Source organism: Mustela lutreola, chromosome 2 (genome assembly GCF_030435805.1).
Source record: "Mustela lutreola isolate mMusLut2 chromosome 2, mMusLut2.pri, whole genome shotgun sequence".
Lineage (NCBI taxonomy): Eukaryota > Metazoa > Chordata > Mammalia > Carnivora > Mustelidae > Mustela > Mustela lutreola.
The window spans coordinates 111,539,807-111,683,985 of NC_081291.1; the positions used below are offsets into that span (position 1 = coordinate 111,539,807).

General features: G+C 35.0%; 2 protein-coding genes and 1 pseudogene across 2 annotated transcripts; 2 read left to right on the forward strand and 1 right to left on the reverse strand.

Moving 5' to 3' along the window:
- The first annotated feature begins 1,017 nt into the window (after positions 1-1,017).
- LOC131825572 (large ribosomal subunit protein eL8-like) lies at positions 1,018-1,825 on the forward strand (annotated as a pseudogene).
- Positions 1,826-3,630: 1,805 nt separating this feature from the next.
- Positions 3,631-21,590, forward strand: UTS2B (urotensin 2B). The gene is made up of 5 exons (XM_059165215.1): positions 3,631-3,733; positions 8,656-8,754; positions 10,395-10,432; positions 11,702-11,795; positions 21,565-21,590. The coding sequence occupies exons 1-5, from the start codon at positions 3,631-3,633 to the stop codon at positions 21,588-21,590; spliced, it is 360 nt and encodes a 119-aa protein (XP_059021198.1).
- A 1,247-nt stretch (positions 21,591-22,837) lies between these two features.
- Positions 22,838-64,781, reverse strand: OSTN (osteocrin). The gene is made up of 5 exons (XM_059165216.1): positions 64,663-64,781; positions 52,140-52,238; positions 49,680-49,894; positions 28,672-28,783; positions 22,838-24,891 (listed from the first exon to the last, which is right to left on the reverse strand). Exons 2-4 carry the CDS (start codon positions 52,236-52,238, stop codon positions 28,699-28,701), a joined length of 399 nt encoding a protein of 132 aa, XP_059021199.1. The 5' UTR covers positions 64,663-64,781; the 3' UTR covers positions 22,838-24,891; positions 28,672-28,698.
- Positions 64,782-144,179: the final 79,398 nt, after the last annotated feature.

Here is a 144,179-nt window from a genome sequence, read left to right on the forward strand (position 1 = left end):
GAGATACAGACTAAGTGATCAAGAGGATTGCTTTTGAAAATTTGAAGCAAATTATTCGTGGAGCATAACCAATAGCATGGAGGACATGGGGAGTTAGAGAGGAGAAGGGAGTTGGGGGAAATTGCAAGGGGAGGTGAACCACGAGAGATTATGGACTCTGAAAAACAATCTGAGGGTTTTCAAGGGGTGGGGGGGGTGGGAGGTTGGGGTACCAGGTGGTGGGTATTATAGAGGGCACGGATTACATGGAGCACTGGTTGTGGTGAAAAATAATGAATATTGTTATGCTGAAAATAAATTTAAAAAAAGGAAAAAAAAGAAAATTTGAAGCAAAATGTTGTAAATTTCCTTTAAAATTTGGGATCTCTCTGATTGGAATGACCAATCACTTTCCATTTCTAGGTTTTCTCAGTTATGGACAAGAGACAACGTGGATAAGGGTATGACTCTGAGGTAGATCTAGGTTTCCTTTTGGCTCCATTACTTTCTTCCTTTGCTGTAAAAGGTGAAAAATCAAAACAACTTTATAATTTTTGAGGCACTACTGTAAGAATTAAAAAAATAAATATGTGAAATGTTTAGAACAGAGCCTGGCTTAGATGATTGCTCAATTAGTGGCAACAATAACCTTGCTATGTACTATTACTGTGTATACTAATGACTCCAGAAACAAATATTCTAATTTCATTTATCTGTTTAATACAATCAATCTTGAAAATTTGTTTTCATTTAAACAACAAATTAGATTATATACTTAACAGAGTTTAGTAAAGTATTTTGATTATTAAGAGAGAATGATTTAGTTAAGGATCTCTGTAGGCTTTTTTCCCAAAGTGGATAGAATGGTCACAGATAAGGAAGTTATTTTTCATCACTTCCTCAATATCAGATAAAATATGACAGGAGATTCAGGAGGTTACATGAGATTTCCTGATGCAAATGTTTGGGGAGCAAAAGTCATACATAAGATTTTGTTTAGAAATGAATCATCAGAGCTCTCTCTTCCAGCCATCTGAGATGCTGAAAGGACAGAAGACTAAGAGGAAGAAGCTGGCTCAAGCCCCTGCTATTGTAAAGAAGCAGGAGACCAAGAAGATGGTCAATCCCTTGTCTGAGATAAGGCCCAAGAATTTTAGCATCAGACAGAACATCCTGCCCAAAAGAGACCTCATTTGACAAATAGTCCTACTACATCCGGCTGCAACGGCAAAGGGTTATTTTCTATAAATGTCTAAAAGTGCCTCTCATGATTAACCAGTTCACCCAGGCCTTGGATCACCAACAGCTACTCAGCTGCCTAAACTGGCCCACATATACAGACCAGAGACAAAGCAAAAGAAGAAGCAGAGATTGTGGTTCTGGGCTGAGAAGAAAGCTGCTGGCAAAGGGGATATCCCCACTAAAAGGCCTCCTGCCCTTCAAGCTGGAGTTAATCTTGTCACCACCTTGGTGGGAAACAAGAAGTCTCAGCTGGTAGTGATTACACATGATGTGGATCCCATTGAACTGGTTGTCTTCCTGCCTGCACTGTGTCCTAAGCTGTGGGCTTCCCTACGCATTACCAAGGGGAAGGCTAGGCTGGGGCATCTGGTTCATGGGAAGACCTGCACCACTGTTGCCTTCTCACAGGTTAATTCAGAAGACAGGGGAGCTCTGGCTAAGCTGGTAGAAGCCACCAGGACCAAGTACAATGACAGATATGATGAGATCCACCATCACGGTGGTGGGGGGAGAGAGGGGCAATGTCCTGTGTCCAAAGTCTGTGGCTCACATTGCCAAGTTGGAGAAGACAAAGGCTAAAGAACTACCCACCAAACTGGCCTGAGTGGATGCTGTTGAATTTTCTTTACAGAAAAGTAATAAAAAGTTCTCTTTCAGTCACTTAAAAAAAAAAAAAGGAAATGAGTCATCAGTACCCAACCTTATCACAGAAGGCAGTTAAATTAAGTTGCCTCTTTTAAGAAGCAAACCCTATGGGAATTGGGTTCCTTGTGCTGCTATTTAACATCAAATTTTTTAAAAATCCAAACAATCTTTTTTTATATTTAAAAACTTTTTTTTTTAAGTTAGGGAGCCATGATCTGAACATGTTTTTAATATTGACTCATATTTAACTTGCATTTTATTTGTTATTTTTTGCCATGCCTTCATTTTGGATTATTAGATTTATTATCCACATATTTTATATACAATTGATCAGATTTATTATCAGTGAATTTTATACTTTGTTTTTACTTTTTTCTTTACTAATTGTTTGCAATTATACTATTTTTCATCATGGTTGTATATTCTTTGTCTACTAAGTAATACTCATTTGCTATTTTCCATATTGACATACTATAAAAATAGTAGAGTTTAAAAACCTAATACAAATAACTTATTAAATAAGTAATGATGGTTTCGAGGTATGTTTGAATGATGGAAGGTTTTGAAATACTGTGGTAGGATGAACTTTAAGGATCAACTTGCAAAGACACTGTTCTTGAATTTTTAGTCTCAGGAGAAAACACACTTAAGGAGGTGCAATTATTCTTTCCATTCACTTAGCTTGATATCCAAATATAAAGTCTAAAAACATTACTGGGGAATGTGTCAGGGACACTCTGAAGTGAGGAAGTGCAAGGCATGTCCAGGAATTGAAAGCCTATTGTGATTGGTGCAGAAGAACATGCAGTGGCAATGAGCCTGTGGAGGAAAAACAAGCCTGAATACCAAACTAAGTAGTTTAGACTTTATTCAGGGAATTTATTAAAGCAATGGGTTCGTGAAAAGTTGGATAATCGCATTTCTTTCACATTATCACGTGCTGCCCTTTATGCATGGGGAACTGAGTCAGTTTTAGAGCGAATGCATGGAATGTTCTTCTGACAGAGAAGTAAATGCCAAGGCCAGAGGTCATTAGCACATCTTCAGAGCCATAAAATTGGAATTGTGGATCTACTGAAAGACTTTGACTTAAAAAGAAAGCAGTTACAATTAAAGCAAGTATTAAAGAGTGTAATTGACGGGACATTTGCCAACTTTGAATTAATTAGATTTAGCTTTAATCTCTAGAAGTGCTGGTTGCAGCAAAATGAAACCATCCTTCTTCAATGTTGTAAGACATTAATGTTCCCATTATGATTCATTTACAGATTGAGCTCTTCCCAACTCTAATCTATCTGGTTGGTTAAAAATGAAGCGGTGGTTGCAAATAACCTGGGCTATTAGGAAGACCTCCATGGGATTCTAAATTAGTCAAGTGAAAGGCATTGCTCCCATTTCACTGTTACGAAAATGTAACCAACAAGTTCTACATTGCCAGGTTTTGCTCTGTGCTTGTGCATGGGTCTGAGTGCGTGAACATGCATAGGAATGCGTGCTTTTAGTGAAATGGGCAGGTATGAGATGTATTGATTGGGTTCTTCCTGTAATTGACTGAGTAGCAAACCTGTCACTTCTCCAAGTAGTGAATCATGTTGACAGAATTCATTACATTTTATAAGTTTTTGTCTTTGTCCACATCATTTGTAGTTGAAGCACATTTGGCATCTTTTAAAAGTGATCTCTGCAGCATTCCAGAGCCACTGAAGTATTTATCTTGACTTGGATAGTCCAGTTTCTCTGCTAGCACAGAAGAAGATTTTTAACATGAACAAGGTCCTTTCAACCACTCTTTGCTTTGGACTCCTAACTTTGTTAACTGTAATGATTTTTTTGGAATTGGTGCATGGACAGCCATATCTTACCCAAGGTATGTACAGATGAATCTAAAATCCTATAGATGGGTAAATAATCCCTATCTTCCTGTTTGCATTGTCTTAATTTTTCTGACATTATTAAAATAATGCTGTAAGGCATTACTATGATGTAATCATTAAACATCCCTTCAAAAGCTACTGTTTTAAATTAAATGTAATCTGTGGTGTTGTTCTGCTCAAGTAAATTAATTGTAACCACCACCGTACTAAATTTATTTTGATTACATTGTATTATTTTTTTTTCTAATCATGGGGCACCTTTTTCTTACATCTACTCTATGACCAAAGGTAGTGAATGTATAAATATTAACACAATCAATTAACTAACATGTGCATATTTTTAAAATACATTTGGGGAAAGAAAAATAATAGTTTTACCCAATAAGACTATAAATAAGTTACTTGTGAAAGAAGAACGGCTCAGAGAAGAACTCATTAAGGTGGAAATTTGTGTTTGCAGAGATTTGGAAGTAATAATGCACGGGGAAATCTACACAGTATTTTCAGGAGGATGATGCTAACACCTACATTATGCATTGACTGTATTTATCAGATTTCTAACATATTTAGGGTACTTATGTTAAATGAAATAATGTAATCTATGACATCTACAAATATTTACCATGTAAAGTTGGAGAAAATAAGTTCCTGCTTTTGTAGTATTGTAACTTATACTGATCTTTCTTTAAAATTTTCAATGCATTTTGTAGTGGAAATAACTCTTCATCTGAGAATCAGTAAAGCTAAATTTAATGTTGATTCATTAGGCAAACAACCTCATTGAAACTTTTGCATAATTCTTTATGTTTGAAAAATAGTAACTTAAAATAGTGCTCTCTATTTTCCCTTCCAGCTTGGGATTTTGAGGTTACTGTCATCTAACTGACCCTCTTGATGGGCTGGAAAGAGCCTTTTGTCCTACTGGGTGTGCAACCAAATCAGAACATTATACATTTGGTTTATATAATATTGGACTGAGAAGGGGGCTCAAGTTTCTCTCCCTTTCAGAAGGAATTCAATTGTATTTGACCATGTTGCTTCAAATGCAGTTTTAAAAGTCAATGAAAAAGCAGTTCTTTTGGTAAAGAAACTAAAATTGCATAAATCCTTGTTATTTATTTATAGGGATTTTTCCATTGAAAAAAAAAAATCGTCCCAGAGACATAAACAGAAACTTGGGAATCAAAAAGACTAGATTTTATCCATGGCTCACAGTTTGTCTTTGGCAGGTCAAAATCATTACACTTGGTAGGCCTCTATTGCTCTTCCTGTGAAATAATGAAATTTTCAATGTTCTTATCATAGCACAAACATGTGTGGAAAAATGAGACCATTCGTGAGGACTTTGCAAAATTAGGATGTTAGTGGTAAATGTACCTTCTGATTTCATATGCACGTGGGATACAGCAGAATCCAACTCTAAAGCATTTTTCTAGATTAAAATTGCATAACACCTCTGACCCCAGAATACCACACATTGATGTCCTTCTATCACTGGCAGCGCATTGGAAAGGTTTCTCTCTGGGACTCCCTTGGATCTGTTGCCTTGTATGTAAATGGAAAAGATGAAATTACTAGTAAGGTTATTTTCTGAACTAAATTGTATGTGATTAGAGTATGCCTCTCTCCATGCCCACATTTGTCAAAGCAGCCAAACATTTGACTTATTGTGGTTTTTTGACACATTTTTCAAATAAGCATTTGTCCACTGACAGAGAACAAAGTTGGGATTAATCATCTCTTGCTCTGTGTTAGACAATATTCAAGACAAATGTCACGGTCTGCCAGCTTTAATTTGGTGGGGGTTACAGAAAAGCCTGGCTCCATGGGTAAACCTGACAATGAGCAAACTACCTACCACAAAAGATGGAAGAGTGACTACCATGACCCGGAAGACTATGGAAAATTTATGAATTTTTGGTATTATCATTATGGGGGGGGGTTTTCAGGTTTCTTTCTGGTAAAAATTTCTCATCTGTCTCCACTAAAATGCTTCAAATTTGAACAAAAAGCAAGGAGACAACAAAATCTTTTAAGTCTATCTTAAGTAGTAATGAATCAATATTATCTGTGTCTTTGCAAAAGCATTTACTCAGTCACGTCTGGGTAACTTTGCCATCCTTTGTGCTAAGGGTGCATCTACACTCAGGGAGTTTTTATTCAAACATTTCCTTTATCAATATTAACCTTTATAATTCATTTTTTTAAAAATAACTGTAGCTCAAAGACAGAAACATAGTCAAAATATGTGTTTTTTTTTTTCTTTTAAAACTGTAGCTGTTTTAAAACTAAAAATGAAAACTGCTGATTTCCTAACAGTGAACGGGAGAATAATGAGGCACAAAAAAGTCAGCAGTAAGAGAGAGGGGAGCAGAGGACCACAGCTGAAAGGACTGTCACGGGAAGAACTTCTCAGTCCTGTATTTATTAGATACAAGATAGCAACAAAGGAGAAGAAAATAAGGCTATACAATAGCCATACGTCTAGTAGGTAAACAAGAAGGAATGTGAGTCACAAGTTGGTCCCAAGTCTTAGAGGTAAATGAGGTAGACAAGAAGAGGAGTAAGGTGTGTGGGGTCCAGCAGCAGGGAGTTGTAGTTGAGCAAGTGCACTTAAAGGGATTGCCTTAACAGCAGGCTTTTTCTGAGGCAGGGGAGACCAGGAAACAGGGAAGCAGGCAGCCATTCCACCCTGAGTGGGCCTGGCATTCCCAGCTGCCCCGCTTCCATGAAACAGGCGATGTCCCACTCTGGGTGAGCCAGGCATCCCCAGCTGCTCGGCTTCAAGGACATTTATTATCCCCTCCACCAGAGGCCTGCTGCTAGTACATGTTTTTCTCAAGGTCATCTTGGGCATGCTTGTGTGACCAGTACAACTCCTCATTAGTTGTTATATTTTAAGCAGTATCTTATTCTGAGGGATGGTTACAGAAAACAAGAATAAAAAAGGTTCATTTCCTATTATATATCTTAGACAATACTTTCTTAACTTTAAGAATAAAAAATATTAAAAAAAATTTTTTTTAAAGATTTTATTTATTTACTTGACAGAGATCACAAGTAGGCAGAGAGGCCGGCAGAGAGAGAAAGGAGGAAGCAGGCTCCCCACGGAGCAGAGAGCCCAATGTGGGGCTCGATCCCAGGACCCTGGGATCATGACCTGAGCCGAAGGCAGAGGCTTTTAACCCACTGAGTCACCCAGGCGCCCCTATTTTAAAAAATTTTTGAGAAAACTTTTTTCTTCAGAGAGTCCTGTAAACAGTGGTTGCCTTAACAGGTAGTGACAAGACTTTTTGAGGACACTTATGCAAGTGTAGTTACCGCAAGCAAAAGTGGTAAAGAAAGGCAAATAGGTTAATTTTCTTTTGTGAAAAATGTTCCACTTAAATATGCAGAAGTGGATTGTGAATTAAGCATATAAAATCTTCAGCTCTACTTTTCCTCCTTACTTCCTTCTTGTCTTATACTTTCTCTAGTTAAGGCAATGAAACAGTTGCTCTTATCACAGTTCTCTGACACAAGTAACCATTATCATCTGGCTATAAAATGTACCTTATGTCTTTTTCAAACAGAAACATTTTAAAGTTTATTATTTAACGTTTTCATAAACAACTGTAGTAACAATTATTGTATTGCATGGCCACGTCTTAAACTAAATTCTCTCTGAGGGTCTTCATTTAATTAATAGTAAGCAAAATTTCCATTGGTATTTTATTAGTGTTTTAATTAATCAATAGAAAAAACCCACAATGTCACAGATAATTTCTATGTTTATGATGTAAAGAAAATTGAAGAGCTGAGCACCAATGATCTATGTTTGGTCAGTGTGGAAACAATGCTGTCACTTGCCCCAAGTCATCCATTTGCTTCCTCACCAAGGCTTTTTGATTTCCTTCATTAGCCTCTCAGTCCTTTGAGTTCATCAATAAACATTTTCTAGACACAGAAAAGGCAGATGGTTTTATGGAATAATATAGTCAAGTCATGAGCCATTTCTGTAGCTAAAACCACAATACTCTCGCTTCTAAACTTCAAACTTACAAATCTAGCTTCTGCTCACACTGTCAGCTTGTCTGAGGAAATAAAAAGTAGAGAAAAATGATCCAAATAAGTTCTATGATAAAGGTTTGATTTTTTATGCCACCTCACAAAAGTTTATTTTATTTGTAATACACTAGTTATTATTTCAATTGTGTTATTTGTTCATAGCTATCTTATTGGGTCTACATGTTTTATAACTTGAGTAAAGGTTATTGTCCTGATTAAAAATATTTAATAAAATAAAAATATTTACAAAAAATTGGGTGATATTTCTGTTTTTAAGGTGCTGAAAGAGTTGGGCATTTGGTCAGTGAATGGAATGGGAGGGAAACTGACAAAGATAGAAAGATGTCAATAGGGAGAAAATAGACATCATGCAACCTCATTCACAGGGTTCCTTAGATAATTTAAATGCAATCTCCAGAACACAAAATGGCTCATATTTTAATGTGTATAGCTCATAAAAATCTTAAAATTAAAAAAATATATAGATTTTTTCTTTAAAAACATACCTTTTATGTTTTTCATATTAAATACAAGAGTAGAAAATTTCAATAATGCAGGTAAAAAATAAGAAATTTACCTGTAATTCTACTACCTAGGAATGAAGGCAGGTAAATTTTAGGATTTCACCTTTCAGACATACTCTCTGTCTTTCCTTCTCCCTCTCTCACAGTCTGTCTTTGAGTGCTCCAATTCATTCATTGATTTTTTTTAACAGCCTGTTTTTTTTTGATTACACACCTTTCTCCACATGCCTTTTAATGATGACTATATGCATTGATAGTTACCAGTAAAATGTATTTAATTAGAAATACTTCCAGTGATACAGATAGAAAATGGGAGTTTTATTACATTAAGGTGATTATTACAGGAAATGAACTATTTCCAGATAAGGAAGATACAAATCATGAGGAACTACTGCTGGCTCTACTAAATAAACATTTTGATTTCCAAAGACCTTCCAACATTGGTGAGTCAAGAATTTATTCTGTCTACTAGAACTAGAGGGTATCATGCTTAGCAAAATAAGTCAATTGGAGAAAGGCAACTATCATATGATCTCCCTGATATGAGGAAGTGGAGAAGCAGCATGGAGGGTTAAGGGGGTAGGAGAAGAATAAATGAAACAAGATGGGATTGGGAGGGAGACAAACCATAAGTGACTCTTAATCTCACAAAACAAACTGAGGGCTGCTGGGGGGACTGGGGTTGGGAGAAGGGGGTGGAGTTATGGACATTGGGGGGGGGTATGTGCTATGGTGAGTTATGTGAAATGTGTAAACCTCACAATTCACAGACCTGTACCCCTGAGGATAAAAAATATATTATATGTTTATAAAAAATAAAAATAAAAAAATCATACAAAAAGAATTTATTCTGTCTTCTGATCTGTTCTTTCTAAATATTTATTTATATTAAATAAAATAATAACTACTCCCTTTTATGCTGCACTGATGGCTTAAGTGTTTTTATTATTTCATATTCATGTAAAAGCAATGGCATTATTAACAAATATTAAAATCCTATTTTCTTCAATTAGAAGGTCCTAGTGGTATCGGTAACCATGTAGTTACACCATAGTGATCTTTACTTATATTTTCATATCTATGCAACTTCTTATTGGTATAGTTTATACACACACACACACACACACACACACTACACAGATATATATATATATATATACACACACACATACACAGATATATATATATATATATATATATATATATATATATATATATTTTAGCTAAATGCTTCACATCCATTCATAGGTTTCCATTAGAAATTTCACAAATTAACAGAAGTCTCATAGCAGTTAAGTTAGCATATTTTGCAATCAAATTCTCCCAGTGTGAGAAATGGTTAAAGTAGAGACCATTGGGAAGTTTAGTCTACGCCAACTGAGATTTTTTCTTTCTTTAAAGAACAGAAGAATCTAATTTATGTATCAGAATGTTCTCCAAGAAATAACAAATACTGTCAGAAACTTGGTAAGTCTAGCCTGAGAGAAAATGTGACAATATGTCAATGTGGTATACTCTCAGAAAACATCTGGTCTTCTAAAGAAAATGTCTATTCATGGGACAATGTGCTGACTACAACAATATTTTAATAAATATTTTTAAAATACAAGGTTTTAAAATTAGAAGTAAGATATTCTCTTTGAAAAAATGAATGAAATTATACAAAAGAAAAACTTATACTCAAATTTTAACGGGGGGAGTTATTATTCATATTTTAGGTGTTTATCAGTTGAATTACATAGATGCTTGTGTCCTGCTCTTTTTGCTTAAAATTGTTTTCTAAGATTTCCTCATATCAGTAAAATAGTTTATTTCTAAATAATAGCACGTGTTAGAACTATGGTCTTTTTTAGAAAGCTTTATGTTTATTACTAGAAATCAGATATTTTCTCATTACCTAACTGGTTACAAGTCAATGTTATAGACATTGAGAAAGTATTTGGGTTTTATATTAGGAATGATGGGTGGTCTTAAATCATATGAAAAAAGACTTTGCCTTCCAGATAAGATCCTAATGCGTGTCCTGAAGTGAATAAAATATTACTTGCAATGAAATTTTTCATATGAAAAATGTATCTTGCAGATAGACAACTGGCTAGCAAATTGGAAGAACTTAAGCAGGTGAGAATGTGCAATACTTACATTTCAATTTTAATAATAATTATAAGGCATTTTTTTTTGGGTACAGTTTTGAAAAATTATTAGTGCTATACTGTTAAATTTTTTTATTCCTGCTAGAGAAAAAGTGAAGTAATTCACTAGGGAAAAAATAGTCAAATTACACTTAAGCTAAAAAAAAAAAAAAAGAAAAGAAAAGAAAACCAAAATGAAACTATAGCTGAAGAGATCTTGAGATGAAATGCATCCCAGCTCTTCAATTACCTAACTATAAGACATGGATAAATTAAAATTCTCTGGATTTAAATCTTATCTGTAAAATGGGAGGCTATACTGAGATTGGTGATTTTTAATAACATAGTTATTATTTTAAAAAGTGAAAATACTTTTTCCCAAATAAATCGGATGTGGTGCTAGTAAGTGAAGCACATGAAGGTGGAGCTCTTCTGCTTAAATCACCTGGTTGCAGGCCTGAAGTGTCACCTTCCTGACCTGCTCTCAGCCCTTCTGATTGGGAACCCCTTAGCAGCCTTATTTCTCCACTGCTTGACAGGTTGGGAAGAAAATTCGAAAATCACCAGATTAGATGATTTCAAAACTTGTCCGCATACATGCATGCAAATTCATTATTGTAAAAACTGTGTGGCTGTTTGGGAGAGAGAATTGTACCCCATCATTTTGAGCAGGCTGGACATGGACACCTTCAGTAGCCAGGCTGAACTCTATTTTGGTAGAGTTAGGTCTTCAGGGCATGGGCAATCAGAGAGCTTGCTAAAAATTAACATGGGTTGAATACCAGGTAAAAGTCCTAAGGCCTCAAAATACCTCCCCTTTCCTTCTGGAAAGGAGAAATATTTCAGGAAATTCAAACATTTACATAACTCTTTGAAACTCCTTGAAAAGGAATGCTCATTATGGGTGACATAAAATCCAGTCCAGCAACACAGGCTGTGTTTATAAGCTCCCCATTAATTAACACCTGGAGTTGACTTCCTTCACTATAAACCTGTTTTTTCCTATCTCCTGTTGAGTCATGTACCTTTCCAAACCAGTCTCTAACTACAAGTTTCCTTGGATTTTCTATTTAATTCTTTTTGTTTATTTTCTTTATTGTTTTTCTCCTTTTCCATTCCTTTTTTCCCTCCTTTCTTACTGCCTTCTTCCATTTTTTCCATGCCTTTTCCTTTCTTTTTCTAATTATTCCTCTTTTTCAATAGAAAGCAGCATCATTCTCATTAAATATTTATAATTTTTATATTTGATTTTTAACAGTTGGAAAAGCTAAAAGAGCAGTTTACGGAGGCAAAAGATGTTGAGATATCCTATGCTATAGATGGTCCATCTTCTTCCCCTCCAAGCAAGCAAGGTAAATTTTAATTTCAAAGTTCTAAAATTGGCATCTGATAGATTACTTTCACAATTATTACTAAAAGGGAAAAGAGTAACTTGTCATTTCTTAATCCTATGGTGATTATTAAGATCGAGGTTCATATTTTTTAAAAAGATGCCAATGAATATGTTCCTTTGTGAATATATCTGAGCTCTGTCATGTTTACAGAAGTGGGTAGTAAGGTCATATGTAAAATAGGCCCTTATTGCTAAAAATTGTAACCTACCCTTGTTATTCTGGTTAAAGACTGGAGTTGGGAGAATCATAAATAGAAGCAATCAAGTTTTAAGTCAATTCAAATTTTAGAAGATCTTTATTGAAGTAAGGTGAACCTTCATTGCTCTAACACTTGGTTCAAGTTTTGAATCATAACATTTAATTTTAGAAAGATTTGTCTTTTATATCCTTCTTGTTTTTTCATAACATTTCTTGGGAAATTCTTGTTTCTTGCTGAATTAGTTATATTTGAAAAAACTTTGTATATATTTCTCCATTCATATAGTGATGTGAGCCTTCCTAAGACTCCTTTTATTTATCTACATTTCTCCCCTCCTTCCAGATTTGTCTTTAACTTGTGCAAAAACCTATTTCCCAATGCTAGTAAGTGGGAAGAGGATGCACTGGTATTATTTTTTTATTTTTATTTTTTTTTAATTTTTTTTATTTTTTTTAAAGATTTTATTTATTTATTTGTCAGAGAGAGAGCGAGCGAGAGCGAGCACAGGCAGACAGAGTGGAAGGCAGAGGCAGAGGGAGAAGCAGGCTCCCCGCGGAGCAAGGAGCCCGATGTGGGACTCGATCCCAGGACGCTGGGATCATGACCTGAGCCGAAGGCAGCCGCTTAACCCACTGAGCCACCCAGGCGTCCCGGTATTATTTAAACACTTAACATATTCAAGACATTTTGTACTTTAATATGTCAAAATATTGTGGTTAAATACACAGGCTCTAGAGATAAACTGCCTGGGTTCAAATCAGCATTGACATTTCCTACCTGTTTGAACTTGAGCAATTATAAAACATCTTGTGCCTCATTTTCTTTCCCCCCAATTGCAAATTATAATAATAATTATCTTTATGAGATTGTCGGGAAGATTTGATAGGTAAATATAGGAAAGACATTTAGAATAACGCCTGGTATATAGTAAGTACTAAGTAAGCCTAACTTGTTTTTTATGGTTTTGATCAATACTATAATTATTATTTTATTTTCATCATAAACACCATAGGATAACTATTACTATGCTTATTTTATAGATGAGGAAATTATATCTCAGAGAGGTGAAATTACATGCCAAAAATAACCCAACTGCTAAGTGACTCAAAGGAAAGTGTAGTAGAAGATGAATTGAAGATGTAAAGGAGAGAAACTTCAGGATTTTTAAGGACTTTAGCTTTTATTGAGTATCATATGGAATATCATTGGAAACTTGTAGCAAAATAGAAATATGAGATAAGTTTTAACGGAGCCACTCTGATGCTTCGTGGAGAATACACTGCAAAAGATGGGCAAAGGTAGAAGCAGAGAAACCATTAATGAGGAAAATTTAGTCATTCAGATGGTAAGTAGTAGCTTGTATTAGGGTGGCAGTAGTGAATTGGTAAGAAGGGGTCTGATTCTGGATATAAGTTGAACAAAAAAAATCAACAAAATTTGTTGTAGAATTGCATGTTTGTTTGATTTTTTAAAGGAAGACACCAAAAGTGATTTCAAAGTTTTTTTTTAATCAACTAGGAAAAGAGGGTAATTTCTATTTATTGAGTCAGAGATCGCTGGAAGAGGAGAACGTTTGGTGGTATAGAAGCACTGGGATAGACATTTATTAGGCCTTCCCACAATTAGCATAGTTTAGGTTATCTTGTGGTATCAGTTTTAATCCAAATCTCAGAGGCTTATTTTATAATAAAGTCCAATGCATGTTGCACAGCCCACTTCTATTTTCTGGCTATATCATCTAGAAGGTTGTTATAGCTTGACTGCCCCTAATATTTCCAAGACACAGGAAAGGGATAGAGGATACATCCCAGCTCTAAATTCCCTGAGTTCAGAACTCAGTTCAGTGACAGATATCAGTTCTCCTGAAGTCTGTTGGGTAGAATTAGTCATGTGGACTGCCACCAAAATATTGGCAAGACAGGCTGAGACATTTTAGGAAGTACGTATAATACTTGGAAAGCTCTGCCTGTACCACACGCGGTCAATCCTTTGATCTCCCCTTAACCACATAGACTATACTCAATGCCTTCCCTTTAGAGACAATCCCAGATCTCTTTCAGTGACTGAACCCAGAAGTCAGTGAACAGGCTCTCCAGGAGGAGATACGTACCAGCCTTCATCAGCTACAGTGTGGCTTCTTCTTCTTCATTCACAGACCTGTTGGCTGAAAAGACAAATCCAAAAACTGGCAGAACCAGGACAGGATAATGAGAACTGATAATCCCTTTCATAAAGGAAACCAAGAGACACACAGAATGCTATCCTCCAGCAATTCTGAAATCCCACTGGGCAAATATTATAAAGGTCTCCTACCCTGGGGTTGGAAAAAGGTATCTTGACTGGAGCCTGTATTATCTAAGAGGAGTCATTTGCCTATTGTGATGTTTCCACTGGCTGCACTGTTTGAAATTTTTGCTTTTTCGTTTTTATCTTGGACCCATTTTATGTGCCACTCGGGGATTATTCCTTTCTCCAGATGGCACAGTTTTCTCAGGTCTCGTCCTACTTTTGCAAAGTTGGAGGCACAAGGATTATTTTGTCTTTACGTGTTGAAGATATTTTTATTTTAGGATCTATGGTTTCTTTGACATTGATGTTCCTTCAAAAATTAGAAAGCTTCTCATGTACTTGCTCCATGCACACACTTTTTAAAAAATCAATTTTAATTATTCTGCGTTCTCACCCCCAATTTAGTAGCAGTTGCCTTCAAAGTATCTGGAACATACCTTAAAGACTACATTATCAGTCTGATTTTTGTCCTGAGTTCTTTATTCCAACTGCTATTTACAGAGGCTCTATCACTTAGAGTGTTTTTAAATCTCATAGTGTTTGGGACTTAGAAGAAGTTAGTTCTTTCAACATTTTGAGATTTTGTTTTCTGGACTCTCTTTATTCCCACTGTATTTGTTGTCAAATTGTATTTGGGGATAAATTAGGCAAACTCCATTAGCAAACTAACCTTACGATTTCAGTAATGAAGCTACTTTAAGATTTATGTTTTGATTACACGAAGCCTCGCATATGTTGGTCATTTTCCTTTATGCTATATCTACTCTATGTGTTCCCGAGGTAGAACGGGAGAGAGATGGAGGTAAACACACTCTTAACTGCTAAAATTAGGCACATGATCTTAATTTAACTGAACAGGGTCAGGAAAGCACCTGGAAAATGTAAAAAAAAAAAAAAAAAAAAAAGCACAAGGGTTATTTGGAGAATCATATTTCTACCACAGACATCTTGAGCTTGTCATTACCATGCATAACAGTATCTCGACAGTATAGTAGCCTCCTCATGCATGTTTTGTAGTTTCAGTTACCTGTGCTCAGCCATGGTTCAGAAGCAAACAATCCTCCTCTGATATGTCAGCAGCATTTGGGTCAGTAGTAGCCTGATATTATGTCATAGAGCCTGTGTCATTCACCTCACTTCATGTCATCATGTAGGCATTGTATTATCTACATCATCCCCAGAAGAAGGGCGACTAGAGTATAATAAGATATTTTGAGAGAAAGAGGCCACATTCACGTAACTTTTATTGCAGTGTATTGTTATAATTGTTCTAGTTATTAGTTATTAGCTATTGTTATTAATCTCATTGTGCCCAGTTTATAAACTGAACTTTATTGTAGTATATATGCTTAGCAAAAAACATAGTATTTATAGCATTCTGCAGTATAGAAACTGCAATACTATCTGCAGTTTCAGACATCCACTGGGGGTCTTGAAACATGTCTCCCACAGATAAGGGGGGACTTCTTTAGTGATCTGAGTAGACCATTGAATATATAAATTTGAAGTTTAAGGAAGCAGCTCATATTGGAGATATAAATTTGACAGTTATCAGCATATCAATATTGCTTGTTATTGTGATCAAACCATCTAAGAAATGACTCTAGGTATAAAAGAGAAGACAGGGGCGCCTGGGTGGCTCAGTGGGTTGGGCTGCTGCCTTCGGCTCAGGTCATGATCTCAGGGTCCTGGGATCGAGTCCCGCATCGGGCTCTCTGCTCAGCAGGGAGCCTGCTTCCCTCTCTCTCTCTCTCTCTCTCTCTCTGCCTGCCTCTCCATCTACTTGTGATTTCTCTCTGTCAAATGAATAAATAAAATCTTAAAAAAAAAAAAAAGAGAGAGAAGACAGCTCAGGTGATTCCAAGGTTAGAGGTTGGGCAGAAGAGAGAATCAGCAAAGGAGGCTTAATAGAGTGGCTACCAAGGAAGAAAGTGACCAATAAAGAAGACTTCACAGTTTCTAGGAAGTAGTGTAAGTGTATTTAAAGCTATAATAGGCCCATTAGTTGATGACTTCAACTTTCCTTCTGAACAGCAATAAAAGATAATTAATGGCTTTGACAAGAATTGTTTTGTGGACTTTGGCTAAAGAGAATATGATAAAGCAATATTTTTATCATTTCTCTGGTACCACTGACAATAGACACCACTTTTGAGAAATTTTGTTCTAAAGGGTATAAAAAATTAGAATATTAGCTAGAGCACTTTGAAGTCTGATCAAAGAATCTTCTTTGTTTTTAAGCAAGGATATATTAAAATATATTTGTATGTAGTAGGAATAAAATAAATATTTGTGGTGATAAACATGAAGTAGATGCCCAGGTTAAGTCACAGAAACAACCCACCTTATAGTTAAAGTGTTGTTCTATTGTGTAACTAGAAGTTGTTCTACTATGAATTCCCTTGTGTGAAGGTAAAATGGACACAGAGATCCAGCTAATGCTAAAGTAAATTATACTTACCGGGAATATTATAATTTGCTTTAATCATTTAATATATAATTGATAGACACCTGCCAAATTCACTAAGAATGGTGCTGTCTAATGTGATAAAATACAACATCTTTTCATGATAAAAACCCTTAACAATATTGGGTATTGAAGGAACATGCCTGAACTTAGTAAAGGCCATATATAACCAACCCACAGCTAATATCATATTCAATGAAGAAAAATAGAAAGGGATTTCTCTGAGTTTGAGAACAAGACAAGGTTACCCACTCTCACTACTTCTATTAGGTATAGTACTGGAAGTCCCAGCTAGAGTAATTAGAAAAGACAAAGAAATAAAAGGCATCCAAATCAGGAAGGAAGAAGTAAAACTGTCACTAATTGCTGATGGTATGATCGTATGTTTATAAAATCCTACAAAGTCAATCAAAAACTTGTTGAAATCAATTAATGATTTCAATGAAGTGGCAGATTAAAGAATCAGCTTACAGAAATCAGTGGCATCCCCTTATGCTAATGATGAAGCATTGGGAAAAAAAATCCCAATCACAATAGCATCAAAAATAATAAAATACCTAGTTAATAAAATGTTATTGAATTAGAGTTGATATACAATATTATTTTAATTTCATGTATGCAGCATTATAATACAACATTAGGAAGTGGTCACCAAAATAAATCTACCATCTGTTACCATATAAAGTGTTTAAATATTTTTAACTACATTCCTTATTTTGTACACTGTATCCCCATGTCTTACTTATTTTATAACTGGAAGTTTGTACATTTTAACTCCCTTCCTCTATTTCACTCCCTCCCCTCTAACAACTGCCAGATTATTCTCTGCATCTAAGGGTCAGTTTTTGTTTTCTTTTATTTATTCATTTGTTTTATTTTTTAGAGTCTACATATAAGTAAAATCATATGGTCTTTGTCTAACTTATTTTATTTGGCATAATACCGTTTAGGTCCATCCATGTTGTCATGAATGGCAAAATTTAATTTTTAATAGATATTCCATTGTGTGTGTGTATAATCAATCTTCTTTATTTATTCGTCTATTGATGGACACAGGTTGTTTCTATATCTTTGCTATTGTAAATAAGGCTACAGTCAACATAGGAATGCATGTACCTTTTCAAATTACTGCTTCCATTTTCTTCAGTTAAATACTCAGAAGTAGAGTTGTTGTACCATATTGTAGTTCTATTTTTAATTTTTGAGGAACATCCATACTTTTTCAGTACTGGCTACACCATTTTGCATTCCCACCTATAGTGTACAAAGATTCCTTTTTCTCCACATCTTTGCCAACAGTTGTTATTTATTTATTTATTTTGATAACAGCCATTCTGACAGGTATGAGGTGATATCTCATTGTGGTTTTGATTTGCATTTTTTGGATTATTAGTGATGTTGAACATCTCTTCATATATCTGTTGGCCATTTGTATTACTTCTTTGGAGAAATGTTTACTCAGGTCCTCTGCCCATTTACTTAGGAAAAAATTTAATCAAGGGAGTGAAGGATCTGCACAATGACAACTATAAAACTGTGCTGAAAGAAATTGAAGAAGACACAAACAAATGGGAAGAAATCTGTGCTCATGGACTGGAATAATAAATATTGTTAAAATGGCCATATTCCCCTTAGCCCTCTACAGGCTCAATGCAATCCTCACCAAAATATCAAAGGCATTCTTCGCAGAAATAGAAGAAAGAATCTAAAGTTTATGTGGAACCATAAAAGACACCAAATAGCCAAAAAATATTCTGAGCATAAAAGAACAAAACCTGATTTCAAATTACACTGTAAAGCCATAGTAATAAAAACTATGTGGTACTGACACAAAAATATACATATAGACCAATGAAACAGAACAGAAAGCCCAGAATTAAATCTCGGTATGTACAGTCAACTAATATTCAACAAGGGAGCCATGAACACCTCTGGGGGGAAGGATAGTCCTTCAACAAATAATGCTGGGAAAAACGTGAAGAACAATGAAATTGGACCCTTATATCACATCACTCACAAAAATTCACTTGAAATGGATAAAAGACTTCAACATAGACTTGATAACATAAAACTCCTAGAAGAAAATATAGATCAGAGGCTTATAAATATTGGTCTCAGTAATGACTTTTTGCACATGACACCAAAAACACAAGCAACAAAAGGAAAAATTAACAAATGGGACCACATCAAACTCAAAAGTCCCTGCACAACAAAAGAAACAATGCAATGAAATGACAAATTATAGAATGGAAGAAAATTTTATTTTCTTGCAAATATGGAAGAAATGGAAGAAAATTTTGTCAAATTGTATATTGGATAAGAGGTTAACATCCAAAAAATATAAAGAATACAACTTAATAAAAAATATAACTTAATAACAACAGAAAACCCCTAAAAGCATCTAATTGAAAAATGGACAGAACTAGATTTTTTTTCTAAAAAGGATATCAAAATACCCAAAAAAAGCACATAAAAGATGTTCAACATCACTAATCAGCAGGAAATGCAAATCAGAACCACAATGAAATGTCATCTCACACCTGTTAGTATGGCTATCGTCAAGAAGACAAGAGACACTGAGTGAAGTTGAGAACATGGTAAAAGGGAGCTCTTATACACTGATGATAGGAATGTAAATTCATCCAACTGCTATGGAAAACAATATGAGAGTTCCTCAAAAAAGTAAAAATATATGTACCATATGATCCAGCAATTCCACTTCCAGGTGGATCAATGGATGAATGGATAAAATTTATATATATATATATATATATTTTTTTCAGCCATGAGAAAGGAGGATATCCTGTCTTCTGCAACGACACAGATGACATCTGAGCCCATTATGGTAAGCAAGATAAGTCAGACAGAGAAAGACAAGAACCGTATGATATCACGTATACGTGGATCTAAAAAGGTGAAACGCATGAAAAAATGGAGTAAAATGGTGGTAATCAGTAGATCATGGAGGCAAGGGGCTTGGATAAGATTGATGGAGTTAAAGTATACAAACTTGTAATATACAGTAAATAAGTTACAGAAATCTAATGCACAATGCAATGAAAGGGGACAATAATATTGTACTCTAATGATGTAATCTGACATAGACTACTTCAATGGCAATCATATTACAAAACATAAATTTATCAAAGTAACACACTGTATACCTGTATACCTTAAATTTATGAAATATAATGTCAAATTTATTAAATTTTTTAAAAAGGAAGAAAAAAAAGTCTCCTTAGCTCTCACTCTGGTCTATTTACTTAGTTGTACTCCTAAGGACTTTAGTTTTTTGGATTCATAAGCTGATGTAGGATAGAAGCAGCTCATTTGAAGAAACCTGGGGATGGGAGGTGAAAAATAAACATATAGCTGTCTAACACATAGCATCCTGCTGAAAACAGGGTTACAAGAGTGAACCGGAGAGACGTCAAATGACACCAGAATGCTAGCAAGAAGTTTCCTTCAAACAGACTAAATATAGAATAGATAAGCATTGAAGAATTAAGCTCTACTGGGGATATCATTCATGACACTTCCTTTCATCCAGTTCCAGAAAGTTTCCCAAACTATATTCCATTGCATACTTAATCGAGCCACTCATGAGTAATTTTTGGATACGTGTGCATTTCTATTTTCCTGACAGATACTCAATGATATCTGAAGGGCCAGAAAAGGTAGTGATGGTAACTTTCCAAAGCATACTATAAAAAGAAGATTGGATTAATGGGCCAGGCTCCTCAGTTTAATGTCTGAAAATAAACTCCTTTCATAGGATTTGAATATGGTTTCATTTAAAGGAAGCTGTGGCTCTTGTAGAAATGAAAAGTAGACTCTGAGTGCTGTCACAACACTGGATGTGTAGGTGGTGATGAGCTTGAGGGTTACAGTTTACAGAGTGAATAGAGAGGGAGGGAAACCTGGCCAGCAGACAGACTTTTACCGTTTATTTCAAAGAGGATTTCAATGAGTATCTTTTTTTTTTTTTAAGTCTTTTTCATCAATAGTAAATCAAAAACCTGTCTCCCTGAGGTCTTAATTTTATAAACCACTTAGACTGAAGGAAATTAAAGAAATTTATAATGAGTCTATGAAGTTACTTTAAGTCAGGCGATTGGGAATAACCTACAGAAGATTTAAAATGACTCAGTCCTGCATTTGAAGATTAAAATAATGTTAGAATTGGTTTGATTTTTCTGAAGCATCATTTCTATGATCAGAATGTGAAGACTGAATGTGACAATTAAATTACTTAAATAACAAATGACCTGCAAAGTGAACGTTAAACTCTCTCCCTACTTTTCCTCCCCCAGTAAGTTGAAACATATTTATCACAGTTTTTACTCATGTGACTTCCTTTTTGGGATTTCAGTTACCCCAGATATAAAACAGAGGGTTGTATCTAATAGGACAACTGTATTACACGCATTATCTGAACTGTATTACACACATTATCATGTAGAAGAGTACTATCCAATAGAACTTTCTGTGATGAGGTGACTACTCTGTAATGCAGGGCTCATTATGGTAGTCACTGGCTACAAATTACTAATGAGTAATCTAAATGTGGCTAGTGTGATGGAGAAGGTGAATTTTCAGGTTTTATTTAATATTTATCAATTTATAGATTCCCATGAGGCTGATAACAACTGTATTGAATGTTCCTTTTACAAAACTCTCTCATGCTGAGGCACACATAACCTATTTTATTCAAATGTAATGTTTCATCAAATATCCTCCTAATAAAGAATGTATTTTGCTTTCTTTTTTAGCATGCTTTTGGAAATACTGTGTCTGAAGTTTTTTCCTCTGGATACAAAAAGAGAACACTAGAAAAAAAGAGATACAACCATTCCCTACTGCTTAAGGGTTATAGCTATTTTAAGCATAAAGAAACAGTGGCATTTATTCTGCCTGTTATATACTTGAGGTTTAAGGTGTGAACAATGACAAATCAGTTGCACTTTTGCCTGGCATGGGCTATCAAATGGCCTTGTAGCGCTCAAGTTGACAGTGTTGTATCTATTACTGTATGCTGTCTATAGATTCATCCTCTACATCTGATTTTGTCTGGTGATAACTATGTTATTGAATGAACAAAGTATTTTAAAAAGCATCTTGGAAATTAAAATAAATTATATTGTCTCAATTTATGGAAAAATATGCATCATTGTCCTTTCTCTTTCTTATGATTTTGCTAGCTATTATTTCTTTTCTGTTCATTTGGACAACTGTCACTGAAACTACTACAACCAAATGAATATATTACTAGCAGGCAGTAATATATGGTTTATTGGACTCTGAGAGAAAGTAATATTAGATGTCTCAGAAATAGATATTAAGAAAACTTTCTTACAAAGCAATTTGCCTTTTCATTTCTTAATTCTCTTCTTTGCCTCCACAGCATCATGAACTATTTGAGACACAGCATGTCTGGAAGAGATGACACTCATTGTGGTAAAAAATAAAACAAAGCAAAAACTCATTGGCTTTCTCTTGATTCTTTTTTTTTTTTCTTCTTTTTCACATCTGTGCATCAAACTGCTCGTGCTTTCATCTGCACAAGCTTATTTAATCAACTCAAGGCTGGGAGTTCAACTTCAATCTTGTCGGTTAACTGTGATAGCACAGAAACATCGCCAAAGTAACTTGAAAGAATATTAAGGGCTAGAATAGATGGTCAGATGAGCCTATACACAGTTCCTTAATACACAGTATGGGGGAAATGCAGCTTGTCTACATAATTCTAATTTTGTGGTGCTTAAAGAGAAAACTATCTCATAAGAGAGGATGAACAATATTAAGTTAAAAAAAATAAAACAAACCAAGTTGAGTCATATCTCTATAGTGCTATTTATATACTTGTTAAGAGCCACTCAAATGTGCATAAATACCAGTTGCTCAGTAATATCTAATTATTCTTATATATTTACATTTGTTGTAAACACAAATATAATATTGTTATAAAGAAAGACAAAAACTCCTGTGTTCACCATCTCATGTTTATTAACTTTGGAACAGTTAAACAATATGCAGGCATTTTGAACCTTCAAGGGTAAGGTCACTCAAAAAAGCCTTTGCTACTTCTTCCTTTTAGAAGAATCCATTAAATCAACTTTTAATAGTTTGCTTTGAGAAATTTAATTCCCTAAAACTATCTGTAGATTAAAGGTGTTGCTAGACTTTTTGTAGTGAAGATTTTAAGACGATGTAACCAGGAAAGAAATCCCTCATGAAAAATTAGTTATGTGATTGATGCCAGAACACGGAAATCCATGTTTACAATGTGTTCTGTGAGCTTCACAAATGAATGAGATGACTCATCATATCCTTAATCGAAATTATGTTTTAATTTCTTGCAGTGTTAAAAGAATGCCTTATTCAAACAAGGGTACTGTTGACTTATTTTTTACTTTGTATAAAGTAGTGGTAAAAATTAAAATATGAAATTAAATGGTCTTAAGGGGAGAAAACATTTTTCTCATTTTGTTCATTGAAGACTTGAGTATATATTATGAGATAAATGCATTATAGATTAGAATAGAGTATAAATCCATATAGTGTGACCTCTGATTTTAATTAGACTGAATGCCATAACTATAGCTTTATTAAAAAATAAAGATGAGAGGAAATCAATTTATTTAATTTGACTTTAAATCTTCACCATGATAAAATTTTAGGCTGAAGTAGGCCTTAATACCTTTTGTCATTGCAGGAAGCAGCAGCACCCAGTTGGATTAGAACCTTATAAATATCCAGATGGAGAAAAAGGGAAGAAAGAACTTCCAAGGAATATAACATATTTCTATAATTCAATAAAGTTTGGGGAAAAGTGTCAAGAGACATTCTAACTTCTTAAATAGTTTTCAAATAATGAGTTCTACAGGATATTTGTCCCTGTGCTCCTGCTAAGTTTATAGTTTATGAAAAACAGAATTAGCGCTCTCAAAATTCATTTCTCTTTGCTATAGCCCATCTATTACAGTTAACAGAATTGTTCATTTATTGTGTTTTTTTGTAAACTTAAATTTGAAGATTTTCAGTAGTTGGAAGAATTTTCCCCCAAACACATTATACTTTTCAATGCCTTATGAAACAGAGTATATGAAACCAATCAGTTTCTTGAGTGAGTCAGTACCATCAAGATGATGGCTTATTGTACTATGCCAAAAAGTACCATGCTAAAATTATATGTATTTAATTGCGTTCCAGACTATTCTAGTGGTTTACTACTGAGTGATTCTTTGCTTTTCCCCAATAATTTCATCTGTTACTCCTGTGTTCTTTACAATCTGCTGTTCTCGTAATTAGCTGCTGCTGCTCTTAATTAACTACCAGTTGTAATTTAGAGAAAAGAAAAGTTGTTAGAGGACATGAGATCTCCAAACTTGACAAATGAATGATATCCTTCACTTCCTAATTTGGTCAATATGCTCTGACTTTCAAGTATTTTCTCAATTGTTTCGAAGAATAACATTGATGGGTTTAATTACTAGCTGGGTTTTTTTTTTCCTTGCTTATAAATCATTCTTCTTTTATTTCTAGAACTGGAGCTATGTTTTATGTGCCGGAACCTCACTGAAATGTGAATATGCGAAGACAAGCCTAATTTCATAATCATTACCCAAGAGGCTCACTGACAAAGTATACAAAAGAAATCAAATATATAAGAGAACATACACAACATTGTCTTTCCTCATCTCTCAGTAATGAGCAAACAGACTGTACCTAAGTTGTACAGAAAAAAAAAAATCAGTCTTCAGTTATTATTCTTCAATTGCATAAATGTAAATGGTAAATGCATATAGAAAGCATTTCATGTATAGTGTGTTTTGACTGTTTCTTAGAAAAGCAAGGTTTGGAGCTAGGGAGCCATTCCCGTTAATTAAAATATATATTTAAAAAAATATCCATGCATTTAAGTGGTCTGCATAATTTAATTGAAGTTATAACAATACTGTGATATGACTGACTGAAGTTCTGACTGTGGAAAGATTTGCAGAAGGTCAGTTCTTTGAATGTTGAATCATTACTGAGTGTAAAGAACTTCACTGAAGCATCTTCCATGTTTTTGTGACATTTCACCGGAGAGGCTGTGTCTGTAAAAAGGAAAGTTGAAATTGTTACAGCTACGGGAAACTCCATAGATAAGGGGAATACCATCAACTTCAGTTGAGAAGAGCTGAAACTCTAAATGATGTTTCATTATAGATTTTTTTCCTGGGACATATTTTAATTGCAAAGACAATAGTGCAAAGTGATCATTTCAGATCAAAACACATTAAAAACACCATCTTCAATGTATAAGCCATTTACTATTCTCAAGCCATGGTTCCTTTCTTTGGGTAACTGCTATATTCTATTTCTTTTCAGTTTTAAATCTTGGTTCAGGGATGTTGCCATGACATAAAAAGGAAATAAAGAAAATCTAACTATTACTTTGTTTATTGCTATAACACATTGATAATTTTATATATTTTGCTCTCCTTAAAGGAATCAAGTATAATGCTGGCATTTAAACATAATTTTTTCTGCTCTTCAAGAGTTCTGTTAATATGTTTGAATGATAGTGCGTCAATATTGGTCTAAAATTTAAAAAATTATCAGTATAATACATCAACATGTGCCTTGTATTATTAAAAATCTTAGCGCATATGGTAGCAAGAGGTAGCATAATTAGTAGTCCTATTTCTACCCAATTTCGTCAGGAAGGTATCCTGTTTTCAATTGTAGAGACTTAGAACTTGTTAACCGCGTTTAGACAAGCTGCAAAATCTTAGACAAAATCTCTCTCTGAATTTGAGTTGCTTAGAGCTGACACATATAAAAAAACTCAAAATTGTGGTCAAATACATTAATGATTTGAGGAAGACATTGTTGTAAATACCAGGTTATCTTCTTTTCCAAAACACATATTGAGAAGAGGTTAACATTTGTTCTGAAAACGAGGTAACATACAGCAGCTGTATCTAGATCTAAACTCAAACCACACAAAACTTCCACGATTAGAACCAGTTTCACTTTTAGTGTGAAGACTTGTGAAACCCAGAAGGTGAAAACCCACAAATAAACCTTCTTTAAAAGAGTATACATTAACTCCCACAGAAGTGGAACAAAGATTTTCACAAAGTCTGACACACTGCTTCTGTTTGTTTTAGAAATGCGTAAGCCGAGAAGTTGGCATCCAGTAATGACAACTTAACCTCCTGAAGACCTTCTAGGTCATGAAGAGAATGCTGACTTAGAAGTCCAGAGACCTGGGCTCTGGATCTTGCCTGTCTGAGAGTGTAAAATTTTGAGCAAATCGTTTTCCTCTCACAGACCCAGTGTCCTCATTTATTAAAAAACAAAACAAAACAAAAGGGTAGGATTAAATGAGACTATGTTCTTGAATCTCTTAGTGATTTTATCAGTCATTAAGAATAAAAAACAGTGTATCAGAAAATGATTTTGAAAAGTTAAATGGAAATTAGACATATTTATTTATTTATTTTTATTATTCATAAACTGAAAACCTAAAACTTCGTATGAGAAAGTAAGAAAGCGTCTGAAAAACCTCGGTGACAGTGGCAAGAAATAATGACTAGAAACCTAATGGTTGATGGGTGCCCCTGCAATGATCGACAAAGGGAAAGAAAAAAATACATGGTGTTAGGTTTTATTCTAAATCTATTATGTTGTGGTATGACTATCTTGAAACTTCAGTAATAAGGACAGTGGTTGTCATCATACTTACCAAAGCCTATTAGATGAAGGATATAATATATGAATTTGGATTTTGCCCATAGTGATCCAGGAGACATTATATTAATTCAAATACCTTGCTGTAGTTCAGTGGCTAGCAGGAGTTTACATGGTCTGAAACTTCATATGAAAATGTAAATGAAAAGGAGTTTCCTGCATGTATTTTTTAAAATCATAACCTGTTTTGATTTAATTCAGAAATACTAGAATGGTGATAATCCAGGGTATCCAAGGTGGTAGAGTTCCTATGGAAACTAATCAAACCTAATTGTTTTAATCTCAGTGTCAGAATGTTCTCAACACATCAAGAAACTGGAGGATTGTGATCCTGATTTCAAGGAATTACTCAGTTTTTAATAACAATTAATTAGATCCTACTCAAATATAATGTGGTGATTTTTAACAATACTAAAGAGTAACCATACTTGGTATATCTCTAGACAAAAAGAAAGTTCAGTCCGCATTTTGAAGATGGCACTACTCAAAATACATTGTTCTTCACATACTAAGTAAGTCCTCTTATATCTGTGGACATTCAGTAACTTCATAACTTCATTGATCAAGAGCTCCATGGTGAAAAAAAATTCTTCTAACTAAGTCATTCTGAGAATAAGAAAGTTGAAGTAAAATATTCACTTCTCACTGTGGTTTAGGGCATTTGATGAAGAGAACAAACAGGCATGACCTAAACTGAGAGGTTCAGGGTTAATGTGATGTTTTGGGGGACTCTGCATCCTTGGTCAAAGGATCATCTGGAGAGAAATAAAAAGCATGAAAGTCATGCTTGAAACTGTCAAAACAGTTCCCGTTTGTCTCATCTGCCTGGGATGGAGGATGCATCCTCTTGTAAGCTTTACTGAGAAAAAATACATTGCCTAGATTTTATGTTTAGCATTTCATGTTTAAAATATAGAATATGGGGGTGCCTGGGTGGCTCAGTGGGTTAAGCCTCTGTCTTTGGCTCAGGTCATGATCCCAGGGTCCTGAGATCGAGCCTTGCATCCGGCTCTCTGCTCAGCGGGGAGCCTGCTTCCCCCTCTCTCTCTACCTGACTCTCTGACTACTTGTGATCTCTCTCTGTGACAAATTAAAAAAAAATCTAAAATATATAATATGTATGGCTAAATATACTTTTAAAAATATAAACTCAGAATTTGACCTTTCTGGATTTAAATGCTACTTATGTCACTAGCTATATGGCATTGTGAGTTAATATATCTACGCTTTCTATTATTGTATAATACTAATATTATATAATATAGTATAATAATAATGATGATTATTGAATATTTACATGTCAGACACTATTCTAAATGTTTAATACGTATCAATGCATTTAGTTCTCTGGACAATGTAGTGTGATGGAACTTCATTATTATCATCCGTTTATGGAGGGGAATTTTAGAATTTAACCAAGGTCCCACGGCTAACAGGTAGAACAACCGGGATTTGACCCACAACACTGGCCTCTCCTGCTGTCACTTTTACCCCTTAGACTGTACTACTTCTCAAGATACTGGAGACAGCAACAGGATCTACTTTAGGGAAAAGGTGTGTGCCCAATACACATCTAATTTAATTCTCACGATACTAGTGTGTTACTATTTAAATGAACAAGATGTAGAGAAATAAGATATGGAAACAAGATAATGAACAAATGAGTGACAGAGCCAGGATTTGGAGTAGGTGTTATGATTCCATGACCAATACTCTTCTTGCTACACCATTCTCTCTCCTGTGTTCTGTGTTATCATAAATCTGGGAATGTAGTTATTGGCAACAAAATGCTGTGTGACACTGAAATGTGTCTTCCTTATAATAGAGGGGTTACTACACAGTTATGTGCATGTATGAAGGTGATTAAAACATCAGTTAGAATTTTAACCATTGTTCATATATTAGTATCCCCTAATTGTATAAGAATCTGTGGGGATAATTGGTGAAGTAGATCTAGGACATTCCTTTGCTTTTTAAATGTCATTTAATTTACTTGCATCAATATACTAATTGAGTACAGAAAAGCTGAAACAGTGAATTTATAAGCTAGGAAATTAAAAGGGCAATTTATAAATCAAGATGGATCAATGAACTCATTGTGAAATGTTAATCAGAAGCTTGAATATACTGTTACATACCCAAATTGTACTCATGGTTAGAATCAATTAGCCTCTGGAATTTGAGAGACGGCTTCCACCAATCCGATCCACAGGAATACCAAATCGTCTTTTTGGATGATCTACTACTTTCCTGAAACAAACCAAGGAGATTATTTTTAAGCTAAACTCCAAGTTATCAATTAATGAGTTTTGCTCTTTTATTTCTTGCAGATTTAGGTGTTTTATTTGGGAGTTGGAATACACATGATAGTTTTCATTCACTACCACCCACTATGTGCCAGACAGTATCTCTTATTCTTTGGATATCGGTCAAAGTGGGTCTAACTGCCTCCATTTTATATTTGAGGAATCTGAAGCTTTGAGAAATTAAGTTACTTATCCAAAATCAAACAGTGCAGATGAAAAGCGGGGTCTTATTAGCATACCAATCTGTTAAGTGTTTAGCTTGGGTAAGTCCCTTTCTCTCTTCAAATGTTGGTGTATTCCTCTGGTGATGGATGACAACTACACTAGCTCAGTGGTTTTCCCCAATCTCTGACTCAAAATGGTTCTTCTTGGCAAGAATGGTGGTGGGGGAGGAGAAAGTGCTGATGCCAAGACTGACTGTAGACGAAGTGTGCTTCTCAGGTCTTCACTTGGATTTTACCCAGGGAAGCTTTGTACACAATGGTCTCTGTCTGTCACATATTCTCTGTGTCAAATATTATTTGGAAAAAATTAGTTTCATTATTAAGATGGGAGGATTTCTGGCTTTTATGTTTTGTAAAATCTCCCTTTAGAAAGAAGAAACATATTCTTTTGATTTGCTATCGTCATCCCTTCGTTCTACCAAGTCAAAATCCTAGTGTTCTCAGATGAGTGATGATTTGATGTAAATAGGTAGAGGGGAAAAAAACTCTCATTTTTACTGACACCAAGTTTTTACCTTAACTACCAGGTCTAATCAGTGTTCCTCATATCACTATTAGGTAAATAATTGATTTAAAAGCTTTGAGAAATATAGAGAATAATGGAAACATGGAATATTTTTATTACTGTATCTTACACATAGAACATTCCATAAACACAGTTTGACTGTACTCAAACTAATAAATTTGATGGTTATTAATATTTACTTAATGCTTTATATATGTCAGGCACTGTGCTTAGTACTGTGTATACAATGATGATAAAAATAGGCAAGAACCTGATTTGGAACTTATCCCTCAATGATACTGCAGGAACCAGGCACAGGGTCATGTTATGTGTTTTATTTGTTTGATTGTTTGTTTTTACTTAATTCAGCGTTCTTTTCTGTTGATTCATATCCATCTGCCTTTACAGGCTGGCTCTTGGTTTTGCAAGTCAATGCAGATAGCATCATATATATGATTTTATAAGGCTGTCTGTTAAACAACAGTTTGATCAATAGAGGAAAATCCAGGAAAAAAATATTTAGTGTTTATCCTTAACTTAGTCATACCTCTGCTACTCTTCACATTTCTTTTTTTTAAATTTTTTAAAATTTATTTATTTGACAGAGAGAGATCACAAGTAGGCAGAGAGGCAGGCAGAGAGAGAGAGGAGGAAGCAGGCTCCCCGATGAGCAGAGAGCTGGATGTGGGCCTCGATTCCAGGACTCCAAGATCATGACCTGAGCGGAAGGCAGAGGCTTAACCCAGTGAGCCACCCAGGTGCTCCTACTCTTCACATTTCTGAAAAACATACCCTCTTCAGTGAGGTCCATCATTTGTACTTCTGGATTTTTGGATACGATATGCACTACAAATTTTTCAACTTGATAATCAAAGGGGATTAGTAAAATTAGTGTAAAATAAATGTGTAAACCTGGTGATTCACAGACCTGTACCACTGGGGATAAAAATATATGTTTATAAAAAATAAAAAATTAAATGTTGATGAGACAGAGGAAATATGTATATCACCAGTGCTTAAGTATGCTGATGTAATTATAAATAATTATTACTGGAAAAAGAAAAAAACTCATTTTTTTTTATTTTTATTCATATAATTTATAGACTTTTATTTTAAACAGTTATTTTCTTTGTGGTAGTAAGAATAAGGTCTCCTCAAGGATGTCCACTCCATAATCCACAGAATCCACAAGTATGTCACCTTACACAGCAAAAGAGACTTTACCGATAGAATTAAAAAGGACCTTGAGATGAAAAGATTATGCTGGGTTGTCTAGGTAGGTCCAATCTAGTCCAGTCTCTGTAACAGTGGAAGATGACTGAAGAAGAGTGGGTTGGTTGGAGAGCTGCACTCTGAGAAGGACTTAACCCACCATCCCTGGCCTTGAGGATGAAGGAAAGAATCAAGAACCAAGGAATGGTAGGTAGGAGCGCCAGGGTGGCTCAGTCAGTTTGGCCTCTGACTCTTGATTTCTGCTCAGGTCATGATCTCAGGGTCCCTGTGTCTGTTCTGCCCTCAGTGGGCAGTTGCTTGAGAATTCTCTCTCTCCCTTTCCTTCAGCCCCTTCCCCTCTTCTTGTATATGCTCTCTCTCTCAAATAAATAAATCTTAAAAAAAAAAAAAAAAAAAAAGGAATGCTGTTCTCAAAAGAGAACCAAAACAGATGGAATCCTGTCCTATAACCAAAACAGACTGAAGTCTTCCAACAACCTGAATGAGTAGGAACTGGATTCTCCTCTAGAACCTCCAAGGAGAGCAGCCCAGTGACCTCTTGACTTCTTCCATAGCTAGCTGGCAAATCAGGCAAAAGAAAGCACAGAGCAGCTAGCAGGGACAATTTTAGAGGCCACAAAGTGCCTAACAATCAATCACATGGCTGTCCCTAATTGGAAAGGAGAAAAGTTGTATAGATTGGTATATGGCGACTGCCATATACCATATTGGTATATGGACGTCCGGCCTATAGAATTGTGAGACAGTATACCACATCTTCTTGATCCATTCATCTGTTGATGGTATATATACACAATGGAATACTATGCAGCCATCAAAAGAAATGAAATCTTGCCATTTGCGACAACATGAATGGAAATAGAGTGTATCATGCTTAGCGAAATAAGTCAAGCAGAGAAAGACAACTATCATATGATCTCCCTGATATGAGGAAGTGGTGATGCAACATGGGGGCTTAAGTGGGTAGGAGAAGAATCAATGAAACAAGATGGGATTGGGAGGGAGACAAACCATAAGTGACTCTTAATCTCACAAAACAAACTGAGGGTTGCTGGGGGGAAGGGGGTTGGGAGAAGAGGGGTGGGGTTATGGACATTGGGGAGGGTATGTGCTTTGATGAGTGCTGTGAAGTGTGTAAACCTGGTTATTCACAGACCTGTACCCCTGGGGATAAAAATATATGTTTATAAAAAATAAAAAATAAATAAAAAAAAGAATTGTGAGACAGTAAATTTGTGTTGTTCTAAGTCCAGAAGCTTAAGGTAATTTATTACCATAGCAATAACTTATGAATATATCTGTGTAATTTAGAGCTTACGTCTGAGGGTAACATTGTTGATATATATTTTTAAAAAATCACACTTGATAGGATTTTTTATTCCTTGAACCTTTCAATTCCTATACTGACTACCTCCATCGTAAGTCCAGGAAAAGGGTAAGATAGAAGCCGCCTCAGGGTGGAGGAGAGTGCTCAGGAGAAGTTCCAGACAAGTAAGAAGAGGAAGTGAGAAACCAACCCCTTTGGGTGTTTCAAGGACTGGTGTGAAGGGGAAGGAAATGCAGCTGGGATAAAGAGTAGTGCCGCACATGTGAACTAACCTCCCAAAGCACCTGCGGGTTGGATGGTGGCAGGAACAGTCACACTTCTGCTTCTTTAGAGGAAAGTATGATGGTCTCATGCATCATTATAAATTAGAACAGAACATTTACTGGTTAAGAGTACTAATGCACACTAATGAGGTACTACATCTTGGCTAATTGAATGTAAATAAAAAAAGAGTACCAATGCATTTTTTTCAAAAATAAAGGTAAAATAAATGAAAACAGCATTTTTTCTTTCTTTTCTACAATGGATCTTTTTTGCTCAAGCAACTAAGAGGCAGCTGTAGTGGTGGAAAGCAAAATAAATTCTTTTTTCCCTCCTTTTTCCCTCATTCTATCTTCCTTCCATTGATCCCCCCAAATTTGATTAAGAACCAGGATATGAAAGACAGATTCTACCTGATTCTTCTACTGTAAGCATTTGTAGGACCGTTGTCATTCTGATCTTCTCTTTCTTTTTTGATGAGATTTAGATAATACCTGCTCTGCCTATCTTTCAGGCCAGTTTGTTTATTTAACACTTATTCCTTAAGTAAATTTGATTGCTTTATGCACAATCATTGATATTTTTTCTCTGTACTGGGGATACAGTGGTGAATAAGACATACATTACCTGATAAAAGCTAATGAGGTAACACACCTGAAATCATTCTACACATTTTAACCGATTCTACTATTATTTCCTAACAGTCCTGTCCATTGGTTTTAAAACTATTTGTAGTTTATTATGTCTACAAACAAAGGCTTTATAAAAGGGTTCAGTACCTAAAATGTTCAGTGAAGAGCCGTCCCTATAAAGAAATGCCCCACCTTCTCCTATATTGTGGACTTTGTAAGAGCTTCCAGAAACACTTAAGAGTGCTTAGAGCAGAGTTTGAAAACCACTGGTCACGTGGATATGAACGTTTTTGTCCTAACCATAGATCCATAATTACTTTGATTCATTTTCTAAAATTTGGGACTGGTTTCAAATGCTCACATGTATCTTGATATCAAATAAGAAAAGTAAATAAACAAATAAATGTGAAAAGCGATTCAGAATTTAAAATATTTAGCACTAATACAAAATGAAAACAATTATTCCTGTAAAGCAGTTAAAAAAAAAAAAAAAAGACCATAGCTCTGTAAGTTAAATAATTTCTATGCAGTCTCCATCCATTTAGAAGTAAAATGGCATACTAGTACTTATCTTAAGGTTTTTGCTGATATGAAATATATATCACAGTCCTATACTCTGTAACACATACCCTTATAGGAATAAACAATGTGTAAAACATAAATGTTAAGACAGTGAAATATTCTTAAGACCAAAGGGGAAAACTACTTTCTGACTATCTAGTCCCTCTTGTGACAAAATAATGGTATGACATGGCTTATATTATATATCAATGTTACCTTTTACATTTTAAAAGATTCTGAAATAGGTTAAGGATACAAAATACCTGCCAAACTAATAAAGAGAATGCATTGGTTATTTCAAATACTACCTTAAACTTTCCACTTAAATATACTTCTTGTGTTGATAGGATTTTTTAAGCATTTATATCCTTTGATAACCCAGATTCTGAAAAAATTCTTACATTCTAAAACAAGAGTTAGGAAATGTGTATTTAAATGTTTTATTGAGAATCACATCACACATACAAAATAGCCTATAGATTTATCTATGATCAGTTAAATGAAAAATGAAATGAACATTCCTTTGGCACCAGATGAAGAAATAGAATATTAGCGACACTATAGAACTCTCCAGTGTTCTTGCTCCCAAATTGCATCCCTTTTATGCCTCAGTTCCAGAAGTAATCTGTAGACTGAATTCTGGTCTAATTATCTATCCCCTTGCTTTTCCTTATAATCTCTATGTATCATTCAAAACTCTCTTGTTTTAGTGTAAATGGTTCTGTAATTTTATTTTTTAAAAAACCATGTATGAATTCTTCTTGACTTCTTTCAGCAAGTATTTTGTTTTGATATTTGTCCATGTTGACATATACAGTTGCATTTCTTTATTTTCTCCGCTATATGATATTTTATTGTATTTATATACAATACCTTATTTAGACATTTTGCCATAGAGGGAAATTTGAGTTATTTTCTTTTATGGTGTTAAATATTCTTCAGATGAAAATTTTCTTAGGGTTGCCTTTAGTGCACATTTAAGGATTTCTCTCAAGTGTGTTTTTAGAAGTACAATCGTCAGCTATGCCTACACTTAATTATATTATATTGTGCCAGACTGTTCCAAAGTTGTACCAATTTACATATCCAAGAGCAGAGTATGGCAGTTCCTATTGTTTCAAATCTAGGCCAGCCCTTGCAATGTGCGGTTTTTGTTTTTCCTTCCCTTCCCCTATGTTCATCTGTTTTGTTTCTTAAATTCCACAATTGTGTGAGATCATATGAAATTTGCCTTCCTCTAATTTACTTCGATTAGTGTAATACCCTCTAGGTCCAATCACATTGCTGCAAATGGCAAAATCTCAAGCATTTGTAATTTTGTCTCACTGTGGTTTTAATTTGCTGTTTCTGAATAAGTTTCTCCTCTTCTCCTTTGTTTACTGATTACTTGGATTTCTTCTTTTGGAAGTGTCTGTTCAAGTCTGTTGCCTGTTTTCTATTGTTTAGTTTTTGTGTTGTTTTGTTCTGTGCTTTGTTTTTTTAGAAGTGAGAGAGGGAGAAACATGGTGGGGGACGGCAGCAGGCAAGGAAGAGACTCTTAAGCTGCTTCCACGCCCAGGGCTCAATTTCAGGACCCTAAAATCACGACTTGAGCCAAAATCAAAATTGGGATACTTCACAAAATGAGCCACCCAGTTACCCTCGTTAGTTTATTTTTTAAATTTTGATTTGTAGGAGAGTTACAAATACTCAGAATGTTAGATTTTGTCAGTTACATGCAAATATCCTTGTCTGTTTGTGGTTACTCTTCATTGTGTCTTTTATGAAAATCTTCACTATTTTTAAATTTATTGGTATTTTTACTTTTTGTTCATTAATGACTTCTGCTCTAATGTTATGAGGATATTCTCCTATTTCATACTAAATTCTTTTTGTAGTTTTGTTTTTCACATTTATGTTCTTAATTCTTTTGAAATTGTATTTTTATTTATGGAATGAAACAAAGGTCTTTTTTATATTCATATTCAATTATTTATAAATGTTAGATTCAGCTTATTAAGTCTCATGGAATATCCTTTTGCAATTTTACTTTGGATTGTTTTGAATCTAAGGTATAAACAGGTCTGGAGAGATTTGAAATCTTAATGCTATCGAATCTTTCTATCTAAGATCTTTTCTTTAGGTTATCTGTCATGCCTTCTCAAGAATAATTGCAATTTTCTTCATAAAGACTTTCCATAGTTTATTGGATTTGTTGTTGTTGTGACACCATTTAAAAACATGTGCTGTAGGTTTTTTAATAGGTGTCCTTTACTTGGTTAAAAAAAAAAGTTTCCTTATATTTCTATTATTAGTTTATCAGTGATTTTGATCATGAATAGATGCTTAATTTTATTGAGTGCTTTTTCTGCATCTATTGAGTGATGTGGCTTTATTTCTTCAATCTATTAACGTTGTTAATTGACCTTCCAAAGCAAATCAACCTTATATTGTGTTTTTGTGATGAATTGGACAGGATAATGCTGTATTCTTCTTTTAATACATTACTTGAATTGTTTTGTTAATTTTTTTTTGTAGGAATTTGTATCTGCTCTCATTAGTGAAATTGTCCTATAATTTTTTTTCTTGTTCTCTCCACATACGGTTTTGGTGATCAGATAATGCATTCTCATGAAGTGAGTTGAGGATTGCACCTTCTTTTTTGGTTATCTTATTGTTATTTAATTATATCATGGTGTGAAAATATGTTGCATATGGTAACCAGAACTTTAAAAATTTTAAGGCTTATTTTGTGGACTGGAACTTCATTGATTTTAATAGTTATTTCATGTGAATGTAAATTTTTTTCCCCAATTGTTGGTTACAACTACAACTTTTACTGATCCTGCTTATGATTTTGAGTTCCAAGGAAAGAAACCTAAGAATCAGAGTGTGGAGAATGTTCCTTAAAAACAACAGTCTGATTTGCCAGTACATCTTAAATGGGCAATAAAATGCTAGGCCCTGTCAACAAGGGCCTGCCCCTCCAGCAGCTTTGAGTAATATGTGGAAAGGGAAGATACGGTAATGGCTAATAGAGGATGTTCTTTTAAGTAGTTCAGTAATTTATTTTATTTTATATTTTTAAAGATTTCATTTATTTATCTGAGAGAGAGATAGAGGGAGGACAAACTCAGGAGAAGGGCAGAGGGAGAGGGATTAGCAAGCTCCCTGCTGAGCAGGGAGCCCAACACAGGGCTTGATCCCGAGACCGTGGGATCATGAGCTGAGCTGAATGCAGATGTTTAACTGACTGAGTCACCCAAGCGCCCCTTAAATAGTTCCATAATCTAGATTAGTAAAACATATTATTAAATTATTATACTATAAGCTTAGATGAGTACAGTAGCCAGGCTCCAACACGAACCCCAATAATATCACTATAATACAGTTTCCCTCTATACCGAGCAGGGTTGACCTCTGTAGGCAGCAGTATATTGTGACTGATGTGTGACTCCAAAGCTAAGTCATGAAAATATTGTAGCTTGCCCTGCTATTTTGGATCACTTACATTAGCGAAGTCATCTGCCTTTTCCAGAAGACACTCTAAGAGCCCTATAGAGAGGTTTATGTAGCAATTAACTAAAAGCCTCCTGCCAACTGCCCGTGAAGAACTAAGACTTCCTGCCATCAGCCATGTTGAGTGGGTCATTTTGGAAATGATTAATCCAGCCCTGGTATAGCCTCCAGATGACTGCAGCCCTGGCCAGCTTCTTCACGGAAACCCTTAGAGAGACCTTAAGCCAGATGCATTCAGACAAAAGTTTTCTGGATTCTGATGCACAGAAATTATGTGAGAACATCAATGTTGATTAGTGTTTTAAGATATCTAATACTGTGAAATTCGAAATGCTCTGGAATTCCACAAGAGAAGAGATCACATCTAGTTTGGGGGTTCCTGGAAGAATTTACGGAAAATGTGGAAACAGTAAAACAAATGATGGTCCCAATCTTGGTTATTGCAATTTATAATTAAGGCATAGAATTAAGTAATGACTGAACGAGGGGGCACCTGGCTGGCTCAGTTAGAAGAACATATGACTCTAGATTTCAGCGTCTTGAGTTCAAGCCACGCACTAGAGATAGAGATTACTTAAATAAATACATAAACGTAAAAAAAAAAAAAAAGAAATCACTATAGGAGGACAGCTATAACTATATGAACTTGGAAAGGAGGACTGATGTATGAGGACAAGCTAAAATGAAGGACTAAGCAAAGCCCTGTAAAGAATGAAAAAGCATTATCATCAAAGTCCAAAGAGTTGTGTTTAAAACAGAAAATTAGCCTTTTAAATTCAATTCCAGAATATCAGGATGAGGGACCACAATAAGTCTGAATGATGATGTAGTTTTTAGGGGCCAATATACAATGTCCCCTCCACCACAGAGTCCACATTCAGAAACAATAAAGAAATAAGCTATGATCAATGTATGAGAATCATGATGTCATTTTTATTAGTGATCCGACTGAACATAGGATGTGGCTTTACCACTTGCATTTGAAAGGGCTTCTTTCTATTTCCTGCATGGATTAGACCAATTTATATCACTAGTCATGGTTATCATGTAGCAACAGGAAGAAAGGCAATCAATGAAATATGCTTGACTCTTCCACAATAACTTGCCTGTTAGATAAATGACTGCTTTGTCTTCCAGAAGGGAGTGAATCAAGGGTAAGACAAGAAGTTAGTCTTTCCCTACCTGGAGTTCCTGTACATGTAAATTTGTGGCTTAATAAATGGGATCTGTTTAGGAAGATGGAAGAAAGTGCTACTCTTTGCTTAGCAGAAAGTTGATGTATGACTTGGAATTCTATTTCAAAGTAGTAATTCAATTTTAAATGGATTCTGTTAAATGGATTCTGATGATGGTGCTTACTAAGCATAATGTCACCTTCTAAAGTATTATCCCAAGGAATGGGTGGAAACAAACCATGAGCACTGGAATAAATAACGAGATTGAGGTTTTTGTAAGGTAACATAGGCATGCTTGATTTGGAAATTGCCGTAAAGCACTAGGATAAGGCGTAGGGGGTCTTCATTTGCTTGGCTCATGAACCTCTGTGAAGGTCTAATGAAACTTTCAGAACTTCTACCCAGCAAATAGATTTACACAAAAATATCTTCTAGAATCTTCTTTTGGGGATGGGAGTAGATAAGGTACACATCAAAGCCTATCCATGGAATCAATATTGCTGAGAATCAATATTGGAGAAGGTTTTAAACTCATTCAGATACTAGTTAGGGTAGGGAGCAAAGGCAAAGGGACAATCTCAGTCTGTGGTATTGAGCTGCAGTGATGAGAGGCCAGCAACAGAGAACAGTTATGAACAATGGCCCTGGATCATTATGCTTGAGAGCATCTTCTATTACATAGCCAGGCTTTTCAAGTAGGAGGAAGGAAGTAGGGAAATGACACACCATTCTTTGAATCATTTTCTTGAATTTCTTCTCTGAAATGGAGCCCATTTTGAACTATATCTTTTGGGCATCACCAAATAAGAGCTGGAAAGGAATAGCAAAAACCATAAGATTTCTAGGTTGGCTTAGGTCTGTAGCATTGCTTCTCAATTAATTAGGAAGGAATGTGAAATGTTAGGATTTTTATCTTTAATCTTTGGGACTGTCATCAAGAAGGGCAATCATATCTGACATGAAACTGCATTTGCAATTCTCAACTGTACTCTGAATTTAATGTCTGGCTTAGGATAGAAACCCATCTATCATTGGTATAAATTTTCTAAAACTATTTATTTAATGCATACATTCTAAGTGAACCTTGCTGTTCCAGTTCTTGGATAGGTGCCTTTTTGATGCAGAACTTTAATTTCTTCATCAGAAGAACTATTTATCTGGAAAGTCAATGGACTTGGACTTAAACATCTAACATTCTAGCTGATAATCTCAGGAAAATCATTTTTTCTGCCTGAAAATATGCAAATAAAATGAGGATAATAATATCTTCTTAGGGAGTTATAGGGATTAGAAAAAATATATATACCAGGATGTTAAAATGGGATTTTTTTTTTCTATCTTAGTTTTGGCTGTGACCTCAAAAAGCTGAGGAAAAACAGAAGTAGGTGGCAAGCATTTCTTCTTGCATTCCAAAGTGAAACACTAGACTCTTGCAGTTGTTGAAAAGGGGTTTCCTAAATACTGATTATCCCAAATTGAATCCAATAAGAGGATAGATGTAGATAGAGTAGGTGAAGAAGGAGAATTTCTGTGGAATGAATTATTGGAGAACAGTGATAATTTCCCTCCTCTTTCCTCTTCTAGGGTGTGGGGGAGACTTCGAAAAAACAATTTAGATGCCTTGACATATGCCCATGGAAGAGGGCAGGCCTGAAAGAACAGCGTCAGTGAAATCTCAAGGGCAAGAAGCTGTGAGAGTTCGCTCCAGACAAGAATGAAGAGATGGAAAAAAAAAAAAAAAAAAAAAAGAATGAAGAGATGGTAACATAAGGAACCATTTCAGTTTGTGACTGGAACCAAAGCAGTGGGTTTTCTGTGGAGCAGAGGCAGAGCAAGCTTGTGGATAGAGTTGGCCTTATGTTCACTATAAAAAACACCTTCCCTGAGGGCCTTGCTGCCAGGGGTGATGGTGAGGTGACCTCATCAGGGTGCTGGTGGTGATGTCATTTGAAGAAGTTGGGAAGGGAAGATGAGGATGAGGGGCAAACTGACCTACCAGGGGAGAGCATTGCAAGAAGGAAGGATATTTATATGGATGTTCCTGATGGGGGTTATGTGATGACTGCTCCTCCCCCCAAAATAGCCCATGATAAGGAATCAGCTTTGAACATTTACTGAGGCCAGAGAGCAGTAAAGCCAGGGTATAAGTCTCATTCGAGTCAGAGTTTTCTTTACCTCTCTGCACTGCCATCCTCAAGACCAGGGAAGCAGGAGGCAGCCCACTGTCCTAGGGGAAGGGGCAAGAAGACATTGACTACAAGCAACCCCCTTCCCATTGCAACCTCACAACTTGAATGGGGCCTAAGCAGGGAAGAAGAGAAACTTTAATTATATTTATGGTTTGGGCTAAGATGTAAGAATAGTTATTTGAATGATTGATATATGGTTGTTTTGTAATAAAAACGGCAAGAGGGGTCTTTCTTATTTCAGTGGGACCAGTGGAGCCATAGTACCTGCCCTTATTTTTATCTAAGAGGTAGGAAGCAGCTCCTACTGAATGGGTTAGAATGCATGTAGGTGGGGATTAAAACTGTTTTTCTGAGTATGTCTCATGGAGTCCTTCTCTTTGAAGTAAGTGGTTATAATAACAGTGTACTGGAGCAAAGTTTATTGACCTGAATCTGTACAATGTGCATAATTACAATGAATGTAATTACACTTCTGTCTCGCTTGCCAGAGTCAATCTCTGCCTTTTCTCATTTGACTTTTAGTCCAGGAGGCTAACCTGTTTGGAAAAGATAAAAATTCCTCTGGTCTCTGGCTTCAGTTTGGGTCAGGCAATGGGCAACCTTGGAAAGAGACTAGAAGAACAGAGGAAGTGAGATCGGGATAATTCCCCCTGCCGCCCGCCTTGCCAAGTCACGTCCCCCAGGGAAGGTCACTCCTTCTCTCAACCCATTTAACTGTTCAGGACTGTCTCTTGGACTTCTGCAAACCTCTCTTCCTTGTCTCTTTAGACCCAGGTCTCAGGCTGTTGCACCTTCTATTACAATTCCCCTCTACTCAGTCTTTTGTAAAAAATCCTGTTGTGAGCAAACTCTTCTCAAATTTTCCTTTTTTAAATGTGCTGCCTGTTTGCTGCAGAAATCCTAACTGACAAAATAATGCTGACCTCAAGATATTAATGAGAGAATTCAAGCAGTAAGAGTTATGAAGATGTTTATAGTAAGTAAATACAAATAATGAGTATTGTTTTCTTTTCCACAAGGTATTCTCAGCATTGCATGAAGGAGTGAGGGAAAAAAGTTTTTAGAGAAATTCCAGGCCAGTTATTAGCATCCTCCAATATTAAAAGGCCATTCATATAGTAGATGCTATTTTGCCCGGGATATAATCAGAGCTGATCATTTTATTTGCATAAATGAGAAAACCATTCATTAACTGCAGGCTTTAAACAAATGAACTGAATGAGGAAAATACTTTGGACTTCAAAGCATGGTTAACTTTGCCCTGAGAATTAATTTGCACATCCATTTGATTAAGAAGCTGGTGTCAAATTGAGATAGAAAAAAAGTTAAGCACCATACAAAATAGGAACCAATAGGTGGTTCCTTGCATCATTTTAATATGATCTGAAATAGACTTTGTTCTGTTTTATCTTTTTCATGATTGTTTTTGTTTTTATTTTCCCCCAACAATTCATCTTTCCATTTCCATCTCTTAGGAAGTTTTTCAAAAACAAAGTGTAAAATTTTCTTTTCTGAATACTTTACAGTAATTGAAAATAAAATAATGTGTGTCATTTGCTTGAATGTTAGAGTTTTTAAATATGGAATTGTATGCCAATATAATTCAGGGATCCATACGTGTGATGCGAAAATGTTACATCTTTGGTTTCATTGCCCTCTAACTGAAATATAGCAATTCCTTCACTTATGAATGCAGGGAACAAATCACAATAATATCAGGAGTACCTAGACCTTTGTTACAAATAGAAATCACGGATATATTCAGATTTCATTTGTTGTAGATATTTTGAAATTGCTTTTATGTTCAGCACTACTTGAAATGATTGTTTTTTGGACTTGTCTCTTAGAACTTATTATTCTATGGATTAACAAGTAAGCATATATGTTATTATATACTAATTAACTTTACATTTTTTGATAATTCTATTTCTATATATTGGTAATCTTTGAATTCTTTATCCACTTAAGAACAATAATATGAGAAGTAGTCCATAGGTTTCACCAAGCTACCAAAGTGGTCCATGACCCAAAGAAGTTTATGAGTCCCTGGATTAGGGGATGGATGAAATCTTGGGGCTTCAGTATGAAAATGGATCTTGGACCTATGCTCTTCTGTGGGTGATTACGAGAAAGTAGAGAATGCATGCCTGAGAAGGATAAAATTTGAAGGGATACATATGAAAACCATGGATGTTTAAAAGCCACAAAGAAAGTGTGAACACTCATGCAAACTCATGTTAAAGTAATATGATAATTCTTAATTTTGTGAAAATTCCAAAAATAAATAGGGAAGAGGTTAAAGGTCCCTGTATTAGTGGACCAAGGCAATTGTCTCAAATATGATAACAGAGCAGCAAATAACCTTACATATGACTCTCCCGAGCAAAATTGCTATAATTTTTATGCACTTTTTATAAATTGGTGCAAAACTCTAACCTATGTCTTTTTATACAAAATATGGAAAAATACATATTTTTGTCCTGTCACTTTATTATACACATTTCAATGATACAAAGATGTTTTTGTAACAGATGATTGAAATTTTAATCTTCAATCTTGAGTTATCATTATGTCTTGAAAAACCTAAAATTGTTTTCCAATTAAAACTCAAGAAGTTGTAGAGAAATATTTTATGCAAGAATATATTTATTTTCCATTATTTCCCACCTTCCTAATATACAAACCAAATTTAATATTTACTTTGAGGCCAAGAATGGAACCCTTATTAAAAAAAAATAAATCTTGTAAAAAACGTCCCACAAGATGTGCCCTTTGAATTTAATTTGAAAGATTAAAACATGAGCTATTGAAAATAAAAATATAAAATGCAAAAGTAACTTATATCTACATAAGAAAATTATTAATATGTATACATCATTCTAAATAAATTCTAAATAGAACAATCCTGACATTGGAGCTCACCTTTGTTGCTATGCCAGTGAGTACAGAAAAGCCTAGTCTCTGTATTCTAATTTCAGAGGTGAAGCAAGATTAAACAGTCTAGCTTAAGGGAAATCCTCAATTTTTCAAGCTCATGGGGAAACTACTGTGCAAATGTATTAGTTCTACTTAACTCATTTCTAACTTCTGGAAGTAGTCAGAAGTAAAGGTAGAACAAAAAGGTAGAACAAATTGAAAACTACGATATTTGACCTTCTAAGATCATCAGTTACTCAACTAAAATCCTTTCTTGCTTTATACACATTGGATGTAGCAGTCATTGTCTAGCTTCAGAGATACTGATCGAGTTTATATGGGTTTTCCATAGTTTTGAAATGGCAGTTTTTGAACATGGCTTTTGAACACAGCTTTCCTGTGGGACCCCAAATCTCCTTCCCAAGTTCACTTCTTATCCTGCTTCTTATCTGTATCTGATACTAAGCCCACACCATGCTATTAAGCCCTTGCAAGAATGTGCCTCACAAGAACATTCAAGCCTGTGAACCATCTCTTTGATGAGTTCCTCTCCACAGAATAGTTGTTCTTAATCCACTTAACCTTTCAAAAGCAGTACTAGTTATTTCAGTCAAAATTTATTATTATTGCTGAATATGAAAAACTATCTTTTTTTTCTTCTAGAAAATTATTGAAAAACACACATCATCTACTCAAATAGTGCTTCCCTCTGTTCTATTTGTTCCCACTGAACTTTCATTAGATTAATATATATATTATAATCTCTCATTCTGTCCTCCATCTCTTTTGATATATTCTTCTTATATGATGAATTCATTTACTGTTTGGCCAGATCTAATCTGCTATTTCTCTCATTGCATAGTGTTTTGTTTTTCTCCTTCATTTTATCATGGGATATTTCAGACATCTGCCAAATAGAATTGTATAAAAAGCTCCCAAATATCCCTCATTCTACGTCAACAGTCATCAGTTAGGCAAATCTTGCTTCCTCCTTTCCATTTTCATTCCTATACTATTTTGAAGCAAGTCCAAGGTAAATACTTTCAATTAAACTTTTAAATGAGAATCTCTCTCATTTTTAATGTGACCACAGTACCATTTTCATATTTAAAATTACACTATAATTACTTCAAGTCGTCAAATAGCCCTTCTTCACATTCACAATTGTGTCTTACAAAATTATTATTATTTTTTTAATGTGACTGGTTAATAAATGCTTTATTCTGCTTTAATCTTTAGGATGTCCTTTCCCCTCCATCCCTTTCTTTTTCTTCAAAACCTTGTAATTCATTTATTGAAGAAACTGGATTATTCATCTTGCAATTTCGTATAGTCTGACTCTTGCTGACTCCTTACAGTGTCTCTGAAGAGAAAACGAGTGAGGGGAGGGGCGGAAGCACAAGCAGACTCCCCACTGAGTGAGGAGCCATGGTGGCACCCTCAATCCCAGGGCCCTGAGATCCTGACTTAAGCAAAATCAGACACTTAACCAACTGAGCCGCCCAAGTGCTCCCAACTTGTCATTTGTAAATAAACATAGTTTTACTTCTTTCTTTGCAATTCTTATATCTCCAAATGTTTTCTCCTATCTTAACGCATTTTTGAATTGTAGCAAAAATAATAGGTATGATTTTCCTATTCCTCACTTTAAACTTCCAGTATATGTCACCATTAGGTTAGACATTGGCTTTGGGTTGAGGTATACACATACACACATACACACACCATATTAAGGAACTATCTGTCAGTTCTCATTTTGTGGTACTTTAAAAAATATAATAAATGTTAGATTTTGTCAAATGCCTTTTCTGCGGATTCTTTTTAGCGGATTCTGTTTATTAACTTCATATCTATAGTTTTTGCATTGATATTCATATATGAGATGAGCCTAAAATTTCATTTTTAAAATGTAATGTTGTGATTTAGGGATTAATATTATATTTATATCAGGAAATGTACTTGGAAAGTTTACTTGGTTTACTAAGATCTGAAAAGGGAAAATAACCTTAGGGGTATTTGATAACTTAAGATTTGGTAAAATTCTTCCATGGAAATATTTAGGTCTGCTTTCTCTTAGCAAGCTCTTAAAAAAAAAAAAATCTCCATGATAATTAAGCTATTTATCTTTTTGGGAGTCAATGTTTATAAATGATATTTTTCCAAAATTTTATCCTTTTTGTCCAGGTCTTCAATTTATTTATATACAGTTGAGCAAAGTTGTTCTCTTTTTTAAAGATTCTCTATTTTGGTTTTTCCATCTTGTCATTTCTAATTTTGTGAATTTGCTTTCTACTTTTTTCTTAATTAGATTAGGTTAACTAGTGGCTTATATTTTTCTTGATTTAAGAAACATGGCTTTACATTTGATTTCTTTTATCCTGTGTTTTGCTTCAGAAACTTTGATTTCAACTTTTGTCATTGTTCCTAGTTTCTGCTCTTTTTTTTTCTCCCCTGGCTTTTCTTGACTTATTTTGTTGTTCTTTCTAGATTTTTTTGTGTGCCATTTGCTTTATCTTAACTTTTTATTTTTATCGGTATAATAATGGTTTTTATCTGGTATTTTCTTTATCAGCCCCTAATGTTACATTTTCATTATTATTATTTTCAATAAAGTATGTAATTTTATTTTGTATTCTTCTTTGACTCAACCGCTATTTAACGATACAGTTTATACTTCCTAGATAAAAGCGCTTCTTGTTTTCTGGTTTTGTTACTAAGTTCTAGTTTATTATATTTCAGTTAGTGAATGATTTTTTAGTGTATCTGTTCTTTAGAATTTCTAGAAGGTTTATCATCTCAGATACAGTAAATTTTGTAAATACATCATACGTACTTGAGAAGAATCTATATTTTTTTATTATTGAAATTCAGGTTTCAAAGTATATTTACAAATTCTATTTTAAGGATTACATTATATATGTCTTCTATAAATTTTAAATATATAATCTGCCTTGGATTTTAAGAAATGAATTAAGTATATTTTTAATATGTTTCTATTTTTCTAGCACTCCCTGCAGTTTCTCTTTGATAAATATTGGTGCAGTCTTTTAAATTTTTAAATTTAATTTATTGTTTATTTATAATCTATTTTAATTTAATTTTCCTGATACAATTTGTCCATTCTTTTATTGCCAGCTTTTCTAAATATCTTTATTTGTAGTTCTATATTTTAAACACAGAAAAGTGTTGGGTTTACTTTATCAGACAATCTGAAAATACTGGCATTTTAATAGGCTAGTTATATCTATTTTCATTTATTAATATAATCAGTATTTTTTGGACTCTATCATATTTTAAGTGTTATATTTATATATGTTATATATATATAATATGTTATATGTTATTTATATATGTTATATATATATAATATGTTATATTTATATATGCTGATATTTTATATGAAGTTTTTCATATGTCATTTTTATGCTTTTATAGGAAAGTTTTGTTTTTTGTTCTAATGATTTTTTTTTTTTTTTTTTTTTTTAAAGATTTTATTTATTTATTTGACAGAGAGAAATCACAAGTAGATGGAGAGGCAGGCAGAGAGAGAGAGAGGGAAGCAGGCTCCCTGCTGAGCAGAGAGCCCGATGCGGGCCTCGATCCCAGGACCCTGAGATCATGACCTGAGCCGAAGGCAGCGGCTTAACCCACTGAGCCACCCAGGCGCCCTGTTCTAATGATTTTTATACTGATATTTTATATGAAAACCTTGGTCTTTGTTCTTTTCAGTTGTTTTCTTTTATTCTTTAGTAAAATATTCAGTAAGTTTAGTTTGTAATCTTTTTCTTTCCTTCTTCTCCATGTCTCCAAGCAACTATTTGTAGTGATAACTATGATTCCCAGTTAGTAACCATGAAACAATCAAGACTCATTCTAAATTGTAAATGTTCTCACTATTGTTCCTTAACTGTTAGAAATTTGATGGAACTGTGCTGCCAGATGGATCTGTGTAATCATAGCATGCTGTACTCTTCTTTGCAATTGTCATTTCACTTTAATTCCTCAGTTACACTCACCCCAATTCTTATAATGGTATCTCTCCAGTCATTTCGTTCAAGAAACTCATCTAGCAGCTTTCTCAAGAAGTGCTCATGGGAACAATATTCCCTAATTTTTAAATGCTTATAACAGCTTATTCATAGCCTTTATTTGTGAAAATCTGTTTACACGGTTATTAAATGCTTGCCAATCTCCCTTTTTTCTTACAAACTGAGCTATGTCAGATAGATTATATCTCCTAATATGGTCTCCCCTTATGATTGTAAGAAGTTGTAAGGATGAAACCTCAGTGTAGATGATACGTATTTATGATATTAATGCTTGTGTACTTGGTAAATATGCTATGTATTTATGCTATTATAAATTTATATTTAAATATTTACATATAAGATCTACATGTTGACTTTTCAGTTATTTAATAGACTATGTTAGAAGACCCAGGAGTCAAAGAAATCACATTTATTAGAAGACACAATATTTTTTCCTCTAAAATTCCACTGATTCCTTGGAATTGTCTTGCCTTCTTTAGATACTGTACCTATAAACATATCTCTTCTTGCTTTGCATTATAATTCATTAAAATATTTTGATATTTCTTATTGGAGTGTGATTTCTTCGAGAGAAAGAGATTACACTTTCCTCCTGTTTTTCCACCAGAGCCCAACACAATGCCTAGATTAATAAGTGGATCTGATTTGTATGTGTTTAATTGAAACAGGGCCTGAATTTCAAAATACAGGCAAAGGATTATTTTTCAAGTATAGGTGTGATAAATTATAGTCTCCAAGTGGTGATTTTATTTCCTCAGGTAGCTTGGAGACTCTCAAAAGATAAATCTAGCAAATTGCATCCAGTATGAGGAATCTTGGAGCCCAGAGAAGTCAAGGGACTATGAACACACCATGGCAAGTCCCAGAGCTCCAAGTAAGAGGTGAGACTGGGGCGAAGACATGGACGCAAGTGCATGACAAAATGGGGTGCCAGATGTTGGAATTCTTTGTAGGGTTTGCTGAGGAGTTTTCTTTCATCTTGTAAACAATAGGAACATTTCACCAAAAGATTATAGTGTTAAATGATCCCCCTGGTAGCAGAGCAGAGGATACATTGGTGCTAAAGAGGTAATCATGATGGTAGAAGTGGAGATGAAGAAAGACTGGATGACAAAACAAATGTGAAAAAGAAAATGTAGGCCAGAATTAGGAAAGCCTTAAAGGGAAAATATATTTTGGAGATATTTGAAATACAAAGCAAATAGGATATGAAGAATTTCATGAAAAATGGGATGTTTAAAGTAAGCAAAAGGATTCCTAGTAAATTCCTCAGATTCCTGGCCTTGGTCGTTGGGTGGTCTCTTGTGCCTTTGCTAATATCAAATGTATGGCATTAGGAACAAAGACTAAGGAGGCAGAAGATGAATCAAGATCAAAACAACTGCTTTAAGTTGCTGATAGTTACACAATGATTAAAGGGAGATTTAATTACTCTAATTCTATTATAATAACAGCTTACAAAGTACTCATTTGAGTTTTTATAGAGGTTAAATAATTATCCCCGTTTTACAGATGAATAGGCTGAGGATCACAGAGAGTAAGATTTTTATACAAGTCATATGGCTAGAAATGATCAGAAATTTGATTTAAATGCACGTTTTCTGACTCCAAGTCCTGAGAGAACTTCACTACGTCTCAGTATTTGAGAGTGGGCTCATTCACATATTTGACAGCTTTGTATCATAGGTGAAAATAGAAATGGAATTTTGGTTACCTCTGTTAAATTGAGGACTCGAGTGGCTATAACATTTATCCCATAATACACACATTTCCCCCTCATCTCCCAATGCGGTAACGTCTTATAATAACTATTTCACATTGGCATGCAATGGAAGCTTCCTTAGGAAGGTATGACAAAATATTAATGCATACTGTAGCAGTCATTTTCCTTCCTAAACCATTATTTTCAAAATCATACTTTTAAATTCACAAGTTAGCTAAAATCTTGTCAAATATGTTTACCTACAAAGTTTTCATTATATTTTTAATGTGGAATTCTGTTTCTGAAGTTATAGCAGAAGAATTAAAAAATAAAAATATTCGGGGCACCTGGGTGGCTCAGTGGGTTAAAAACCTCTGCCCTCGGGTCATGGTCCCCGGGGTCCTGGGTTCGAGCCCCATGTTGGGCTCTCTGCTCTGTGGGGAGTCTGCTTCTTCCTCTCTCTCTGCCTGCTTGTGATCTCTGTCTGTCAAATAAATAAATAAAATCTTAAAAAAATAAAAAAAAATAAAAATAAATAAAAATATTCTTCATCCAAGAGTTCACTTACCTCTGTTTACCTTTATGATCGACAGAGCCAGCAGAGAGTCTGTCCAGGGGAGACCCAAAACCCGAGAAGCTCCTTTTCTTCTTTGTTTCAATTACATCATTCTCCAAAGACACAAGTTCATCAAGAAGCAAGAGTTTTGCTGCCAGATTAGTAGCTGATTTCTCTTTCCTGACTGTGGATGGTGACTGCACATTTATGACTCCAGAATCAAAAGCCTATGGGGCAAGAAAGGTGATTCCATTTGTTCAGGAAAAATCCTCAAAATGTATATCATCTGCATTTGGGTTTTGCTATCTTTAGCTGACATGCCTGTCATGAAACTTGATTTTTTGTAGATTTATGTCCCAAGAAAAAACTTCTGAGGACAAAAATGTGTTCAGATGAGGTATATCTAAACACAATTAAAACAACACACATAGACACAGATGCACACACCCACGCAAACACCCAAGAGAAAGGGAAAAACCACAGACCTGCCTCTAAAATTTAGTACATTAACTAATCATTCTTTTAGATTCTTTCCCAGTAACAGCTGCATTTTTCCTTAACATTCCCATAGCACTTTACCTCTCTTTCATCATTGTATACATTACATTTTCCCTTATATTAGATTAGTTACAATATATTTGTATTACTTATTAGATTGTGAGTAACCTGAGGGCAATACCTATGTCTAATTAATCTTTTAAGCCAGTATTTTGCTCACAGTTAGTACTCAGTAAATTTCTGAATATTTACTGAATGAATTTTGAAAATGCAAATGTCAGTTATCTTTCACCAGTAATTCACACCTTATTGATTCAAGCCATTAAGTACCCACTGTGTACCAGGTTCTGCATTAGCCCTGAGGGATACAAAAATGAACAAAATCCAGGCTCTGCCCTTAGGAAGCTTACCATCTCTCCATGTGATGTATTACCAAACGTTAATGAGTGTCTACAGTGAGTCAGAACTATCCCAACGACTGTCCTCCCACATAAAATTTCTTGTTTGTTACAGATATTGCCACTTCGCACTTCATTCAGGACATAAAAGTGTAAGTCTGTTTTTTTCCTTTTCTAAGCCTGATCACAGCATTAAAAAAAAAAGTTCCTATTAACGGTCTCTAGTCATTGTGGAGTCTGGGGGCTCTTGCTTCTTTCCTAAGAAAGTGAGAATATGGCCCTGTGGGAAGAAACTTGCTCCAGGGACCTCCTCCCTGCTTCCCTGTTAGTCACATTCCTCCTCGAGCCAGACTCTTAGTCTTGGAAAGACTCTTTTTCTTCACTTCCTGTCTTTCTTCTTGGATTATTTCTTCCATTCTATTTCTATGTTCTTCATTTTCCCCAGTAAAATGAAAGAGTGGCATTTCCAGACCTTTTCATCATGGGCTTCAGCAACTCTCTTGTGAAATACATACAGTCTGACACGGAGACCCAAAGCGATGGAGTCTAATGTTCCCTAAACCAATCAAACTTGTGCTAAGTCTGGTCAGTTCTTCCCAGTAAACCTCTCTTGCTCTTTCTGATTCCCTTCAGTAGTGAGTCATATGAGCTCCCCTTTGCTGCTTAGTGCATGTACACTCTTAATGACCTCATAACCTGCTTCTCTACCCCATCGTCCCTTTTCTCTTTTGCCGGAAGCTAATTATCCCCAACACACTCTCATCCAGTAGAACGAAAATCAGAAATCTCTCATAGCTCTTGTTATTTAAAATGTAGACTCCACAGGGTCCACAAACTCCTCTTAAAACCTCAACGTCTATCACTCTCCTACCTATGCTTGACAACAATGAAATTGGGGAAGGGAAAGACGCTGTAGTCATGAGAAAGAAACTTTAAAGAGCAGCAGACAACTTTCAAAGAGCAAAGATGGGAGATCTTTTATTATCTCTCAGCACATCCTCCAAAATGTCTGCTTCCATTCTTCCAACTCCTGCACATAGAAAATCGAGTTTGATCCCTTTTAAAGATAATCTTAATCCTCTGGGGGTAAAATCATGGAACTCAAGTAAAACACACTTCAGATTCTTACTTGTTTTTTGTGAAATACAGAGAACACTTTCTAACAAGATCAAATGAGCCAAATTAACATTTCTCTGTCTAGAGAAGTCCGGGTATTTATTTTTCTTTGTACTTTAGTCATGGCAGCAAGAAAACATTTGTATAGTCATACAAAGTTTGGCCAAAGCAACTGATTTAATTAAATATATGGTTGAAATGATCATGAATTTTCTTGTAATGCTTTTTCGTTCACGGAATACACATCTTTATTGCTTCCAGCTTATTTTTTGATATTCAGATAACTGGCCTTCACTGAATTTATAGGGAGGTCAAATCAATAGAATAAAAATGTATCTATTTCCTTGATTTTGTGTTATCAAGGCATCTCTCTATTTGTCAGCAACACCTACTTCTGACACTAGTAGAAATGGCTTATGTTCATAAAAAATACATGGTCCCTTAAGCTAATTTTCATTACCTCTGTTGCTACATCCACTGAGTGTACTTTTCCTGAACTCCACAGCATCAGCGTCACAGCCAGAATAAAATGTGCGTTTGCCAATCTCCAGTCCGGCATCTGAGGGTCACATACATCAGGTCAACATTTATTACTTTGGCATATAAAGATAGAAAACAAAAGCTCCAGTAAAGCTTGTTAGTTGCAGGTGATAAACCAAATTATTCAGCTTCTAGGTGCTGGAGTACATCTCTGCAAAACTTAAATAATACTTAATAGAAACTGTCAGTCTCCTGGAATGAATTCTATTAAGGCTTCATTTCCATGGAAACCTAGGCTGGGGTTGTATAACTATAATCATAATTTGAACTAGCCAAAGTCTGAGAAATCTGGTTTGTATAATCTTATTCTTTAACTAATCCAAGGATTATAACCTCATATATCCAGGGGAAATGTATGAAATTGATCAGGTATTAGAAAATAAGGTCCAGTGAGGTCTGTGTGAATCTGAGAAAATGCACTGTGTCTAAAAGCATTTACATTCACAAATTCAAAAACACCACATATCCAATAGGCAAATATATTTATGTTCTTGTGTTATATAAGGATTTTTTAGATTCAAATGGTTCAAAAAGGAATATATTTTCAACATAATATATAAATGAGAGATTACCATTTGAAATACTTAAAAACTGATATATACAATTTTAAAAATAAGAGTGAATTAACGATTAATTAAAAACAGGACAAAGTTATGAATAGGTTTTTCATGGAAAAGAAAATAACCTCATGGAAAAATAAGCATCCAAAAAGACATCATCCAAAATCACATACAATTATTTAATGCAAAAAAAGAGAGACATACATCGGATTGGCAAAAATTCAAAGTGAACGTTGTGAATGTTAAAATGGTGTTTGGAAACAGAAAAACACAAGTGATGCTGGTGGGGTTGGAAATGAATGCAATCATTTGGAAAAAATTAGACAATATCCAGAAAAGTTGAAAATAATAATGTTCTACTTATAACCTATTTATTTTACTTCTTGATATATACTCCAAAGGAACTCTTACATGTTTTTATGGAGCTATATATATATCTCTACCTATATCTCTATCTATCTATCGATAGATGATAGTTAGATAGATAAAAACTAAGTCCCGGGGCACCTGGGTGGCCCAGATATCTATATCTATATCTATAGATCTATATCTATAGATATATCTATATCTCTATCTATAGATATCTATCTATATCTCTATAGATATAGATAGATAGATAGATGATAGATAGATATAAATCTATAGATATATTTTAAAGCAGTTATGTCTAAATAACACATTTGTTACTTCCGTGTACTAATCACAAAGATATGTAATCCATACATTTATGATTTTTTATATTAAAAATCACTATATAGATAATTAAAGTGAATCTATGGTCTATATTGGGTCTGCTAGATGCCAGTTTGACTGCTGGAAAGGGGAGGCGTTGCCCTGTTTAGGGAAGATCGCAGGCTGTGGGTTACAATACAATAGGCTTGACGTCACCACTTGGTACATGGTATGGAAAAAGTCTCCCCCCACAACCTGCCAACCAGGTCATACATTATGAATTAGAAGTTTCAGGAAACTTTTATTTCCAAAAAAAAAGTCATTTGGAAAGCTGCTGGGATCAAAAAGGATGGGCTGCTTAGATGGATCTGAGGAACTGGATTTGAGTCTCCTTGTGGCTTTAGTATTAGTGGTATTGGATGTGCGATACTTCATCTAACTGAGCTTTGTTTTTAGTATTCATGAAGCAAAGAGTAATTCTCACCTCCAAAGAACTTTGATAGGATTCTACTGATTTGTGTAAACTTCTTTAGCTCGTAATATATTTATCATTTTAAGTGAAAGAACACTGATGAGGTATTACTAAGTATTTCTTTAGTAACTATATTTGCTTTGGTGTGACCCAAGATTTTTTTATGACTTCCTTATAATTCTGTTACTGTGAAATCTCATTGTAGATTTGGCAATAAAATGTTGTAACATTGTAAATTTGTTGTAAACAAAAATTGTTGTAAAATTGTAAAATGTTGTAACATTGTAGCAATAAAGACTATCTGCTAGAATATAGACAAATAAGTGTTTTCTTATAGACAGGGTTGCATCTGTGTGAACCGTCTCTATTAAAGTTTAAAATAAAAATGTATTTTAGCGATGTTGATAACATTTATCAAATATAATTTCAGTTTTCATGTTATGTTGTCTAAACTTAGTTCTTCAGTATGCCACCAATAAATATTTTGGGCTCTTGTAATGTCAATCACTAGTTACTTCTCTATATGCCACCCTTTCTAGAAGGGTGCAGTAAATTCTCTGTTCTCTTTCAGACAAATTGATAAATGAGCTGAGTATTCTTATAAGTATCAAAAAGTAATAAATCATGTAGATGACTCTATATTGAGAGAGTAGAAAAATAACAAGAAAGAATACAACAGTTATCTGGTAAAAAGATGAACAAAAAGTGCATTACCTATTCTTTAGAACATGTGTCACAGAATTATATTTTTTTCCCTTCTGATTATGCTGATGTCTCTTTAACTTTCTTCAATGTAAAGGAAGATCTATCAAAACTTTAATTATTTTAAAAATGATTTCATATTTCTGGCATATCTTTATTTCTTAAAAATAGCTCTTTCATTCAAAGATAAAGTACAATTGTGATGTTTTCCTCCCTCAATTTTTTTTATCACGTTGAAAACAGTTTACAAAGTGTAAAACTGCCCAGTTTTATAAGCCTTGCCATGCGGATTTCCTTTAACTATTTTTATGTATGTTTCACAAACCAGGTTTCTCTTCATTTCTTCAATATTATAAATGGCACAGGATGATGGACATTTATAATATTGATGATTATGTTTGAGGCATATATTTTTGTGCTTGGGTGTATACAGGAAAAAAGTTGTAATGTATCATCTTACAGATAACCACATCCTGATTATTTGGATAGGGGGATGTAAAAATAAGTGCCGAGTTTAAATACACACATTTAATGGTTTAAACCCATGCCTGTAGCCAGTTAACCAAAAGGCCAAGTTCCTAAATATGGCAGTTGGTACACTAATGAAAACAAACACCCTGGCACCTGCCACACAAAAGACATTTGATTAACTCGTTGAAACTTGATTGCCGCAAAATTAGAAACAGAGGAAATTATAGGGAGGGAAGGGAAAGAGTAGGTTCAGCTCCATTTCCCTATTTTGTTGATACTGGATAAATATAGCCTATGATTTAAAATCTAGTTGGCCCCATGTACACTCCAAATCACAGAAAGAACACTGAAGGATGTTCATTATAGGAATACACCAGAGTGACGATGTTTGCAAAGTTTTCAGGACATCAGTAATTTGGATTGAGTGATTTTTGAATAATATTCCTCTGGCTAGTGAGGAGCTTCAACAGAGACAGTGGGCATGGAATCTGCCTTACAGAATTAGGCACTTCTTCTACTTGTTGTTAGCCAACTGGTTTACTATGTTCTTGCATTTTCACTTTTTAAATAATATTGCTGAATAATTCAAATATTCACGTTGTGTAACTTCTTAACCTTTGTTTTAAAGACCTTTCCACATGTCAGAATTATAACCCAAAGGGATCCTCCAAACTCTAGCTGGAATGGCAGTGAGGAGAGCAAGGTTGTTGGTGTGTGTGTGCGTGTGTGTGTGTGTGTGCGTGAGAAGTTTTGTCATTTAAGTTTTGGAAGCAACGCATATTGTATACCCCTTAGAGGAACATTGAACATGCATACTGGCATATTAAAGGCTCTGAAAGTACAGTAGCAAAGAAATTATTTAATTATATTTATTCTAGAATTAAATGAGAATTCTGTTAAAATGAGGAAAGATGTTTGCATTGTTAAGAATCAGTGAGGTAGGGGCGCCTGGGTGGCTCAGTGGGTTAAAGCCTCCACCTCCGGCTCAGTTCATGATCCCAGGGTCCTGGGATCGAGCCCCACATCGGACTCTCTGCTCAACAGGGAGCCTGCTTCCTCCTCTCTCTCTGCTTGCCTCTCTGCCTCTTTGTGATCTCTGTCTGTCAAATAAATAAATAAATATTTAAAAAAAAAAGAATCAATGAGGTAATGAGTCATTGTTCTTACTAAAAGAAATCTCTCATGGGCAGAAAAGAAAGAAAAGATCAAGAACTACAGATCTAAAAGAGAGAGCAAACAGGAATGAGAGGAGGTGATAGAGTAAGAAGTTAAACTGAAAAGAGAAAGAGTGTGAGCCAATATCCGATTGCATGCAATTTTTTAAATTTTATTATTTTTTTAAATTAATTTTTTATTTTTTATAAACATATATTTTTATCCCCAGGGGTACAGGTCTGTGAATCACCAGGTTTACATTTTTAAACACACTTTTAAACTATCTGTCTTGAAGGTTGGTGTTGAAAAAACACAAACTCCTCTGGTGATTTAGAAGATTTCCCTTCAATCTGAGACCTTGTCATTAATGTCTGACTAATGGATGGTAGATCTATTAGAAAGTCTCAAGAGTACTGAGTTTGGGAATTTTTAGTTTACTCCAGTAACTTTTGGGATTTTTAAATTTACCCTAGTTACTTGATTGGAAATACTCAAAATAGACTTTACTGCACCCTTTTTTCAACAAAAAACTAAAAATAAAGGGCTTAAAGATAAAGGATAAAAGACTTACAAAGTAATTAAAACTTTATATTTTTTAAGTGTGATTTAATAGGACATGTAAAGTGTCCCTGTTCTGACACTATGAAATGACCCTATGTGCCTTGCCCCCACCCCCTCCACACACACACTACTCACTGTCTTCTTAGAAAGTGATGGTGGGTATCTAAGCAATCGGTGTCAGCTTGGCTCTGAGTAAATCTATAAAACAGTAAGTTTAGTGTGCCCGGCACCAAGCTCCATAAGTCACCCAGGTCTTCTTATTAACAAAGGAAAGCTTCAGGAAGAGTAGATAACAGAGTGACTTTTTTTTTTTTTTTTTTTTTTTTTTTGTTAATTTCAAAAGAGGACCTAATAGGGACAATGCTTAACACAAAGTTCTTGTGGCTCACTGTCAATAGAAAGACCTGCTCCAGGTCTGGAGAGACTCAGGCTCTGCCTTGACTTGACCATATCGCTTAGGCAAACCCTTTCCTTTCTAGGCTGAGTGAAATGTGCTTGGTCTAAATGACTTCTAATGTTGCTTCCAACTTTTTAAAAGTCTGTTGGTGTATCTGGCTCTTTTCTGGTGTAAATGCAGACATTATACATAATGATAACAGTTGGTGCAGCTTTATCTAGAAAGGCCTTTCTTCTGTCCCTCAAATCAGCCAGTCTATGCATAAGATTGTCTCTAGGCTTCGACATGAACATGTTCCTCTTGAATTTAAAGTATTTCCAGCTGGAAAGGGGGAGGTCCTCCAAAGTTTTCATTTTAAATGTCATTTATAGTAAAAAAAAAAAAAATCCCATTTTATGCATGTATTTTAGGAGGAAAAAAAATGCTGTGAATTATATTATGACATGCTATCAAGTGTAAGACTCATTCCAATTTCTGAGATGTTAAAATGTGCATCAGAATGGATGAAATATGATACATCTAATGTACTTTCAAACGCTTAAGTGTTTTTTTTAATCATGCTTAAGTCATTATGCTGAGTATTTTTAAAAATATAACTCTTTCAGTCAATAAATAAGTATTCAATAACATCAGAAAAATATTTCTGTGATGATGAGGAAAAAGCTCAGAATTAGATTTGAAGGATAGAGAGAGGTGTCTTTGTTGTGTTATATATTGGTTTGGTGACCCTGAACAAGATGCTTAAATTGTCAAAATTATCTAATAAAACTCACTTTATGAATTCATATTTCAATTTCAGTTAATTGAAAATTATTTAATTAAATTACAAATAGCATAAATGTTACAGAGGTGGTTTTTAGGATTGTCACATACAGCAATAAGTGCCTTTAATCGTATATTTAATATTATTTACTGAAAATGTATAAAGATATAATTATTTATTTAAAAAACCCTTATCACTTTTATTCTTATTTTATGATAGGTAAAAAATTTTCAATGGGAATTTTAAATTGTCCATGAATAGCTTTGCAAACTATAAGATAATGTGAAAAAATTAATTATAGGGTATCAAGAGGGTTATAATTAGGCTGAAGGTAGATCTTTGAAGCCAAATCCTTCCAGGGAACATAAAGCTTGTACTCAACAACCCAATAGGGAACTGAAAATTTGGGAGCATTCATAAAGACAACCTGCAACACTTATTTTAAACAATCCAGAGGTGCAACATTTATGTTAAACAACCAAGAGCCATTTTACAGTTTGACATAATACAGATAATTCTGGTATTTCAATGAGTGGCGATATTTGAACAGAATGTTAAGAAGGCTGCTACTAGTTTTCTTTGAAGAGTGGAATAGCCAGGTGTTTGAGACACTTGTTAGCTGGAAGGCAGAGACTCAGACCAGATGAGCTGGAGGTCTCTTCCTTCCTGTAGCTTCAATTCCCCTGCCTCTGGCCAATTTAGCCCCACAAACAAGAGAACCCAGTGTAGCTGTGGCACTTAGAACTTTAGGAGTGGGGAATTGCTTTTGAATCCTCATAAATAAAAGACTTAAAATCACTAAGGATTTTTGCCCCAAAACAATTTGAATTAGTATGAATGAATGAAATAGTATAAACATATATAATCTATATCATCCTCACAAATATATATCAGAGAAAAATGCTCATGTTGCTGAGAAGTTTATTTAAAATTCTTTCTGTAAAATTTGTTATTTTCAGTAAATTGTGTGGTGGGTATTTTGCTTTCTGTTTCCAGTATGATCCTGAAAGAAAGACGCAAATTGAGACAGCAGTTTAACATTTCCTTTTTTGTTTGTTCGTTTTTAATTAAAATATCAGGAACATGTTCTTTCTCATTTTTCATTGCTTTTCAGTCACCAATAGTAAGTTTTCCAAAATCACAGAGCCGGTTAGAAGAGCCAGAAAAGCAACTTACGTTTTCAGATTCTCAGTTTCATGCTCCTTCAAGTATAAACGATTTGTAAAAGTCTAAAATATTTTTCCATCTCCAAAACAAACTGCTTATAAAGTAAATTTTACTTATAAAGTAAAATGTTTATGAATGACGTGTTCTTCATGTGGCAGGCACCTGCATTTTAAAAGGACTTTCTCTGAATGCTGTGAATCAAGAAGAATGACAATTTACTTACTACTATACATGTGTTAATTGATTTTACTCTATTTGGCACCCTTTTCATCCTTTTGTTTTTTTGACACTATAACCTTCGAAAATTTCAGAATTCTGTTGTTAAATTTCTTTTTTGCTTAGTTAGAATTCTTAATCATACTACTAATCTCTTTCTTGCAAAAATTTAAGAAGGAAATCTATAATGACACTTTAAAGGAAGGAAGATTGCATCACTAAAAAGCTCAGGTAAATATATTTAACAAGGTATTTAGATTCAACATGATGTGCTGAATGAATGAATGAATGAAGTAGCTTCATGTGGGAGGTAAATAGGAATGCAGAGCAGATATTAACATTCCAGCTTTATTAATATGGAAACTAAGGCTTGGATAAGGGAAGAAATTTGCCCAAATTGCACAATCACAGTAATATGTGGTGAAGTTCATGCCAGAATTCCAGTAAGTCCAGTAAGTCCATTAATGTTTCACATCTCAGATTCTCATTCTAACAAAAGGGACGTGAATCAATATTCTCCAATAATTTTCCCAGCTGTGTTTAAGATTTCTCCTTATCAAAACTTAATTTGTGCTTAGATCCCTGAATTAATGCAAGTTTCTTGAAATAAAATGATTGCACCGGAAATAGAAAAAAATTTTAGTGTGTGATTATATACAATTCTGCTAAGGGGATTTGTGGTTTAATTCTAATGCTTTATAATGAGAAAAACAAGAGTCGTTAAAATTATGGATGATCTGGTAGAGTTGTACATAAACGTGCTGCTTGGTCATTTGATACATGGGGAATTTTTTATCTGTCATGAAAAGACTTTCAACGGATAAATGTGATTAAAGATGGCACACATGAGCCTCAGGATATTGTGGAACATTACCACCTCTTTTACCTTTTACCCCATTTTGTACCTATGTATAATATTTAATTAAAATATTAACTAACAATTTAATTACATCAAACTAACCAATATAATCAATTAAAAAATACTGTCTAAAATGTACATGAAGGGCAAAAATATAATTATTACCATATTCCAAAGGATGCACTTATTAGGTATATACTATATATCAAGCTCCAGAAATATAAAAGTGAGTAAGACACCCTCCCTGCCTTCTAGCTGCTCCCAGCCTTGTCAAAGTAGAGACCCCTGGACTGTGAGCTCTGCCCTGGAATTTCTTCCTGCAACACCGGACTCTTCCTCGAATGTTTCCATTTCTTTCTAGTACAATTGTTGTAAGTAACCATTTTTAAACATTTGCATAGCACTTTATTATTTTAAAATTAATTTATCTCCTTTCATCACCACATCAATCATGCTTGATCTATATGAAAAATTGTACTTTTTAAAATAGATGTAATAAGATAAGCTGAGTTACTTTAGAATACTGGTAGTTACTTTAGAATACTGGTATCCTAATTCCTTGTCCAGCGTGTACACTTTCTTTTTTTAAAATATTTTATTTATTTATTTGTCAGAAGGAGAGAGTGCACAAAGCGGGGCAGGGGGTAGGCAGAAGGAGAAGGGGACTCCCCACTGAGCAGTGGACTCCCCACTGAGGAGGCAGCCTGAGGCTAGACTGGATCCCAGGGCGGGGATCATGACCTGAGCTGAGGATACACATTCAACTGACAGCTACTCAGTCGTCCTATATATATACTTTCTAACACAATGAAGTCAATTAGTAGAAAGAGGTCGGTCCTTAAGTTACATAGATATGGTTATGATTCTTGACTGGGCATGCTACTTAGCTTCTCTATCTTAATATTTTCATCAGGAAAATGGGGCACAGATTTACTCTGTGGTTTTATTATAAGGATTACAAATAGTACAAGTGACTAGCACAGATTAATTATGTAAAAATAATAGCTATCATTATCTTGATATTGCCTTCTAAATCTGGCCACTTAACAAAATATGTCCATGCTACTTTTTTGTTATGAAAAATATTTTCTTTATCCTTGTTCATTTTAAGAAACAAAGTTACTTGAAATCTAGAATTACGACAAGATGGTAGAAAATAAATTTTTAACAAAGTAATACTGAATGAGGGAAGAAATTTCACCAGCGTTATAAATGACAACCATTCCAGCATTTGGTGTTACAGAATATTATGTATTATCATTAATTTCAGCAATAATATTTTAATGAAATGTATCTGTGAAAATATTAGCATACAACAGAATATCATAACGAGAAGAAAACAAAGGGAATTAACTCAGTTATACTCAAAACATAATTATTCAATTTCTAATTACAGTAACAAAAGTAAATTTTTAATTGAATTTTAATATAATTTTATATGATACATATTTTTGTTTTATAGTTCATAAGAAATCTTTATTGACTTTTTAAAAAAATTCTATGTTGTTAAGATGATGATTTTTGCAGTTTCTGTGATATTGATATTATAGCATAGTTATCTGTGTCATGAAAGCAAACCCATTATGGATATTATGGGAATGAAGGATCTTATCATTGGAACCAGACTTCGCAGGGAAGAGCTGGGAAGGAATGGACCACAGAGAAGACAGAGGAAGAGAGCATGCCTCCTAGAGCTCTGGTGTAGATAGACAAGTCAGCATTCACAGGGAAATGCAACCACCAAAGTGGTCCCATGGGAACCACAGTTCTGACTTGGTAGGTCAACAGCCAGGTTGCCATTAGTTGCATGGATGATATATTTTTTTTTTTTTTAAGATTTTATTTATTTATTTGACAGAGAGAAATCACAAGTAGGTAGAGAGGCAGGCAGAGAGAGAGAGGAGGAAGCAGGCTCCCTGCCGAGCAGAGAGCCCGATGCGGGACTCGATCCCAGGACCCTGAGATCATGACCTGAGCCGAAGGCAGCGGCTTAACCACTGAGCCACCCAGGTGCCCCAGCATGGATGATATTTTAAAAGTTCATTTTTTTAAGGACAACTGGGTGCTCCATTGGTTAAATGTCTGCCTCCTGCTTAGTTCATGATCCCAAGGTCCTGGAATCGAGCCCCACATTGAGTGCCTTGCTCAGCGGGGAGCCTGCTTCTCCCTCTCCCATCTGTCTGCCACTTCCCTGCTTGTGCGCTCTCTCTGTCAAATAAATGTAAAAAAAAATTTTAAAAATAAAAAGAAATAAAAGTGGCTTTTCTACATGGTTACAGCCTTATGTGTCATGGGAACATAGAATTTCAGAAGGGAGGGGATGCTCTTTGGAAACTGTTGAATTTAACACTCTCAACAATGAGAGAGCAAGGCTCAGAGGCAGTTAAGTTGGCCAAGAGGGAAGAGATGAAGGTAAGATTTAAGATGGACAAAAAAGAGGAGGGAGCATGGTGAAGCTTAGTGGAGGAACTCTTCCTGTGGGAGCAGCATCCTGTGGAGAACTGAGTTGTTGGGACACTGAAAAGGGTAAGGCTGGGCGATAGCCAGTTCAAGCCAACCAAGGCACTGGGCAATTACTGGCAGGTGATGCTAACTACTGCTTCAGAGAGGTACCCTGACAACTATCTGGCAAAAGAAGAGGGAAGGCTCAGTTAAAAGAGACCTCCAAAGGAGAGAGAACTCAGCTACAGAGAAGTTGGCCTATGTAGAGAGGTATCCAGGGCTAAGAAAGAACTTAGGGCACACCTTTATTACCTCCCAGTATCCAGGGGAAAAGAAGCACTGGGAAGGCTGAGTCAAAGGTGCTGAAGTCAGGACTGGGATTAGAAGTCTGTTTCCTAACCCCAAAACTATGTTCCTCTGAGGCCAGCAGAGTCTCGAAGCACAAGTTGTCCAGTAGGTAGAGATGCCAGTAGATGAAATACAGGCAAGAAGATTAAATTGAGTGGTACGTAAAGATGAAGCCCAAGATACTGTGAAACTGAGGCTTCATTCTCTATTATAGGAAAACAGGATGATGTGGGAGCTTCCCTTGGTCATTCTCCCACTCAATAGCCCTGGTACTTCCAGCTCTTTTGTCTCTTCCTTAGTTAACAGGATATTATTGAGCCCAGCTCTGGGCTTAAGTCTTGCCTGAAGTTATAAACCACATAGTGACAAAGTTGGGACAGTGTTTTGGTACTGCTTACTTTGAGTTCTATTCCTTTGGGACAAGTTCAATTAATCTAATTTTATTAATCAAAAGTTCAAGTCATTGAAAGTATTTGAATAAGAAGTTAAAATTATATTTCTGAGGACCCTAAATCTAGTCTGCTAAATATATCTGCTTCTCTACTACCCATGATTTGTTATATAGGAATCACTTCAAAACTCTAAGAAAAAAAGGGGAGAAAAAAATGTCAACTTCAAATGCCTTATTGAATGATACTAAAGTGCAATTCACTTACAAAGAGGAGACTTGAATTCATAACCTCGGGAGAGTTTCTTTAGAAAAATTCCATAAGAGTGATAAAGAGTAGTATTACAGTAAAATGACACACACTGTGCCTGAATTTTTTGGGGAGACCTCTCAATTTGTAGCTTATATGGGCATTAAAATTATCATAAATTATTGTTAAAATTATTTAACTTCTAGAAAGGTAACTTAGAAACAAATAATTACCACATTCCTAAACCTATAGTCTATCATTGTAATTTGAAGGAACAATATTTTGCATTGGCAAAACTGAATTAATTGAGTATACACTAATCCCACAGATCAAAACTTGAAATAAAGTTTTAAATTTGTTGTTAAACACAGCTCAAATATATGTGTCAGATTAACTCTCAATTCAATCATTCAATAGCAAAAGCACTTCAAATACAAAAGGGTAGACATGATTTCAGTCCACTCTAAACTGTTATTACTATCATGCTTGTGTATTTGAGTTCACAAGAAGAAAAACAGAGGATACTTTAGGTTTGAAGAATATAGAATATTGACTTTATAATTTGATTAATTTAGGGCTATATCTTAAGCTCCAACTTTGATAGAAATAAAGATGAGAGAAACCTTTCTTTTCTACCTAGGCTTTTAAGTAGACCACTTTTATACATTTAAACATTTACTAAATTGGACATCTTCAATGAAAGAAAACTTAAGACTATTAGCATATATAGAGAATCATTATCTTGAGTTGTCCTTCTTTTTGTTTTGAAATGGTAAAGAAAAGCAATGAATAATCTAATAAATAACAAATGTCTGAACAATTAGCTCCTCCTTAATTTTGTATTAAAAATTATCTTCTTAGATTTTCTACTCATTTTAGAGAGGGAAATATTACCAAAAACATTCAAAATCAAGATATAATCAAAACATTTAAGAAGTATGTGAAAATTAAAAAAAAAAAACCTAGCTCAAAGAAAAAAAAAACCTTAAATTTTTCTCATAGCTTTTAAATTTAACTTACCTTGTGAAAAATCAGGAGATTCTAACTTTAAATCCTCTCTGTGCAGTTTCTCCCAAACTCAGCCCTGATGGTGAGCTTTCTCTCTGAGTTTTTATAGTTTCAGTTATACACCCCTTACTCCAATCCCTGCCTTTGCTTTCTCTTACATCATTTCTAGATTTTCCACTGAACATTTTCCCAAGCCTCTCTTCAATCTCTCCCCCACTCTCTTATTTTATTTCTCTCAGTCTTTCCCTTTCCCTCTCCTACTCTTCTCCATATTTATTTTATCTATTGCTTTGATCACGGTATCTAAGTAGCACAGGATCTTGGGTTCTGGAAAATTTAAGTATACATTTATTATCGTGTTCAGCCCTAGACACATCACTTCTCCCTGAGGTTTTAGTCTAGCTTGGATAATTACAAATCATATTTGGGAACCAAAAATGCACTCGGATTTGTCAGAAAGAAACTCACTAGGGTATTTCAAAGTAAGATTTAGGGAGATTATAATCAAAAACCCAAACTGATTTACTGGTGTATTTTTTGGACTTTTAAATGCAATGATCATCTATGGAAATGGTGAGTGGTTTCAGCCTCGGTCAGGTGCACAGTGCTGTGTCAGTGAAACTGACAGCGACTTCAGAATTAACATTGCTATACTGGGAAGGTTGTCACTAACAAACCTATAAATACTGAACTGTGACATGTGGGCTATAAATGCAGATGTTGTAATCATTCTTATCTTTCCCAGCTCTCCAGTATTTTAATTTCCTTTTCACCAAAACATTCCTGCCTCTGTCTGAAAGTTTTCTACTTTCCCATTTCCTACTAAGCACATTTGCAACCTTACCCACACAGATTGTAAAAAGATAAGTTATTAAGTCCTAGAGGTATTATGCTGTTAGATCATTATTAGCATATTTGATTCAATGCTAGGTCTCCATCTGACAGAAAAGGAAACTGAGGCTAGATACATTAAGTGACTTTATAAGGCCACAGCTAGGAACTAGTAGTAGAACCAGATTTCAAATACATATCTTAATTCCATATCCAGTGCTTGTTCCGCAGCTTCATCCTGTCTCACTTTTTAAAAAGCTAGAAAAGGAATCCAAGCCAGATTATGTTTTGTGCAAATAGAAATAAAATTGCTCTTTTTGGTTTTGCTTTAAAAGCCATTTAAAATACTAGTCACCGGTGTAGAAACTATTACATAGTTAATTTGGATCTAGATGGGGAACTGACCAGAGCACACTGAATTGGTGGGACAGTAAAATACTTTTTTTTTTTTTTTTGAAGGGTTTCCAGGGATAACATATGTCTCAACAAGCTTGAAATTTGAGTAGTTGGCAGTGATAGTTCACAAGTCAAGATAAAAATACAGCCTAATTGTGGACCCTTGTTTAAACATTACTGCCATAAAACGATTATGTGAGCTTGAATCCACATGATGGAAAACTCTCAGTATAGATTTAACGGATGCATCATAATGCTACAAGAAGCCAATATTCTTGACGTACCTTCTACCCTTATTTGAAATGCCTCTCTCAGCTTGCTGACAAGTGATATCTGCGGCTGATTTATTCCAGATCTGTCCCTGCTTAGACAGTCCAAAGATTCCACCCTATTTGTGGATTTTGTTGACCTAATTCAAAAGTTTGACTTAACTGTTCTGCAGTAGTAGAAATAGCAAGTTTATTCCAGGAACATAACCATGGTACATTTAAGCCATTTATACAGGGTTCTGCACATTATATATCCCTATGTAAATTGCTTATAAATTTATACATGATAGGGAAATTCTGTTACCTTGAAAGACAGCGTAGAAACAGGAGCATATGAAGAAACTGAAAGAGAATATGCATCCAGGGATAGAGGGGAAAGACTAAGATGAGAAAGGGAGAAAATATTAATGAAAAAATTTCAGCTAGTGTATCATTATTTAATTTGTATAAAAACCTTGCCAAAGAGGTATTACTATTCATATTTAACAGACAAAAGAAACTAACGCTCAAATATGTGAAATGCATAGCCCAAGGGCTCACAGCTACAAAATGATGGAATCAGGAGTTGAACCTCACCTCTGTATCCGTCAGGATTGTGACAGTAAAGGGATGGCATGTTGAAATGGAATACTTTGAGGAGAATTTAATGTGGGCAAGGTGTAGAGGAATCAAAGGCGATAGCGGAGTACACAGAACCAATAACAGCAGGTATCCCTAGTCTTGAAGGCTTAAAGGTAAGTAGACGGATATGGGTAGACAAAGTTGTTTGGTAGAAATGTGACCTTTCCTCAAGGGACACAGCCAGTCAGGAGCAAACTACAGGGGAGGGAACTTAAGAAATAAACACCAGAATTTCACTCTGCTTTCTCAGTATAATCTCCTGTTTTGTTTACCTTCAGTCAAACCCAAATGGAAAAGGGATTGAATGGGGGTAGATGAAAGAACCAGCACATTATTTAACCTCAAAACTGTCTTAAAAGACATTCAAAATGAGTTCCTTTGTGAAGAGCAGCGTGACTGCAAAAGCCTCGATTTACCTGAATTAAAACCTGATACTTCTTAACATTTTTTGCAAGTCGAGTTTATTGAGATGCGATTTATACACACAAAATCTGACCTTTTAAAATGTACAGTTTTAGGAGTTTTGACAAATGTAAACATTATGTAACCTCCACTAAAATCAAGATATAGACTTTGTCTATATGACCCCCACCAAATCTCCTTTCTGTCTCTTTACAGTCATACTGATACCCAACCTCCAGGTCCTGGTCACCACCGATTTGATTCTGTCCCTGTAATTTTGCCTTTTCGAGAAGGCTGTAGGAAATTATACAGTGTGTAGTCATTGGTGTCTGGCTTATTTCAGTTAGAATAAAGCTTCTGTGATTTATCCATGCTGCTAAATGTATCAACACATTTTTCTTCTTAACAAGAGTGTGTGCTATTGGATTGGGTGTACCACAATTTACTTATTCATTCATGAGCTGGTGAAAATTTGGGTAGTTTCCACTTTGGGGTGATTATGAATAAAGTTGCCGTAAACATTAATGTAGAAGTCCTTGAGTTGATATTTATGTTTTCATTTCACCTGGACAACCTGGACAAATACAGATACTGGATTCCTAAATCATGTTGGGAGTGTATGTTTAACTTCATAGGAAATAGTGAACCTGATTTCCAAAGTGGTTCTATCGTTTTCATTCTTTTTTTTTTTTAATTTTTTTATTTTTTATAAACATATATTTTTATCGTTTTCATTCTTACGAGATATGTGTGAGAGTTGCATTTGCTCAGCACCCTTGCTACCATCCGATATTCATTGCCATTTTCAAAAATTAAGCCATTGTAATAAATGCATCCTGGTATCTCACTGGGTTTTCATTTGTATTTTCTTAATGACTAATGCTGCTGAGAATCTTTTCATGTACTTATTTCCTATTTGTATATTCCTGAATGTTCAAATCTTTTGCTTAATATTCAGTTGTAAGAGCTATCTGGACACAAGAATTTTATAAGATTTGTTTCGCAATTTTTTTCACTCTGTGACTTTTCTTTTCATTGTCATGACATTTTCTCCCACAGAGTAGGTATTTTTAATTTGATAAAGTCGAATTAAGCATTTTTAATTGATCATGCTTTTTGTGTTCTAAGAAATCATTCTGATCCCTTTTATGTAGAGCTTTAATTTCCCCTGGCAATTTTTTAATTTTTAAAAGCATATAAATCTTGCACATATTTTGTTATATTTATTCCTGTTTAGTTTTTTTATTGAGGTATAATTGACATATATTAGTTTCAAGTGTGCAATGTAATGATTTGATATTTGTGTACAGTATGAAATGATCACAATAGTTATTATTGATCTCCACACAAAATCACAATTTTTTTGTTTTGATGAGATTTTCAAGAGTTACTTTCTTGGCAACTTCCAAATATGCAGTACAGTACTATTAACTATAGTCCCCTGCTGTATATTACATCCCCATAACTTATTTATTTTATAACTAGAAGTTTGTACCTCTTGACCCTTTGACCTGCTTTACCAGTTTTATCCACCTTCAACCCCTTACTCCCTAGTGAATTATAACCTTGATTCTACTTGGTCATGACATATTATCCTTTTCTGGATTTGATGTGATACTACTTTTTAAGGATCTTTATTAATGAGGGGTATATGTCCTTTATCTTTTTAAAATATATTTTTCAAGTTTTGGTAACAATTCTCATAAAATGATTGGGAAGAACTACATGCTGCCTTAGTCCATTCAGACTGCTGTAACACAAATAATCGTAGACTAGGTGGCTTAACCAGCAAACATTAGTTTCCATGTTCTGGGAAATCCAAGATTAAGGGGTCTGCAGATTTGGTGTCTGGTGGGTACCTAATTTCTGGTTCCTAAATTGTGGTCTTCTTTTTTTTTTTTTTTTAAGATTTATTTATTTATTTATTTGACAGAGGTCACAAGCAGGCAGAGAGGCAGGCAGAGAGAGGAGGAAGGGAAGCAGGCTCCCCACTGAGCAGAGAGCCCGATGCAGGGTTTGATCCCAGGACCCTGAGATCATGGCCTGAGCTGAAGGCAGCGGCTTTAACCCACTGAGCCACCCAGGTGCCCCTAAATTGTCTTTGTAACGTGTCCTCCCATGACAGGAAGAGTGAGAAAGCTCTCTGGAAGCTCCTTGATAAAGACAATATTTTATTCATGAGAGCTCTACTTTCATGACCCAATCACCTCCCAAAGGCTCCACCTTCAAATAACATCACATTGGGGGTTAGAGTTTCAATACACGAATTTTTCAGGGACATAGACAATCAGTCAATAACAACCTTCATCTATTTGCTGGAAGAGTTTGTGTGAGATTTATATTATTTCCTACTGAAATGTTTGGTAGAATTCTCCAAGTGAGGATATCTGTGCCAATAGATGCCTTCGTGGGAAGGATTTTAACTAAAATTTCGAATTCTTTAATAAGTATAGGACTAATCATTGTAACTAATTTTCCTGAGTGTACTCTCTTGGCTTTCATCTTCCAAATAATATATTCATTTCATGAAATTATTGAAGTTATTTATACTTCTTTTTTCTTCTTGATATTTGTGCAATCTGTGGTGATGTTCCCCTATTTGATTCTTAACTCTGGTATTCTTTTTATTTTTATTTTGTCAGTCTTTTTTTTAAATTAGTCATTCTAAAATTCTATAAATTTTATTTATCTATTAAAAGAATCATAATTTAATCATTTTATTTTAATGATTGCTACTTTGTATTGTTTTCTTCCTTTTTCCTAATTTGTGTTTAATTTGCTCATCATTTTCAATTTTCTTAATATGGATGATTAGATTATTGAATATAGATACTTATTTTCTTCTAACATAGGCATGTAGTACAATATATTTTCCTCTAGGCACTGCTCTAGTTATAGCCTATACATTTTGATATGCTTTGTTTTCATGTTTTATGTAATTCAGAATATTTTCTAATTTTCTTTAAAATTTTGACTACTGATTTTTTAGAATGTATGTCAGTTAATTTCAAAATATTTGCTTATTTTCATTTTTTTTTAGTTATTGACTGCTAGTTTGTTTTCTATTAAGGAAACGTATTTTGCATTATTTTAAGTCCTCTGAATTTGTCAAGATTTGTCTAATCGCCAGTAATATAATTGTTGGCCTTGGTGAGGGTTCGTGTGTACTTTAAAAGAATGTATAGGGGACGCCTGGGTGGCTCAGTTGGTTAAGCGGCTGCCTTTGGCTCAGGTCATGATCCCAGCATCCTGGGATCGAGTCCCATATCGGGCTCCTTGCTCCACACGGAGCCTGCTTCTCCCTCTGACTCTGCCTTCCACTCTGTCTGCCTGTGCTCGCTCTCGCTCGCTCTCTCTGACAAATAAATAAAATCTTTAAAAAAAAAAAAAGAATGTATATTCTATTATTATTGGCTGGAATATTCTAAATCTCAGCTAATTTGGCTGATAATGTTCAAATCTACACTTTTAATGATTTTTGTCTGCTTGTTCTTCCAATTACTGAGGAAAGATTGCCAATGTCTCCAAGTCTAAAATTTCTCTGTTTTTCTTTTTAGTTCTATCAGCTTTTGCCTTTCATGTTTATGCCTTTTATATCCCTTTATCATTATGTAACTTACCTCTGTATCCTTGGCAAAAATCTTTGTTTGGAAGTTTACTTTTTCTGACATTATTTAGACAGATATAAATTCACTAGAGCTTTCTTTTGATTACTGATGGCTTGGGGTATCTCTTCCCTACCTCCTTCCACCTTTAGTCAATCTATCCCACTGACACTCTGACAATCTCTAAATTTCAACTGGTGTGTTTTGACCTTTGCGTTTAATGTAGTTATTGATATATTTAAAACCCCAGTCTCTAAAATTATTTTGTTTTAGGGGCACCTGCGTGGCTAAAGCCTCTGCCTTTAGCTCAGGTCATGATCCCAGGGTCCTGGGATCGAGCCCCACATCCGGTTCTCTGCTCCGCAGGCAGCCTGCTTCCTCCTCTTTCTCTCTGCCTGCTTCTGCCTACTGTGGTCTCTGTCTGTCGAATAAACGAATAAAATCTTTAAAAAAAAAGTATTTTGTTTTGTTTCATCTGTTCCCTGTTGCCTCTCATTCTGCCTTATTTTGGATTATAATTTACACCTCTTGTTAATTATTTACATGTTGCTACAGGCTTACAATTTGCATCATTATGTTGCTACAGTCTTCCTCAAATGTTTTTCCACTTCATACATAATGTAACAATCTTTCAGCAGTAGCCTTCCTCTTTATCCTCTCATTCTTTAGGGTATTACTGTCATGCATCTTAATTTTACCTGTTATGAGCCCCACAATTTTTTTTCTTTTTTTGTTTTGTACAGTTAATTATTTTTAATGATTTTTACAATGTTTAAAAATTCATATTAACTATATTTACTGTTGTTGATGCTGCTCTGTGTGTGTTTAGATTTACAGTTCCATGCAGTTCCATTTTCTTTTTGCTTGAAGAACTTCCTTTAACATTTCTTATAGCATTTTGTCCAAGGAAGTGCTTAATTCATTTTTATTTTTAAATGTTACTATTGCTCAGGATAGAATTCTGAGGTGATTGCTTTTCTTCTTTCAGTACTTTAATGTTCATGTTCTATTTTCTTTTGGATTGTATCATGTCTGATGAAAAGTCTACTATCATCTGTTTGTCTATGATGTGTTTGATTATAGTTTTATTTATATTTATCCTGAAGGTCTCCGAGTTTCTGGTTGGTTTCTTTCATTAAATTAGGGAGAAAGTTGACCATTATCTCTTCAAATATTTATTTTGTTCCATTCTCTTTTCTTCTTCTGTTATTCTTCTTCTGTTACACATATATTAGATCCTTTGACATCTTCTATCTCCTGGAAGGTCTGAATTTTTTTTTTTAAATTCTTTTTCTTCTCTGTACTTCAGTAAAAATATTTTCTATAGATCTAACTTCAAATTTGTTTACTGTTTCCTATGCTGAATCCAGTCCCTGATACTTTTTGTTTTTAATTTTAGCATGTCATAGACCTAGCAAATAAATGAGGATTTCTCTATGGCTTAAGCTTCTAAGAAATAAATTCTCATGTAGCCTACATATTTACTTAAAAATATTAAAATATCATTTTTTAACCACTTTTATGGTGACCGCTTCCTTAGGTGTTCTACCAAAGGTTAAATAATTTGTGCACCCTCTTTTCTCTAAGAGGGGCTGTAACTATTTGGAATATCTACCCCTGGTTGTCTATTGACCTCGGGCTCCTGATGCACTGAAAAAAACTGTGGTTTTATTTGATGTTGGGAAAGTGACATTGTCATGTGGCTTCCTATATGCTAAGTGGAAACACAAGTCTTCTTCCTTACATTCTTTGTGTGTTTTGCAGTATAGGAATATTTTGATAATCTCTTTCTGTTTATTTTTTCTAACAATATTGTTTTTATTATCATCCCAATTTTGTGGAGATGCAGACAAGATGCATGTTTTTGTCGAAATGCAGACAAGATGCATGCAAGATTGCATGAGAGATGCAAAGCATGTCTTCCAGCTAGGTTCTTCCTTTTCTACTGCATTTACCATCTGTATAAAGCGTGCCTGTAACAAAATTCGTAAGTGGGAGAACTGCTTTCACGAGCTTCTCATATTTCCATTGATATTTATCTTGAAGTGAACTCCAGCAAGTCACATTTTCATTTCATATCATCTGCAGGGTCAGAAGACTGAACGCTACCTCTGCCCCCTGTAGAACTCTCCGTGTCACTCTGGTTTGTCTAAATTTTTGATTTATTCCACACCTAGGGCACACTGCACCTATATACTTTCTGTATAGTCTTCTACAACAGTCGAGAGCTTTACAGACCCCCTTTGAGGAAAGCACATTAACTTTATTTTATAGGGCTAAAACTTCAATTGGTCTGATTGGCTGTATTTCAAAATAGTTTTTACAGCCACACCATTTGCTGAGGCTGATGGAGTACCTTTGCTGTTTGGTACTCTGCTCATTACACCCTTCCCCATTAAGATCCCTCCCACCGGTTATGTTAATTACAGGATTCTGTCTGCTAGCAATTCTGTCTTCTAGCAGTTCAGACCACTAACTTAGTCAATTTAAGGACATGGAAATGCTGGGACACCAGAAATCCACTAGAAGACCAACTAATATATATACTAGTTTTCTCTCTCTCTCTCATGCACACACAGTACCTAAACATAGAATGATATAATGACCTGTCAGCATATTGCACTTCAGTATTTACAAGTTGTTATGTAATTTATATTACTGCTATTATAACTGTTCTCTTATGGATATGACAATACTCCTAGATAATAGGCAATTATTGTTATTAACACCATTATACACTTGAAAAAAAACTTGAAGTTTAAAGAATTATATTTACCTGTTGCATTAATATTCAGGTAGTTTTGCTGGGTTTGTGGAAGTCCTGACCCTGTTCTCAAGGCACCTATATTTGAATGGAGAAGACAAAATTGAAATTCAGATAACTCCAGGATGGTCTCCATATTACTTTGCGAATAATTCAGCTCTTTTTTTTTTTTTTTTTTTTTTTAGCTTATTTACACTATTTTTATAAGGTAATTCCCTAAAGGGTCACCTGATACTCTGGAACATTTTCCAACATTATATGAAATGTTTTTCTCATGTTTTCTCATGTTGAGTCAGGCATTCTTTCTCTAAAAGTTATAGACAATTATAGGGGTAGACACTAATTAATAAGAATAATTTATTGATTATCTTTTTGATATAGACATTATGTTTTTGAGGTCATTATAAAATCAACATTAACTGAAAACTTACTATGTGACAGTGTTGTTTTTAAATCTCCACTTCTATACGGTGAAGGAGACATTATGATTATCTTCATTTTACAGAAGAAACCAAAACTTAGCTGAAGTCAAGAAACTAGTTAATAGTAAAGACAAGATTTCAGTCAAACTTTTCTAATTGTAAAGTTTTTGTTTCTAACAACTACTCTGTAGTGTCTCTCTATGTCATCCTAAAGAATACCTTAACAAGGTAGGTATTATCCAAAATTAAATCATGGGGAAACTTGGTTTGGAATATGTTCAAAGTCCTACAGGTATAAATGTGAGACTTGGGATTTGTGTGTCTGGAAGACTACTCCAAAACCTTTCCTCTAAACCCTACTCAAGACGGTTTTCCACTGCACTACACCAATGACACTGTACAACACCAATGATAGCTCTGGGCATCCCAGCCTTTCCTGTTATGCATCTATTTAGGCCATCAACTTCCATCACTGTGAAGAGGTAATGTCTCTGTGAATTATGCATCCCTCAAACTTGTTTCTATGAATGCACACTGGGAAGGATCCCCAGACGTATCAAAATAAGTAAATTTTGTTCAGTATTTACACTGGGACCTCTCAAGAAAGTAGGAAGTGTCACCCATAAAGTGATCCAATTCTTGAAGTAACTAGTAAAACAAGGCTTTACCCTAAGTAAACATACCCAGTGTAAATATAGATGCCTAAAAGTGTTAAGAAAATTTTTAAACGTGGATATGATATCTAAAGGATGGAGGTAATAGTCTTATTCTATGTTGGTAAGATTGTACCATACTTTAACAGAGATACAAAGAAAGTAGAATGTTCCAATGGGGGCCCACCATACGGTTGGATCTAAGGATCATTAGAAGTATGGATTTTTTTAGGACAAATAAATCTAAAAAAAAAATCATTATAATTATCTTGAATAGAAAATACAGGAAGATAGATTTGAATTCAATAGGGAACAATGGATTATTTATCAGTAACATTTTTATTTAATACTTTTTGACAATAAAACTATTCCTTTCAAAAAACAGCCCCCACATCAAAAGCTACTTGGAAGAAACGGAAATATCAGATGTGCTGAAGAAAGGATTATCATATCAAAAGGGAGGTGAGATTAGGAAGTTTCTTCTAAGCTTTATGATTCAATAAACAAAAATGAAAAATGAATATATACTTATGTTTAAATAGATGAGAGAAAGGCTTGTTTAGATAATCTTCTATATAGTGATCAAAATTTATACATATGAGAGGTACCTGAGTGACTCACTTGGTTCAACTCTTGATTTTGGCTCAGGTCATGATCTCAGGATCATGAGATTGAGCCTCACGTCAGGCTCTGCATTCAATGGGGAATCTACTTGAGATTCTCTCTCCCCTCCTCCCCCTACCCCCTGCTCACACATGCTCTCTCTCTCTAATAAATAAATACAATCTTTATATGTATATATTATATATATATATGAGAGATATATATCTCATATATATATATGAAAGTTTTAAAATATAAAACACATACCCTAGGGGTACCTGGGTGGCTCAGTGGGTCAAAGCCTCTGTCTTCAGCTTGGGTCATGATCCCAGGGTCCTGGGATCGAGCCCGGCATTGGGCTCTCTGCTCAGTGGGGAGTGTGCTTCCCCCCTCTCTCTGCCTGCCTCTCTGTCTACTTGTGATCTCTGTCAAATAAATACATAAAAATTAAAAAAAAAAAACGAGTTAGTAAAGATAATGTTTTCCTTTCAACTTTTTTTTAGCAAGTCAAAATTTATATCTGAATGCTATATGTATTTTTATATTTTCATATAATTAATACTTCTTTGGCAATACTTTCTTATTCAAAGCCTACTCTCTTGCTATCCATTCTTCCTCTTAAATGTGTAAGTACCCACACTAGCATTTACAATGTCTTTAAGATTTTGTGTACTATAGGTGAACAGATATTCATCAGAGGCAAGCAAACTACCTTTTTCTTCATGCAGAATCTTCATGTCCCACAGCCTTCTGCAAAACTGGACTTCTGATGGCCAGGCATGATTTAATTTAGAAGTATCCCACAGTTTTTCCCTTTGTGGTTTAAAAGTAAGATACTCATTGGAACAATGACCCCCTGGCACCATTTTTGCCTCCATGACCTGGTGTAATTGGGATTCGGAAGTGCCAACTGGATCTTTACTATCCTAAACTGGTTTTGAACAAGTATCACATTTTTGAATTCCTGGGTTCTTTATCAGTGAAATAAGGAGCTTATTTAAATGATCGCTAAGTACTTTTCCAGTCTTCCAGACTCCCATTTACTAAATGAGGCAATTGCCTATTTGACACTGTGTCTACATCATCTACACTGTTGTCAGCTTTCATTTCCACAAATATTTCTGGAGAATCTTCTATGTATCAGTCCCAAGAAAGTCATCATGCAGGAAAAAGAGTTTGTAAAACATAGTCCTTGTCTTCCAGGAACTTAAGGTCTTACAGAGAAGAGGTTAATATTAAAAAAATAGTGACATTTCAATGCAATTGGTACTATACAAATGGTATGAAAAAAAGACTTTATGGAAGCCTACTTTAAACATGATTTGAGAGATTTACCTTCTGTCATATTATTTTAGTTGCCAGGATGCCTAAAGAGTGGCTGACAGATCTCACCCTAACATTAAATATGTGAACACATGTTTTTTGTATAAGGAGGTATCTTACCATTCACAGGCCAACATTAGAGAAGTGACCTTTAAGGTCCACACTTAAAATCATAAATGCACAAAAGTAACTTTTTTTTTTTTTTTACATCCAACATTCACATCTTCTTTCAGTTTCCATGAATGTATATAAGAAAAAAGCAAGTTATCAAAGTGCAGGCTTAAAATTATCTTACCTACAGCGATCACCATGAATTATTTCCTCTAGTAGGTATCATACATGCTTGTTTCTCTATATTTCTTAGAATATAAAAGAATGCTGTTTTTTCCACTTCACATTGAGTCTCTGTTTCAGCATTTACACTGACTGCTCATTACCTGAAATAAACTCTCACTCATTTGTCTGCCAAGTTACTAGAATTCACTGACCTGCCAAACGGAATCAAAACCAGATACCTCTCATTAAAATGTATATTTTAGCCATGAATCTAATTATAAATGTGGGTATGGTAATATGAAGTTGAATGTGAAGTTAGGGTTTAATTTTGTGCGGAGTTAACAAATAGAAGTTCTGTGGGTGTGAGCAAAGCCATCCTTTTCACAGTGTGCCCCATGATACTCTCTAGTTTCATCGGGCCATCTCAGAGCAGCAGTGGGGTGTTGCTATTGTGTTAATTTTTCCTTCATGTTTAAAGCCTAGCATGAAATAGCAACAAAAACGCATTAAATTATTGGAAAAGATTTCATTATTTTATAAAAGAAACAGAATGAACTAAAAAATCACAGAAAACGAGAAACATTGAAGTTCAAATATTGAAGTACTTAATTGCTTAATTAAAAATTATAAAGGATAAGGTGTTTTAAAACTTAATAAGTCACTGTTCAAAGACTCCGAGTTCATTAAGCAACAAAACTCCCAATAAATTGTTTCCCTTAGTTATTTTATTTGCAGCTTCTTTGGCTTAATGATATTAGGTAATTAGGACATATTGAAACTTTTCTCATTGAGGAAAAAGCACCTATTTCATTTTTTATTATTTGTGATTAACTGATCTAAACAACTAGATGGGCCTGCATTCCTATGAAGGTAGGAATGAAGACGGGTGATATTTATGTGAAGGTAAAGGAAATTGGAACAAAGAATGGGCCATTTACTTCCACATTACTAAAATGTGAGATCTAATAATAACAATACCTGCTAACATTCACTCAGTGCTTCCTCAGTGCCAGCCCTCTTGTCTAATCTTCACGGTAATTCTAAGAAGCAGGCATTATTATTAACCATAAGTTTAAAAAGAAGTGACTTAGGCAGAAGAGCTTCCATGACTTAAGATAGGTCACCCAAGTGGAAGTGATAGCGGTGGGTTTTCAACCTGATGTGTTCAGAGCCCACCATTTCCAACTATATACCATGTGCCTTCTGAATATAAGTAATTTCTGTTCACCCTTTAATTAGAGCTAGTGACCTTGACTTACACACCTCTCTTTTCATTCTTTCTTTTCTTTTGTTTTTTCCCCTGGAACCTTGCTAGGTAAAGAAAGTATTTGGGAAAATTCAGAGAAAGCGTATGGAACAAGTTATACTAACCACATGTCTATTAAAAAAAGAAGAAACTTTTCTCTTTAGAAGTAGGGCTAGGTAGATTAAGAAAGGAATAATCAGATGCAGGGCTATAGACTCTGGCCCAGCCTTTGTTCCCTTAGTCCAGAGAATTCCAGATCCCAGGGAGAAGGCTCCCTGTGAACTAGGGATTTAGAATGCAATGCTATTGATGTATCAAACTATTCTGAAATGTCTTTTGGAAATGTTTTTCTAGATCTAATGACTTAAAATTAAAGTACTATCCATTTATAAATGCAAGCCAAATTGATTTATTTAACTCTATTTTTTGAGTTGATTTTAAAATATTGATTCTGGATACCTAGTACACAATTTTGTACTTAAATTCAAGAGCATTATAAATGAATTAAAGATGAAAAGCAGTACAATTCTATTATCATCTCATCTGATTTAGACTATCTTTAGAAATTAGCTTTCATTTTCTCAAAGGCCTCATTTTCTCTTCCTTATCAACTCATTATTATTGGGGCAGAGAGAAAACTTTGATTTTCCAAATGTTTCTCTTCAGAGAGGTTTATCTCTGCTATTAGGAGATTTGCATCTAGGGACCTTGTGGACAGACCAGATAGACTTCAGCTACTATTTGAAAACTAGAGTTTTAAAAGTATGCATCATTCATATCCTCTGGTGTAAAGGGATGGCTACTCTTTCATTTCAGTCTCTATCAGATACTCCTGATATACAAACCTGACCAAACCTGTGTTTGGCTTACTGGAGTTATTTTTTATCCATTTCAGGAACATTTGTAGACCACTTCCTTTCTACAAATTCCTTTCTATACTTCCTTTCCTGTTCACTCCATGACTTTGATGCTTAGTTTTTCTGGTTTCTCAAACCAGTTAGTTTTATATACTGACTCCTACTGATCACCTCATCATTTAATTTGACTATCTGATTTTTAAAATTTCCATTTGATTTAATATTTGATGCATAGCTTCTGACATCTGTTCTCTATTTCCAAGCTATGTCCCCACTTCTGAGCTCTATTTCAGAACACATCCTAATAGGAATTGCTTTTCATTCAGAATACTCCTCCTGACCAGGGGTAGAAATTACTATTTTCCTTTATGAAGATGAAGTGAGATATGGAGAGAAAGTAGGGAAATTGTGATTAGAAAAAGAAATATTCATAGAAATGGTATGAAAGTATAATTTACTAAGTATTAAATTAGAATTATAGACTTTAATTAGAATAATGAAATTTCATTCAATTCCATAATTAGTTTATTTTCAAAGACACTCTTCTCATTTCCTATTGCATAGATCTTTTCAAAGAGGAATGAAGTATGATTGTTTTGCATTCAGATTTGGCTAAATTTCAGGAAGAAATGGAAAACATGAGCTAATTTCTATCTTTACAGGTTTTGCTGCTGTCTATGGACATACTATCTGGGGACATAAATTATAAACCAGTGTTTTATATTATTGTTTGAATTCTGATGATTAATGTGTATTGGTCATATGACAATACTTGCTCAGAATTTAGCTTCCATTTTTGGGACACATGTCTTTTGGATACTTGTTAACTAAAATAGAACATCTCAATATTTTCCAAATAAACTAGACCCTCAAGGTAATCTTTCTAAATAGTACATGATACCCTTATGTTAAATATCCTTTCTTCCCCATCTTTCAACTGTTACTTAGCTTCCAAAGACCACAAAAATGATAACTCTTCTGCAAACCCTTTCCTAATTTCTCCAGTTGGGTTAATTTTTCTCTTTCTGTGACATTCCATAATACAAGTGCCCTTTCCTTCACTATTAATTTAAAATTTGATTGCATCTCAGATTCTCCCACTGGACTGTAAGGTCTTTGACAGTAACAATAGCACATAATCACCTTTGCCTCTAGCATAGAGGTCTAGCTTGATATCTGACTTGTGTTGGGCAGTGGTAAGTTTTCCTGTAACTGAGCTGACAATTTGTTTTAGCTTTATCAGGATCATATGGCCTCTTCAGAAATTTCATCTCATGAGCCCTTTTTGGTTATTTGCAAAAATATTCTTAGATTTTAAAATTTTTGTTAGAAATACCAGTTCCTTTTTGAAAGCTGATTGCTGGTTTATGTCTTAATAATCTCATTAAACTTCATGAGCATCCATATTAACTGAACAGTCTTATTTTCTTGTTCTAGCTGTTCACTTTTTGCATTTCAAATAACTCTCATCAGATTACTGCACTAGATATGTTCTCTGCAACACACACACACACACACACACACACACACACACACAGAGAGAGACATTTGGGCAAATTTCTTGTAGAAAGGGACACTAATGCCTATTGTGTAATGCTGTAGGGATGATTAAATTTAATAATGTATGTAAAGCAAGTGTAAATGCTTAATATGTATTCAATAAATGTTGACCATCATTATAGTTTCACATTCGATTGAATTTTATAAAATAGTGATATTTCAAAGTGTTTATGATCATTATTACAATTTTTCAGTTGAGAACTTATGACAAACAGATGTTAAGTGACAGCCTCCAAATCCATATCAGGTACACTCTAGGGGTTGTGCTGAACCTCTAATTCTCAGATAATTGGCACATTGGAGAATATCAGCACACTAACATGAAGAGAGATTAATAGTAGATCTTTTTCAGAAGTATTTGGAGGTTCAGATAGGACTGAGCAGTGATATAAGTGAAGATACTCTGATGCTAGAGGTTTTGACAGTTGAGGAAGTTCTCAGGAGCCCCTTAAGACATGACAGAGAACACAGTGACAGGTTGCTGTGTTGGGTATCTGTGAAAGTCTTCTGTTTCAACCAAGAGATGGCCCATGTAGATTGATACAAATCTTTGAACAAGGCCATTGTAACAGAAATTATGAAAGATTTTAAAATGGTAAACAGTCCTCTGTGTCTGAAACATAACAAAACACCTATATATTAGTAGGATGAGGTATTAGAGCAGAGAAGATCCAGAAGGCAGATAAACTCATTTAACAAGTTATCATTTTTCTCAATTATGTTCCAGAACTGGACTAAATAATAGAGGCCTAAAGAGGCAAGACATGCTACTCCTGTGCTTGAAAAACTCATTCTCAGACAGGAGATTGAAAAACAAGTTAAGTGGGCTACAGTAACTTCAGTGGGAACATACAGGAAGGAAGTAACCTAGTTGCCTCTGCCTGGGGGAGATATTTGAATTAAGATTTGAAGAATGTGTGAAAATACTAAGTGATGAGGAAACACTGTATGTAAAGTCATTCATAGATTAAAATGTGTGCTCTGGGAAAAGTGAATATTAAATTGAGGCCAGAATACATAGTAATTAGGGATGTCCTTTTAATCTTAGATATGGAAAATTTTAAAAATCTGAATAACAAGGTGATAGTTTCATATTTAAAATACATTAAGTACAGCTCTTCTATCAAGTCCAGATTTAACACATATTCACCTTATGCCTGTTATCAGAGCATATTGGCATAGACCTGGGTTTTCAAACGAACATATGAACTATTTAATAATCACAGTTTTCTTGTTTTCATTGAGCTATTGTATTTATTCTGTTCTGAAGTACGGAGATTAGAGAAGTATGAGCTATATATAGTCAGAAGAACTAAAAACTTCTGTAACTAGAACAGACATTTGCTTATTGGCATAGGTACACTGAAGGATGTCCTCTCCTCACATTACCAACATGTCAGGATTTTTAACAGATGTTATTAGGACACCACAGTAATGTAGAGATGTATGTAAGCTGAGAGCATAATCACTATGAGGACTGAAGGCTGATGATTTGACTGTGTTGAAATTACTCGGTGTCCCTCTAATTTGTCACATGACTTAATGTTTAACTCCGTTATATGGTTTTCAAATCTGGGTTCTTGATGATTTCTTTTCTTTTTCTTTTCATGAAGTGGATGATGATTTGTAAACTGACTCTTTATGTTCCTAAACCACTGAGCATTTTAAAAATTAGTTTCCATGAAATAGAAGTGGTTTCAAAGGAAGTCTTGGCTCAAGTAGCTTCTGTTTGGGGATTTTGACTGCCAGGATATCCATTCAAAGAAAGATGGTGATTTCTAAATTATTCTATTTTTACTTTGATATCCTCCCTATAACTCTACAGTTTTCTCCATGTTGCTTCCCAGGATTTCCCTCCTGTTTATCCTCAGGATATGTTACCATTAGCAACAGCTATTACTGGGCCCTTCTTTTCCATTGGTTTCCAAATCTTGGTGTAAAAGTGGAAAAAACATCCAAATATAATTGCTTAAGGAAATAGTTCCACACATATTACCAAGGGTAATCTTTTCTAATCTTTTTTTTTTAACATGTTGATATATGAAAAGCAGGTGAGAATCAGTAAATGTAAACTAAGCCAAAACAATGAACCTTAAAAATATGGAGACAACATTGGATTTTTCACTTAATTTGTTAATTCAGTCCATTGCTATGCAAACTTGAACAACAAATATTAGTTGAATGCCTATTTGTGCTAGGCACTGTGTTAAGTGCTTACAAAATGACTAGAAAATCAGAATAACAATTCTGTCTCTGAGAAATTCACCAGCTAGAGGGAGAAACACTTAAGAAGATTATTTTTTGGTAATAGCAAAATTCACATGACAAATGTTAAATCTCCATTTTTGGGAGTGGAAAAACAAACTTAATTTTTATGCCTTAGGGACTCACTGTAATTATAGATTTTAGATATGTTTAAGACATGTCTGGAAGTTTAAGAGTAGGGGCTCACCTGGAATTTCTTTGCATGAGAAACCAAAAAACTTTATGGGAATGAACTCTGAGTAGCAGAGTAGGTTAAGGTACATAAAAAATGTATTCTCATTAAAAAAAAAAAAAAGTTCATAGATCATTGGAAGAGGGGATTTTTCTTCAGCCCTTCTCTTGTGGACATGTCCTTGAGTCCTAATGAGAACAGAAAAAAAAAAAAAAAAAGATGTGAGTCTCTAACTTTCTGTTAAAGGCATGTGGTGTATAGCATGCATGTAAAAAATAATGGTGGTGGTGGACACAGTAGTTTAAGTGGGCAACGCCCTCCAGTAATGGAGAGTAAAAGTGAGGGAAGATGCTATGCTTTGGCATATATATTGGCAACTCTGACTACAGCATAGACATCATACCATCTTCTGTCTAGGCATCAGCAATTTTGGCGTGGGCACTAGTGCACTAGCTGCCTTCGTAGTGCCTCTCTGGCTTCTGGTGATTTCAACATTCTCAGCAGCCCTTTCCTTTACATTGGTCTGGAGAAGTACAGGAGAAAAATGGCAGATAATACTGAGAGGAATTATTTGTGAGCAAATGTTTGACATGTTTTGGGAACAGAAAAATAAGTTGGTAGAATTTGAAGGGATCTAGAAGTACTTACAATACTGGCTAAAAACAGAATAGAGAGCATCATTTGGTATTGTTATTTTAATACCAACTGGAGCCCATTTTAAATTTCTTATTTTAGGTAACTTTTCTCTAGAGGAAAAATGGTCTACAATTAAAGCAATATTTATTCTAAACATGCTTCCAACTCACTCTTCTATATCCTCTAGACAGCATCCTATTATCAACTTTGATCAGTAAGAAGCAGCTAGCCTGTGTCTCAAAAATTTAGCCCTCTGATAGAAAAATGCCTTTACTGAATCTGATATAATCTTATGACAAATGTTAATTGAGTCTATTTTTAAAAGACCCATACAAGACACTTATGTACATTCTGTAAACTTGTACTTCCATACAGGTGCCAGTGTCCCACTTCCTGTTTCTCAGTTTCACACCTACCCTTCTTTGCCCTGCTGGATTGTGGGGATCTTGGGAGATAGAGAATGTAAACCTTCATCAACAAAGGGCACAGGAGTGAAATGCAAGGTGATGGAGGCAGGAAGACTCTCTCTATTGGATCCCTACCTGTTCTCTATTATGATTACTATTCAGTGAGAGAGAATTAGTTCCATCCTCAGCCCTACTTCCTTAGAATCAATCACTTGCAAGCAGCTCGGGCCTGCCATACCCATTGTCTGCAATATGATTCTTTTATTAGTTAATTACCTTCTACAGATGGAAAATCCTTCATATTAATTTTCCCTGTTTAAATGACTGATATGATATTTACCTTGATTGGCCCTTGATTGATAATATGCCTTTTTCTATCTTATTATTGAAAGTAACAAAAATGGGCACCTGGGTGGCTCAGTCAGTTAAGCATCTGCCTTTGGCTCAGGTCATGATCCTAGGGTCTTGAGATCGAGTCCCACATAAGGCTCTTCTTAGAAGGAGCCTGCTTCTCCCTCTGTACCTCCCCCTGCTTGTGAATGCTTGCTTTCTCTCTTTCTCTGACAAATAAGTAAATAAAATCTTAAAAAAAATTTTTTTTAAAGTAAAGCTACTAGAACTCACAGTAATTTAGTAATGTGGCAAGATACAAACTCAATGCACAGAAGTCAGTTGCTTTCTTATACACTAACAATGAAAATATAGAAAGGGAAATTAGAGAATTGATTCCATTTACTATAGCACCAAGAACCATAAGATATCTGGAATAAACCTGACCAAAGAGATAAATGATCTGACTCAAGAAACTACAGAACATTCATGAAAGAAATTGAAGAAGACACAAAAAGATCGAAAAGCATTCCATGCTCGTGGATTGTTAAAATGTCTGTACTGCCCAGAGCAATCGATACTTCCAATGCCATCCCGATCAAAATTCCACCAACATTTTTCAAAGTGTGGGAGTAAACAATCCAAAATTTGTTTGGAACCATAAAAGACCCTGAATTGATAAGGAAATGTTGAAAAAGAAAAAGAAAGCTGGGGGCAGCATGTTGCTTGACTTCAAGCTTTACTACAAAGGTGTGATCACCAAGACAGCATGGTACTTACACAAAAACAGACACATAGACCAATGGAACACAGTAGAGAGGCCAAATATGGATCCTCAACTCTATAGTCAAATAATCTTCGACAAAGCAGAAAAGATATCCAGTGGAGAAAAGATGGTCTCTTCAATAAATGGTGCTGGGAAAATTGAACTGCTATATAGAGAGGAATGAAACTCGACCATTCTCTCACACTGCACACAAAGATTAAACTCAAAATAGTTGAAAGACCTCAATGTGAGGCAGGTATCTATCAAAATCCTTGAGGAGAGCATAGGCAGTAACCTCTTCAGCATCTGCCACAGCAACTTCTTTCAAGTTATGTCTCCAAAGGCAAAGGAAACAAAAGCTAAAGTGAACTTTTGGGACTTCAACAAGATCAAAAGCTTCTGCACAACAAAGGAAACAGTCAATAAAACAAAGAGGCAACCCACAGAATGGGAGAGATATTTGCAAAAACACTACAGACAAAGGGTTGATATCCAAGATCTATAAAGAACTCCTCAAACTCAACACCCAAAAAACAGATAATCATGTCAAAAAATGGGCAGAAGACCTGAACAGACACTTCTCCAAAGAAGACATGGAAATGGCTAACAGACACAGGAAAAAATGTTCATCATCATTAGCCATCAGGGAAATCAAATCAAAACCACATTGAGATGCCAGCTTACACCAGTTAGAATGACCAAAATTAACAGGACAGGAAACAACAAGTGTTGAAGAGGATGTAGAGAAAGGGGACCTCTCATACACTGTTAGTGGGAATGCAAGTTGGTGCAGCCACTTTGGAAAACAGTGTGGAGATTCCTTAAGAAATTAAAAATAGAGCGACCCTATGACCCTGCAATTGCACTACTGGGTATTTACCCCAAAGATACAGATGTAGTGAAAAGAAGGGCCCTCTGTACCCCAATGTTCATAGCAGCAATGGCCACAATCACCAAACTGGAAAGAGCAAAGATGCCCTTCAATAGACCAACAGATAAAGAAGATGTGGTCCATATATACAATGGAATATTACACAGCAGTCAGAAAGGATGAATACCCAACTTTTGTATCAACATGGACAGGACTGGAGGAGATGATGCTGAGTGAAATAATTCAAGCAGATTATCATATAGTTTATGATAATTATATAAATTATCTAAATTATCATATAGTTTCACTTACTTGTGGAGCATAAGGAATAACACAGAGGATGTTAGGAGAAGGAAAGGAGAAGTGAGTTGGTATAAATCAGAGGGGGAGATGAAGCATGAGAGACTGTGGACTCTGAGAAACAAACTCAGAGTGGGGGTATTGGTGAGCCTGGTGATGGGTATTAAAAAGGGCATGTATTGCATGGAACACTGGGTGTGGTGCATAAACAATGAATCTTGGAACAGTGAAAACAATAAAATTAAATTAAGATGTTAAAAAAATGGGAATATACTTGTAAAGAAAAAAAAGAAAGGAACAGAAATATAAAAATGGCAAACATCAGTTCTAAAAATAGTTACTTTTCCCTTTATTATATAATAAAAAATCCATGTTTTACTTTTTATTTTGGTGTACAGGAAACTCCGAGAATACAATATACATTATTAGAAAATAATGGAATCCTTATACTAGAGTTAGCAATTTTTTTTTTTCTATAAAGAGCCAGAGTAAAGAATTTGGCTTTGTGGGTCATATGGTGTCTGTTGCTGTTGTAGTGCTAAACTGCTGTTGTGCTGCTTAACCAACCAAAATAAAACAAAAATTAAGGGGAGTGATTATGTTCCAGTAAAACTTCATTTACAAAAACAGGCATCTGGCCAGATTTGGCCTTCAGACAGTCATTTGCCAACTACTTCTTTAGACAATAATGTCAGAACACTGATACACAGTAAAAATATCACATACTAAAAATATGATCTGTGAAATGTATTATTCTTATTTTAAAGCCATAGCATTATAGAAAAAAATGTAAAGAGTTGAATTGACCTTCAGGCTTATCTAAAATGATTTTTTATTTAGAAAGGGTACAAATTTGGTAGACAGAGTCTTTAGCTATGAAATCAGACTTTGAATATGACCTCTGTCATTTTCTACTTGTGAACCCATGAGTAGTTCAATTTCTCTCTGTAAACTTTATTTTCTTCTAATACAACATGGAGATATTAATATTTTACCTTAAAAGTATATGATAATGGTGAATGTGACACAATAATTTAATGAATTCCTGGTTTTGGAGTACATTATTTTGGGCAGAGGAAGCAAAAAGAGAAACAAAATGAAACTTAGAAGCCTGCTTTTGATGGAAATAATAGTGATTTGGGGAATAAAACTGAAGCATGAGGATAGTTTATATAAAGACCCAACTAAGTCATGTAGTATATTATAAAGTCTACTGTTTTAGCAGTTGTTAAATATTATATCCTTTAAATAATTGCTTACTATTAATTTAGAGGAGATGCTAACCACTGTGTCAGGGGAGGGATCTGGGCCAAAGAAGAGAGGACAGCTGCTGTTATATCCAGTCTAACTACCCAAAATAGACTACTTTAAAAAAGAAGAGGCTGAGTTACCTTTATTTGTCAAGTCCCAGTTCTGCCATTATGAATGATTATAGGAGTTATAAAGTTAACTTCAATTAGAGAACATAATGTTTACTCATACTCCAATTTTTAATTATGTATACACATATATTTATGTGTGCTTGTATATGCATATACAATTATGCTTTCTTATATATAATTATGCAAATATTATAATATAAAATAAATATGTAATGTGTAACACATATATGGAGAAAAATATAAAGAAAACACATCTGCAGATTTTTCTTTATTACCACAAAGAGAACATCTCTGTAATCATCACACAGTTCCAGAAGTGGGATATGGCTTGCACTCATTCTCCTCCTGCTCACTATTTCTTCCTTCCTAACAAACATAATGATAATACCAATTTCTATTATTACCCTTTAGTTTTGTTTTTATTATCCTTTACTCCTTAAATTTCATATAAATGGAAACATACAGCATCTATTATCCTTGACTCAGTTCTTTTGATCAATGTTAGGTTAGTGATAATCAAATATTTTTTTTCTTTTTTTTTTTTTATTGTGTTAAGTTAGTCACCATACATTACATTATTAATTTTTGGTGTAGCATTCCATGATTCATTGCTTTCATATAACACCCAGTGCTCCATGCAATCCATGGCCTCCTTAATACCTGTCACTGGGCTCACTCATCCCCCAATCCCTTCTAAAGCTCTCCATTTGTTTCCTGGAGTTCATAGTCTCTCATGGTTTGTCTTCCACTCCCATTTCTCCCTCTTCATTTTTTTCCCTCTCCTAATATCCTCCATGCTATTCTTTATGTTTCACAAATAAGTGAAACCAGATGATAATTGACTTTCTCTGTTTGACTTATTTGACTTAGCATAATCAAATATTTCATTCACTTCAGCTGTAGTCTTTTTCATTTTCAGACCACACAATATTCCAGTGTATAAATAATAAATATATTGTCAGTTAAACATCCGTTCTTCTGCTATTGGGTTTTTCTGAGTTTGGGGTTATTATAAAACACTGCTATGAATAATTATATGTGTCTTCAGGTTCATATATCTATGACTTTTTTGCATATGTAATACTAAGCAAAATTCTTGTCATAAGGTATGTTTCTTTGACCAGCTGATGGGTTTGTCCTTATTCCCAAAGATGAATTTTTTGTACCAAGGTTTTCTTTGTGTGATAGAACCTAAAAACTTTCTGTTAATGTTAACATTTACATTCCCAAATTTTTAACTTCAACCACGTTGTACTCTTATATTTTAGAATGTTTTTTGTAGGCAGTATGTTACCTTTTTGTTCTTTATATTTCCTTTAATTAGAGCTCTTAGTTCAGTCATAAGTACTATAACTATTGGTATAGTTTTATTAAACTCTCATCTCTCTATTTGCTTTCTATTTATCTCTCATCTCTCGTTTAATTCTCACCATTTGCTTTTTTGGAGGGTACATTACATATTATTTCATTACATTTTTTCCTTTATTGGATGAAATTCATTTACTTTTTTTATACATGCTCTTTCTCATGAATACAATTTTCTTGACTTAGTCTAATATTAATTAGTGCTTTACCTTAAAGAAGTTTAAGTATTTAAAATTCTACATTTTTACCACTACATTTCCAGATATCTGCAATTTTGTATATTTTAATTCTCTTTTTTTTGATATGTGAATGCGTACATACACACATATCCTAAGACATTGTGATTTGACATAGTAATTATTATCATTTGATAAAATTAACGTTTATTTAGATTCACCTTGATATTGACTATCTTTCTTGCTTTTCTAATCTTGCATCTGATCTAATCTTACATCTGAGATCCTTTCCTTTTTCTTGAAAAATGCTCCTTATAATTCATCTTGTCTGTTGGGAAAGATTATGTTAATCTTTATTTATATGAATGTAATTTTATATCACATGAACTCTTAACGATGTTTACCATTTTGTTTTTCTGGGTATAGCATTCTAGGTTTGTATGTACTTTGTTTAAGCACTATAAAGATACACTTGCAGGTTTTATTTTTTTAATTTCTGTTAAGGATCCAGCTCTCATTCCAAATGTTGCTTCTTTAAAAATATTCTATGTGATTTTAGCTTATTTTACATGTTACTATTGTTCCAAGTTTTTAGGGTTATCAGTAAAATAATTTGGTAATAATTTGCTTGGATCTCATATACTTCCTTAAATTTAATGTATTTTATCATTGGATACATTTCATTCAATATCTATTCACATATTGCTACTACTTCTTTCCCTCTCTTCTGAGACTCCAATTATAAATATATTCGTCTAAAATAAATAAATAAATAAATAAATAAATAGATTTGTCTGTCTTGCTGTATTTTTCATGTATCTTATCCAACTGTTCTGTTTTTTTTCATTCATTTTCTTCCATGATTCATTAAGAGTTTTCTTCTGACCCATTTTCAATGTCACTGATTCTCTCTTCTACTACATCTAAGCTGTTAAATCCTATCATTAAATTATCAATTTCAGTTTTAAAATCTTTCAGTTGCAGAATTTCTACCCTATAGGTTTTCAGTCTTTTATTTACTTAAATATAGTAAACATAATTACTTTGAAGCTTAGTCTGGCAACTTCAATATCTAGCATTCCATTGAATTGACTTCTGTTGTATTTTGTTTCTGCTGGATTTAATTCATGTATTCTTGTCACCATGTGTTCCTGATTGTTTTTGATTAAGTATATTTGTAAATTTTTGATATGATTTGAAGAGTGGGGCTGTAGTCTCTGAAAGTGACAGTTTATATTCAGTACACATTTTCTCCTAGTATATATGCCTTTTAAATTTCAACTAAAAATATACAGAAGTTTATCAGAGAACTGATACCTTAGCTGATCCTTAAGTCCAATTTTTATCCACCCAATTCTGTAAGGTTGTCAAAAATATGACTCCAATTGTATTCTTCTTAGAAGTCTTTAACAGTACTGGTAGATACCTCTAGGGTCAAAGTGTCTAAAATTCTAGGCTCACCTTCCAGAGCCACATTTCCTTCTCTTTTTCATAGTCACAGTGAATAGGAAATTCTTCACTGCCTTACTAGCTCTTCAAAGACTCTCCAAAAAATTATCTATCCATATCTATCTATCTATCTATCTATCTATCTATCTATCATCATATATCTATATAGTCTTTATCACTTATTTATCCCAGTGACTCTAGTTATCTTTAGTAGAAGGGTTGGTCTAAATTAACCAAGTATACTTAATCAAAAATGGGCCCTTAATTGCCAAAATGCCTTTGTTTACTATTTTTCTTTGAAAGGTCAATTTTAAAATGTTCTGTTATGCTATCACACTATTTTGTTAAAAAATTATTTTTAAGAAGAATTATTCTCGTTTAATTTTTTAATTCTAAAAATAACCATGTAATTGTTAATACAGCTTAAACTATTAACTTTGAAATAAGGTAAACTTAAATTATTTTTTGTTAATAATTGATTTTTTGTTATTTACTAAGATATTGTTCCCCTTTTAAGAAGATTTAAGGTGTCTTAGGATAATGAGAAACTTCTATGATTTGAAGCCAACACTATATTTTTAGGCATAACATTTACAAAGGACTTGTTTAAATATTACTTTGAAGATTTGTTTAAATAGCACTAAATTAAAAGTTATAAAATTACTAAATACTACTAAAATATCTTCCTAAAACCACCCTGTATTAGGCAGTGTTAAGCAGAATAATAATCAAAGGTGCCCATGCCATAATTCTTTGAAACCCGTAAATGTGCTACCTTACATGGGAAAAGGGACCTTGTAAATATAAATAAAAGCACAGACCTTGAAGAGATTGATCTGCATTATCTGGGAGAGTCCAAACTAATTATATGAGTTCTTGAACGTAGAGCATCTTTCCCAGCTATAGTTAGAGAGATATAATGTGAGAAGGCATGAACTTTTCTTGCTGCCTTTGAAGGCAGAAGGGGGCCATGAGCCACAGACTGCAGGAATGCAGGTGGCATCTAGAAATTGGAAATAGCAAGGGAGTGAATTTTCTCCTAGAGTTTCTAGAAGGGAAAGCAGCCCTGCCAAACACCTTGATTTTTAGCCCAGTGAAACCTATGTTTGACTTCTGATCTACAGAATGAAAATATAATAATTGTGTTGTTTCAAATCACTATGTTTGTGGTAGCTTGTTATGCTACCAATAGACACTAATGCAACCTCCAGAGGAGTTCAACATTTCTTTTTTTTTTTTTTTTTTAAGATTTTATTTATTTATTTGACAGGGATCACAAGTAGGCAAAGAGGCAGGCAGAGAGAGAGAGAGAGAGGAGGAAGCAGGCTCCCCACCCAGCAGAGAGCCCGATGAGGGGCTTGATCCCAGTACCTTGGGATCATGACCTGAGCTGAAGGCAGAGATTTAATCTACTGAGCCACCCGGGTGCCCCAACATTTCTACTTTCTTTCATGCAATTATTTCTTTATATTGCTCCCATGTGATTTTTTTTTTTTTTTTTTAGATTTTTAATTATTTATTAGAGGGAGTCAAGCCTGGGGCATGGTAGGCAGAGACAGAGAGGGAGGGGGAAGCAGGCTCCCCACTGAGCAGGGAACCAGATGCAGGGCTCCATCCCAAGACCCTGGAATCATGACCCGAGCCGAAGGCAGAGGCTTGACCCACTGAGCCATCCAGGTGCCCTGCGTGTGATCTTTTTAAAAAGAAATAAGGTAGCTACCAATAGTCTGCACTCATATAAAGTAAATCGATCATGTTATACTTAACTCTATTTGATGGAAAGTGAGGCTAGAAATTTAAGTGAGTTGTCTAAGATAACACAGCTAATAGTTTTTGGTGCTTATGGCTCCAAAAAGTCAGGCTTTTAACACCTACCTCATACTACCTTCCTTCATTTAAAAAAAAAAAAAAAAAAAAAAAAAAAAAAAAAAAAAAATTCTTGATCAAAATCCTTTAGAGACTTCACAACTCACATAGAACTGAATTTGAACTGCTGAACATGGATACATTATCTGTTATCTGCCTATCTCATACTTCTCTTGATTACTTTGTTTCAACTAAAATGGCCTAACCCATCTCCCACCTTAGAGCTTTTGCATTCACTATTTAGAGGCATGGAAGACTATTTCTTCAGATCTTTGCAAGTTGAATCCTTCTTACCCTTTAGCTTTCTGGCTCAAATGGACCATACTCAAGGAGGCTTCCCATGGCCAGTCAATCTAATAGTTACTTGGCCATACTTATGTAGTTTAATTTTCTTCTTGGATTTTTTCTGTATTAGCACTGACTTTTAAATTTATTTTTCAGTTTATGTATTTTCTCTCTTCTCACTAGAAAGAAATCTCCACAAAATGTGGGATCATGCATCTCTTGCTTACTTCTGTATTCACCAAACTGGAATAGTGCCTGGCACACAAAGGGCACATATTTTTTTTTTTTGAATGAATAAATGATCTCATGCACACTCATAAGCATTTCAGTGCACTTTCTTCAGTACTTGAGGAAGAGATGGGGCTCTAGGAATTACACAAACAGCTTTTTCATTTGCTTTAATTTCAATCAATAATTGCAGAAATTGCATATTATTATAAGGCTTTTCAAATATATTTACAGTATTTTGAATACCTGCACTTTCTATTTAAGGTGGATAGATTAGAAGGCAGATATAATTTTCTTTCTTAAGAAAGGCCATGAACAGGACTAAATTATCCTACAAAAAACCAGGGCTCAAGTTACCTGAAAGGAAGAGAGAGAGAGAGGGAAAAAGACAGGGAGAGAATGTTGATTTAACAGTAGCTGCCAGGCCACAGGAGAGAAATGTCAAGAAAGTTTCATTGAGGTATGCACAATTTCATTCCTTTTCTTTGTCTCCCCACCCCTCAAAAATACTCAATAAAAGCCTGTTTATTTCAAAATATTTTAAGAGTTATGTTTCGGTTTTGATTTGTTTTTTAATTTTTTTTCTATTTTATTTTTTTAAATGTAATTGACCTTTTTTTTTTTAAAAAAGATTTTATTTATTTATTTGACAGACAGAGATCACAAGTAGGCAGAGAGGCAGGCAGAGAGGGAGAGAGGAGGAAGCAGCAGGCTCCCTGCTAAGCAGAGAGCCTGATGTGGGGCTCGATCCCAGGACCTTGGAATCATGACCTGAGCTGAAGGCAGAGACTTTAACCCACTGAGCCATCCAGGCACCCCTTTTTTTCTATTTTAATTATTATTCTTCTAACATTTGAGACTGGACTGCATAAGAGTCAAATGCTATATGAGTAAGGCTGTGCATCTAGGCTCCATTAAGCTTATATTTGCTTCTGCACAATTTATCACATATGTTATTAATAAAAAACAAAAACAGAACCAAAATTCTTTAGAGAGTCTATTTCAGTAACTAAAGAATGTTAGAACATAAGTGTAAATCTTCCAAACACAGTATAGTCTCCAGTGCTTTGGTTAATCAAATGTTCCAGTTATTTTATCAATCATACACATAATATACAGACATCTCATTTCATTTCCAAGAAAAAAAATCAAAAAATCAGAATAAATTAGAAATTCTAAAACCATATTGCTGAGTCTGTGGGAGATGGAGAAAAGACCTCAGGAATAAGCTACAAAGGTCTAACTATAGCTGTCATTTATAGGCCAAAAGTATAGATGAAAGGATTGGTATAGGCATTTCCAGTAATTAAACAAATTTATATTATGTAGGATAGAAATTTATATATACAATTTACCTTATTTATACATATATGTAAGTTAACATTATATATACATAAAAAGACTTGTTTTAAGTTTTAATTACCATTCTCCGACCTACTATCTGTCTGCCCAGGCCAATCATTTATTTGAATGAGTTAAGAACTGAGACACAGCCAAGTCAACAGTCCATATTCTACATGACTTACAGGGTTGTTGTAAAAATAACAAAGATCGTAGATATGACAGTGCTTGGTAAATTGTAAGGGATTATGTGATTCTAAGGTTTTTGTGACATACCAGTTAAAAAATAGGCAACTCTACATAATAGAATACTAGGTAAAACAGTTTATTGCACTCATTAAGTATAAAATAATTCATTAAGTATAAAATAATACTGTGTCCAGTACTATACTAAATGCTTTATAGATGAGTTCATTTGATTCTCCCCAAACCCTAAATAGTAGGTAACACACCGATGTGCAAACAGATGGAGTCTACATGAGGACATATTTTATCATAAGTCATCGATATAGATTGGTTTAATTTTTATGAAAAAAAAAAGAAAAAAAGAAAGAAAGAAAAAGTTAAAAAATCCCATCCAGAGGTGCCTGGGTGGCTCAGTGGGTTAAACTCTCTGCCTTCTTCTGAGATCATGATCCCAGGGTCCTGGAATCCAGCCCCCTGTCAGGCTCTCTGCTCAGCAGGGAGCCTACTGCCTCCTCTCTCTGCCTGCCTCTCTGCCTGCTTGTGATCTCTGTCTGTCAAATAAATAAATAAAATCTTGAAAAAAAATCTCATCCAATTCTATCAAATTAAGATAGCATTGGTATTAAATTACTTCTCAAAGTTTCAGGAATTTTGAAGTATTTGCCTGGATCAACTGAGACAGTCACTTTAGATGAGCCACATGTATTCAAACAAATATTTTTTTAAGACTTGCTATATGTCAGATACTGGGCCATATTGGTTATTAAGATAAGCACAAGTTCTGTCTTCATGAGGCTATTTAGCAGCTGATGATTAAAAGTTAAAATAATAATGATAGAAAACTATAAAATATTTTTATATTAAGGAAGTTTTATGATTGGAGAGATGAAAAGTGCTAAGGAAGCAGAAGAGAAGGATCTAACCTATTCTTGAAATGTCTCCCTAAAAAAGTCCAGGTTAAGTCAGCTATAAAGTGAGAGGTGGGTGATATGCATTCCTAGCAGCAGAGGTAATGTATAGAAAATTAGACTGATGAGAGTATAGGAAATTTGAGGAGCTTGGTATATACTCAGACATTGCCAGAGGATGGGGAGCGAGGAGGGATGAGTGACTTTAAGATGTTAAAGAGACTTGCAGAGGAAAGATCATTGGAGCCTTTTTGGTCTAAGAAATTGGTATTTAGCCACCCAGGTGGCTCAGTCACTTAAGCATCTGCCTCTGGCTCAGGTCATGATCCCAGGATCCTGGGATCGAGCCCTGTATCCCCGTATCCAGCTCCCTGCTCAGCGAGAAGCCTGCTTCTCCCTCTCCCTCTGCTGCTCTCTCTGCTTCTGCTTTCTCTGTCTCTCAAATAAATAAAATCTTTTTTAAAAAAAGAAATTGGTATTTATTATTAAGGTAATAGGAATCTATTGGAAGTTTTTAAGCAGAGGAAAGAGATGGTACCATACGTGATTTATAAAGACTGCACAGCTGGTTGAAAAATAAATGAGAAGAAATGTACTGGATAGAGTGAAACCCTTATAAAGCTGGTATACAGGGGGCACATGTTAGTGATAGGTGAGGGTATTGGAATGGAACACAAAAGAGTGGATTGACCTGAGAGCTATTTAAGAAATGGAATGACAGGATGAGGTGTTTTGTTGGTGCAGCAGAGACTCCTGAATTCACTTTTTAGGGAGTATTACCCCTAAAAATACCCCTGCTCTAGCTGGGAAGAACTCCCTTGAGCAAGGCTGTACCCCTTCCTAGGGTGGCCCTCATCTAATGATCAATCAATCTGAATATGCAAATGTTCATTCAAGAATAACCATAGGATATCGGCTGAGGGGTCCTACATCTCAACCCAGCTTTTCCCTCTACACAATCCTGTTTCCATCTCTTCCCTTCCACAGCTGTTGATCCCAAGAGCACTTCCTACTAAACTTGTGAGCACTGATTACTGCCTCAGAGTTTCATTCCCAGGGAACCCAATCTGTAGTGGTTGGCTAAGTACTTGGTGCGTGTAATGAAGAATGATAATTCATAGACTACTAGGCTTATGTCTTGAAAACTGGGTAATAAAGATAGGGAATCCCAGAGGGATAGCATATTTTAAGCAGTAAGAAGTTGTATGTGTCAATGTGACACGTAAGTGAAGCTATTCAGGTATCTCTGAATTTCTCAGATTTGCATCCTGGAAGATGAACCATAGAGGTTGAGGAAAAAAGGGAGTAGGTAAGGGAATTAAAGAATTGACTAGAGTGTTTGAAATCATGACTGAGTAGGTGGGAAAATAAATAGACTAGACTATGGAAATATAAGCTCTAAACTCTTCTGTGAGGAACCATAATTCAGCACATGTTTTGCATGAATTCTTATAAAAAAGAAAGGAGTTAAGAAACGGTATCACGGTATGCTACTTTTTAACATGAAACATAAAGTTCAATTTGTTGGTGAGGATATTTTCTATGCTACACTCTCTGCCTGTCTTGGGATCAGCTGAAAATGTTTCTGCAGAGCTCAAATTTAACCAGTTAAGAGGGATTATGAAAGTATTTCAGCACATTTGACAGAAATCTAACAAAAAGAATGATTCTTAAAATAAATATCTCTGGATGAAAAAAATATTATAGTAGAGTGGAAGTTTAATCCTGTCTTTTAAGGTCAAGAGCACAGTTTGGCTTTTGTGTGATCCTCAATTCAAAACATCTGTCCTTATTAATGATGTGGTAAAAAGGATCATGTAAGATTTGGCATCAAATGATTGGCTATCATAAAAGCCAACAAATAAGACACTCTTTAGGTGCTTCTTTGGATCTGCTTTGCAGAGAAATAAATCCATCTTTGCTGTGCTGAAAATTGCCTGGTCAGAAAATTTGTTGCTGAATAGAAAACTATCTGTCACTCATGACTTATTTTTTATTGACCAGAAGCAAAATTATAGATCCAATTCTCTAATGCAGGGAAAACCAAGTAAGACTTGTGGCTGAGAATACTTGAGTGAACAGAATGTAGATTTTCCAGTTTATTTGAGAAGATATTAGATCCACCGAAGATAGAGAATATAATTATGGGTCGAACAGAAGCTCAGAATCAACCACATGGCATTTATTAATACAAAAAATATTTATCTGCCTACCGCAGGAAAGAATTGACATAGGCTATATTCATACAGTTTTGGGAAATAGAGAGTTTCTGTGCCAGATTATCTGTTTGCCCCTCTAGAGCTTCTGCTGCCCTTTCACAACCTGTGCTCTTTCCAGGAGAATGACCTTAAGTGCTCCATCAGCTGGCTCCTTGTCTTCTAGCATTCACTTGGTTTTGACCAATAGAAGGCACTTCCAGGAGATTCTGTGAGAGGGAAGTCAAGTCAGGGTTTTATTTTCCCAATCACTCTTCCTCAGAGGTTGTTAGGGCTCTCCATATGGCAGGTCTTAGCTTTTGTCAGGTGGCCTTTCTCCCTCTACCCAAAACTGCTCTTTACTCCTTCAGGACTTGGGATGGTGGCAGTACTCTGCTGTTACTATACCTAGGGTACTGAGCTAGCTCTTATGGTTTCCCTATACCAGACTCACAGCTTTGCCAGGAATCCACTTTTGAAACCCCCTTTCCGGTTACTCAATTTGTGCCATTTTTTCCCTGCAGAGACTCTAAACTGAACCCCTCAAGCAAAGGTTAATACATGATTAATTGTTCTTCAATCTTTCTCAAAATATTGGCATCAGAAGTAGGATTTAATCAACCTTAAATGATTCTGTTAAAGTCTTCTATAACCTTGTAGTTAGGCTTCTAAATGTATACATTCCTTATAATTGAGAATTTATTTTTTAGTGCCTAATGTGTGCATGGAACTGGGCACAGAGATGAATCAAACACTAAGTCAACTTTCAAGGTGCTGGCCATGAAAAGAAAACACAGAGCATATTAGAAACGTGGATAACAGGCTTTGGAAAATTAACACATACACCATTTTTATGATTTCTAATTTTATATTTGATTTTATTTTCAACATTTCTTTTGAATTCTTCATGTAGTCTACATTTGGTTTGTTTTATGCACTTTTGTTTTCATAGTCTGGTAATTTAGAGAGCTATGTTTGTTATGATTGCAAATGATCACAATCATTTCTTTACCTAATAATGTTTCTCAGTTTATAAACTTGGCATATTATCTATTGTCTCCTTGCTTTAAAGAATAAGAAATTTGTGTACATATGTCTTCCTACTTCCTCTGCTGGTTTCCATTATTTCAATTTTTATTGTGTGGTATTTATACAGTGTAAAGATTTACAACTTTACATTCTCCTCAGTAACCATAATTTTCAAAATGGTTTAATGTTATTTATATTTAAAATGATTTAGTGTTCACAGAATTTTCTTTTATAGCATAACTTCTGCCATTTAGAGTTATTTTGGGTCATTGCTTATTTTGGTGGGTTTTGATATTAATAACTTTTACATGTTCTTTTTATAGTCTAAAGATACCTTTTAGTATTGGGTATTGCAAATATCTCCTTGCTTTTAACTTTTTGTTAAAGATTTGTGTATCATAAACACAAATTTCAAATTTCAATGTAATCAACTTTATCAACTGCTTATCCTATGATTTATACTTTAAAAATTAGAAAAGATCCTTTTTATTAGTTTTATAATTTTATTTTTCATGTTTAATACTTAAAAACACACCTGGAGTTCTGAGAGTATTTTTTACCAGATGGTGAACCAGTATCCACAACCCTACTAAGGAGAGCATGTTTTCCTTTCTGCTTTGTGTTAATAACTAATCTTTATTGAGTACTTACCCAATGCCCATTGTGTTCTGAGTGCTTTACTCAACTAATCTTTACAACAACCCTATTAAGGAGATACTTTTTGGGGTTTAAAATATCTATTTTTAAAATTTTACTGGGGTATAATTAACATGTACAGTTTATAAGGTTTATAAAAATGTTCACTGTGGTGATCTGATACACACATACACTGTGGAAGGATTCCTCCCATCTTTTACCACACACATCCACCGCCTTGTGTTAAGTTACCTTAGGAACATTAGGCTAAGTGAAATAAGTCAGACAAAGAAAGACAAATACTGGAGCACCTGGGTGGCTCAGTGGATTGAGCATCTGCCTTTGGCTCAGGTCATGGTCTCAGGGTCCTGGCATGGAGCCTTCCATAGAGCTCTCTGCTCAGCAGGGAGCCAGCTTCCCACCCCCCTCTCTGCCTGCCTCTCTGCCTACTTGTCATCTCTCTCTCTCTCTGTCAAATAAATAAATAAAATCTTAAAAAAAAAAAAAAAGACAAATACTGAATGATATCTTTTATCTGTGGAATCTAAAATTTTAAAAAAAAAGGTCAGAATAGAAAAGTAGTTGTCAGGGGCTTGGGGGATGGGGGAATTAGGGACCATTTGATAAAAGGGTATAAACTTTCAGCTCTAAGATTAATAATGTTTGGGGATCTGATGTGTAACACAGTGTCTATGGTTGATAACACTGTATTACATAATTGGAATTTGTTAAGAGAGAATTTAAATGTTCTCACTAAAGTAAATGAATAGATAAATAAATAAATAAATGTACTATTTTAATTTCCTATTTTACAGAAGAAGAAACTCAGGCATAGAGAGGTAAACAACTAGGTCAAGGTCACATACCTATTAAGTACCAGAACCATGTTTTGGGTGGTGCAGGCAATGGGTTTTCATTTTCCATACTTTTAGCCCCTCCATTACACTCATATTTACTCCGTATGTGCAGGAGTATTACTCGAAGCTCTCCGGGTGTTTTGTTTGGGTTTTTTGTTTGTTTGTTTGGTGGGGTAGTTATTTGTATTTGTAGTGGTCCCACAATATTTTTTTGTTACTGTGTCTCGCAGTGTATTTTATAATCTAGCAGGTTGAGTCTTTGTTCACTTTCCAAACTGAAATAACCATCCGTGGACATTATTCTTCAAGATAAAATTTTCAGTAGTTTTCCTTAGTTTCTCAAAACAAAAACAAAACAACAACAAAAAACATTTTTGGAGTTTGATCCAAATTTGTGTTGGATTTATAGATTAATCAGAGGAGGCATTATAGATCTTTGTAATGTTAAAATTTCCATCCATAAACATGAAATTAATCTCTGAATTTAGCTCATGTTTTATGTCCTTTATATCCTTTAATATAACTAAAATTTTTTCTCCATAAGTTTCTTGTGCAAGGTAAATTCTTTGTTAGATGAATTCCTATCTCCCCCTTCCCCACTACTGTGAATTGCTTCTAATGTATACTCCAGTTAGATATTACCATATAGATAAAAGCTTATATTTTGTATGTTGAGCCTGTATTTAGAATCCCAAGTGAACTCTCTTATTTTTTTTTATTATACTGAGTTTTCTATGTACTTAATTCTATCATCTGTACATAAAGACAGCTTAGTCTCTCTTCTTTTCCTTAAATCACCTATTAGTTTTTTTCAATCATAGGCCTGTGTAACCAGGCCTTTTCATTATATTTCTGATCTTTAAGATAATATGTCTAACTAAAGATATTTCATGAGTCATGAAATTTCCAATAAGTTTTTGATCAAATTAAGGAAGTTCCAGTCTAGTTCTAGCTTTTTGTTCTATTTCCAAATATAAATGCTTGTCAATATTTATCAAATGCTTTGTTTGTATCTATCAACTGTTTGATTTTTTTCCTTCACTAATGTGAGAGATCATCTGAATTTCTGAATTAAATCTACTGAACAAAGTATGTTATTTGTAAGACACTTTTGCTTTTGATTACCAGACATTTTATTTAGGACTTTGACAACTATATTCATATATGAAAGATACCTATGATTTTTGTGCTATTCTTATTCTAGTTTGGGGCTTAGTTTTATATGGCCTCATTAGCTTTCCCTCTATTTTTATTTTTTTTTTATACAGTGTGCTAAAGCAAGTTTATGAGAATTAATTATACTATTTTCATTTGGAGAGGTTTTTTGGAGGATGGGGAAGAGTTGTCCTATGATTCCCATTTTAATTTTTTAAAATGATTATTGGTTGTGGCAGGTTTTTAGATTTTGTGTCAATTTTTCCATTGTATAGCTTTCTATTATGTCCATCTAGGTTTTTAAATTTTGCAAATTTTCATTGAAACCTATTATCATATTATTGATGATATTCCTTTACTAACATATAAAATAATAAAATTATCAGGAATATTTTGCTTTTATGTTTCCATTATTACATTTTTTATGTTAAAATTTATATTTATCTTTGAGATTTATATTTATTTATAAAACCTTTAATGTCCTGTATATATCTGCTATGACAACATTCATTATCTTTTTTCCTTCTTTTATCATTTGGGATTTGTAAATTTTCTTACCCCCTTCCCTGTTTAATCTGTAACTTTAATGTGTTAAAGGGAGCCGGGGATCCTTGTCAATTTGCCACATTGAGCAACATCTCTCTTAATGTAGATATTTTTCTTTCCATGGGTGTATTTTTCTCTTCTTCAGGAATACCAGTTATATCTAGATTGGATTTCTTTCATTTGCTTTTCATTGCTGTGTCTTTCAGCATTTTATTCACTGTCTTGCCCATTTAGTATTGCATGTCTACATCTGCCCCCTACTTCCTTACTTCAGTTTTCATGATATCAATCATATGGCTTGCAAATATTAATGTATTTTCAAATTTTAGTAATGCTTTTCACTGGGATTTTGAATGGTCTTCCTGATCTCTTCTGGCTTACCTTTCATCTTCCACTGTCTTAACTTTTTTTCTTTCTCTTGTGTTATTCTTTAAAGTCTCTTTGCAAATTATTTATGTTTTCTTTTATTATACTGAACTCAGAAATTTATTTTAGAAAAGTTCATTTTCCAGCAGCATTCTTTATTTCATGTTATTTACTTGTTTTATTACCTTTTTTAAAAAATGTAAATCCTATGTTGCATACTTCGTACTTATTGTGATGTCTCAATGTTGGCAATACCTTCCAGATTATTCACTCAGTGGCATAGCAAAGGGCTGGAAGTGGGTTTGATAGTCAGTGAGAGCTAGTGCACATTTTTAGAATATGTTTTCATGTTATTTGTGATGTATTCTACTCTGAATATGTTTCATTTGAGTCCTCTCTACGTATGCAGATTGTTAGTAAGGACATTATTTTTCAACGAAGCATCCTAGTTCAGAGTTCTCTCATTTATTTAATGAATATCTTAGCTCAGAGTGACGTAGCTGAGTTAAGCTGAAGTTGTTTATCTTTTCTCTCCTTTGGCTTCACCTTCCCTAATTCTCTACTGAGTAGGGAGTGAGTAGGAAATCGATTTTCTTCTTTTGAGGCTCACTGATATATATGTTATATGTTATATATCTGTATATATAATATATATAGATATAAATATATAGATATATAGACATCTATCTATGTTTTCATTACTCAAACAAAAGAATCTTGATTATGTTATTTAGGAAGTTCTCACAAACTTTTAGTGAAATCTGTACATTGCCTAATTCTAAATGTGAGTATCTCTTCTGTTGTTTTCTTCTGATTTGGTTCAAATACTGAAACATTTTGCAAGGGTTCTTCCTAGCATGTGGTTTGGCAAAATCATCACTTCCTGGTTTTATTAAAGAAGAGACATATGCATTTCTTTTTGTGGTAAGGGTTGAATTCCTTTGTGTATTTTCTTATAACATATTCTTAATATAAAAAAAAAAAACAGCACTAGTATATCTGCATAAATACTTTTGTCTGAACTGAGAGGATTCAGAATTTATATTAATTAAATCAGATCTACTTTCAAATTTGCCTTTTTAATTACCCCCCACGTCCCCTTTTTCATTCCAAAAATGAGTGTAGAAGTTTATTAATAGTTTTAGGAAGATTCGGTACCATATTTCACTTTAACTTTTTCTTAAAACTTTAAGTTAATTAACTGTGTTTGTGTTTACTAGCTGACAATTCTTTAGCACTTATAATATGCTGCAAACTACATTAATGGTGCATCACACATCAGCTTATTTAACTTTAACAACTACCTCATAAGGTGTATACTGTAGTTAATTCCAATTTACAAGTGAAGAAATTAAGGCATAGAAAGATGAAGCTATTCCCTTAATGTCACACAGTTAATAAGCAAAGTACCTGGGTGATAATATTTGCTAATCAAGAAGGATTCTTGCTGGTTATTGGCATTTACAGCTATAATTTATAAACTTAAATTAGTATAATTGCATTCTTATTTTCAATATTTCAGAGTTCCAATGATTTTTTTTTAAATTACAATCACCAATTTGTAGACAATCAACAAGAATGCATCTTAAAAAATAAAAAATTAAAAAAAAAAAAAAAGAATGCATCTTAGAAACCATCAGACCCAGTTCCTTGATTTTGCAAGTGAGGGAAACAAGCCAGAGATCCCTGTCTTGGGTGCTGAACCATCTATCCTTGCTACTCCATCTGTGGTTCTTTGAGATAATCAAAGCTTCTGCAATTTGTGAATCATTTTGAGATACATAAGTGTTGAGAAATAAAATCCTTCTGTCCGTCCATCCATCCATCTTTCCTCCTCCTTTAAACACTGTAATAAAAACGTTGGCTAGATGGTATATGTAAAAATCAGGAGATAATTTTGACCTAATGTGTAGTCTAAATGTACTTTCATAAAATAATTTGCTATCTCCTAAATATCTGTATACTCCAAAACTTTTTAAATATGATTTAAAGTGAGCAAGTGTGCCTGCCTAGACCAAGAAATAAAATTTTTAAAATAATTCAGGATCATAATTTTTTTCTCTTCTGTATATAGTTAATGCATGCTAAGTTCCAGGCATTGTCAAAGGACTAACTCACAGCAGTGAACAGTGCTGCTTTTAAGGCTCAGCCCCCATGGAATTTGCAGATATAAAAGGAAATAAACTAAGATTTAATAAAAAGCATGCAGGGAGGGCCAGGAAGGGAATGGAGTGATGAGGCTAGTCGTGGTTTTTAAGTGAGTTAGTGAGGAGAGGCCTCTCTAAGGAGGTCTATATGGAGACTTCAGTGAAATGATGAATTGAAACATTGAACAATCCAAGGGAAGAGCTTTTCAGGCAGAGCATCAGCTGGGCGAATTTGAGGGGGAGCAGTGATTGAAGTGGGTGGAAACTGAAGTCATCATGAGGGCGATGGGGGGAGATGCTGTCATATCTCTAGCTAGCTCACATAGAGCTTAGCAGAACCTCACAAGGAGGGGGATACATTCCCTCTCCTTGCAAGGAGAGGGAAGGGTAAGGGCTAGCTCACACAGAGCTTAGCAGAACCTCACAAGGAGAGGGATACATTCTAAATGTGACTGAAGCTCTAGAGCATTATAAGCCTGGAAATGGTATGATTCATGTGTTTAAAAGATCACTCTATTGCTGTTTGGAGAAGAAGATAGGAGAATAAGAAAGGAAATCAAATTGTTTGACAGAACAGCATTCAAGACTATAAAGTCACAAATTGTAAATGGACAATCAAGTCAAGCTGAACAAAATAACTGTTTTAACTAGACACTGCTTATTGCCTTCTAATTCTCATTAAACCTCACTGGAATATAGTTCGGTATATTCTGCACATTCCAAACCTATGTAAGAGAAGGGAACTCGGAATTTTATGTAAAGGACATTTACTTTGAGCTGCTATGTCCTGTGCCACCACTTCTAAATAGATTGGTTCCTCTGCCCTAAAATATAGTCTGATATAGTCTGGCCTAGGGCACCAAAATCATACCATTTAAGTTTAAATCCCAGATATACTATTTGCCAGCTTTGCCTCTGGCCAGTTCCATAACATTTTTCAAGTTACTTAAGTTTTTTCAGGTTCCTTATGGATATAATTAATAGTACCCACTTATTAAGGTTGCTTTGATGATTAAAGACTCTATGGAAGGATTTTTAACAAAGAATTTAATGCAGAAAAATACGCAATAAAGGGTGCTGGTCAGTTGCTGTGTTGTTTTTCATTCTGATCCCACCAAACATTTTTTACATTATTAGTCTTTTCCTAGCTCTATCTGTTTCCATGACTTTATATTTGCTTGTAGGAATATGGGTTGAGAGTTAATTTTATGGGATAAATTGAAAAATAACTTAGTAATGAAGATTTCAACAAAAATGTTCTCCAAGATTAAGCTTGAGTATATGTGAATTTATTAATTCATTTCTTTAAAAAAAATAACAGAAAACACTTATGTCAACAACAGTAAGTTGTTGCATGGGCAGGAAGAAAGATTCAAAGAACAAAGAAAAAAGGAATATGTTTAAAAATTGCTTTCTGATCTGCATAAATTAATATGCAAATAATACACAAATCTTAAAATTTAGGTATGATTCTTTAAGAGTTAATTTGATGTCAGATGAAGCTATAGAATTCAGAGTATGAATGACTTTCAATTAGAAAAATTCAAAATGAATAAAAGAATTAGAAAAACTCTGAATTAATTTCTTTATTTTACTCCTTAGTATCCTCTATTGTGGAAAATGGAACTACAGAACTTACCTCTTACTCTAATTTAGCACAGCCATGATAAGAAACTTACTGTCTTTGTGTGTTTGTACTTTAGAAAAACATATTATCCTCTTTATTTTTTAATTTCTTACAGATTTTATTTATTAGAGAGAGAGAGACCAAAGGAGAGCACGAGTGGGAAGGAGCAGGAGAAGCAGGCTCCCTACAGTCAAGAACCTGACACCCGGTTCCATCTCAGGATCCCAGGATCATGACCTGAGTCAAAGGCAGATGCTTAAATGACAGAGGCATCCAGTCATCCCAAGATATCCTCTTTAATTGGCTTTCATTTTTAATTCAAGTGCAATTATGTTAGTTTCAGGTGCACAATATAGTGATTTAACAAATATATACATTACAAAATACCACAATAAGAGTAGCTACCTCTCTATCAACTGCTCTTGCTATGAGGAAAAGTCCCTTCTCTGTGGAATCATTACTCTGAAGCAACATATTCTTAAACAGTCTCAGGTTTTTCTGAAAATTCTCATGGGAATTTATGTTTCAAGTTTAAAAAAACAGAACAAAACTTTTCAGGCTCATTATTTTGAAAAATGTAGCCATACAGATGGCTTGAACATAAGTGCAAAAAAAAAAAAAAAAAAAAAAAGGGAAGAGAAAGGAAGAGAAAAGATTAAATTTGCAATAAGTATTTACCATTTCAAATGGGCAATTTATAACTTTAGCAGATTATAAAAGAACAAATAAAAATAGGATTATACTCTAGTTGGTAAAAAAAAAAAATCATCCTCTGTGGTATTTATTGCTGTGACTTGCTCCTCATCTCAATCCTTCCAAGATAAGAAATTGATTTGACTTTGAGTAAGTTCGAATCCAAATCAAGCTGGATGATACATGGTCAAATAATTGAGTGAATCTAAAATTTGACTTATTTAGCTATAAATTATCAAAACAATCTTTGCCTCATTTATTGTTCAACATGGCATTTTAAATCCACGAAGCGAAATAGTAGAAGCTAGTAAGTTGGGAAACTCAGTGTGAAGCCATTTCCTTCCAAGTTTTTCTATCATTTCTAGGTACATACATAGACAGGGCTTGTAAAAGGTGCCTGTTTACATTTGAATAAATATCCCTAGAAGGCTACTTGATTCATTTTATTCCTTCCGTATTTTCCTCTCATACTTGAAATACATTAAGGGTGTTAAACACAACTGATGAACTACTGAACTCTACATCTGAAACTAATGATGTACTCTATGTTGGCTAATTGAATTTAAATAAAAAATTAAAAAAAAGAAATCTATCACTGTAAAATGATTTTATTAGAATTCAAATAATTTGATTGCTTTTTTCTTAATCAGTGAGAATATTAATGATTAAATGATTAAATATGTGTTAGAAATTATTCACAGTTTTCTTTCAAAAGTTTATTTACCTTACACTTGACCAAAAAAAAAAAAAAAAAAAAAGAATTTGCCTCATTTAATAGTTGCTATACCAGAACTAGAGGTTGAGATGCTATATTCTTATAGATCCACACATTTATATAGGTACATGTATGTGTCATTAAGCTTGGTATGATCTGGGGTGCAGTTGAAAGAACACCGGGTATAGGAAAGTTGTGTTCTATTCTTAGCTCTGCGGTCAATTTCTTTATAACCATATTATCCACTTCCTCCTTAGGTCTCAGTTTTCTCACATGAAAAATAGAGAGTGGGTTAGGTGGTATCTGAATCCATTCCTGCTCTTAACTCTATATAATTATACTGCGGAATTGCAAGAAAAATGATCAAATAAGATTTGATTTTGTTTCCTTGAAAATTCAGTCGGCATAATTTTATATTGAATATACAAGATTTAAAGTTAGCAGGCAATTGCCTGGAACATTTAGCACACTGTTTTAGCTATCAAATATACATGGTGAGATTTTCCTGGAATAAAATCTGCTTAAATAAATTTCCAAATCACTCTATGGGATTCTAATCTGATGTCCATAAATTATTATACAGACCTAAGTGTTTAAGAGTCCAAGTTATTTTTACAAGTTGAGTTGACATTCAAAAGTATGCGATGCTCACAAGCCAGTCAGCTCAATGGACAACAGCATGCACAGAACTGTTATTAACCCTTTTTATTCACTGTTCAGACCACCAAAACACTTGCATCCTAAATGTTGTGCTTGACATTATAAGCCAATTTAGAAATCTTTAACTAGCAGAAATAATGACTGTCCTGGCGAAGACATAAAAGTTAAATGGGTTTCCTCATAAAATCACTTTCTAGGGTTGACATGTTCTGGCACCCAGAGACCTACCGTATAAACTGACAAGCAAGACTAACTAGGTGTTAAGGATTGTTCCAAAAAGATATCCAGCCCAAAACATTCCAACTAATTGAAGAACAAGAACCAGGTAACTTCTCTGCTATTCCTGAAATTACATTTTTATTGTTTGAAAGCTTATGCATGATCTGTAATCTGTCTATGGTACAGTCATTTCAGAGTCCTGAGGGGAATCAGAAAGAATGAGTACTATACCAGTTACTTTCTCGTTTCCCAAATATGGGACAGAATTATAAGGTAAAACAAACCTAGACAATAACGTGAAAAAAACTGGCCCCCCTTCCAAGGGGAGTTCCAGTTCATGTTGCCCTAACTGACCAACAGCGTCTTCTGGAAAAAAAAAAAAAAAAAAAAAAGTTTTTTTTTGTTTTTTGTTTTTTGGGTTTTTAGTTGTTTTTTTTTTTTTTTTTTAATTTGGGCTTTGTAGAGGTTCTAGACAATTATTAAATCTTTGAGAGTATCACTTTAATTGATGATGTATATAAGGACAAAGTGGCATGCTTAAAGTTAAACACTAAGTTTAATAATCAGAGTTGTAATTTTATCTTGCTTTGATGAGGCATTGCAGGGCCCCTATAATAGGAGTCATTGCCTAAGACTTGCATAGACCTGGACAAATGCATGTGGTCCTGTTATTCCTTCCAGCCCATTGTCCTGGTGCTTTCAGGTCACTAGCTAATCTCTGAATTTCTCTTTGGATGGGACTCAGGTATCCAAATTTAGTAGATTTACCCATGTCCTTTTCCAAATCTCCTCTAGGTTGATCCTTCTCACTTATGTCCTAACTAAAGAGAGCTTTCAGCTTATTGTCCATCATCAGGAGAGGGCTCAGCTCTTAACACCTCATAAAAATAATTTGCCTTCGTGCTGAAGTAAAGGAGCACCAGTCCTTAGAAACACAACAACATATCTTTTCTCTGAGGAGAAGAGAAAGATAATTTCTTTCATGATCTCCTCCTCTGCAAATACAAAACTAGGCTGAGATACAATGATAAGGAATTAGCAAATTGTAGAGAACAAGGAAGTCTTTCCAAGCACAGGGAATGGTATATGTGAAAACTCTAAGACTAGTATGTGAGAAGCAAAAAGGAATCTACAAATGGTTAAATCAGGGAAAGTGAGGGCAAGTTAGAAGGAAGTAAGATTAGAGGAATAGTATACAAGGTCAATAGTATACAGCATCATTCAGAGCCTTGTAGAAAGAGTAACGGTTTAAATGAGATGGAAAAATATCAAGGGCTTTACGAATATAGAGTAGTGATAGGAGATCACTTGTAATTTTAAAAGATAAGCCCCAATGTTGCAGAAAATTGATAAAAAGGATGGGAAATAGAAGAGGGATTAACCCTTAGGAGGTCGTTGTGTAAGTCCTGGTGGAAGGCTTACAGTAGGTTCAAAAGACAGAAGTGAATGTGTTGAAAACAATATATGATGATATTCACAAAAAATACACAGTATGTTTCTATATGAGTAAAGCAACCCATTATAACATCAGAAATAGGGAACATAATATTCAACATAATAGTTGAAGAATTATGAAAAGGAGGAAAAGAAATGTCATTGAAATGAGACTAGAGAAAATCATAACCCCAAAACATGTAAGAGGATAATTTCGAGGCAGTCGGAAGTTGGGTATATTCTGGTAAATTAGACACTGAATAGTTTTATAGAGTGCTCACTTTAATGTACACTTACTAACATGGAGGCAATACAAAACAATATCCCTACTCTGTGTAAGAATACTTTAAATATTTTGTATAGTAGCAAAATCTGTTGGAAAAGCCTAGTTGTCCACTCAAAAGAAAATATATTTGGACAATAATGTATATTTATATCATGGAATAACATATAATATTTAAAATGACTGATGTATATAAAATAGCTAGATATTGAAATGCAATATTGAATAAAAAAGATGCAAACAATATATATTGTAAAATGATAGTTGTATAATTTAAAAGACACACTATATATTATTTATGGATATACACCTAGGTAAAAGTAACTAAAAGTGGCTTGAAGAAGGGGCATTTGGGTGACCCAGTCAATCAAGCTTTGGAATCTTGGTTTTGGTTCAGGTCATGATCTCAGGGTTGGGAGAATGAGTCCTGTGTCAGGCGCTGTGCTCAGCATGGAGTCTGCTTGAGATTCTCCATCTCTCTCTCTCTGCCACTCCTACTCATGCTCTCCCACAAACACACACTCTCTCTCTCTCTCAAATAAATAAACAAATCTTTAAAAAAAAAATAACTTGAGTGCCATACCATCTCATGATAGTATGATAGTAGTTGCCTCAGTAAATGAAGGAAGAGAATGAAGAAGGTGAGTAGAAACGACTTCAAGTCTATCTGTGAAAGAGAAATGCAGGAAAATGTGAGAAAATATTTTGTGTTTGGTGAGAATATTAGTGCTAATTTTTATTTTCTTTTAACTTTTCTATAGTTACATAAAAAAATCAAGATCTTAAAACTAAGCTGATTTTCAGAATAGACACAATTTAAAAAAACAAAACAATAACCACAACATTGGGCCTCCACACTAAACACCACAAACCCTGAGAGCTAAAGAGAAAAATTAGAATACATGGAGCATCCATCCTGATATTTCAACATCAGCCACATGGAGTTTTGAAAGGAGAGAGTAGAGATAATGTAGAAGAGAAAATCATTAATAGTGAGAAAAAGAGAAAAACAACAACACGGTTGATGACACAGATGGTAAATGCCAAGCACTTCCCCAGTTTCACTCTTGAGTTCATTTATTAAGCTTGGCAGAAAGCCCCAGAGTGTGTGGAAAAACACAATAGCAATCACGGCGACGGCAGTAACGGTCCGCTGCCTACAGAAGAAGCAGATTGGCATTGGTTTTTAACGTTTGACATTTGACACATATCTTTAACATTATGAAAAGCTATGCTTTTGAAATGGAAATCATTCACATCAACTAGCAACCTAGAGGAGAGGCAAAACAAACAAACAAACACTTTCAGATAATATTTTTGGGTTCAGGATTCAGACAATTTAAAAAGATTTGATTGAAATTACATTTTAATGATATAAAATATGAATGCAAAAAAGGGAAGATGTAGGATACAACACACTAGTGAAGAAAGCACTAACACCACGGTTTATATAAATGCTGATGAACATTGTAAAAATTGAGATATAAATAAAAATCTGCAATTAAATTTCCAGATTCTCTAGAATGAGAGATAACTGAGTTGGGGTGAAGGGGGAAGGAAAGTAAAATAGGGCTCAGGTTTCTTTTGTTCACCAAGTGGATATAGATATTAAGCAAATATAGATGCTTATAAGACATGTTTAAATTTAATTTGAAAGATTAAAACAGGAAAAACAAATTTTAAATAATGAGAGGTAAAAATATTAAAAATAAAATTCTAACTTCAACAAAACATAGGGGGAAAAAAACACATAATGTCCTACCCAATTTACCATACAATTAGAGGGGAAAAGATGGGAGTAATAGTACCAACAGGTAAGGATCACAATAAATATAAAGGAAGAATTCTCCCCTCTAAAAGATACATACTTTCAAATTAGGTAAAATAAAACTAACAAATTATTATTATTATTATTATTTTATTTATTTATTTATTTTTAAAAAGCTAACAAAACGATTCAGTTTAATACTATACTGAAGAGACATTTAAAACTTTTAAGAGCCTAGGGGTGCCTGGGTAGCTCAGTGGGTTAAAGCCTCTGCCTTTGGCTCAGGTCATGATCCCAGGGTCCTGGGATGAGCCCCTCATTGAGCTCTCTGCTCAGCAGGGAGCCTGATTCCCTTCCTCTCTCTGTCTGCCTCTCTGCCTACTTGTGATCTCTGTCTGTCAAATAAATAAATAAATAAATAAAATCTTTACAAAAAAGAAAAAAGCTTTTAAGAGTCTCATCCTCTAATAACTCAGCTAGCTGGGCTCTGATCATTTAAAACTTTAAGAGTTGAAAATGAAGTTGAAATATATCAAGCAAATCATAACAAATTCTAAACAAATTCTAGCAAAATAAATAAACAGCAAGTGAGGCAAAGATTTTTATTGTATTCTTGGGAAGTTTTTCATTTTTTCAGAATATATTACTCTTTCAGTTTATTGTCAGATTTTTAAATATATTATTTAGGAGATTTTGAATCAGCATATAAACTTTTTTTAGAGTGTGTGTGTTCCAGAGGGCAGTTTTGGTGTCTAGTTTCCTACAGCAAATTGAGACGTTTTCCGTGTACATCTTATGCTTTTGAGGATTTTGCATGACATAGGAAATATTTGTTCGTCTGTATCAGAATAGATCTTTGAATATACTTTCCCATTTCTTCTATAGTGTTAGTTTTGTTTATAACCTTTTCTTGTATATACACTGATTTATATCTACATATGCTTAAATATATATATAAAAGATCACTATTTATATAGTTTCAAAATCTATTTTTCTAGATTTTAAGGTGCATTAGAATCAAGTTTAAAGGACCAATGCCTCATTTGTCCATTTGTAATTTCATATAGAACCTGTATTCTAAAGAACAAATTGTACCTCTCCTTAGAGAAATGGAAGAATGATAATTTATGTATTTTCATTTCATTTCACTTGCTATCCTTGGGATTTGGAATTTTATATAAATCAACTAATTTATGAAATCTTTATTCAGGGAGCATTTGATCATAGCAACTGAATTTTTGCCTTATGGAAATAAGGTTTTATTTATTTATTTATTTATTTTCTGCTTTGCTTATAGATTAATGAGTGCAAGTTAAAATTCTATTCTTTGGTTCACTGAGTATTCTGGAATTGCTGTTATGCCAACCCTTAAAAGAAAAAATTTTTTTTTCATTTTTATATTCTTAGAACCTAGCTCGGTTACTGGCATATATTAGGTGATCAATACATGTTTACTATTTGAGTCAAAGTTGTTGATTCAGGTCTGATTCCATATTTGTTGAGAGTACTAGCAAATACAAGTGGTAATACTGGTACCTATTAAAATTAAAAATTCAGAGAATGGAAAAATCATCATGGAAGAAATGAGAAGTCAGTTCACTGAAATAATAATCCTTGCTTCCAAAGGCCTCTTATGTGACCTTTCCTCAGTGTTGATGATCTTATTACCTTAAGTCCCGAGATCCCAACTGGTGCCAATCTTGGCGTTTATTTAAATCTGCTGATTTAATGAAGGGCTATGCATGGAAGCCAATCATCCTTAGGGAAGTCAGGAAGCCAATCACTTGGGAGCTTTTTCGGAGTTTGGGTTAGAAAGTGCTTGAGATCTGCACTTCCTGAATATACGACAACACGTCTTTTAAAGGAAGTAAGAAAGCTGGCTCGTTTAGGGATGTTTAGATGCTGCTTAGATGTCCTAATTCCATGCTATGTCCCATAGGCTTTTATGTCTTTCAGGAAAGGAAACCAAAACTGTGTTCTATTTCTCAGAGCTCTTCACTGATTACAACCTTAAAAGGAACTTGTCACCACTGTAGAGAGGAGACGGAGGAGATGCTGGTCAGTTCTTGGCTGGGAAACTGCAACTATCGGCAATGCTTGTCACACTTGGAGGAGGAGAGGGAACATCGGTGGTTTCAGACTGGAAAAGCTGGCTTTCTGACCTCAGCTTGTGTGCAAGATGGTCTTCTAGGATTTTTTACTCTACCTTTTTGAGTTTTAGTTGTTAGTTTATATGATATGTGAGATACACACACACACACACACACACACATACACACGTGGAAATTGTAGACCACTGGGTTATTTTCTATCCTAGATCACTACTCCATTCCAAGTGACCTGACATTACCTATGTTGAAATCTTCATTCCTATCAAGGAAACAGTAGATTTTATCTTGCTAACCTTGCTATCTTGCTATCATTGATAAGGAGTTGGAAAATCCGAGGTGTTTGAATAACACAAGAATAAAGGTAATGTATGGTGCTATAGTAGAGAATCTATCAAATCAAAGTGCTAGTTTCAGATCTTGGAAGATTTAAAAACCCTGACAGTGGTGCTGCTCTCTCCCATCTTTCTGAATCTATGAAGAAAGCCTAGGTAGCTTCCCCAAGACGCAACATGGGATTCTGTTGTTTACAAATGGAATGTCTTTCTCTCGTTAAGATAAGTGTTATTTGTGCTGTAATTAAACTGTAGGAACTTAGAGGAGTTAGAAACTGCCAGTAAATGGTATGCCTGCCAAATCTTTATATAGTCACATTTTTTTATTTAATTTTTTACTTTTTATAAACATGTATTTTTATCCCCAGGGGTACAGGTCTGTGAATCAGCACTCACCAAAGCACATTATAGTCACATTTTTATATAGAATAATATAATAAACATATCTCTGGGACATATTTCCACATTTACATTTTTATATAGAATAATATAATAAACATATCTCTGGGACATATTTCCACATTTATAAAGTAAGGGGGTTAGAGGAGCATTACATGATCTCTAAAGATCATGGCAAGTGTGATTTCATAAATGAATATGAGCTGAATCAGGAGTGATAGGCAGAAATGAAACTAAAGAGGAGAAAGAGAAGATAGACTCGTGGGGGATATAAAAGGGGCAGAATATGAAAATGCTTATGAGTACAGTGTTTGTAGAAGATGAAGAGATCTCAGCACGGTTAATCACCAGGCTCTGTGTGTTTTGGTCAATACCTAACAGTGTCCTCTAGAACCTAAAGTGCTAATGCTTCATGCTAATCCCTCAATGACTGAATTCTTTGCTGGTCCAGGATTCAATTCCAATTCGCAATGAAGACAAGTTTCAAACGGACCTTTGCTGATCCTTGAAACACATCATTTTGGTGTTCTGCAGAGACGAAGACAGTGACAGTGGTTTTGGTTTGGTTTTGTAATACAGCATTTGGTCACCTCACCCGTCCTCACAGCTGCTTCCAGTTTGAGATGAAACCACTTAAACCTCATGCACCCACTGCGAGCCATAGGTTTGTCAAAACATTTTGTCACAAGAATTACATAAACATATAAACAGAGGGAAGACTTTCTGGCTTTGTCTTAACATTTTGGTTTATTCCCCTGGATTCAAATGAAACACATTCAGTAAGAATTGAATATTAAAAAAAAAAAATGCGAACCAGACCAGATGGCAATGTTCCATGTTATCCTTGAAAATCAGTATAGATGTACCAGCAGTCAACACCATTGTTCCCTTACTAGGTGTTGAGCTACTAGTATATCGACCAACTGTAGTTTTGGGCAATCAGACTTTAGATTTTATTCCTGAGCTGATAAAAGAGGAGAGCCACTTTTATTTTTTGATATACAAATGTTCACAGTGGCATTTTCGTTACAGTTTGCTTTTTTATTTCTTAACACAGTCACAGACCTGGAATGGGATTTGGAGTTATCAAATATGCCATCCTGCAAACGTGGCCCTTACACAGACCTGCCATCATCCTGGAGAAAAACACACACTTTACTCAATGATACCACTTTTAAATGCATACCTGCTAATCCCAAGCAGACATTTTATCCTGACTCCTAATCCATTTAGCGATTATTTTCTCTCCTAATCTCTTACACTTTTAAATCTCTTCTCCAACCACTACAATCACCTTCTTTCCTATACTTTCAGCCAATTAAATTGATTTCTATTTCACTGAGAAGAACAAAGCAATTAAAAAAGACTTTCGATTTATTCTTCTACCCACTTAAGCCTCCATGTTGCATCACATTCACAGACCTGGGGATAAAAATATATGTATATAAAAAATATATGTTTATAAAAAAAAAAAAAAAAAAAATTAAAAAAAAAAAAATAAAAAAAAAAAAAAAAAAAAAAAAAAAAGACTTTCGAGGGGTACCTGCGTGGCTCAGTGGATTGAGGGGCCAAATCCTGATTTCCGCTCAGGCCATGATCTTGTGTCATGGGATCTAGTCCTGGCTCAGTGGGGGATCTGCTCCAGGATTCTTTCCCCTTTTGCTCTTCCCCTCCCTCTGCTGACTGTCTCTCTAAATAAGTAAATGAGCAAATCTTAAAATAAAGACTTTCTATAGGTTTCTACTACCACGTCTACTCCCTTATAAATATTAGTATCAATATACTTGGCTTTCCTTCCTACTAGTATGGATAAACCATCAAGGCCCTAGACGCCAACTCTCTGGAGAACTCAAATGCATCATTTCTGCAGTTTTCTTTCTCTGTTCTATCTCATCAATTTCTCTTTCTCATCTGGACCATGGCCCAGCAGCACAGAGCTAGACTAAATTTTCTCCCGTCTCAGGCAAACCTTTTTTTGGCCCTATGTCATCCTCCTGCTGCTGTTCTGTTTCTTTGCCACCTTTCACAACAGAACTTCTCAGAGGAGTTAACCTTTGCTAATTCTTTTCCATCTTTTCCTCTATTGATCCTACTTTGATGAGGTTTTAATTATTTCCAATCTACTCAAACTGCTCTTGTCAAGGTTACTAATTACTCCCCATTGCTAAATCCAATTGTCACGTTCTATTTTATTCTATATTTTAAAGATTTATTTATTTATTTATTTGACAGAGAGAGAGAGAGAGATATCACAAGAAGGCAGAGAGGCAGGCGGAGCAGGGAGCCTAATGCAGGGCTCAATCCCAGGACCCTGAGATCATGAACTGAGCCAAAGGCAGAGGCCTAACCTACTGAGCCACTCAGGCACAACAATTGTCACTTTTTAGTTCTCAAATTATTTGAAAGTATTTGTCACAGTTGATTACTCTTTCTTTGCTTCATTTAGTTATTGGGGCACTAATTCCTTTTGACTCTCTTATTTTCTTCCTCATTAGCACTCTCTCCTTGGCTGCTTTCTATCTCCTCTCCCTGGACTCTTAATTTTGCACTGCTTCAGGTTTCAGTCTTTGACCTTTTTTTCTCATGTAGACTTACCCTGTGGTTTTCTTTCTTTCTTTCTTTCTTTTTTTTTTTTTTTTAAGATTTTTATTTATTTATTTGACAAAAAGAGATTGCAAGTAGGTAGAGAGGCAGGCAGAGAGAGAGAGAGAGGAGAAAGCAGGCTCCCTGCTAAGCAGAGAGCCCGAAGTGGGGCTAGATCCCAGGAACCTGGGATCATGACCTGAGCCAAAGGCAGAGGCTTTAACCCACTGAGCCACCCAGGTGCCCCAACTCTGTGGTTATTATACTCCAGTCACAAGGCTTATTAAATATCATGTAACTCCTGATGACTCCCGAATTTTTATTTGCAGCCCATCTTCCCTGAACTCTAGATGAATAGATTCAGCTGTCGTGTTACAGATAGGCATCTCAAAACTTAATATGTCTGAAAATGACATCTAGACATTCTAATAAATACTTGTTCTTCCTAGAGTCTTCTTCATCTGAATGAATGTCAACCCTTTTCTTCCAGTTACTTGGGCGAAAAAATATTGGTGTCAGTTTGACTTCTCTTTTGCATTATCAAATCCTATCAGTTTAGTGTTTTCAGAATTTGTTCCATTCTTATCACTTCTTCCATAAAGACCCAGCCGCAGGCCACCATCACTCACCTTGATTACTGCAATAGCCTCCTATGTGCGCCATTTGATTCTGTTCTACCATTTTTGGTTCTTCTCAACACAACAATCACAGTGTCTCTTGAAAATGAAATATTCTACTATTCATTATCCTCCTGGGGCTTCTCAACTTGTTATCATCTTTGAGGTGCTATATAGCCCATGTCTGGATCCTGTCCCTTCCCCCTCACCTTTCTGACCTCATCTCCTAACCCTTTACAGCTCATTCACAGTATTTCAGTTATCCCAATCTCTATACTTTTTCTTTCTTGAACATTTCACTCTTCCTTCTGGGGTTTTCTGCCTATAGCCTCTTCTGCTGTGATGACTCTTACTGAGATGTTTGCATGAGTTACTCTCCTGTGTCCTTCAGGTCTCTGCTATAATGTTACTTTTTAGAGAGGCCTTTCTTGATCACTCTTTGTGCAAGTTTAACCGTTTATTGAACTGCCTTTCCTTTGTCTCAGTTTTATTTTCCTCCAAAGCACTCATCACAGCTTTGTGGTCTGTACTTCACTTGTTTAATGTCTGTCGCCCCCTACTGGACTGCTCCATAAAAACAACGACTCTCTTCACTACTGTTCACCAGTACCTAGTTTGGAACCTCCCACATTGTACTTGCTCAATAAATATTCTCTGAATAAATGAATGGATGGATTTCCCCTCATTGCTTCATATATGGGCACTGGATCAACAACTTTATTGTAATTGCTGTTTGCTGTGTTCCAGAAAAGGTTCTGTATTTTTCTCTTTCTTTCTTTCTTTCTTTTTTTTTTTTTTTAGGTTTTATTATTTATTTGACAGACAGAGATCACAAGTAGGCAGAGAGGCAGGCAGAGAGAGAGGAAGGGAAGCAGGCTCCCCGCTGAGCAGAGAACCTGATGTGGTTCTCCATCCCAGGACCCTGGGATCATGACCTGAGCCGAAGGCAGAAGCTTAACCCACTGAGCCACACAGGTGCCCTGTATTTTTCTTTCTGTCTTAATCCCATTTTTAAGCATCTTCCACCTTCTATTTCCACACACTTAATTCATAACTATATTTCCAGGCTCAATTTACATGCTATGCTATATGCAAGGATATTACCAACTAGAAAATAGATCAGTCCTTAAAATATCTACAGTATTTTATAAATGTAATATACCCAGGGCTTCCAGCGCTTTCTCTTCTATCACTGTATACATTCTTACACAGTAAGTATCAAGTCTGTCCTCTTGTTTACTTTCTCTCCCCGAACTCCAGACTCTAGCATGTATGTGTTCCTCAAAAATGGATGGCTTTTTGAATAAATATAAAAATAAAATAGTCATTTCACTAATACATACAAAGGTATACAGAAATCCTTACCATGGTTTCAAATCAGGGCTTTGAGAAATAAAATCCAGAATACTTATATACACTACACAAACCTAAATGATCTTCCTTAACCCTACAGATTCAATTTGTAGTATCCAAAGCTTCAGTCACCATTCCTCTCTTATAGCCTTCTTTTTTATTTTTTTCCTTCTAGAATCTTCCAAACTGTTTCTACCTCAGGATCTTTCCCCTAATTGCTTTTCTGCTTAGATTTTTACATAGCTTGTTGTTTTGTAAATTGAAAACCCACAAATCAGGTCAAATATCACCTTTTATATATGCCTCCTTTCCTTGCCTACCTAAAGTCCCTTCCAATTCTTTATCAAGTCACCTTCCATTACTGTCTTCATAGCACTTATCACTATTTGAAATTGTGTTTTAAAATTTGTTTACTTGTTAATCAAATGTATTTTACCTCCTCTCCTACCTGTTGTATGCCCTCTGTCCATAACCCATATCTCACATATCCAGAACATGAGATGCATGGAGAACAAAGACATTGTTTGCCTTTTTCATGGCTGTGTCCACTGAGCCTCAAACTGTGGAGCCTTATAGAAACTAAATAAACATATATTCAGTTAATTTTTTAAAAATTAATTGCTTAGCTTCACTTTTAAAATAACTACTATATTTATTAATAATAGCATTCCAGGATTTATTAATTGAACAGGATTTCTTTGTTGCTTTGTCTTCACCACAAGAATCCATACATTCATCTAAAAAAGGAAAGTACAGCTTCTGGAGTATGTCTTTTCAGAGATACCCCAAAGGCAGGAAACATCCTGAAATAAACTGCAATTGGTTCATAAACTGACCTCTAGGCCTTCTAATTTGTGAAAGACAAAACTTAGCTCCTGAAATAAGCACATTCCTACTCATGAAACTATTTTGTGCTGATGAAATCATAAAGCATCAGTAGTTTCCAAGGAGGAATAGTCTGAAAATAATTCCCCAAATCTCTAAGAAAGAGGTAGTTCAGGGTGGGAATATACACTATGACCTTCCAAATCACTAATATCTAAGAACATGAGTGCTTTGTGGCAAATGTGGCTTTCACTGCTTTTGTTTGCATAGATTTATTAAAATGTTTTTCATGAGACCAAGAAAAAGATCTATATAAACATATAGAATTGGCACCATGGAAACAGATTCATGCTGAAGGGTTTTATACTTAGCTGTCTTAATGTGTTTCCATTGTGGTTGACATTTGCTGAAGACAAATGGAAACATCTTGTTTTAACATGAAACTTGAACATGAAACTTTCTGAGATCCTCCTAGCTGAACCAACCTCTCTTCTTCCTTTTAGCTGCACAGCCATCTCTCTTTTTACAATGTGTCACTTTTGACCTTTTATTATGGTTATGTCTCTTTACTCCTAAAGAATGGAATTCATAACTGACCTCTGTATTTTTCCATCACTTCCATTGCCTTCTATAATTTTAGGTATATACATGGTATTCAATAAGTGTTTGTGGAATAAACAAACAACAATATTTGTATATACACAGTTTCTTTTTACTCTTTCCGGATCAAAATTTCTAGAGGAACAAACTGACAATGATTGATTTTTTTTTTCATTAAGCTTTTTTTACTTCCGGAAAGATTCACATACATAGAATTGTGTAGAATATAGATTTCCAGATTCTTAGGCAGCTGAAATGTCTGTCTTTCTTCCTATTTGTATGCTTTTAATAAATACCATAGAGTATGTAGTATTAAATTATAATCAAATGGTAGAAAGACACTATAATATAGATCCTCTTATACTCTAGTATGATACTAAGCAAGATGATTATAGTGTATGGGGTATAGAAGAGTGGAATTTAGATACATAGGGTTATATTCAGTCAGGCAGAGTGACTAGGTCTAGGTATTGGAAATTCGGGGGCTTCTTCAAGAATGACAGGTTGGTAGTTCTATTTGGAGGGGACGCCGAATAAAGAATTAGAGTGCAAGGCAGTTTGAGAAAAAATTTGCAGACTGGATGTAAGTCCTGGACTGTTTGGATGAGGTCTTTTCAGAAGCTGGGGTGGTATTCTAGGTAATTTTTTTCCTATGGGAACATATGTAAACTGAAATTTTGTTGCTTCTTGACACCTAAGATGAAAAGGATGATCAGAGAATGAATGGGTCACATATGTGTAATTTTTCTCTATTTATGCATATATTTTTTGTGAGAAATATTGCTGTTTAGATTTATATACTATATCAGGCAGTGTTTCAGATTTAGATCCTCAGTATCAATATCAGAATGGGTTTTTGTTTGTTTGTTTTATTAGATCCTGTGACTCAGAGCCCTGGTCACAAAATAAATTTTAAATTTCATCTGATTTTTTTTAGGAACTTCCATTATAAATTTACTAATGGCAATTGATCTAAAATAATTTCTAATTTAACATTATGTGGCTACAGTGAATGTGATGTTTACTATCAGAATAACAGATTTCCACATCTTTTTTTTAAAGATCCTACTATCAGAAGAAAGCAGGTAGCGGGAAAAATTTAGTTAACAATACAAATTAACTCTACCATATCCAGGGTGATAATACTTGAAAACCATCGATCACCATATTACAAGACAAGACAAATTACAAGATTTTAGTTATTTTACAGCACAAAGCAGAGACCCAGGTACCTAGGAGTAACTCCTTATTAAACTCTTATTGAATCATTGTGAGCCCTTGTTGGGTATAAAGTACAAAAGAAATCTTGCCAATGGTGAAGACACAAGGGGAGAAGTCATAGATTTCTGGTTTAAGCTGGTAGATGTGTTTTTTTTTTTTTTTGTCTCCTCAGTGTATGTACCAATCAATATTAGCTTATTTCTTTGCTTTTTACTACTTTGGTGGAGGGGGGAGGCCATGTAAATTGCCCTTCATTCTTTGATCCTGACTTTTAAAACTTTTAAATACTTCTAATTTTCATTATATATATATATATATATATATATATATATATATATGGATAGATAGAGAGATATCTGTGTGTGTGTGTGGGTGTGGGTGTGTGGGTGTGTGTGTATAAGCCAGACAGATTGATGGCATTTAATGAGATGACTATGTTCCAGATGTGGTGTCTACTCTGCTGGTCCAAAATTCACTCACAGGGATCAGAATCTAGAGGGCTGAATCAGACTGAACCAACTTCTAGAAGAATGACTGATAAGTCAAATGCTAAGTAATTATAAACCATAAGAGGGAAAAACCCACCACCAACAAAAAATACTCCAGTACCTGGAAAAATTCTTATCTATTACCCAGGATGTTACTTTTTCATTTTCAATCAACATGTGGAATAGAATCAATAACCAGCATTTTGCTTTGTGAGTACAAAATCAGATCAAATAGAAGTGTATATGCTCATAGGCTATTTTATCCAAAATATGGAGACACTTGATGATTTACCCTTATGACAGACATTTGAGAAATTGCTTCTCTTGCTCTCATTCAGATCATTCTTTCAGATGAGAATATTGCCTGTGTACTACTTGTGACACATTGTAAGCTATACTATAATCTGGGAAGTTCAATATAATGTTTAAAAATAAGCCATTACTTTTACTTTACACATAAAGAATAAAAGTCATATTCTTTTTATGGTTGATTATAAAATTATCAGTTTCTTCCACAATAATAATAATAATAATAATATGTACAGAACATTTGCCATGCATCAGGTGCTTTTCTATTTGTTTCATGCAATGAACTCATTTAATCTTTGTAACTCTATAAGGTTAACAATCTATCCCCACTTTCTTGTAGGAAATGATTCACAGGGAGGTGAAGTATGTTCCCCAAGATTGTGCAGTTTGATATGTAAATTCCAGCAAGTCATGCTCTAGAGACTGCGTTCCTCTTTTTTTTTTTTTTTCTTTTTGAGAGCAAGAGAGAGAGCGTGGGCAGGGGGTAGGGAGGGGAAAAGGGAGAGAAATTCTCAAAAAGGCTCCACACTCAGTGTAGAGCCCAGTGTAGGGCTCCATCTCATGACCATGAGATCATGACCTGAGGAGAAGTCAAGTCTGTTGCTTAGCTAACTGAGCTACCCAGGAGGCCCAAGACCTCTTGAACTGGTTTTCCATACTATCTTCCAGGATAGTAGCTAAGAGTTAGGATGCATATTTTCCAATGTTATTCTGTCTCCTGCCCTCTCTCTTCTCGTCCCTTTCCTTCCTTCCTTCTTTCCTCTTCCCTTTTAACCTTTGCTTTCCTCCCTCTTCTCCCTTTCCTGTTCCTTTCTTCTCCCTCCCTCCCTCCCCCTCCTTTCCCTTCTCTCTCCTCTCCTTTCCCTTTCTTCCACCTTTTCCGTCTCTCCTCTTCTCTTTCTCTCTTTCTCTCCCTTTCACATCCAGAGATGTGCAGTAACTCTCCTAACGTCATATAGCTAATAATATATTTTCACAATTTTTTTCTTCTTGTTCTTACCACATAAACCACTAGAACTGGATTTGGAAGAACTGGTTCATGCCCTGACTCAGTCACTTCTTGGACTCACAGTTTTTAGGTAAGTCACAGGCCACTGTTTCCTCATATAAACATTAAAGAAATTAATTTTGTATCACAGGACTCATATGAAGCAAAATAGACTTCATATAGGGTCATTCTGGACCTAGTGAATTCTGTCAGAGCAAAACATCCACTGGGTCTGAATATAATTATAATTAAAGGTCATGTAAAATAATGCTCACTTTGTAGTCTTTCAACACTATCACATTTCCTGGAAAAACTTGTTAGCTTCCCTTCATGGCAAAAGTGTATTGAAAAGACCAACTATTTTGGCTCTAGTCATTCTGCTAAGAAGTGACTTGTGGGGCGCCTGGGTGGCTCAGTGGGTTAAGCCACTCCCTTTGGCTCAGGTCATGATCTCGGGGTCCTGGGATCGAGTCCCGCTTCGGGCTCTCTGCTCAGCAGGGAGCCTGCTTCTCTCTCTCTCTCTGCCTGCCTCTCTGTCTACTTGTGATCTCTGTTTGTCAAATAAATAAATAAAATATTAAAAAAAAAAAAAAAAAAGAAGTGACTTGTGTTGGTCCTGACTGTACTGACAGTGTTTCCAGTTGTTCTCATGGGTTTGAGAGTTGCTCTCCTCAGCAAAGGTAGTTCCCAGGCAGGAACAACCTTTCTGTGTCCAATATTGATGTCAGCCTGAGGCAATTCCCAAATGATGTTTCGCTGGTCCCATTTATTAGATAACAGGCTTTCCTTTGGATTGTCTTCCACCTAGATCTTTAAGTAGCTAGCCACATCAGTCCAGTTCTTTAAATATTTCTCTTAGGCACATCTCTTTTGGGTTTCTCAGTGAGCCTTCTACCATACTAATCATTTATAACTGGACCATCATAAGTAACAAACAGCCTCTAGATTTTGAGTTCTAAATACCTCTTACATTCCAATCCTTGAGCATTCCTGTTACTTTAGCTATCAGCCAAAGTCAGTTAGAATCTAATAGTGAGGGGGGTGCCTGGGTGGCTCAAATTGTTAAGTGTCTGTCTGTGGCTCAGTTCATGGTCTCAGGGGCCTGGAATCTAGCCTTGTGTTGGCTCCCTGCTCAGTGAGGAGTCTGCTTATCCCTCTCCCCCTGCCTTACACCCTACCTGGGCTCATGCTCTCTCTCTATCTCTCAAGTAGATAAATAAAATATTTAAAAAAAGAGAATCTAATAATGAATTTTCAGTAGGTTAAAACAGCATCTGATTTCATCATTCAATAGGCTAAAACAGCATCTGATTTCATTTAAACTTCCACAAAATTTAGAACACGTAAGAGGTTTTGTTTTGTTTTGTTTCAGCAAGAAAGAGTGCAAGTAAATAGGGAGAGGGAGAGGGTGAGAATCTCAAGCAGACTCCATGCTGAGTGCAGAACTCCATGATGGGCTTGATCTTACCACCCAGAGATCATGACTTGAGCCAAAATCAAGATTTGGATGCTCAACTGACTGAGCCACTCAGGTGCCCCTCTAACATTTCATTCTAATTAACTTCCAAATAGAACTTTAATTTAAGACATTCAGAGTATAAATAAGTAACAGCTGTTTTTGTAGATGGCAAAATAAAGTGCTGTTATTAAAAATTGTGAAGAGTTTTGGGAAAAAATTACTAAACAGATAATGAAAAGAGATAAAATCTGTTAAAATTTAAATTAAATTTCAGTAAGAAAAAAACTTTTTTTTTTTTAAAGATTTTATTTATTTGACAGACAGAGGTCACAAGTAGGCAGAGAGGCAGGCAGAGAGAGAGAGAAGGAAGCAGGTTCCCTGCTGAGCAGAGAGCCCAAAGCAGAGCTCGATCCCAGGACCCTGGGATCATGACCAGAGCAGAAGGCAGAGGTTTTAACCCACTGAGCCACCTAGGTGCCCCAGAACCTTTGTTTTTATACAAACCAGTATTAAATCTAATGAGAAATTTATTAAAACCCATGGTAAAAATAGAAAAATATCATTAGAAAAGTATAGTCACTTAGCAGCTAATATATGTTTTTCTCTTCCCTCCCCCCCCTTTCCCCATCTCTTCTTTCCTCTGCCTCTGTTTGCCTGTCTTGTTCCCTCCTTCCTCTCTCTTTGACTCTGTCTCTTTTAATAGCTCCTGTTAAAAATATTAGATCTGGTCCCGGACTCAGGGTGATGGGAATGATGGAAGAGTGAGGAGGTGATAAAACTAATTACTTATAGTTACATGTGTAGAGGTGAGAATGCATTTATGCCTCCTAATTAATTTCCTTGCATCTGATATAATTTCTCTCATTTTCCTTGCATCTGATATAGTTTCTCTCAAATCTCTTCTTTCTAAGTTGCCAGAATGATCAACATGCAATTTTAGTCATTTCTTTTCCTGCCCCATTACCTACAAGCTTTTAATTTTATCATGCTGACCCCTATACCAACATCCAACCTCATCTTTTACTACTTTTGTCTCCCACTTTACATTCCAGGAATATCCAATGTTTGAGATTCCCATACACATCTACTACATGTACTAGTGTGGAGTTTACTCTTCTTGAGATGTGTTACTTGTTCCCATTTTTTCTCTGTCACTAAGAAAATTCTTTTCAGGTCATGGGTCGCCTCTTCTGAATTATCCTTTCTTTCAGTCTTCGTACTGGATGAGGTATTTCTATTAATCACACACAGTTCTTTCTGATGTTTTACCCAAGAGCATTTCTCAATAAAACTTCCACATGCAAATCTCTGTCTTATTCCTATGTCCAGGGAACCCAGACTTGGACAGCTATTAGTAGTCTTAGGAAACAATGTCTAAATGAGATATGGAGATCATGAAATTTACTTTTTTTTTTTTTTAAAGATTTATAAATTAGAGAGAAAGAGGAGAAAGGAAGAGGAGCAGAGGGAGAGAGAGAATCCTAAAGCAGATTCCCTGCTGAACGAGGAGCCTGTTAAGGGGCTTTATTCCACCCATGAGATCCTGACCTGAGCCAAAACCAACAGTTGGAAGCTCAAGGAAGCTCAACCAAATGAACTATCCAGATGCCCCTGGAGATCATGAATTTTATTTTTTTAAGTAATTTTTTATTATTTAGAAACATATAATGTATTATTAGCCCCAGGGGTATAGGTCTGTGAATTGCCAGGTTTACATACTTCATAGCACTCACAACACATACCCTCCCCAGTGTCTATAACCCCACCACCCTCTCCCTTGCCCTCTCCCCCCAGCAACCCTCAGTTTGTTTTATGAGATTAAGAGTCTCTTATGGTTTGTCTCCCTCCCAATCCCATCTTATTTCATTTATTCTTTTCCTACCCCCCAAACCCCCACATTGCATCTCCACTTCCTCATATCAGGGAGATCATATGATAGTTGTCTTTCTCTGATTGACTTATTTCTCTAAGCATAATAACCTCTAGTTCCATTCACATCATCACAAATGGCAAGATTTCATTTCTTTTGATGGCTGCATAGTATTCCATTGTGTATATATACCACCTCTTCTTTATCCATTCATCTATTGATGGACATCTAGGTTCTTTCTATAGTTTGGCTATTGTGGACATTGCTGCTATAAACATTTGGGTGCATGTGCCCCTTCGGATCACTACGTTTGTATCTTTAGGGTAAATATCCAGTAGTGCAATTGCTGGGTCATAGGGTAGCTCTATTTTCAACATTTTGAGGAACCTCCATGCTGTTTTCCAGTGTGGTTGCACCAGCTTGCATTCCCAGCAACAATGTAGGAGGGTTCTCCTTTCTCCGCATCCTCGCCAGCATCTGTCATTTCCTGACTTGTTAATTTTAGCCATTCTGACTGGTGTGAGGTGGTATCTCATTGTGGTTTTGATTTGTATTTCCCTGATGCCGAGTGATGTGGAGCACTTTTTCATGTGTCTATTGGCCGTCTGGATGTCATCTTTACAGAAATGTCTGTTCATGTCTTCTGTCCATTTCTTGATTGGGTTATTTGTTCTTTGGGTGTTGAGTTTGCTAAGTTCTTTATAGATTTTGGATATTAGCTCTTTATCTGATATGTCATTTGCAAATATCTTCTCCCATTCTGTCAGTTGTCTTTTGGTTTTGTTGATTGTTTTCTTTGCTGTGCAAAAGCTTTTGCTTTTGAAGTCCCAATAGTTGATCTTTGCCCTTGCTTCCCTTGCCTTTGGTGATGTTCCTAGGAAGAAGTTGCTGCAGCTGAAATTGAAGAGGATGCTGCCTGTGTTCTCCTCAAGGATTTAGATGGATTCTTTTCTCACATTGAGGTCCTTCCTCCATTTTGAGTCTATTTTCATGTGTGGTGTAAGGAAATGGTCCAATTTCATTTTTCCGCATGTGGTTGTCCAGTTTTCCCAACACCATTTGTTGAAGAGACTTTCATTTTTCCATTAGACATTCTTTCCTGCTTTGTCGAAGATTAGTTGACCATAGAATTGAGGGTCTATTTCTGGGCTCTCTATTCTGTTCCATTGATCTATGTGTCTGTTTTTGTGCCAGTACCATTCTGTCTTGATGACGACAGCTTTGTAATAGAGCTTGAAGTCTGGAATCGTGATGCCACCAACTTTGGCTTTCTTTTTCAATATTCCTTTGGCTATTTGAGGTCTTTTCTGGTTCCATATAAGTTTTAGAATTATTTGTTCCATTTCTTTGAAAAACAAATGGATGGGATTTTGATAGGGATTGCATTAAGTGTGTAGATTGCTTTAGATAGCATAGACATTTTCACAATATTTTTTCTTCTAATCCATGAGCATGGAATATTTTTCCATTTCTTTGTATCTGCCTCAATTTCTTTCATGAGTACTTTATAGTTTTCTGAGTATAGATTCTTTGCCTCTTTGGTTAGGTTTATGCCTAGATATCTTATGGTTTTGGGTGCAATTGTAAATGGGATTGACTCCTTAATTTCTCTTTCTTCTGTCTTGTTGTTGGTGTAGAGAAATGCAACTGATTTCTGTGCATTGATTTTATATCCTGACACTTTACTGAATTCCTGTACAAGTTCTAGCAGATTTGGAGTCTTTTGGGTTTTCCACATATGGTATCATATCATCTGCAAAGAGGGATACTTTGACTTCTTCTTTGCTGATTTGGATGCCTTTAATTTCCTTTTGTTGTCTGATTGCTGAGGCTAGGACTTCTAGTACTATGTTGAATAGCAGTGGTGATAATGGACAGCCCCTGCCATGTTCCTGACCTTAGCAGAAAAGCTCTCAGTTTTTCTCCATTGAGAATGATATTTGAGGTGGGTTTTTCATAGATGGCTTTGGTAATATTGAGGTATGTGCCCTCTATCCCTATACTTTGAAGAGTTTTGATCAGGAAGGGAATCTGTACTTTGTCAAATGCCTTTTTAGCATCCTTTGAGAGTTTCATATGGTTCTTGTTCTTTCTTTTATTAATGTATTGTATCATACTGATTGATTTGCGGATGTTGAACCAAACTTGTAGCCCTGGAATAAATATCACTTGGTCGTGGTGAATAATCCTTTTAACATACTGTTGGATCCTATTGGCTAGTATTTTGGTGAGAATTTTCGCGTCTGTGTTCATCAAGGATATTGGCCTATAATTCTCTTTTTTGGTGGGATCCTTGTCTGGTTTTGGGATCAAGGTGATGCTGGCCTCATAAAATGAGTTTGTAAGTTTTCCTTCCATTTCTATTTTTTGAAACAGTTTCAGAAGAATAGGAACTAATTATTCTTTAAATGTTTGGTAGAATTCCCCTGGGGAGCCGTCTGGCCCTGGGCTTTTGTTTGGAGATTTTTGATGACTGTTTCAATCTCCTTACTGGTTATGGGTCTGTTCAGGTTTTCTATTTCTTCCTGGTTCAATAATGGTAGTTTATGTGTCTCTAGGAATGCATCCATTTCTTCCAGATTGCCAAATTTGTTGGCATAGAGTTGCTCATAATACGTTTTTACAGTTGTTTGTATTTCTTTGGTGTTGGTTGTGATCTCTCCTCTTTCATTCATGATTTTATTTATTTGGGTCCTTTCTCTTTTCTTTTTGATAAGTCTGGCCAGGGGTTTATCAATCTTATTAATTCTTTCAAAGAACCAGCTCCTAGTTTTGTTGATTTGTTCTACTGTTCTTTTGGTTTCTATTTCATTGATTTCTGCTCTGATTTTTATTATTTCTCTTCTCCTGCTGGAATTAAGCTTTCTTTTTTGTTCTTTCTCCAGCTCCTTTAGGCGTAGGGTTAGGTTGTGTACTTGAGACCTTTCTTGTTTCTTGAGAAAGGCTTGTATCACTATATATTTTCCTCTCAGAACTGCCTTTGCTGTGTCCCACAGATTTTGAACTGTTGTGTTTTCATTATCATTTGTTTCCATGAATTTTTTTTTCAATTTTTCTTTAATTTCCTGGTTGACCCATTCATTCTTTAGAAGGATATTGTTTAGTCTCCATGTATTTGGGTTCTTCCAAATTTCCTCTTTGATTGAGTTCTAGCTTCAGAGCATTGTTGTCTGAAAATATGCAAGGAATGATCTCAATCTTTTGACACCAGTTGAGACCTGATGACCCAGGATGTTATCTATTCTGGAGAATGTTCCATGTGCACTAGAGGAGAATGTGTATTCTGTTGCTTTGGGTGGAATGTTCTGAATATATCTGTGATGTCCATCTGGCCCAGTGTGTCATTTAAGGCCTTTATTTCCTTGTTGATCTTTTGCTTAGATGATCTGTCCATTTCAGTGAGGGAAGTGTTAATGTCCCCTACTGTTATTGTATTATTGTCGATGTGTTTCTTTGATTTTTTATTAATTGGTTTATATAGTTGGCTGCTCCCATCTTGGGGGCATAGATATTTTAAATTGTTAGATCTTCTTGTTGGACAGACCCTTTGAGTATGATATAGTTTCCTTCCTCATCTCGTATTATAATCTTTGGCTTAAAATCTAATTGTTCTGATATAAGGATTGCCACCCCAGCTTTCTTTTGGTGTCCATTAACATGGTAAATTATTTTCCACCCTCTCACTTTAAATCTGGAGGTGTCCTTGGGTCTCAAATGAGTTTCTTGTAGACAGCATATTAATGTTTTTTTTTTCACATTCCAATAAATTTATTCTGTAAAAACAATACATTTTTTTGTTTTTGATTTTTTTTTTACAGTAAACTTTTCAACTACAAACCTCGAATACGTGAAAGATGTTCCAAGGACAAGCATAACAGGATTGATAAAACCCAAACTGACTAAATGTGTTCTCACAATATAAGCTGGCATAAAAATAAATAAAATTCTCTATTATCACAATAGCAACAATAATGTACACATAATAATGGTTTGTGGATGAATATCAACTATTCTGATTCTAGTTCCAAAAGAAAACAATGGTTCATTTAAAAGTCAATGCTTGGTCTGGTTTCCCATAGGGCTACTGCTGATTCCAGCTTTAAAATGTAAATTATCCACCTTGAGTGATTAGCTCAAATTGTATTGGCATTGGGGAAAAAATAAATCATTGCCTTTATTTTGGAGTAACACAAAAGACTCACTAACTTCACATATAAAAACTGAGTTTTTGTACGTAACAATATGAGTTTTGAGAAGTATAAGCTGTCGACTAGCTATTTCTAATGCAGAGTAGATATTTTACAATGTGATTAAACTTTACACATGGCCTCAAAACTGAAGGACAATTTAATTTCATCTTCAATATGCCAACATTATGTGTTTAGGAACTGGTTCCTGGGTTCTGTCACAGAGAGGAAATCCCGTAAGCATTATGTTGAGTGGTCATTTTTAGAAAGTGCTAATTTATATTTAATGGAGTGTCTGGTGACAGTGGAGTAAAGGCAGGAGAATGATGAACGTAACTGCCTTGATAAAAGGATCCTAGACATGTATAAGTCTGTGCAAAAATCTTGATAATCCTTAGTGGTTAAGGGCAACTTCATGCAACCAAATAACATGAAATTAAATCAATAACCTTAAAAAAGGCTAAAATGTCTTTTTTCCCCCAAACACAACAGAGAGGAATGTGAATAATGTACATACAAACTGGGGTTCTGTCAGTGACAACAAGGAATATGTGTTGGTTCATATCAAATCCAAGATTATTAGACAACCAAATGTATAACCTTCTTATGGTTTTTCTTAATATGCAGCATTCATTATGGTAGTTAGGTCCCTTCACTGGTTTTCTGCAAGTCTGAAGTCGTGTTCCTTGTGTCATTGCTGGCGTCTCCACCCTCAGAGCTGCTTTTGTTTTCCTCTTCTTTGCATTCCTTGTCATCTTCATCTCCTGGAGATTTCCGGGACTGTTTAGAGGATTTCTTTGAAGTGTAGGACTTTTTCCGTTTTGAGCCTGCTTTTTCATTCTTTCTTTTGCCTTTTCCATCTTCTTCTACTCGATTGCCTTCCTCCTCACTGCTCGCATCTGCAGTGTTCCCGCCTTCTCCCTCAGTTTATGGGTTTTGTTTTTTTAATCCTTTCTGACACCCTGTGTATTTTGATTGGGGCATTAGGCCATTTACATTCAGGGTAACTATCAAGAGATATGAATTTAGTGCCATTGTATTGCCTGTAAGGTGACTGTTACTGTATTTTGTCTCTGTTTCTTTCTGATCTGCTACTTTTAGGGTCTCTCTTTGCTTAAAGGATCCCTTTCAATATTTCCTGTAGAGCTTGGTTTGGTGTTTGCAAATTATTTCAGTTTTTATTTGTCCTGGAAGCTTTTTATCTCTCCTTCTATTTTCAATGATAGCCTAGCTGGATATTGTATTCTTGGCTGCATGTTTTCCTCGTTTAGTGCTCTGAATATATCATGCCAGCTCTTTCTGTCCTGCCAGGTCTCTGTGGATAAGTCTGCTGCCAATCTAATATTTTTACCATTGTACATTACAGACCTCTTTTCATGGGTTGCTTTCAGGATTTTCTCTTTGTCACTAAGACTTGTAAATTTTACTATTAGGTGATGGGGTGTGGACCTATTCTTATTGATTTTGAGGGGGGTTCTCTGCACCTCATGGATTTTGATGCTTGTTCCCTTTGCCATATCAGGACAATTCTCTACAAAAATTCTATCCAATATACCTTCTGTTCCCCTCTCTCTTCTTCTTCTGTAATCCTAATTATTCTAATGTTGTTTCATCTTATGGTATCACTATTTCTCAAATTCTCCCCCTCGTGATCTGGTAGTTGTTTGTCTCTCTTTTGCTCAGCTTCTTTATTCTCTGTCATTTGATCTTCTATATCACTAATTCTTTCTTCTGCCTCATTTATCCTAGCAGTAAGAGACTCCCTTTTTGATTGTACTTCATTAATAGCTTTTTTAAAATTTCAACTTGGTTAGATTTTATTTCTTTTATTTCTCCAGAAAGGGCTTTTATTTCTCCAGACAGTGTTTCTTTAATATCTTCTGTGCCTTTTTTGAGCCCAGCTAGCACCTTGAGAATCATCATTCTGGACTCTAGATCTGACATATTACCAATTTCCATATTGATTAGGTCCCTAGCCTTCAGTACTGCCTCTTGTTCTTTTTCTTGTGGTGAGTTTTTCCATCTTGTCATTTTATCCAGATAAGAATATATGAAGTAGCAAATAAAATACTAAAAAGGTGGCAAAGGGGAGGTGAACCATGGGAGACTATGGACTCTGAAAAACAATCTGAGGGATTTGAAGGGGCGGGGGGTTGGGAGGTTGGGGGAAACAGGTGGTGGGTATTAGAGAGGGCACGGATTGCATGGAGCACTGGGTGTGGTGCAAAAACAATGAATACTGTTATGCTGAAAATAAATTAAAAAAAAAAAAAAGGGTGGCAAAGACCCCCAAGAAAATTCACTTTAACCAAATCAGAAGAGACCCTCAAATTGTGTGTGTGTGGGGGAGAGGATAAAAAGAAGTTCAGGAAAAAAATTAAAAAAAATAAAGAAAGAAAAAATATAAAAAAGAATATATATATATATATATATATATATATATATATATATATATATATTAGACTGGTGACTAGAACAGGGTCACCCACTCAATTTTGGGAGTATTTTGGTCTCTTAGAAGAAACTACCTCCCAAAATTTTAAAGAATGAAAAACATATATAAGGGTCAACACAATGAAGGGATGAAATTATGACTATAAAGATTGAAAAAAAATTTTTTTTAAAATTTCTAATAAAGGAGTTGATAAAATAAGTTGGTTGGGATAATAAAGAAAAAGAAAGTGGAGAGAATTTGCTTGGGGTGGAGACTAGAACAAGCCTGGTGTTAGATTTAGGGTGTATTTTGATCTATAAGAAGAAGTTGTTCCCCAAATTTTTTAGAAGAAAAAACCCTATGTGTATACAAAAATAAACTTAGATACAATGAAGGATAAAATATGACCAAAATAATGAAGCTTCAAAAAATATTTTTTTTTTAAATGAAAGATATTGTTAAGATAAACTAGTTAAAAAACGCTAAAGGAGGAAAGGGCGAAAGTTTAAAAAAATTAGCAGAATAAAATAAAATAAAATAATTAACTTTGCAAGACTAAAGAATCATGGGGAGAAAGCCATGAATTCCATGCTTTGCTTTCTCCTCTGGAATTCCACTGTTCTCCTTTGTAAGTGAACTTGGTCTTGGCTGGATTTCTTGTTGATCTTCTGGGGGAGGGCCCTGTTGTAGTGATTCTCAAGTGTCCTTGCCCGAGGCAGAATTGCACTGCCCTTACCAGGGACCAGGCTAAGTAATCTGCTCAGGTTCGCTTTTGGGAGCTTTTGTTCCCTGAATGCTTTCTGTAGAGTTCTGGAGGATGGGAACGAAAATCGCGGCCTCCCAATCTCTGGTCCAGAGGAGCTGAGAGCTTGGGGCCCCACTCCTCAGTGTGCCCTCGGAGAAAAGCACTCAATCACTCCTGTCTCCCTGGCCTCTGGCTGCGCTCCAAGCTCACCCAACCCATGACCAAGCATCTCTGTCTTTGACGCACAGCTCTGCCTGGAGTCTCTGAACCCCACATATCCCTGGGCTATTCCAGGGTTGTCTCTCCGGATCTTGTGGGGACCCCACTCACAGAGCAGTGGCCTGTGCCATGGATTATGCTTCAAAGTAACCCTGAGTTGAGAGCTCAATCCTTGGCTCCATCTGTATAGCTGGCTTCCCTGCTCTAATACCTGTGAGCTCTGTGACACTCAAGACACCCCTGATCCTTCTGTGACCCCGCAGGACCTGAGGTCACGCTGCCTCTGTATGGGCTTTACCTCGGTTAGCCTCTGGAGTGATGTCCCTCAGCGCAGCAGACTTTTATTTAAAAGTTCTCATTTTGTGCTCCATTGCTCTGCTGCTTGCCAGGAGCCGGCCCCTCCCCCGGCAGTCTATATTCCCATCGCTTTGGATTCACTTTTCTGCCTTTCCTACCTTTCAGAAAGTGGTTGATTTTCTGTTTCTAGAATTGTTGCTCTTCTTTTCTTCAATCTCCCATTGGATTTATAGGTGTTCAGAATGGTTTGATAAGCTATCTAGCTGATATCCTGCTACCTGTTGTTGTCTCAGCCTGCTACTTCTCGACCATCTTGACTCCTCCCCCTGAGATCATGAATTTCAGTTGCAGCCTTAGGAGTAATGGCAACAGTGAGTTCTGTAATTTGTTCCCCACTCCTTTCTCTTGAAAGTTTCCCCAGATAATAATACTAACTACATCATTGACAAAGCTATTTCCAGATGTGGTCTATTTCTCCAGAGTTATGACTCCTTCTTGGGGAAATTCAGCCAACAACTAGATGGGGAGTGACAAAAGCCTGGCCTCCTTGCCTCAATTTGGAACAATTCTGAAGTGTTATTTTAGCTCCAAGCCCTATGTAGCTCTTTTGAAACTTCATCACAAACCTGCTGTTGAGTGCGGCTTCCTCTTTTTCCCTTGCTGTCATTCCCTAGATTCTTTCCAAATAAACTTCCTGCATGCAAATCTCTTCCTTGGAATCCATTTGTGGGAATTCTGACTGAGGACAAGACTCAAAGGTTAAGTAGCAAAATAATCATGCTTATACAGGATCCCTCTAAGTTTTCCTCCTCCTCGGGGTGAAACACTGAATGGAGACATAGTAATGTACAATCACATAGAAGACATCTTCTCTAATCTTAGAAATGAAAATTTTAGTTTTCTGGTACAAGTTTGTCAAATTTTTTTTTATATAATCCTCTGTGATATTTGAATTATATGAGCAATGCTAAAGATAATTGTGATAGACTTCTCAAAAGTCTATCTTTGATAGACTTTAAACTTTGAAGAGTAAGGCAGAATCTTTGGTGGGAGGGAGACCACCATTGCAGAGATAAGACCAGATTTACACAGTTTAAGGATACATTTTATAAGGAGTTCTTCAGGTGGAAAAGGGCCAAGACAATTAGTCTTCATCTCCTGATTCTGTTCTCTGTCCTTGAAACTTTCCTTCATTCACATCCTAAGAAATGTCTTCAGTAGGCTCCCCAAGAGCACCTACTGGGCATACCATAATTCTCAGAGAGTTGGTGCCATGACAGTTCACTATCCAAGTACTTCACATACATTCCTGGGCATTGGCAGTGTGTCTATGTGTGCTCCAGCTTTCCACTTACTTCAGTGAGTGCACAAAGTGCCAGTTCTCTTGTTTATTGTTCACATTGCTTTATTGATTAGTTATTTCCACAGAACATTTATCTAGCATTCCTGGCAAGATGAATTTGCATAAAATGATAAATATAACAGAAGTAAATTTAAGGTTTGGTCCCATCCCATATTGCTAGGGGATAGGCAAAACAATCATAAATGTTTGTTGGTCTCATTTTCAGTTTAGTGGTGATTTCATGATATAGTGAAAACAGAACAAGAAGAGGTGACAGATGTTCATTTTGGTCCTATTTTGGTATCTTTCATTCTTTGCATAAGCTTGAACACTAACTCTTTCAGTGCCTCAGTTTCTCCTTTTGTAAATTGGAGTAATAATACCTACTATGCCTAATCCACTAAAAATATGAAACCAGGCAAGTGTAAATATTTTCTAGATGATAAATGTCTATCTAAAAATGAAATATAATTATTCTCATTATTGTTTTTTCTTGGTTGAAAAAAGTATGAGTTTGCTCATTGAGGAGCATTTCCTCATTTCTAATGTTCCAAATGTTTGTTATGGCCATTTGTGAGTTTTCAATATTATTAAATTGATTTTAAAATGAGAATAATAATAAATGGGTCTAGGTAAGTTCTTGAAATGTCAGATAGTTGCCAAATTTCTAGAAGAGCAAAACATTACATTTTGATGTATATTTATGATTTTTAAAAAGATTTTATTGATTTATTTGACAGAGAGAGGAGAGGGAGAAACAGGCCAAGTGGTAGACAGAGGGAGAGAGAGAAGCAGACTTCCTGCTGAGCAGGGAGCCTGATGCAGGTCTCCATCCCAGGACCCTGGGATCATGACCTGAGCCAAAGGCAAATGCTTAAGCAACTGAGCCACCCACGCGCCCCGTCAATGATTCTTAAGTAAAAAACTGCAACATTTTTGTTTGTTTTAATCCTAGTAACAGCTTCTAGTTAATGGGAAGAAGTAATCTTGACTAAGGAAAAAGAAGACTCTGAAAAGCTTATGTATTCTGAATATTGTATAGACCTAAAAAATTCAAGTTCTGTTTGATGGTTATGGTATATACCTTGTGGAAATTAGAGGTGGGATTAATGCAAAAGAAAGTGAAATTTATTGAATTCTAATTGGTGATGTAGACCTGATTAACCATATTTCTGCCAAGGAAGTTTTGCTTCTTATAAAAGAGTTTTAGGAGTCATCTGTTTTATTCTATATAGTTAACCATTGAAAAATGCATGGGTCAGGAATACCCACTCCCAACCAGTGGAAATCCATATATAACTCTTGAATTCCCTAAAGCTTAACTTATTTGTATAGTCTCCTGTTGACCAAGAAACTTACTAAACCGTCAACACATATTTTGTATGTTATATATATTATATACTGTATTCTTATAATAAAGTAAACTAGAGCAAAGGGTGTTATTAAAAAAATCACAAGAATGGATTCCTGGGTGTTTCAATGTGTTAAGCCTCTGCCTTCAAATCAGGTCATGGTCTCAGGGTCCTGGGATAAAGCCCTGCACTGGGCTCCCTGCTCAGGAGGGAGCCTGCTTCCTACTCTCTCTCTGCCTTCCTCTCTGCCTACTTGTAATCTCTGTCAAACAAAGAAATTAAAGTTTAAAAAATAGAGAGAGAGAGAAAAAGGAAAACCACAAGGATGAGAAAACACATTTATTTATTTATTTATTTTAAGATTTTATTTATCTCTCTGCCTTCCTCTCTGCCTACTTGTTATCTCTGTCAAACAAAGAAATAAAAGTTTAAAAAATAGAGAGAGAGAAAAAAGAAAACCACAAGGATGAGAAAACACATTTATTTATTTATTTACTTTAAGATTTTATTTATTTATTTGGCAGACAGAAATCAGAAGTAGGCAGAGTGGCTGGCAGAGACAGAGAGGAGGGAGCAGGCTCCCTCCAGAGCAGAGAGCCTGATGTGGGGCTTGATCCCAGGACCCTGGGGTCATGACCTGAGCTGAAGGCAGAGGCTTTAACCTGCTGAGCCAACCAGGGGCCCTGAGAAAACACATTTATAGTCCTGTCTTGTATTGGAAGAAATCCATGTGTAGGTGGAGCTGTACAGTTCAAACTCATGCTGTACAAAGGTCAATGGCATTATTTTTTCATTTTTTAAATTTTATTTTTGTTTCTTTTTTTCTAATTTTAAAAACTAATTAATTAATTAATTAATTAATTTTCAGCATAACAGTTTTCATTGTTTTTGCACCACATCCAGTGCTCCATGCAATCCGTGCCCTCTATAATACCCACCACCTGGTTCCCCCAACCTCCCACCCCTCCCCGCTTCAAACTCCTCAGATTGTTTTTCAGAGTCCATAGTCTAATGGTTCACCTCCCCTTCCAATTTCCCCCAACTGCCTTCTCCTTTCTAACTCCCCTTGTCTTCCATGCTATTTGTTATGCTCCACAAATAAGTGAAACCATATGATAATTGACTCTCTCTGCTTGGCTTATTTCACTCAGCATAATGTCTTCCATTCCCGTCCATGTTGCTACAAAAGTTGGGTATTCATCCTTTCTGATGGAGGCATAATACTCCATAGTGTATATGAGCCACATCTTCCTTATCCATTCATCCGTTGAAGGGCATCTTGGTTCTTTCCACAGTTTGATGACCATGGCCATTGCTGCTATAAACATTGGGGTACAGATGGCCCTTATTTTCACTACATCTGTGTATTTGGGGGTAAATACCCAGTAGTGCAATTGCAGGGTCACAGGGTAGCTCTATTTTTAATTTCGTGAGGAATCTCCACACTGTTCTCCAAAGTGGCTGCACCAACTTGCATTCCCACCAATAGTGTAGGAGGGTTCCCCTTTCTCCACATCCTCTCCAACACATGTTGTTTCCTGTCTTGTTAATTTTGGCCATTCTAACTGGTATAAGGTGGTATCACAATGTGGTTTTAATTTGAATCTCCCTGATGGCTAGTGATGATGAAGAGTGTGTCTGATAGCCATTTGTATGTCTTCATTGGAGAAGTGTCTGTTCATATCTTCTGCCCATTTTTTGATATGATCATCTGTTTTGTGTGTGTTGAGTTTGAGGAGTTCTTTATAGATTCTGGATATCAATCTTTTGTCTGTACTGTCATTTGCAAATATATTCTCCCATTCCATGGGTTGCCTCTTTGTTTTTTTGTTTTTTTTGTTTTTTTTTTACTGTTTCCTTTGCTGTGCAGAAGCTTTTGATTTTGATGAAATCCCAAAGGTTTATTTTCACTTTTGTTTCCTTTGTCAATGGCATATTTTTTAATATACTTTAATAGGGAGCTTCTAGTCCTTTCTTTGGAAGACTCTGACATCATCTAAACAAAAATGTTATGAAACAGTTACTTGTTTGGTAATAGGAACTGATTCTGCAGAGGATTTTTTTCTACTTTAATGGTAAAAATATTTCCTTTTCAGAGGGTCTTTCCTTCATTTCTCAGTGAAAACTATGGAATCACACAGTTATTCCTTTATTTCCTTAATCCCTTTATTTGGGATTCAGTAGTATTTATCTTATAAGAAAAATAATTTAAAACAATCAGAACATTTCAAAATAAATATCAGTGACATAATAATGAAAGTACTATCATTATCATTTCTGTATAAATAACAGTGATTTAAACAAAGTTTCTCAATCCATGAACCTTCTCTAGTTGATCTAATTGGTAATTCACCATCACTGTTTCAAAAGACACACATTCTGTTAATTAATGTTTCCAGCAGTAATATATGTTGCATATTCAAGACACTTTCTTTCCATCTGGATGTCTCTTGACAACTTAAAACCTAACTACCCAAATTGAATTTTTTACATTTATTATATCTTTTAAAAAGTGCATTCTTTCTTAAAAAAAAAAATAAAAAGGACATTCTTTATGTTATTGAACTTAGTTTCGTGGTAGCTTCTACCCATTCATCTTTTTTCCAGGCTCCATATCTAAGAGTTTTTTTTAAAACTTGGGATTCCTGGGGTACCTGGCTGGCTCAGTGGGTTAAGCCTCTGCCTTCCTCTCAGGTCATGATCCCAGGGTACTGGAATGGAGCCTGGCTTCCGGCTCTCTGCTCAGTGGGGAGCCTGCTTCCCTTCCTCTCTCTCTGCCTGCTTCTCTGACTACTTGTGATCTGTCTGTCAAATAAATAAAATCTTTAAAAAAAAAAAAAAACTTGGGATTCCTTGCACCTACATTCTTTCAGGCATTAAATTTTCTTTACCCTACCTCATGTATATTTCTCAAAATGACCACATCTTTTTCTTTTTTTTTTAATCCATACAACATCCTTCTTTTTTCATGGGTGGTAATCTTTTGTGTGATTGCTCCCTCCTTACCTTAACTGACCTTAATTTATCCATTCTCCAGTCTCACCAGAATGACTTTTGCAAAATACAAATCTAAGTGCTTTATTTATTTATTTATTTGTTTTTTTCAAAACTAAGTGGTTTAGATTCTTATATAAAACATCTAGGGACCTCATTGTCGAAATAGTAATCTCCAACGTGGGCCACATATGTTCCAGAGAATTAATAAGACAGATTTATTGGGTACCAAGAAGAAATGTGAATATATTTATAATTTATTTGTATTTTTAACTCTTAAAAATTTATATCTTTTGTACACTTATAAAATCTACCAGTTTATCTGCCTATCTATGTCATAAATACATATCAGCATATATTGAGGGTATATATAAAACTTATTGATTAATAGATGTTTTAAAATAAAAAATAATCTATAGATTACTGACTTATAAGAGAAAAACCAAAACTCATTATTAGAGATTATAAAGCTTTTGTTGATTTGGCAGCCACAAAGGGTGATAGGAGTACATTATCTGGCAGAAGCAACTAGGCCTTTCTACCATTGTCTTGATCTTTCATTGGTCAGCTCCCCCAAGGACTGGGCTGTGGGTTCAGTTAAACTCCTTGTGGATCTTTCTGTGAGCTGACTGAACTTCATTAGACATGACATCCTAAGAGAACCAGGATAAAATTGTATTGTCTCTTATGACCTGGTCTTGGGGGTCACAGGTCATTGCTTCTGCCATAGTTACAGACCAGTTCCACATCTCAGAGGAAAGAGCTTCAAAATCACATTATAAAAAGAGAGTGTGGCATGGGAGATACTGTTAAAGCCATTTTTGGAAAATACAGTCTGCCATAGGTATGGCAACATTGGTAGTTTCTGGAAGCTTATAAAATCACAATAATACAACAACACAAGACAGTTGAGTATCATTGGAAGGAAGTAATTAAGTGATGAAATAATAAGAATAAAATTTAATTTAAGAAGAAACCTGAATATAAAATGCCTGGGCATTGGGTAAAATAGAAATAATCCCTTCTTGGGGCACCTTGGAGGCTCAGCCAGTTAAGCATCTTACTGCTGGTTCTGGCTCAGATCACCATCTCAGGGTCTCAAGACTGAGCAAGCCCCACGTCATTAGGCTCCACACACAGGGGGTTCTGCTTGTATTCTCTCACACTCTCCTTCTGCACCACCCCCCTGCACATGTTCTCTTGCTATCTCATGAATAAATAAATCTTAAAAAAAATTAATAATCCCCTTCCTCTTTTGATCACATAAATTCTAACTTAAAGTTATACATAGTGTCCAAACCAAGTAGTTACAGGGAATATTGTTGTATGACAATAAATAAAATGAAAAAAATCCAAGGATCATGATGATCCTGATAATATCACATTACTTTACATATTGCTATGTTGATTCTCATACATTGCCTTACCTGCATCTCACCTAAAATAAACCAAAACAACAACAAAAACTGAAAAAAGTAAACAAAAATATGGGAGAAAGAATTTTATATATTCAGAAACTCAGATTGCTAGTTAGTAAAAAAATAATGAGTCTTAAATATCTTTATTTTCAGTAAAATGTCTCTGAACCTGCCAGTATTGTTTCTAACACTCCACTCCAAACACTCCTCTGTTGGCTGAACAATCCAGCTCTGCTCCAAGTTTTCTTTCACACAGAAAATCAAAATCCTTGCATTTTCTTGGGCTCACTGTTTTTAGAAAGTAGTTTAGAACTCCTGATTTTAGACATTGCCCCTGAGGAGCCTCACTCTTACTCCCATCTCCAGTGTTTCAGTTTTTCTTTGGACTATATTATTCTCTCTGATAAATCCATTTTTTTTCTTCTTCCATATTCCAGTTTTAGTGATGATCTCTAGTTCCATATAGGTTGGGACCTATATGACCTCCCTCCTACATCACAAAATATTTTTCTTGTGGCATTATTTAATCTCACTCTTGTTACTATTGATTAAATGCACCTGCCTCTTATGCTTCACTGTGCATCTTTGGACCCAGAGTTAGCTCCCTATCCATCACTGTGAAATTCCACAATGCCAAATACACTGACTGCTTATATTTATTAAATTGATTTGCTAGGGGCTCAACATTATCAATGGATTTAGTTGGGAAGCTTCAGTGGTAAATTCTGGTTTCTAAAACTTAAGTATTTATTATGTTTATGATGATTTACTAATTTGTTAAGTATCATATCATATAGATCTCCTCTATAGTATAGTACTTAAGCACATAGACCTAGGGCAAATATGCCTGGGTTTGTATAGAGACAGCTGCTCACTAGCTGTGAGACCCTGAGAGAGTTTCTAAACATTTTTGTTTCAGTTTTATAATGTATAAAGAGGTGGTGGTGGTAATAATAGAACCTCCTCATGTCTTATGAAAAATAAATAACAATATTTGTAAAGTTGTTAGAATATCATGTGGTAAATGGTTAACAACATGTATTGCTATTATAAGTTATTGATTTCTTCTAGACATCTTTAGAAAAGACTAGACGCTTCTTGTGCAGATTTCACTTAGATATTTTTTTCATAGCAATAATGCTGCTTATATACTTCTAGTTAACTTTCTAAAAATAATTGTGATTCAACAATTCTTTTTTTTTAATTTATTTTTAATTTTCAGCATAACAGTATTCATTATTTTTGCACCACACCCAGTCCTCATTTTTCTTGATGAATATCTACTCTGCTGCTTCACATTGTGAGGCCTGGAATATGCATGCACATCTCAACAAAATGCTGCTGATTGATGGGACAGTATTTGCTTTGAGAAGTTGGTTCTCAGCTACTTTGTGGCTAGAGGACATGCTGCTCTCTTCAAGGTGGAGAATAACAACCTGTGTGGGACAAATAATTACCTACATTTTCCACCTTTTGCTGTTTCTGATTACTTTCCTCTTTGCAGGAAGAGAAAGTTTGCAAACAATCTGGCAATGACAAGGCTTTCTTTCCCTTGTTTAATAGAATGTTAAATACAGTCTGAGTTGGAGGCTTTGGTAAAAGATTAATTTTCTGTATAAACTAAAAAATGGGAGGCTGGCTCACTTTTTGGGAGAGGGAAACGATTAACTCATTCATTCAGTCAGTCTTTTAGCAAGCATGTTTTCAATGTCTGCTCTGGACCTCTCTTGAGTACAAAAGTTGAGGAGATGAATAGGAATTATGAAAGCTTTTCTTTTGAATAATTTATTTTGGTGAAGGAGATTTGCTTATTCCATCATGTGCCTTGCCAGATGCATACAAATACATGACTTCTAGGGTCAGTCAGACAAAATACCTCCAGGATTTCAACGTGATGCAGAAATGAATTAGGGAGTTAGAGTAGGGCAATTATGTGCTCAAGGGTCAATTTACCCCACATTTACATGGGGCTACTGTCTTGTAAGCAAACAGAAATTTGTCAGTGTCTTAGGACTAAAAAGCAAACGTAAAGAGATTATTGAGTACCACTTAAAGAACTTTATTAAAAAAAAAAATCAGCGCCCTCTCTTTCTCATGTTAAGACCCTTCCCTTCATCCTACCCACTTCCTCATTCATGACATTCCCACAGCCCTTCTCACTTCTCTCACTCATGGTCACACACTATGGGATTTGCCTAACTCCTGATGAGCAGACCTGTCAGATTGTCACTAGCATCCCAACCTATATGGAACTAGAGATCATCACTAAAACTGGAATATGGAAGAAGAAAAAAA

Bases quoted from the DNA above. Each gene is read 5' to 3' on its own strand.
- UTS2B (XM_059165215.1), top strand. From the start codon at position 3,631: ATGAACAAGGTCCTTTCAACCACTCTTTGCTTTGGACTCCTAACTTTG. The intron at 3,734-8,655 runs GTATGTACAGAT...TGATTATTACAG, and splicing joins ACAGCCATATCTTACCCAAG to GAAATGAACTATTTCCAGAT. The intron at 11,796-21,564 runs GTAAATTTTAAT...TTTCTTTTTTAG, and splicing joins TTCCCCTCCAAGCAAGCAAG to CATGCTTTTGGAAATACTGT.
- OSTN (XM_059165216.1), bottom strand. From the start codon at position 52,238: ATGCCGGACTGGAGATTGGCAAACGCACATTTTATTCTGGCTGTGACG. The intron at 49,895-52,139 runs GTAATGAAAATT...CTTGCCCCATAG, and splicing joins CAGTGGATGTAGCAACAGAG to GCTTTTGATTCTGGAGTCAT. The intron at 28,784-49,679 runs GTAAGTGAACTC...GGTTTGTTTCAG, and splicing joins GATCATAAAGGTAAACAGAG to GAAAGTAGTAGATCATCCAA.